At 37.7% G+C, this 144,179-nt stretch overlaps 2 protein-coding genes across 3 annotated transcripts; both read right to left on the bottom strand.

Moving 5' to 3' along the window:
* Positions 1-38,230: 38,230 nt before the first annotated feature.
* On the bottom strand, positions 38,231-108,731 carry VTA1 (vesicle trafficking 1). Of its 2 annotated transcripts, none has more exons than XM_061428147.1 (8): positions 108,552-108,731; positions 88,383-88,477; positions 85,297-85,424; positions 84,553-84,628; positions 58,608-58,716; positions 53,581-53,754; positions 45,739-45,819; positions 38,231-39,322 (listed from the first exon to the last, which is right to left on the bottom strand). In XM_061428147.1, exons 1-8 carry the CDS (start codon positions 108,661-108,663, stop codon positions 39,177-39,179), a joined length of 921 nt encoding a protein of 306 aa, XP_061284131.1. In that variant the 5' UTR covers positions 108,664-108,731; the 3' UTR covers positions 38,231-39,176. The 2 variants fall into 2 exon arrangements, with proteins under 2 accessions (XP_061284131.1, XP_061284130.1); XM_061428146.1 differs by having other exon boundaries at positions 53,581-53,757; positions 108,552-108,729.
* An 11,291-nt stretch (positions 108,732-120,022) lies between these two features.
* GJE1 (gap junction protein epsilon 1) lies at positions 120,023-121,951 on the bottom strand. Its single transcript, XM_061428702.1, has 3 exons — positions 121,913-121,951; positions 121,071-121,253; positions 120,023-120,525 (listed from the first exon to the last, which is right to left on the bottom strand). Exons 1-3 carry the CDS (start codon positions 121,949-121,951, stop codon positions 120,130-120,132), a joined length of 618 nt encoding a protein of 205 aa, XP_061284686.1. The 3' UTR covers positions 120,023-120,129.
* Between the last annotated feature and the right edge of the window lie 22,228 nt (positions 121,952-144,179).

Genomic DNA, 144,179 nt, shown 5'->3' with positions numbered 1-144,179 from the left:
CTCTGTCTATCGATTTGAAGTGGCCTGTGATCGGCAGCTACATTCCTATCACAAGAATCAGTGGGATATCAGAGTGGCAACTGGCATGTGACTTTCGGGGGGCATCTTCAAAGGAAAGCATCGCTGTATTAGTATTATTATTTAAAAGTTTAGTCTATCACTATTATTGTGTTTGTTTTTATTTTTGGCTGCACTGGGTCTTCATTGCTATGTGCAAGGGGGCTTCTCTAGCTGCAAGCACAGGCTTTAAGGCTCGTGGGCTGGGGCCTTCAGTAGTAGTGGCACACAGGTGGCCGTATGTGAGATCTTCCCTGACCAGGGGTGAACCAGTGTCCCCTGCACTGGCAGGACGATTCTTAACCACTGGACCACCAGGAAGGTCTGCAGGGCCTTATTATTGTACAGCATGCCAAGAACTGATGCTGGGAAAGACTGAAGGCAAAAGGAGAAGGGGGTGGCAAAGGATGAGATGGTTAGATAGCATCACTGACTCAATGGACATGAATCTGAGCAAACTCCAGGAGATAGTGAAGGACAGGGAAGCCTGGTGTGCTGCAGTCCATGGGGTCACAAAGAGCTGGACGTGACTTAGCGACTGAACAACAACAACAACAACCAAGAACCCACAACTGATAAAAAGATGTGGGGAAAAAAAGACCAGAAAGGGCATTCCTTGGATTTTACCTGGAGAAAACATTTGGTCAAAGAAAAAATATCCTTTATGTAGCTCTCAGGTGTATAGAAATGCAAATCATGGATACTTGATATCTAAACTGCTGAGAGACCAATATTAATTGACTTCTAGGAAGCAGTTGTTCATTTCCAAGTCATTATTAAATTCCTTTTTAAAACAACCCACTGGTTGAATAAGGGGAATATTGTGAGAAGTGCCCAGAATTCCACTAGAAATGTGCATACTCTCTGTGTACTTGAGGCTAATAAAAATACGCCCTCTGAAACTTCCCTAAATATGGTTTCTCCAGGGTATCTTAGAGTTTCATTTAATTTTGTTTACAGGAAGCTTTATTCTTTGGCCACCTGAACTTCATTTCATCACTTGTTTTTCTGCAGGCATTTAAGTGCTTATGCATCAATTAATAAATCAAAAGAGTGCCTAATTTCCCTTTCTTGAGGTAGGAGTTTCTACTAGAAATGTTGGCTAAAACTCGGTTTTAAATTTTGTTATGCATGAAAAACAAGGAACTGGTGGGTGGTCAGTACAATGAGGTGGTCACAATGGAAACCAGAGCAAACTGAAAAGCTGCTTGTGGAAAGCACCATGTGCACGTTTAAAAGTTAAAAACTCGTAAGGACCCCATTGAACACTGAGCTTAAAGTTAATTTAATGCCACCCTGGAACAGAGTTTTTGGTGGTTTAGCACAGAGGAAAGCCTAAAATGTCATTGAGCGAAATTTGTAAATCAGTGAAATGAATGAATTAATGAAAGTAGAGTAATGTAATACTTTTAAAAAGGAGAAAGACAATCTTGGTATAGAGCATCATCTAAGTGTAGTATTACCTGGATACAAAGACATGAAACCCACAACCCCCATTAACATTTTTGTTTTGCTGTGACTGATTATCTTGTGTTCACTGCTGAGTTAAAGGGTCAGAACTCTGACTTCCTCAACCTTTTAAGATCTTAACTAAATGAAATGAAGACATATACTGAAGATATAGCCTCTCATCAGAGATGCTAATGTGTATTGGGAAGTTAGACAAGAAGCTCATGAAGCTCAGAAAGCTCCGTAGTTTTCTGAGTAGGACATAAATGAAAGGTAATTACCAGCTCCTTGACCACTGCAATCTCTGTTACAAGAACATTCTGAGCTCAAATAATTGGGTACATATTCCAGCTTGATTTGCTTTAAAAAAAAAAAAAAAGAAAGAAAGAAAGAAAGCCTGAAACAATACTGAGGTTGCTGATTCCTCAAATAGTGTTCTTTCTCCACTTCTTTCTTTCTTTCTGTGAAATTCAATTCTTAGTGCTTGAATTCCCATGAATGTATTTAGCACTTTTATTGCATTCAGTGGAAAGTTGAAAAGAAGTGAAAGCTATGATTTACATCTGTGGTTTTTTCTTTGATTACCCTTCTGACCTAAAAGCCCTTCCTGTAGTCCAGTCCAGCTTCCCTCATTATTTCCGGATGAGAAAAGGTAACATCAAGTGCTAACTTGTTCCCAAAGTCTTCATTATACTCTGCTGATCCCCATGTTCCAATTCCACTGTACATTTCTTGAAGGTTGGAGCTCTTACTCCACCCTTTAGTCTGAAGTCTCTAGCCCTGTGTCTTGTGCATAATAGGCATTCCCTAATCTTGGTTAAATTTTACCATCTTATTATTAAAACAAGCCCCTGACTCCCAATGCAATAGTTGCAATAATATTACAAAGTAAAGGATGAGTGGGCTACCTTGGTGGTTTAGTGGTAAAGAATCTGCCTGCCAATACAGGAGATGTGGGTTTGATCCCTGGGTATGGAAAATCCCTTGGAGAAGGGAATGAAAACCCACTCCAGTATTCTTGCCTGGGAAATAAGTCCCATGGAAAGAGGAACCTGGCGGGCTACAGTCCATAGCGTCACAAAGAGTCAGACATGACTTAGTGACTAAACAACAATAACAAAATGGATGAGTAGCTAACAAAATGAGTGATGCAGATGCAAAATGATGCAGAGATTGAGGAAAGCATCACAGAGAAAAAAGATGAGTTGGGCCTTGCAGGAAGGTGGGAATGGAATCAATGTGAAAAAAGGGGAAAAACACGTATATTTATAGGCAGAGGTACTACCATTAAGAAACTACTGCACAGAAATAAGTAAGAATCATGAATTTGCCAAATTCTAAGAAGAATGGGAAACTATGTGATAATACCTGCATTTTATGGAACATTTATCAATCTTGTGTGAGACGTCTTTTGACCTTTTTTCAATGTCTTAGAAAGTAAAATATTTAAAATCAGGATACTCCTATCTTACCTTTCTCGGACCTTGCTAGAGCATGTAGTTCATTTTATTGTATAGAAATAGCTCGATGTTGGATGCACAACAGAACTTGGTGGTTCTCCCAGTGGGAAGTGGCCCTGGCCTGCAGGGTCAATGACTTGTTTTCCCTCAGTCTTTCGCACCAGTGGACACAGTGAACAGAGGTTCCTGGATACAATTTTGTTGCCTTAGATTATATAACCTCCACTGAGTATTTTAGAAACATACTACTGAGAGACTTAAAGAGTATCTAATTCAGGATTTATTAACAAAAAAATCAAGGGCCAGAATAAATACAGTGATGGGCTTAGATGACATAGAAAGTTAAAGACCACCTGAGGCCAGAAAAGTCCAGGTGTCTCAAATGTATATTCAAATCTCCTCCTCCTGCTGACTCAGCCATAGTTCACCCAAGGGTCTATATACATTGGACTTCACATATTAAGCAGTATTAGTTCTTTATTCTTGAACAAGGAGTCTTGCAAGCCTGACCATGAGGAAGAGTCATTTTGATTCTACTCAAATGCAGTGTTAAACCCTAAGGCAGGATCCACGCCTTCCTCTTCTCATTTTCTCATGGCCCCTAGGAACCTGCTAGGAACACAAGGGCAACCAATAAAAGACCTATTCAGTGTGTGCATTATGGGCTTCATCCTGCCCGCTAAAGAGCTGAGGAAGGATATGCCTATTAAATTCAACATAAGGCACTCAGAAACGTTTTAAAGGAGATTCAAAACCTCTGGCTTCTCAGAGCAAGAGTTGCAGGCAGACCATTAATCTGTTTTCCGCCTACATTGGGCTGATTCTCTTCACATCTGGTGGCCATCTTCTCACTTCTGCAAATCTCTATATCACATGGAGACTCTGGTGTCTGGTTCCTAGTTCCCACCCAAGAAAGGCATCTTTGGGGCTTGAACTTTGCAATTTATAAATGAAAAATCTCTTAATTGAGTGAAATTGCATACACATCCACTCAGGCTTACCAAAAATACTTAGAAAACAAAGATGTGGCTGGTTAAAAATGTCACCCAACACACTTTCCTGATTAAGAACTGAGTTATTCCTGTGCCTTGGCATTTGGGAGGGAGGCATGTCTTTTTTAGAAAACATATTATTTAGAGATGTTTGACACATGTTGGATCACCACATATAGCTGAGAGCCTTTATGTTTTGGTGGCCTGGTTGAAGAAGAAAAGGCTGAGGATACTATGGAACTGATTATTTTGAGAACAGGTGAATAAAGGAAAAGAATAAAACATGTGTCCTGATTGTCCTGTAGAATTTAGGTCACTGGGTGCATGAGAGGTAAGGGGAGTTACACTTTGTAGACGTACAGGCAGGGCTGAGACTCACCATGCAGCAAACCTCCATCTCTAACATAACTAAGGGGGGACATCCTTGGCAGTCAAGTTGTTGAGAATCTGCCTGCCAATGCAGGGGACGTGGGTGTAATCCCCGGTTGGGGAAGATCCCACATGCCACAGAGCAACTAAGCCGGTGTGCTTCAACTACTGCACCCTCGCACCTAGAACCGCTGCTTCCCAAAAAGAGAAGCCACTGCAATAAGCAACCCTCACTCGCTGCAACTAGAGAAAGCCTATGTGCAGCAGCGAAGACCTAGAGCAGCTAAAAGTTAATTAGCAATGGATTAGATCACAACTTCCCTATACCATGCTTCAAATGGGTGAAGAAAGTTTAAGATACTGATTCCATCCACCCTCTGTATGGCTGGAGCTCCTGAACCTCTATTTACTACAATGTGTTATCAATATATTAGCATTGTCTGTGCACCCAGATAAGAAAAAGGCTGGGAAGCACAAGGGGGACTAAGAACAGAGCCTTGTCTTCAGAGAGCACTAGAAAATGCCCAACTGTTACCAGGGCAGGAAGAGAAACACTAAAGGGGCACTTCCAAATTCTTTTCCTATGGTAGGCGTGATAAAAACACACCACTCTGTATATCTATGGCTGATTCATGTTGATGTATGGCAGAAATCAACACAACACTGTAAAGCAATTATTCTCCAATTAAAAAATAAATTTAAAAACCACCACAAAACACCACTCAGATGCTCTGCAGAGACAGCTGCAACTGCTGATCTCCTACTGTATATATCTGCTGTTTCTCTTAAGGCCACTCTTCCTCCTCCCAGCCAATGGCTGAACACAATGCTGGGAGGAGAGCCAGCCATTTCTACCTGACTTGAGTTTCCTGGAATGAATAACTGTCTCAAGGACTCTCCATTGGCCTGGCTGAAATCTCAGAACTGTGCTGTAGTCTGAGACCTGCTCCCCAGTCCTGCTTCCTTCACCCTCTGCTTCCCTGGGTCAGGAAGATCCCCTGGAGAAGGGCATGGCTACCCATTCCAGTATTCTTGCCTGGAGAATCCCATGCCAGAGGAGCCTGGCAGGCTACAGTTCATGGGGTCACAAAGAGTTGGACATGACTGAGGGACTAACACTTTCATTTTTTCTTTCATATGCTAGATATTTTTAATATATTGCTGAAAATGAAAGAAATCAATGTTCCTTCCTCCTGGGGTTTCCGTGTCCTTGTGGAGACTAAAGATAAACTGGCTACTTCTCACTGTGGTGTGGGAGAGTCCTAAATTTTACTTTTCTGAGTATCTGGAATTTTTATTCTCCACTGCACTACTAATGCAAAAGCTTGCTTTTCCCTCTCTTACAGTATCTTTCTAACCCAGAGTAAACCTCAAATTGAGTCTATTTATAACAATTTGTTGAGTGTTTACTTTTCCAACTAGCCTTTGAACTTCATGAGCTCCCTAGCCTCCACCATAGTACAAGGTCCAGAGCAGGAATCCAATAAACAAATGTGTCCTGAATAAAAGACAAGATAAGACATTGAGAGACGTAGGTTTCAGGGACTGCAGCCCTCAGTGTGTGTTACTGGAAGCATTTATTGAGTTAGAGTAAAATGGAGACTGAATAAAATGGAGGATCACACTGTCAAGAATAGCCAATTCCTCTCTTGAAAAATAATTAAACAGATACACAAAGTCTCCAAGAAGTCTTGTAATAAAGAAATATTTAAATTTGTAATTTTGCAAAGTCTATCACATTACTCTTTAGCCAGACTCTGAAGGAGGTTTTTTTTGGTTGTTTTGTTTTAAAATTTTTAACTGTGCTATGGGACTTGTGCCAAGTCCTAATCACTGGACTACCCAGGAATTCTTGAAGGTGGTCTTTCTTTGAATATGACAATTTCTGGCATGAGGTCACACTTACATTGATATATTCAACTTTTTAGAGACAATTTTCTGACTGCTCGTTCATATTTTATTGATCAAATTGTTTTTCTAAATTTAGAATTTCAGTCATGTGTCCTTTCAATGATTTTCTCATTTAATCCTCTTCTACATTAGGAATAAGGAAAGTAAGAGTATGTAACTTAATGTTTATTAGTAAGAATAGAAACAAGATACACCTGAATTCCAAGGCAATTTCATCACCTATTAGTTGTTGCTTGAATCCTCCAGTTAGCTTTGTAAATATTTAGCTGTAAGAATAAAAACTGCTACCTCATATTTTTGCCAAAACTATAGAGATTAAAATGTAAGTATAGATATCTTGCTAATATATGGTAATAGTTATTTCATTTATTTTTACTCATGGTCCTGTACTTTAAAGAATAAATTTTTGTCCTCAATATTTTCTGTGGCAATAATCAGACATTATTGAACATAAACCTTAAAGTATGGGAATTCACCTGCCAATGCAAGAGACACAAGAAACTCAGGTTCAATCCCTGGGTCAGGAAGATTTCCTGGAGTAAGAAATGGCAACCCACTCCAGTATTCTTGCCTGGGAAATTCCATGGACAGAAGGACCTGGCGGGCTACAGTCCAAGGGGTTGCAAAGAGTTGGACACAACTGAACACACACACACACACACACACACACACACATAGAGTAGCAGAGTATTATATTTAAAAATAATAAATATGGAATACTTTCCATTAGAAAATAATGTTGACTTTCTTCAATTAACTGTAAAAGTGTCTAAAGATGTCTTATACTTTGTAATCTAATTTTGGACAGCAAAAATTTTGCCTACCAACTCTTTCCAAAATTCTTCCCCCAAGACTGATGACAAAAATTTGTTTCGTTAACAAAAAGTACATTTTCAATTTTGAAAATTTTTAAATTTCAGTTTGAAAAAAGCTGAAAAGCACAGAAAATAATATAATATACATGTACCCAATACTGGCAGTAAACATTAATATTTTGCTATACTTGTTTCAGATCTGTTCACCCCCATTCATTTTTGCACTTGTCTGAAGTAACCACAATCTTAAATTTGGGAGTTTTATATATAATCATGTTTTTATACATGGCATGCATTTGTATGTCTCCACAAACAGTATGTACTATTGTTATTTATATTTAAAAATGTTGGCTAAATGTTGACATGCCAAACATACTGTTTTGCAACTTGATCTGTTTCTCAACTTTATATTTGTTTGTCCATGTCGATCCACATAGACATTTATTTAATTTAATGCAGCAAAAAAGTATATTGAATGAAGAAAACACAATTCCTATATAGTCATTTTCCTACCAAGTTTTCCCACATTTTAGACATTATAAACTGTGCTTCAAATAAATATTCTCTAACTTCCTCTTTTGCAAATGTGAGAGTCATTTAGATGAATTACTGTGACATAGGAAATGCAATCTTCATTTTTGCTTGATAGTTAAATTACTTTCCAAAGTGGTTCTTTCAGTTTAAGCTGTCAACCACAGGGTTTAAAAATGGTTCTCCACAACCTTGCTAACTTTGTATTCTCGAATCTTTTTATTTTTATTTTTTTAAACCATATTTAGCGTAAAAGTCAGTGTGTCTCATAGCTGTTTATTTGATCATTTCTTAACGGATGCTAAGGTTAATAAGCTTCTTTCTTCTGCTTCTGCTGCTACTACTGCTGCTAAGTCGCTTCAGTCGTGTCCGACTCTGTGCAACCCCAGAGACGGCAGCCCATCAGGCTCCCCCGTCCCTGGGATTCTCCAGGCAAGAACACTGGAGTGGGTTGCCATTTCCTTCTCCAATGCATGAAGGTGAAATGTGAAAGTGAAGTCGCTCAGTTGTGTCCGACTCTTAGCGACCCCATGGGCTGCAGCCTACTAGGCTCCTCCGTCCATGGGATTTTCCAGACAAGAGTACTGGAGTGTGTTGCCATTGTCTTCTCCGTTCTGCTTCTAGTCCTTTCCATTTTCTTCTGTCATTAGCCAGTTCATAACCTGTGGCAAAAAGCACTGCCAAAGATTCATGCTCCTCTACGATTATGTGGATCTGTTGCCCATAGATGGTATCAACCAGAAATGGTATTTCCAGAAACCCCCGGCATCTTGATTAGGCCAGATGACTTGCTCTTACCAGTGGAATAGGAGCAGAAGTGACGTGTTATACCTGGATCAAAGTGGATAAGAAGTGAGTGTGCTGGAATTCCGAAGTGATGTGTTATACCTGGATCAAAGTGGATAAGAAGTGAGTGTGCTGGAATTCCCTGGTGGTATAGCGGACATGAATCCATCTGCCAATGCAGGGGACATGGATTTGATCCCTGGTCCAGGAAGATCCCACATGCCTCAAAGCAACTAAGCCCAGGAGCCACAACTACTGAGCCCTCGTGCTGCAACTACTGGAGCCTGTACAACTAAGAGCCTGTGCTTTGCAATGAGAGTCGCCACCACAATGAGAAGCCCATGCGCTGCAACAAAGGTCCTGCGCAGCCACAAATAAATACAAAGAAGTGAGTGTGACTTTTCTACTCTTTTTTCTCTTCTGTTTGCAGAGACCTAGGAAGCCCTAGGAAATGGAGAGCACTCAAGATGGAAGGAGTCTGAGTCCCTGAGGACCACGTGGAAGAAAGCTGGCCGTTAACCAGGAATACTTCCTTTGGACAATTATATGAATGGAAAATGAACTTTTGTGTTAATCTAATGAAATTTCGTGGTTTATTTTTAGAGACACTAGAAGAGCAGCATTGCCTTTGGTAATAAAAATCTTTTATATGTTTTTTGGCTTGTCTTTTTGTATTAATATTTAATTATTTTCTTATATTTGATGGATACATAAAATTTCAAGTATCCCTCCCAGTTTGTGACCTGCTTTTCTCCACTCTTAATTATCTCTTGATGTATAGAAGTGTTAGATTAAAAATAGCCATTTTTATTAATATTTTTCCTTTATAGATTGTGCTTTTTTGTTGTATTCTTTAAAGAAATCTTTCCCCAATATCATAACAATTTTCCTATGTTCACTCAAAGATTTTTTCTTCAAAAATTTCCAGAATTTCTATTAATAATTAACATGCACTACAGATCTAATTGTATCTTTTTCTTCCATAATGAATTGTCCCAGAATCATTTATTAAATGTTCCTTCTTTTCATGCTTATCTGTAATGCCTACTGTAATGGCCTTCTGATCTATAATTCATCAAGTTCCCATTTACACTGGAATCTAGGACTAGAAGAGGAGCTGAGAAACTGACCTTTCTTTCATTTATGTACATAATATAAATACACAGGTAGAAGGATTTTTAAAAATCATTATTTCACAAAAATGATATCACAGTAAATATATTTATGTATCTTATTTTTTCTAATTCACATTACTTATGGGTGTATCTCTAAGTAAACTAATACTGCAATAATTTTTAATGATTGAATAATATTTTATGAACGAGGATTCATGAATAAGAGCAAGTGTTCATAAACACTGAAAAAGAGTTCTATAATTTCTTCATCTACTCCCCTATTAGTGGGAGTTAACATTTTGCCTTTTTTTTTTTTTTGCCACTGAAACATGGTTGCAACAAAGAGTTTCATATATATGTCCCTACATGTTTGTACTTACATTTCACTGGGTTAGTGGGCATCGAGGTAGATGGCATCTATATTACAAATACTTTCACATTATTGTTGTTACCTCCTGACTTTATTTGTAACATTTTTGCCATCTAAAAACTTTTAGTTTTGAAATTGTTACACAATTTGGAATTTTCAATATTGATTAAGGTTTTCTCTACCCTTATGTTTTATATGGACTTTTCTGGATTTTTCTACAAATCTATTCTCAGTTTATGTTTCACCTCTACATCTCAATTTTTAAAAATATTTATTTATTTAGCTGCTTGGTTGCAGCAGGCAGAATCTTCAGCTGCAGCATGCAAACTCTTAGTAGAGGCATGTGGGTCTAGTTTCCTGACCAGAGATCAAACTCAGGCCCCCCTGGATTGCGAGCGTGGAGTCTTAGCCACTGGACTGTCAGGGAAGTCTGCGTCTCAACTGTTAATCTGGAAAAAGTAAAATAAGCACACAGCTTTTCTTGTGTTTCCACACTTTTTGGACAGTCTATGCAGTATTCAATATTGAACTCAATGCTTGAAATCTAGAGATACCTCACTTGAAAACATGTCTGAAGGGTTTTTGTCTTAAAGAATATTGAAGATAATTTTCAAATTAGAATCTGCTTAACAAGAAGTTTATCCTATGTTTCCCAGCTTTTTGGAAACCTTGTAGAATATAACCTGACATTCCAACTCCATTTACTTCTATTTATTCCTTCCATCATACTCTAAATGTATTACCTACTTTAGAGTCTTAATCTCACTCTTGCTTATTTTTACAGTTTGATCAAATTTTTATTCATTCCATTGTTCACTATCTTGTTGTGGAATTTCTTCTGTTTTTACATTTTATCAATGGTCAGCTTTCCTTTGTCCATATGATGTCACGAACAGCACAAACATGTGCCCAGTGAATTTCAGTATACCCTTCACAATGCTTGGTTTTCCCCCTGTTTCTCTGCCATCTTAATATCAGAAGAATATTAGAAAACTTTCATTATCCCTTTCCTTTAACTCTACATTCTACCCCCCTGAGAACTCTGGAATGTTTCACTTCTCCCACCCATTTCCCATTCCACTCTTAATTCCTTGGGGAATTTTGCTGTACTTTTATCCTCTAAAACAATATTTTTCAGATAGATATAGTACGTTGCTAGAAGATTACACATAATTTGCCAAGTAAAATACTGTGGCCTGGTGTTTTTTAGGAACTCTTTTATTTTTTTTTAACCTTTAAATTTAAACTTCTCAATAGTAATGTTGCATTTTTCCAAGAAATTGTTCATTTCATCTATGTTCAAATTTACCAAACATCAAGTTATTCATGTAATTTCTTTAATTAAAAAAAACTATTTAAAAAGTTTCTATTACATTTAGTCCCCCAGTCTTTCACATTGATCACTGTTATCAGAGGTTTATTAACTTTTAGTAGAGAATTTTTGGTTTTCTTGATCCTAAATATTTTGTTTTTAGTTATATTAAATTTACCTGTCAATATCTGAAGTATACTAGCAGAGGTCACTTGTGGGCTATAGTCCATGGGGTCTCAAAAGAGCTGGACAAGGCTTAGCCACTAAAAACAACCAGAGGTCAAGCCACAGTGCAAGAAGTTTTGTTACCAGCTCTATTGTGTGTGTGTTGTGAAGGGTAGCCAGATGCATTCTTTGCTGTTACAAATGGTCGCATTGTCACTTCTATTCATCTTGTTGTTACTTTCACCTTTCCCTCTGTTTTCTATCGTTTTGTTTTTCCTTAAACTCTTTCACTCTCCTGTCAAAATGTGTGCCAAGACTCTCTGGGACCATTATCAGAACAAAACAGAAAGATAGTTATTTGTCTGTTTTGAAACAGTTGACCCATAGTATGTATCATTAAAAATATAAGACTGACTTGAGGATTGATGTAAGACCTAAATATGGCTAACTAGTTATTTAAGGAATATTTACGTAGATGAACTCATTTTCAATGTATATTGTTAACTTAAAAAATATTACTGTTCAGAGACTGATGTGGTCACCGCCCCTGCCACCCTCATTCTGGAATAAGTTAACAACTGGGGGGAAAGAATAGTTCTCAAGATTAACAGAAGGGAAGGTGCCTCCCTTCAACACTCCTCCAAGGGCAGTCCTCCACCAACCCCCACAGGGTTACCCAAGGGGAGAGATGGCCTTCTTGTACTTCTTTCTGCAGCCTGGAGGTGTGGATTCCTCAAGTCCTCCACAAATCCCTGTACATCCACAGGAATAATCCATATTCTAATGGCTGTTTTAAGGTCTAGGAGGCTTGTATTTATTGTGGTTTACTTGATCTTACTCTATCATGTATATCAAATGATGCCAACTAGATTGTATTTCCTTGTAAATTACCACTCGTGCTTTATGAATGAACAAAAAACAAGCACGCATACACACAAACAAAAACCGGTGACTCAGAGATAGGAGATGACATTTTTTTAGCTTTAGATACAGAGCCAAGATGCAAAGCCAGGTCTCCTGACTCCAGCTGTTGGACTCTTTCCACTGCTCTTTGCTGCCTTACTAATAAGAGATACAAGAACTTCTATGAACTTTATCTAATTGTATGGACATCAGGCTGTAGATGAGAAGCAGGACAGATGATATCCAGAGTCACCTCCCGAGAAATTCCTCTTCAACGTTATCTGACAGTGACACAAAGAACGGCAGGCATTCCAAAGATGCATTTTGGCATGACCTCTCTTCTACAGAGGAGCCTGGCATGCTACGGTCCATGGGGTCTCAAAGAGCTGGACTCAACTAAGCAGCTAATACTTCACTCCTACCTCTCCTCTCATTCTCCGGAGAGAATGAGATTTCACGGTGATTCCTAACCACATTTTGTCCTGTCTTTACATCACCAGGGCTGTCTCTCCTCCTTTACCCGGGTACTCCTTACTTTTATCATCTAACCTTTCATTCATCAGTCATGCATACTAGTACTGTACTGACCTGTCAATAGAGGAGCCATTGATCACATGTTGCTATTTAAATTAGTTAAAATAACATTAAAAATTCAGTTGCTCAGCTTTTCTAGCCCCATTTCAAGGGCTCAACAGCCACATGTAGCTACTGGTCCACAGCAGAACAGCACACTATATATAGAACATTTCTGTTATCACAGAAAGTTCCATTTATTGGACAGGATTGCACTAACGTGTAGGTGACTAATGACAGCTTAAAATAGTTTTCCTTTGGGGAGATCTATATTTAACTGGATTCTTTTACTGAATAAATCCAGTTCTGATGCTAGTCTTTGTTTAAAAGGGGGCTTATAAGCATCCAACTTCCGGGCTGCCCCAGAAAGCACAGTATGGGCCAGTGGTTCTCACCTGGTAAACTTAAATGATGATATGGGGAGGGAGTGACTATCGGTTTCAAAGCTTTCTATGTGATTCTCATATCAGCTGGTGTTGAGAAGCACAGACCTAGGTTGTTGCTTGACATCGCCTGGTGTGTGATCTTACTGGTCTTGCAGCTGCCCTCCTCACTGTCCCTCATTGCTGTGGCCACCTGCCAGGCCTCCAGTCTCAGGTCTGGAGGATTTAATCTTCTGGCCTTAGGATTTAAAACTGCGCATCAGCCTGTCAGTCAGTCAGTCGTGTTCAACTCTTTGTGACCCTATGGAGTGTAGCACCCAGGTTCCTCTGTTCATGGAATTTTCCAGGCAAGCATACTGGAGTGAGTTGCCATTTCCTACTCCAGGTAAGCTTCCCGACCCAGGGATCGAACCTGCATCTCCTGCGTCTTCTACATTGTCAGGTGGATTCTTTACCAGTGTCTCACCTGACTTTTCTAGATTTTCCATCTCATTTCAGCTTTATATGAATGCTTTATATACATATCTGTATCGATGTATATCAATTAAGCAATTCGTTATGTAAGGTAAAGAAAAAAAAAGCAGATTGCTGAGGCAAAAGCAAAGATCAGGATGCAGTAAAATAGACAACAAGAATGTATCTATGTATATATGTATCTATTTATGTATCTAAGCAGTCATTGATTATAGTATTTGGTTTCTACTGTTTATAAACCATTCCTTTTCTACTAGCTAAACTCAAGTTAAGAATAAAGTGGAGAGAAATCCATGGCCCTCCAGTGGTTAGAACTCTGCTTTCAATGCCAAGGTTTCAGATTCAATACCTAGTCAGGGAACTAAAATCTCACAACCCATGTAGCATGGCCAAAAAAGGAGAAAAAAAATAAGAATAAAGTGGAGAGATAGAATATTTTTCATTCACTTGTCAGAGAATCCCAGAACCACAGAAAAATCATTGTGGACACTTAGTGGAAGGTACCACTCGCATAAGGGCTTCTCAGGTGGTAAAGAACCTTCCTGCCAAAGCAAGAGATGTGGGTTCAGTCCCTGGGTTGGGAAGATCCCCTGGAGGAGGGCATGGCAACCTGCTCTAGTATTCTTGCTGGGAGAATCCCATGGATAGAAGATCCTGGCTGGCTACAGCTCATGGGGTCACAAGAGTCAGACATGACTTAGCAACTAAACCACCACCATCACTAGCATAAAGCATCACTTGAGGGCTTCCCTGGTGGTCCTGTAGTTAATAGTCCAACTTGCAATGCAGGCAACACTGGTTCAATTTTTGGTCCAGGAAGATCCCACATGCAATAGAGTAACAAAGCCTGAGCACCCACAGCTACTGAGCTTGTGCTCTAGAGACTGGGATCTGCAGCAACTGAAGTTCATAAGCTCCTCAAGAAGAGAAGCCACTGCAGTGAGAAGCCCATGCACAGCAACAAGAGGGTAGCCTTCACTCGTCACAACTAGAGAAAGCCTGTGTGCAGCATCGAAGACCCAACACAGCTAAAAAAGAAAACTTAAAAAAAAAAGAGGCATTGAGAGGAGGAGAGTTTGGACACTCCTGTCTAGAGGCAGGACCAGGTGGGCACACAGCTCTGCTCTCTCCCAGTTAGAGCTCCGTCCGGTATACGCTGCTGTTTCTTCAAATAAACATTCATAAAAAGCAACATCAAACAACTTGAAATCCATATAACAAAGGCAATGCTTTCATCCAAAGGTGAATGGCTTTGAAAACAATGGGCTGGAAATGGGAACAAATCCAAGTTTCGTGGGTGCCTAATGTTATACAATTCATGGAACGCTCTTTAGTGAGAAGAATGCATTAGATGTTAAAACAAATATTTATTAGTATACATTAGTTTTTAAGTTATTATTATTTAAAAATCATAACTACAGTTTCTGAAACCTGGCAGCACAAACCAGAAAATACAGAAAAATATTTTACTAATTAACTACTGATACACGGTTAATTAACTCTTGACAATATGGAAAGATTTTGAGGGCATTATGCTAAGTAAATGGACTGAAAGTTTTATTAGTTTATGTTAACTTTGCTAATGTCAGGCTCTGTGTCGAGGATAATCATTGATGGAAGGCCAAGGTCTTGCTTGACTCCAATACTTTTTTACTGTATATTTTTTGGTATATGTAACAATTGTTATAATATTATTCTTTTAGTGAGAATAATAAGAAATTCATAGCTTCCATGATTATGAGAGAGTAAAATTGACAATAATTATAGTTGTTGATATTTTAGAAAACTTTCAGCTTCAAAACTGAAATGATAATATCATGTACATTTTTAGGGTTCTTATCAAGTCTGGGGAAACTTTATCAAGTTTCCTTTTTTATATACAAGCTGTGGGATTTCTGATCTTTAAAGTGTTCAACAGAGAATGAGATGGTTGGATGGCATCACTAACTTGATAGACTGAGTTTGAGCAAGCTCCAGGAATTGGTGATGGACAGGGGAAGTCCAGTGTGCTTCAGTCCATGGGGTCACAAACAGTAGGATACTACTGAACTGAACTGACTGAACTATCTAGTGACTTATTTTAAATGCTCATTAAATTGTCAACATCATTAACCAGTTTGTTATTGATGTCACTTAATTATTATATTAAGGGCTTCCCTATGGTTCAGATGGCAAAGAATCTGCCTCCATTGCCAGAGACTTGAGTTTGATCCCTGGGTTGGGAAGATTCCCCTGAGAAGGGAATGGCTACCCAATCCAGAATTCTTGTCTGGAGAAACCCATGGACAGAGGAGACTCACAGGCTACAGTCCATAGTGTTGCAAAGAGTCAGAGATGACTGAGCACCTAACATGATGAACTGAATATTAGATTAGGAGTTTATGTTATCTTTGCTAATGTCAGGCTCTGTGTCAAGGATAACCATTGATGGGAAGGCCAAGATCTTGTTTGGCTACAAATCAATATGTTTGACTCTTAAAGTAGTAGAATTTATGGCCACATCTAGCTTCATTTGTGAACTCTGTAGATGGTTCTTCAAGACATAGAAATACAAATCTCCCTAGACAGAATCATAGTGAGAATTGCTTGCAATTCTCATTATTTCTTTAAAGAGTGAGGTATCCATTTACACTGTGGGGAAAACACATAAAACTTCTGACTATATTAAAGCATAGGCACTACATATAATGAAAAAATATTCTTTAAATCTTCCTTTTAACTAAAGCCAATGGAGGGAGATAGAGGTCTGCATGCTAGAACTCAGGCTATCTCTGCCTCTTTTGCTGGCCTTTTTCTAATAATTGGAATTTCCTTTGGAAATCATTTATTGTAGGTAGTTTCCCTTCTCCAGAATTCTATTCTTAGAACACACTTATTGGCTGTAATTTCTTGCCAGCCTGTGAGTTATTTGTAATGTTTTCCATCATCGAGAATGCCTGTTGTGGTTTATTTTTAATGGGCTTATTGCCTAGTCCCACTGGGAAAATTTTATGATGGAATTTATAGCTACTTAATTACTTTCTTCACATGTTTTATATTTGTAAGCCTTCTGGGGAATAGTGTATAGAAAACATAGATTTGGCTGGGTTTCTGATTTTTTCCCTCTGTTCCCCTGCAGAAGTCTTCCAGTCTACACAGTGGCCAACCTCACCCCCTTTGTCTTTCAATCATCTGTGCTGTGGCCTCATCCATCAGGAATTTGAAGAAAAGTAAAACTGGCAATTTCTCCTTTACCATCAACATTCTCAGTTCATTTCAATCTTATTCCCATTGCAATTCTAAAGCACCTCAACTGCTTGGGAAAAAGGCAATTGAACTGGGACTCTTTTAAGACCTGAGCAGATGAGAAATTTTTTAAGGTGTGGATTTTCATTGCCTTTAAAAAAAACAACAACACACACACACTTTAACCCTTTTGAGAAAATTCTTGCAAATTTTCAGATTGAATAATGTTGACATGAAACAAATGTACTACCAGTTATTTCTCCAGAAAAAAAAAATAAGCGTGGGGGGAGCTTATTCTGGATGTGCAGAGTTTTGCAATTCAGGATATGCAAACCTGGCAAGCCATGTGCAAGTCCCAATGGACAAGGGAAGGAGAACTCTTTTATAACGAGGAAAAGGAAGTTGGAAGGACTAGAGTAAATAAAGAGTTCATGGCTTTTCATTGGCTGAATCGTTGCCAGGAAAGAAAAGGAGTCCTTCCTCTTCCTGTTGGGGTCTGCTGAATTCTCAGGGCGTGAGAGTTTGCCCTTCTGGTCTCTCAACTCTGTTTAATTGAGGTTTCTGTTTAATAATTTTTTACAATAATAATAGAAATTTGCAACTGCTTTTCAAACTAAGAAAATTTGTGACAACATGGATAGACCTTGAGGGCATTATGCTAAGTAAAATGAGTCAGACTAAGAAAGATAAATATGTATCTCAATTATATACGGAATCTGTATATAGGTGAAAAAAACAAACAAACAAAAATCCCCAAACCAAACAAAAACCCCAAACTCATAGATGCCATCTGCCCTCTATATATTTGGGTTCCTCACCTTTGGATTCAACTAACTACAGCTTGAAAATATTCAGAAAAAATTTCCAGAGTGCTTCAAAAAGCAAAACTTAAATTTGCTGTGTTGTCAACTGCTTGCACAGCATTTACATTGTATGTACAAATATGTGCATGGCATTTACATTGCATTAGGTATTATAAGTCAGATAGAAATGATTTAAAATATATAGGAGGATGGACAGAGGAGCTTGGCAGGCTACAGTCCATAGCATTGCAGAGTCAGACACGACAAAAGAGACTTAGCACGCATGCACACATGTGCATAAGCTTAGCTGTAAATACTATACCATTTTATATGAGGAACTAGGGCATTCACAGAGTTTGCTATTTGTTGGGGGCAATCCTAGAATCAATTTCCCACAGATGCAGAAGGATAACTGTACAAAGAACAGACTATGCCTACAGGCAGGTTGTGGAGGATTGGGGAAATGAGTGAAGGTGGTCAAAAAGTACAAACTTCAGTTACAAAATAAATATGCTATGGGGACGCAATGTACATCATGGCAACTGTACTGTATGTTTGAAAGCTGCTAAGCGCCGAAGAATTGATGCTTTTGAACTGTGGTGTTGGAGAAGACTCTTGAGAGTCCCTTGGACTGCAAGGAGATCCAACCAGTCCATTCTAAAGGAGATCAGCCCTGGGATTTCTTTGGGAGGAATGATGCTAAAGCTGAAACTCCAGTACTTTGGCCACCTCATGAGTTGACTCACTGGAAAAGACTCTGATGCTGGGAGGGATTGGGGGCAGGAGGAGAAGGGGACGACAGAGGATGAGATGGCTGGATGGCATCACTGACTCAGTGGACGTGAGTTTGAGTGAACTCCGGGAGCTGGTGATGGACAGGGAGGCCTGGCGTGCTGTGATTCATGGGGTTGCAGAGAGTCTGACACAACTGAGCGACTGAACTGAAGAGAGTAGATATTAAAAGTTCTCATCACAAGACAGAAAAAGAAAGAAAATTTTGTTTTTTGAAAGATTTAGGTAATCAACTTGTCTTGCAACACAGATGTCCCAAATATGTGTTAGATAACTCTTCAAGGAGCAACCTCCCTCCACTTTTATTTTACTATTTTATTTCTAAAGTTAAGGGGCAACTTTGTTATTTATCTGAACTTTAAAAATAAAACATCAGTAAAGATTAAGGCTTCTTTTCTGTAGGATAAAACCACTGACTGCATTGGAAAGTTAAAGATGAAATGGAAGTTAGCAGAGAAGTAATAAGAAAAATGTCAATAATAATAATATTCATATTTTTCACATCTTCAGACTTATTGAATCCTTATCATAGTCTTCACCAAACCACATGTAACCTCCTGGAGCAGCCTCAAAATAAAGAACAGGATTCTGCTCCCACTCTTTACACCTCAGTAACAAGAAAGAGAGAAGAAAAGGAAAGGAAAAATAGATCATAAAAAAATGAATGGATCTTTTAAAGGTGGATGTATTTCAAGGTCTCATTTCCTAGAAGTTTTAAAACAAGGAAACTGTCTTCATTATTAATGGAAAGTTACAATCACTTAAGGGATGTAAAATTTTAAATGTATCATTTGGGAGACCTCTAATGAGCAAAAATGTCTTACTCATTTTTCCGTGATCTCACTATTGATGGTTGTAGTTCAAGTGCACCATAAAAGTTCAAAGAATTCTTATCCACCAAGAGTTAAGGTCCTATTTTTCCTGTACACTGAAGAGAGTACATCAGAGCCAGAAGGATACGGGGTAACGGATACAGAACATTATTTCAAGTTTCTATTTTTTATTAATCCCCTGATCCTAGCATTCTTAACCTTTCTCCTCTCCCTCAGTTATTACTAGCAATTTGGAAGTGCTGGCAGAACATCCCATGGTCTTTTAGGAAGGATCTAATGGAAGGAGAATAGAGTTAATAAGGATCATACTTTGAACATCATCCTCTGGGGCAAAGGGAAGTTCAAGTACTAGCCCATTCTGTGCAGTTCCTGGGAATCTGGATACAAGGAAAGAATTGGATCCTTGATTTATTTTTTGGTCCTGCCCATGGCATGTGGGATTTTAGTTCCCTGACCAGAGATAGAACCTGCCTCTCCTGACTTAGAAGGTAGATTCTTAACCAGTGAACCACCAGGGAAGTCCCCTGGTTCCTTGAGTTTAATTATAGTCACAATAAAGAAATTCTCTTTAAACTGTAAGGCCAATAAGAGAAAACATAATCCTCAGTCAGAATGTAAAATTAAGCAAGACTTGACTCAACCACTTCTACAAGCCAGGTATCACCCAAGAGAAGATAATACAAAACTCCTTGTGAAGGAGGGGGATGGTCAACCAAACTCCATGGCCAGGATTTGTATTTTCCAACTCTTTGGGTATTCACTTCAGTTTAATAGATTTATCAAAGGTCACTGACATGTTAGTGATGAAAGCTAATACAATTAATAAGACACAGTTTCTTCCTGCTAAGAGCTTGGCGAACTTGAGGAACTGAATCATGAAATCTTACCAATACGACTATCAATGCAGTTGGGTTCACTTGGAGTCTTTTCTTCAGAAGATAAAGCAGATTCAGTTTCTTATCTGCCTAATTGTAGGTCTTATAATTAGGCAGATAAGAAACTGAATTTTTAATGATCCAACATCAATTGGATCACAGAAAAAGCAAGAGAATTCCAGAAAAACATCTACTTCGCTTCACTGACTACTTGAAAGCCTTTGACTGTGTGGATCACAACAAACTGGGGAAAACTCTTAAAGAGATGGGAATACCAGATCACCTTATGTGCCTCCTTGACCTGTATGCAGGTCAAGAAGCAACAGTTAGAACCAGACATGGAATAACGGACAGGTTCAAAATTTGGAAAGGAGTACATCAAGGTTGTATATTGTCACCCTGCTTATTTTACTTTTATCTAGAGTATATCATTCGAAGTGCCAGGCTGGATGAAGCACAAGCTGGAATCAAGATTGCTGGGAGAAATATCAGTAACCTCAGATATGCAGATAACAGCACCATTACGGCAGAAGCAAAGAGGAACTGAAGAGCCTCTTGATGAAGGAGAAAGAGAAGAGTGAAAATGCTGGCTTAAAACTCAACATTCAAAAAACAAAGATCATGGCATCAGATTCCATCACTTCATGGCATATAGAAGGGGAAACAATGGAAACAGTGACAGACTTCATTTTCTTGGGCTCCAAAATCACTGCAGCCATGAAATTAAAAGACATTTACTCCTTGGAAGAAAAGCTATGACCAACCTAGACAGCATATTAAAAGCAGAGACATTACTTTGCTGACAAAGGTTTGCATAGTCAAAGCTATTGTTATTCCGGTAGTCATGTATGGATGTGAGAGTTGGGCTCTAAAGAAAGCTGAGCACTGAATAATTGATGCTTTTGAACTGTGGAGAAGACTTGAGAGTTCCTTGGACTGCAAGGAGATCAAACCTGTCAATCCTAAAGGAAATCAACCCTGACTATTCATTGGAGGGAATGATGCTGAAGCTGAAACTCCAATACGTTAGCTACCTGATGTGAATAACTGACTCATTGGAAAACACCCTGATGCTAGAAAAGATTGAAGGCAGGAGAAGAAGGGGATGATAGAGGATGAGATGATTAGATGGCATCACCAACTCAATGGACATGAGTCTGAGCAAGTTCCAGGAGATGGTGAAGGACAGGGAAGCCTGGCATGCTACAGTCCAAGGAGTTGCAAATAGTCAGAAACAACTGAACAACATTCCTGTATTTGGGTTAATTTTCAAGGGATGTGGTTACTGGATGTTTATGAGTTCATATGTTGCCATTTAGCTTAAGCAATTTTGTTTCCCCTGAGCCTCAGAGCCTCATCATTAAGATTTTATCCTTGTGATTTTTCAAGTCATTTATGTATTTCCTTCTCTCTTTTTCTCTGGTCCTGACACATTTTTCTCCCCCTTTATTTTTGGTAAGCATAAATAAGATTTATTTATTAATAAATAAACATAAGTAGAAGGACCTTACTTCAAAGCTAAAACTAGGTTTAAAATGTTTAAAACATTTAATAGATACTATATACAAATCCAGTAATATATTTGGCTAATAGAATTGGTAGAGAAACAGACTCACAGATATAGAGAACAAATTAGTGGTACCAGTGTGTGTGTATTTGGGATTTGGGGGGAGGGCAGCAATACAGGGGTATAGGATTAAGATAAACAAACTACTATATACCACCTTATCTGCCTCTTGAGAAATCTGTATGCAGGTCAGGAAGCAACAGTTAGAACTGGACATGGAAAAACAGACTGGTTCCAAATAGGAAAAGGAGTACGTCAAGGCTGTATTATTGTCACCCTGCTTATTTAACTTCTATGCAGAGTACATCATGAGAAACGCTGGACTAGAAGAAGCACAAGCTGGAATCAAGATTGCTGGGAGAAATATCAATAACCTCAGATATGCAGATGACACCACCCTTATGGCAGAAAGTGAAGAGGAACTAAAAAGCCTCTTGATGGAAGTGAAAGAGGAGAGTGAAAAAGTTGGCTTAAAGCTCAACATTCAGAAAACTAAGATCATGGCATCTGGTCCCATGACTTCATGGGAAATAGATGGGGAAACAGTGGAAACTGTGTCAGACTTTATTTTTTGGGCTCCAAAATCACTGCAGATGATGACTGCAGCCATGAAATTAAAAGATGCTTACTCCTTGGAAGGAAAGTTATGACCAACCTAGATAGCATATTCAAAAGCAGAGACATTACTTTGCCAACAAAGGTCCATCTAGTCAAGGCTATGGTTTTTCCAGTGGTCATGTATGGATGTGAGAGTTGGACTGTGAAGAAAGCTGAGCACCGAAGAATTGATGCTTTTGAACTGTGGTGTTGGAGAAGACTCTTGAGAGTCCCTTGGACTGCAAGGAGATCCAACCAGTCCATTCTGAAGGAGATCAGCCCTGGAATTTCTTTGGAAGGAATGATGCCAAAGCTGAAACTCCAGTACTTTGGCCACCTCATGTGAAGAGCTGACTCATTGGAAAAGACTCTGATGCTGGGAGGGATTGGGGGCAGGAGGAGAAGGGGACGATAGAGGATAAGATGGCTGGATGGCATTACTGACTCAATGGATGTAAGTCTGAGTGAACTCTGGGAGTTTGTGATGGACAGGGAGGCCTGGCATGCTCGATTCATGGGGTTGCAAAGAGTTGGACATGACTGAGCGACTGAACTGATATATAAAGTAGTTAAGCAATAAGTATATATTTAAACAAGGAAATGTAGCCATTATTTTATAACTTTTAATAGAGTATGATCTATAAAGACATTGAACCACTATGTTGTACCACCTGAAACTAATGTAATATCATAAATCAACTCTATTAAAAAAAAAAAGAATGGTTAAGGTTACAATATTTAAACTTCGTCTATAAGAATTTGTATCTTAAAAAATGTCTCTTAGAAAATCTAAAGCATCGAATTTGGACTGGTGACTCTAGTATCGATGCACCATACTGGATGCTTGGGGCTGGTGCACTGGGACGACTCAGAGGGATGGTACGGGGAGGGAGGAAGGAGGAGGGTTCAGGATGGGGAACACGTGTATACCTGTGGCAGATTCATGTTGATATATGGCAAAACCAATACAATATTGTAAAGATAAAAAATAAAATAAATTAAATAAAAAAATCTAAAGTAGATATTAAAAAAATGTAAAGCATGTTTCTTTCAAAAAGGCAGATCCATCAGTTTATGCTATCTTTTGAACATTTATTTTTATTTGTTGATTTTTAGATTTTGCACACTTACCTCTGCATACCAATGCAGGAGATGAGGGTTCAATTCCTGGGTTGGGAAGATCACCTGGAGTACGAAATGGCAAGCCATTCCAGTATTCTTGCCTGGAGAATTCCAAGGACAGAGGAGCCTGGAGAATTAGTTCACGGACCACAAAAAGTTGGACATGACTGAGCAACTGAGAACATACATAAAGTAAAAACATATCCAATCTTTATGAAATAAAATACAAATTTTTAGTCTTAAATATTAAGGTCATCCCTAAGATTTTAATAACTCATGTCCCCAGCATGTGTCTCCCTACGCCCATCTACTGCTTACTTGCTGCTCTATGCTTTCCAGCCTTCATACTTGTGTTCACGATTGTTCCCCAGATACAGTGAGATATAGTTGACATATGACATTGTGTAAGTTTAAGGTGTACAAAGAATTGACATGATATATATATATTGCAAAGCACTTACCACTCAAAAATTATTTAAATAGGAATTCTCCAATATCGCTTTAACTTCACAGGGCTTGAAGGGTGAAAATATCTTTGTAACTAACTGAATGCTGTTCAAAATGACAGGTTCTTTTCCTCCTACATTAATTTATTCCTTAGAGATAATTCCCTCAACAGATCTACAAGGTCACAAATCAACCTCTGTTAACCTGTGTTTCTTCTTGAGATTTGGGCTTCCCTGGTAGCTCAGATGGTAAAGAATCTACCTGTAATGCAGGAGACCCTGGTTCAATTCCTGGGTTGGGAAGATCCCCTGGAGAAGTGATGGGCTACCCAATCCAGTATTCTTGGGCTTCCTTGGTGGCTCAGACAGCAAAGAATCTGCCTACAAGACATAGATTGTAACATTTTATTGAATCATAAATTACACCTCATGATTCAGAGCCTTGTCCTGTGTTTCTGGTCTACTCCAGAATGCTTAGCAGGTACCCATTCATTTTCCTTTGACTTCTGGAGAAGAACATTTGAAAAGCATCCATGTATTAACACTCTACTTCCAAACACATAATTGTCTGTCTTTTACTAATTACACCTCCCACTTTAAATATTCCTTCCTATTTTAACATCTTTTTCTTAAAATGCTACAGTTTTGGATGTCAATGCAATACATTGAACAGGGAGGAGGAGGATTCTAGGCGTATCTCTTCCACTAGAGATCATTGCTGTGTTTTTCTGCTCATTGAGAAGCAGAATTAGAAGATTTTGACACTTTGTTTTTATTCAGATGTAGCTTAAAACTCAACAGTAATGAACATCTCTCCATATACAAGGACACTCGAAAGGATACATGGGTGGCATGTGAGGGGAGCTACAGGAATTTCCTGGTGACAGGGCTTTTCTTTTTCAAACACACAGTCCCCACTGAAGCTGTGATTGATGTCCCAGGGTGCTCCTCCTGCCGTCCCTTTGAGGACTGCAGTCTGGCCTGCCATCAGGAGCCTGAGAGCTGAACACATCAAACCCTTCTTCCTCCTCTGGGTCCGAGAAGGGTGGATGCTGATGCTACCTGGAAATTTCTTAGCGTGATGGGATGACTGATGATCTTTATTATTTATATATTCTTCTGCATTTTAAAATTTTTTCAAAATAAAAATGTATTTAAATTAAGAAATGAAACATTTAAAAAATTCACCCAAGGGCTTATCATACCCTTTAAACAACAAAATGTATCCCTGGAATAAACCCCAATTGATCAAGGTGTATGACCTTTTTAATTGAATTCAGCTCATTAACATTTCATTGAGAATTTTTGCATCTATGTTCATCAGTGATTCTGCCTATATATATATTTTTTTTCTCATGGCTTCCTTGTCTGGTTTTGGTCATACACTATTTTCTATTATATTAAAATTAATTTAAAAATCAGAACTGTGAAGTGCAAACCATTTGCACCACCAATAGGTATTTTATTTCTTTTGTCATGATTTACCACACAATGGTATGGTTGGATCATAGAGAAAGCAAGGGAATTCTAGAAAAACATCTATTTCTGCTTCATTGACTGCTCGAAAACTTGTGACTGTGTGGATCACAATAAACTGTGGAACATTCTTAAAGAGATGGGAATACCAGACCATCTTACCTGTCTCTTGAGAAACCTATATGGAGGTCAAAAAGCAAGAGTTAGAACCTTACATGGAACAACTGATTGATTCAAAATTAGGAAAGGAGTAGAATAAGGCTGTATGTTGTTACCCTGTTTATTTAACTTAAATGTTTAGAATACATCATGTGAAATGTATGAATTACAAGCTGGAATCACAAGCTGGAATCAAGACTGCCAGGAGAAATAGCAGCAACCTCAGATATGCAGATGATACCACTCTAACGGCAGAAAGTGAAGAGGAACTGAAGAGCCTCTAGATGAAGGTGAAAAAAAAGAGTGAAGAAGCTGGCTTAAAATTCAACAATCAGAACACTAAGATCATGGCATCTGATCCCATCACTTTATGGCATATAGAAGGAGAAAAAGTGGAAGCAGTGACAGATTTTATTTTCTTGGTCTTCAAAATCACTGCAGATGGTGTCTGCAGCCATAAAATTAAAGACACTTTGCTCCTTGGAAGAAAAGCTATGAACAACCTAGACAGCATATTAAAAAGCCGAGACATTACTTTGCCAACAAGGGTCCATCTAGTCAAAACTATGTTTTTTCCAGCAGTCATGTATGGATGTGAGAGCTGGACCATAAAGAAGGCAGAGCATCAAAGAATTGATGCTTTCAAATTGTGGGCTGAAGAAGACTCTTGAGAGTCCCTTGGACTGCAAGGAGATCAAACCCATCAATCCTAAAGGAAATCAGCCCTGAATATTCATTGGAAAGATTGATCCTGAAGTTGAAGCTTTACTACTTTGGTCACCTGCTGCAAAGGGCCAACTCATTAAAAAACACTGTGATGCTGGGAAAGAGTGAAGGCAAAAGGAGAAGAGGGCAGCAGAGAATGAGTGGTAAGATAGCATCACTGACTCAATGGGTATGAATCTGAGCAAACTCCTGGAGATAGTGCCAGACAGAGGAGTCTGGTGTGCTGCAGTCCATAGGGTCATAAAGAGCTGGACATGATTCAGTGACTAAACAACAACAACCAGACACTGCACAGCGTTTAGGAATCTTTTAGTTTTATGAAAATAGCAATAAAATGCTGGTCTCAGTTGATGGTTGCTGTTAAAGATGCGAGATATTTTTCAGGTGTGAGAGTATACAATTGTTTCAGCGAAAAAGTAAGTAAAAACTCTCAGAAGCACCACTTAAATGTTTATTGATTTTTCAGCTGCATTTTATCATCACTCTCCTTTTCCTACATTTTAGAACAATCCCTGCAAGGCATTCTGAAAATCTCTTATGTGATAATAGATGTCATTTAATACAATTTTCTGTGGAGAAGGATATGGCAACCCACTCCAGTATTCTTGCTTAGAGAATCCCGTGGACAGAGGAGCCTGGTGGGCTGCTGTCCATGGGGTCGCACAGAGTCGGACACGACTGAAGCGACTTAGCAGCAGCAGCAATACAATTTTCTGTACCTGAGGCAGAGTGACTGTGCATCTCTAATAACGAGAAATATTAGTTTTGAATTCCTGAAAATGTATTGGGGTTCATAAAGTATGGAAAGCAGATGTATCGCTTAACTTAGACCTTGCGCAGTGGAAAGCCGGCAGCATGATAGTTTTCGCATTCCATTTTGTCCAAGATACAGATATCTTGCTTTACTATACACCGTATTTTCTTGATCTCAACAATACTAGCATGTCTGTCCTTCATTACCCCTAGAAGGCAGTCCTGGGAAATAGTGATTAGATTATTTTATGCATATTTTTTAAAGTAAATTGATTAATGATTTATAGTTTTATAATGTTTGCATTGGCAGTTTTAATTTTTTAAGATTTTCTTAAATACCCAAACGTACACATTTAAAAAAACTGTTACAAGAGCCATGTGGAGGTTGTGTTGATAAGTGTGTTTTAAGATTTTTTTTCTGTATATTTATTTATGTGGCCTCGCGGCTTGTGGCATGTTAGCTTCTGAACAGATACCAAACCGGCACTGTCCCTCCCTTCCTTGTAAGTCTTAGCCAACAGCAGACAAACCAGGCTGCTGTGGACAAAGGTCTGCTTATTGGTTTTTTAAGGTGTGGTTTTCCATAACGGAAGCATCTCTTTCGAAATTGTAAAGGATTGTTCTTTCTTTTTTTTAATTCCAAAACAACAAATAAGAATGCAGTAGTAAAATTGTGTGAGGCATTTCCCTAGAACAAATATCATTATCAATTTTAATTAATAAGATATCTCAAAAGGTATTTACACTTAACCAGTAGGAAAAATGGAAACTTTTAAAAGTCATTCTCGCATCAACACTTTATGCCAAGGTTAGAAACTGACCCCAAGAATTCCAACAAAGGAATTCCCAGAGACCCGATCACCTCTGGGAATGGGAAACACATCTCATATATCACATGCTGGCATATATCTTCTTTATTGGGTTTATATTTTTTTTTTACAACATTTCCCTAGAATGATATTTTAGTAGCTGCTGGGTTCATTTGGAAGCTCGTAAAGCAACAATGTCGATTAAATGGATTAAGATCACTCTTCCCCTGGCTCTCAGGGATGAGTTTGGTATATGAATGGAATCCAGATACGGAAATGGTGGAATCCAGGAAAAATAGGAGTTGCTGAGAAAGAAAAGTATGAAGAAAAAAGCCAACTTTGAACATCTGGACTTGTGATTTTGCTACAAACATTTTTATTGGAAAATTTGAACAATTATCAAAAAACATATATAACACAGATTCACCTCTGGGGTCCTGTAGACATTGACTGGTGTCAGCGTTAACTAAGATTTTCCTTTTAACTATAGCAACAGACACTACTACTTGGCAAGATTTTTAACCTATATTTGCACATGCCCATTTTCAGTGAAATTCTCAGAATAATATTTTAAATGAATAATATAAACAATACACTAGTTTTCTATTGTTGGCATAGCAACTTACCACAAACTTAGTGTCTTACACAGCACAAAAGCATACGTTTATTATACAACAGGTCTGAAGATCAGAGTCTGATAGAAGTGTCACTGGGCTAAAATTAAGTTGTTGACAGGACTGAGTTCCCTTTGTGGAGGATCTAGGGGAGAATCTGTTTCCCTTGTCTTTTCTAGTTTCTAGAGGCCACCCACATCCTTGGCTCATGGCTCCCTTTCTCATCTTCAAAGTCTGCAAGGCAAATCAAGTTCTTTCACATCACCCTTTCTCATCACAACTGGGAAACGTTCTCCACTTTTAAAGAATGCATGTGAGTAGACTGAGTCCACGAAGAAAACCCAGGATCTTCCCCTTACCTCAAGGTCCTTAAACTTACATGTTCACCAGTTCTGGGGATTAGGGCTTGGGTATCTTTGGAAACAATTATTCTACCTAATTAAGATTATGGATAAGATAATTGTGTGGAAATCAGTAATATAAATATATTAAATATATTAAAAAGCCAAACTTGTGCTATAATAATATATATTTAATAATGAGATTTAGAGCAAGTCTAACAATGTCCATAAATTTAAAATACTGGTGAATATAAATGACTTTTCAGTATATCAGTAACAACTGCAATAACTGTGATTAGGTATGAAAATATCTGGTTTTTATTGGTAACAGAGTCACTGAAAATGCTCATACTACTGTTTTTTGTTGTTAATATTTATAATTATAGGGAATGGTAAATTTCACCTAGAGGTTAAACAGTAAACAAGGTGTTTTTTTCCTCATCCAAGAGACCCTTCCCTCTCTCATTAATCTGACATTTTATCATACGTTGCCTTGAGATTCTAGCTATCTTTCTTGTGTATGTTTCTTACCATCTTGATGAACTTGGATCTCTGCTCTAACTGTTCAGTCACTAAGTCATGTTGGACTTACCCATGGACTGCAGCATGCCAGGCTTCCCTATCCTTTACTATCTCCTAGAGTTTGCTCAAACTCATGTTCATTGAGTCGGTGATGCTATCTAACCATCTCGTCCTCTGTTGCTCCCTTCTCCTCCTGACTCCAATCTTTCCCAGCATCAGGGTTTTTTCCAATGAGTCTGCTCTTTGCATCAAGTGGCCAAAGTATTGGAGCTTCAGCATCATCCTTCCAGTGAATATTCAGGGTTGATTTCCTTTAGGATTGACTGGTTTGATCTCCCCTCTGTCCATGAAATTCTCCAGGCAAGAATACTGGAGTGGAAACCATTCCCTTCTCCAGGGGATTTTCTGACCCAGGGATCAAACCAGGGTCTCCTGCATTGCAGGCAGATTCTTTACCATGTGAGCCACCTGGGAAGCCCTGGATCTCTGGAAATAGAAGTAATACACTTTTTTTTTCCCCCTCAGAGGAATTTTGAGAACTTAAAAAGTAGTCCTGCATGCAGCAACAAACACTCAGAGCAGCCAAAAATAAATATTTTTTAAAAAGAAAGTGAACAGTATCAAACACATGCCTAATAACATTAGTTCCTTCTTGTCAAAAGACTTATTTGGATTGACACACTATTTCCCAGTCTAGTTAATTCTTTCACATGTAGATGAAAGAGGGGCTCGTTGGTGAGGTCCTTGGAAACTTTTTTTATGAAAGCATTTTTGTAAACTTTTCAACAATTTTCTTAAGAAAACTGTAGCGTCCTAATGACTTAAGCATTTGTCACACAGACAGCCACGGCAACAAAATGGCCAGTGATCCTTTGAGCAGGACTTTAGCAACATTTCATGTCAATTGCTGGGACTTATAAGAGCTACACCCTTACTTTTGCCTTTTAAAGTTCTGGGTAGAATAGTCCACTCCTTAAGCTGTTTCCCATTTTCTTCCTCTGCTTTATTCTTCTTCTAGCCCTGTCTGGCCCTTTCTGCTCTACTTGGCAAACCTTTCTCTCACTTTGATCTCTAAGTGTCTGAGAGACAGACAGTGTCTGGATTAGGGCAGGGTGTGTGAGGATTATAAGGAGAGCTAGAGTTTACAATGCTGGGATTTACAAGTAGGTACATATTCAGCTTCAGAAAGAATACGAAGATTTCTATTGGTAATTACTTTTCCATCTGTAAGAAATTGTTATCTCACAGGGATCAAGTGACTACATTTACCCTGTTAAGCAGTTTCTCCTTAGGACTTATATGTGGCTATTAATATTTTGCTATATTAAAAAAAGTTATCATGTGCTTTCCTACAATTATTTCTCCCCTGGGATGCTTCCCTTTTATCTTAATTACTCACCTTATTTTCTCTATTGGAATAAGGTCATCATGCAACGAAATGTCAGCTCCAGCTCCCTTAGTCTAGAGAAAAAAATTAACTTCAATAGCAATTCATGAATGTTTTCTTTCTGGCACTTTATGCTTCCAATTATCTTTATTTGGGCACATCTGCATCACTAAGTAGATTTTGAGCTTCTAGGGTTCTGGGATTCTGAGACTTCTGAAGAAATTTTGTGCCTTCTGATTACACAACTCAGTACTTTGCAACTTCTTAAGCAAAGCCGAAGAAGCTCCAATACTTTGGCCACCTGATGCCAAGAACTGACTCATTGGAAAAGACCCTGATGATGGGAAAAATTGAAGGCAGGAGGAGAAGCGGATGACAGAGGATGAGATGGTTGGATGCCATCACCAACTCAATGGACCTGAGTTTGAGCAGGCTCTGGGAGTTGCTGATAGACAGGGAAGCCTGGTGCGCTGTAGTCCATGGGGTTGCAAAGAGTCGGACATGACTGAGTGACTGAACTGAACTGAAAAAGAGCTTGTTGAACAGAAGTAGTCTGGAAACCTGCAATATCTGTTCATCAGCTCAAACATCATTCATCAGAAATGTTTGGATTTTCTTTTTCAGTCCATTTTGAGGTGAAGTAACTACTCTTTAGGGTAGGAACAAAAACTCATCTCCAGTCTTAGCAGATGAGGATAATTTTAATAGTAAAATTATGATTTTCTTTGCTTTCTAGATCCACATAATTCCAAAAATAATTTTCAAAAGGATTACTGTCATTCAATAAACAATCTCATTTGTTTTCTAACATTGTCTTGAAACACTGTTTATAAAGATCCCTTGACTTTCTATTTTCAAGTCTGTCAACTAAATAATTTGGAAAAAAATGTGTTTTGAATCACTTTAGTAGAAACTCTCAGATTAATTTTGTATACATATGTAATATATGTAATTATATATGTAATTTATATAACTACATATTACATAAATTGTTGTTGTTTCATCACTAAGTCGCATATGACTCTTTGCGACCCCATAGACTGTAGCCTCCCCGGCTCCTTTGTCCATGGAACTTCCCAGGAGAGAATACTGGAGTGGGTTGTCATTTCCTTCTCTAGGGGATCTTCTCGACCCAGGGATCAAACCTGAGTCTCTAGCACTGGCAGGTAGATTCTTTACCACTAAGCAACCAAGGAAGCCAGTCTTCAGTGTCTCAAGAAAATATTTAAAAAATAATATATATATATATATTTGTATGTATATCCATTTGTAAATAACGTAACACACCATATATGTCCCTTTAAATTCAGCATCAAAGAAGGCAGATGCATTGCTTGCAATCTTCACACTTGTAGAAATAAAATCTCCAGTTATGAGAAAAAGAGTCAGAAATTCATTTTCATATCATCCTATGTAAGTGTCACTCCAAAAGAAGAAAAGCAAACAGAACCCAATGCAGAAAGAAAAAAGATATATTGATTTTATTTAGGGTCATAGACCAATTTTAAGGGTCATATTTTCTTATTATTCCATCAATTAACAAGATGGGAATTAAAATCTCCAATTATAATTTTGAATTTGTCTATTTCTCCTTGAAATTCTGTTAGTTTTTGCTTCATTATTTTGAAGATCTGTTATGTCCTCTTGATTGAGCACTTTTTCATTGTCCCTGTTAATATTCTTCATCGGATTTTTGCTCACTGGCAATCTTTGCAATGGCAGCAGAAAATTCCCTGCCCAGAGGAACAGCAATATTCCAATAATCTTCCCCCGGCTTGTAGATAGCTGCCTTTTCATTGTGCCCTCACATAGCTTCTCTGTGTGTGAAAGTGAAAGTTGCTCAGTTATGTCTGACTGTTTGTGACCCTATGGACTATACAGTCCAAGGAATTCTCCAGGGCATAAACTGGAATGCATAGCCTTTCCCTTCTCCAGGGGATCTTCCCAATCCAGGGATTGAATGCAGGTCTCCCACATTGCAGGCAGATTCTTTATCAGCTGAGCCACAGGGGTTGCATGGAGAGAATTCTGGTGTCTCTTTTCTCTAAGAACACCAACCCTGTGGACCTAGGGCCCCACCCTCAGGGCTTCATTTAACCTTAATTACCTCCCCAAAGGTCATATCTTCAAATATAGTCACATTAGGAGGCAGGGCTTCATCCTGTGAAGTTTTAGTTGGGGTAGGGTAGGACTGTTCAGTCCATTGCCAACAAACGTCTAGGCAAACCTATGGCTTTTTCCAGTAGTCATGAATAGATGTGAAAGTTGGACTGTAAAGACATCTGAGCACTGAAGAATTGATGCCTTTGAACTATGGTGTTGGAGAAGACTCTTGAGAGTCCCTTGGACTGCAAGGAGATCCAACCAGTCTATCCTAAAGGAAATCAGTCCTTCATCGGAAGGACTGATGTTGAAGTTGAAACTCCAATACTTTGGCCACCTGATCCGAAGAACTGACTCACTCAAGAAAAGATCCTGCTGCTGGGAAAGATTGAAGGCAAGAGGAGAAGGGGATGACAGAGGATGAGATGGTTGAATGGCATCACTGACTCTATGGACATGAGTTTGAGTAAGCTCTGGGAGTTGGTGATGGACAGGGAAGCCTGGCGTGCTGCAGTCCATGGGGCAAAGAGTTGGACACGACTGAGCGACTGAACTGAACTGAACATCTTCCCACACGCGCAATCTCACATTTGTTATTTTTGGTGTTGATAGGCCATCTGCCATGGCAACACTAAATTACTCAAATTCCCTGAATTTCTAACATTTTTTCCTCCATGCAGACACTCATGTTTTAGTTTTGCTAAGTTCTTCCTGCTTCTCTATCTGGCAAACCTGCAGGCCAATCTCTTTTCCGAGGACTTTTCTTTCTTCAGGAAGAATGAGTGTAGTCTCATACATAACCTCCAATATAGCATTATAACATTAAACTATAATTGATGGGAGATGCTCAATACGTATTAATATTTTTGAACAATGAATGATACTAACATTTTTATATGATCTCTCAATATTGCTGAGCTATTGAAACCTGGAGGGGGCAGGGGGAGGTCCTGGGGTGGATTTCTTTATTCTACAGCTACTACTCTAGTAGGCAAGACTCAAGACTCCATGACCTTCTGTGAGTTCCAAAGGGTGGATTCGAACAGTTGCTAATAAAATGAGGAGTACACAAGAAACCACCTGAGGCAAGATGGCACATCGAGATTAGGAGACTGATCATCCCAGCCCTGCACACAACCTATCTTGTCAGCAACCCCATCTTTGAACCATTGTTGTAAAATTCCCCATCAAATCCTCCCCGGTTGAGACACATAAATTATCAAGGCAAGAACTTGCTTTCCGCCTTCACCTGGCAATAAAGCAATAAAGCTATCCTTTTCTACTTCACCCAAAGTTCTGTCTCTGAGATTCAGTTCAGCTCCACTGCAGAGAGGCTGAGCCTTCAGCATCAATATGAAGATAGTTCTCTAGAAAGTTGTATTCATGGATTATTGTTATGCAATCGAGTCTTTCCTCCCAACTTTAAGGGATTACCTAAAGTAAGGGATAGGTGTTCCTGTCTCAGACTTTCAGGCAGAAATTTAATTTGAAGAACCAACTGATATTAAACATTAATTTTATTTTGAAGTCCATATATTTGAAATCTGTAAAAGTGATGGCTACATAGTGAGGAAAAATATTTTGTTTAAAATTAAGAAAAACTGGCATGTCTGGGAAACCCAGGACTCCCTAAGTGATGTGGGACTCTCTCCAGGATGACATATAAATTCATAGGACCAGTCATCAAATCTGCCTGTTTTCTCCCTGGACTCAAAGTCCATTTGCTTTCAAGCCACGGGCTCAACCACAGTTACTAATAATTGGAACATATTGTCCAATATGTCCAATAATAGAAAAGTCTAGTTGCTATGCTTCCCACTAATAAAAGGAATTGTCCAGTGAACTTGATAACATCTCGCTTTTCTCATAATAATTTAACTGATCCTGTACCTACATGGGTGATAATATTATTGTCTGAATAGGCAGTCTGAGCTTAGAAAATTTCCATACTAGCTGTGTGTGTGTGTGAGCTTAGCTATGTCCAACTCTTTGCAGCCCCCTAGACTGTAGACCGCCAGGCTCCCATCTATGGAATTTTCCTGGCAAGAATTTTGGAGCAGGTTGCTATTTCCTACTCCAGGGTATCTTCCCGACTCAGGGACTGAACCTGCGACTCTTACGTCTCCTGCATTGGCAGGTGGGTTCTTTACCACTAGTGCCACCTGGGAGGCAAATTTATTATCCTGTGGTTGTTTTCTTACCTGTAAAGCAGGGACTCACCTCTCAGGATCACTGGCAAGATTAAATAAATACATGTAAAATACTCAAATCAGTGCCTGGCATTTAGTAAATACTCAAATGCTAGTTATTATATTCACTATTATTAAAGTGTCACTCGGTTGAAATTAGTCCTCCGTAAGAATACTCCATTAAATGAGCTGTTAGTCTCAGAATCCCACACAGACATCAAAGATTACAACCAACCAGGTATGCTTACCCTCCTTATGAAGGATGCCTTAAATTTTTGTGATCTAAGAAAAAACTCCTCTACTGCTGGAGGTTTATGTACAATCTAAACTAGATATCTGATCCAATTGCTTTGGAATATAAAATGAGTCAAGTTAAAAAACATGGGAACGGGGTAGGGAGAAAGCTCTGCAGATAACTGTTCAACCCCGAGTCGTTCAACACCCAGTTATTGTTCTTTCAGAGTTGCAGATGTTAACACTGCTATTAGGATTTACATTTCTTTAGAAAGAATAGTATATAACCTTTTCTGAACCAACACACAGTAACATCAGATTTCTAGAAATCATATATAAATAAATTATGTGAACACTAGATCTGCAACCAGGGTCTTTTGCCTGGTGTAATCTTGAAGCCTGCAAATTTCCTTGACCATAGGCTTGGAAACTGTTCTTGGCTTCTAGCTCCAGTTCAGCAGTGATTTGGTGAGATGTCTGTGACAATCAATGTAGACAGAACTTATCTTATTTTTCCTTCCTCCTCTGTCTGTATTGACAAAACAATGTTATCAAATAGTTTTACTTGGGATGGTCACAAGAACTTGGGAACACTGCACTTCAGCCTTAAATGTCAGCAGAATTCGGCCACTTTCCCCACTGCTATTAACGACTACTCACTCCTTCCAAGCACTTAAGTTAAAATCTTGCGATCAACCTTCACTCCCTATGCCTATGTGTCAGATTCGCTTTACCAGAAATACTGTGGCTCACCTTTAAAAAAAATAGCCAGAAACCTATTACATCCTATAACCTCCACTTCTATCCTTGATCTAAGCCATTGTGACATCTCCCCTTAATTATTACAATACTCATTTATCTATGGCTGTGCTGGGTCTTAGTTGTGGTGAGTCGGGGCTACTCTTGGTTGTGCTGCATGGGCTTCTCACTGTGGTGGCTGTTGCTGTTGTGGAGCATAGGCTCTAGAGCATGGGCTCAGTAGCTGGTGTACTGCCTTAGCTGCCTGTGGCATGAGGAATCTTTCCAGATCATGGATTGAACCCGTGTCTCCTGCATTAGTAGGCAGATTCTTGAGTAGTGGATCTCCAGGAAGTCCCACAATACTTTTAACTCATCTTGCAGCTTCCACCCTTGTCCACATTATGGTCTTTGTCTCAACACAGCTGGCAATATGATCCTTTTTAAAAGTCTTAACAGGCTACTCTTCTGTCCAAATCCTTTGGCTCCGTATCTTGCTCAGAGGAAAAGCCAAGTCTTCCACAAAAATCCTGTGTGATCCTGAGTTTCTCACTCCTCCACCAGCCATCCTCACTTTTCTCCTCTTACCTCTTGTGACCTCTCTGTGCCACGAATGCTCTTCCTTCCCTTTTTCACTCAATGGTCACCTCAGTGAGGCCTAGCCTATCTTATTCAATTGTGCACAGGCCCACACACACACCCAGGCATTTCCCATTCCATACTCTGGTGTTCTCTAGAGGGTTTATCACTGACTAATATGGAAGTTCCTAAAATGTGATTCTACCACTTTCAAATTCCTATTGTGATGCTGATGGGGCCCAGTGACCACACTTTAGGGGAATCTTCCTCCTAGACTCAATCTTTCCGATGGGAGTAGGGGTAGACTACTCAAACTTGAGGGGCCACCAGATTACCTAAAGTGCTTCTTTCAAATGCGACTGGTTGAATAGAATATATGGTATCTTTTTTTTTATTTCTTCCTATTAGAATACAACTTTGAGGCAGGGATTTTTTTTTTCTTTTTCTTGTTTTCTGCTGTTTCCTCACGCAAAGAATACCAGGCACATAGTAGCTGCTCAATAAATACATGCTGATTGACCAAATGAAAACTACTTAACCCTAGTGATATGTCAGAAAATTTCTTTCTCCTGTCAGGTTTTATATGCAGAATCACAAAGTTAAAAAACCTTTATAGATCAATCTCTTCCTGCAAGAAAGGATTTTAAAGTAATGGGCTGCAGAGACAACTGGGATTTCCTGATATTCAGGAAATTAATTATCAATTTACATTATCATTGCAACATTAATGTTAGTAACAATAAACATTTATGGAATGCTACTATTTGCTGAGTATTTCATGTGTAGTATTTCACTTTTCATATTGAACTCTAAGGTGGCTAGTGGTATCACCTCCATTTTACAGACAGGAGTTGCTATGACAAAGCCCACTTCTCTGTGGTTTTCATACATCTTCTCCTCTCCATGTGCTCTCCCAACTGGGAGCAACAGGGAGTGTGTGAAATGGGAGGTGACAGTTTTCTTCCCAGTGGCCAGACATGTTAGGATCGGAACTAAAATTTGCTGAGCTGTATTTTACATTTACCTTTTACAACATAAAAGATCATCCAAGTTATTTTTCTATTTCAATAAAGTTCCAAAGATCTATATCAGAACCCTGGAATTGCAGATGCAAATGTTGAACTCTACAAATGTTATAAGAATTTAGCTGTGAAAGATATGAAAACAGTTTTCAGGAGGCTTGTTTTTGGGGGCTTGTTTTTATAATAATTTAAAACTGTTTATTCTGCATATTCATTCTATCAAACTCTATACAATAGCACTATACTTATGCAAAGAAAAACAGAAAGACATTATGAGTTAATGATTCATTTTCTTCCAAATAGATTGTTAGAACAGGGGTCAGCAAACTTTTCCATAAAGGAGCAAGTAGTATGTATTTTAGACTGGCAGGCTGTATAATTCTGCAGTCATGGAAAGAAACCAAGCACAAAACATAAATAGATATAATTCAGTTTCAATAAAACTTTATTTATACAAGTGGCCAGCCCACAGACCACAGTTTGCTGACCCCTATGTTAAAAGATTTCAAATATTAGTGCAATGAATGAAATATATCAGATAAATTTCAGGTAAATCTGCCAAATTTCTCTCATTTTAAAAATGGTCTGACTTTTAAAATGTGACAATTTCAGCATGCAAAAATGATACCTGGCTCTGCAATAAGCCAAACTAGTTAAAAGAAACCTTGTATTTATTTTTTACACAGCACAAATGCAGGTGACACAGTAAGTTCATAATTCCCCACAAAAAACTTATAAACTCAACAATTGAGAATCATGTTCTTATAATCTGCATCATTCATAGCTATACACTCTATGGAATCCATTCCATAGCAGCAGAGAACCTTAACTCAAAAGCACCAAGTTTCCAGGCATTACTACAAACATCTTGTTTTCATTCTCTAATACATGCAGTCAAACTGCCTAGGAAGCAAATACCAATTCACCTTAAATGTCAATGGGTAAGGGAAAACAGTTAAGCAACCAACATTATTCTTACATCTAGAACTGATGCTACCTCTTTACTTCATTATTTTTTCCTTTCATGAACATTTTACTTTTTAGCATAGCTCCATTTGAGTATAAATTGAAATTTGAATATAATCTCTTTCAGATTCATCTAACAGTTTAGAACATCCATATGTTTAATTAATCCTGAGGAAAACAGAAACATGATCTCTAATCTAGAATATTCTGGCAGTCTTTATTAAAAGTTAAGTTCAGAATTTTATAGCAAAGTGATTATGGTCGGTTTGTTCAAATTATAGATTATAAGATTCCTTCATTTATTTAGATTAAGATACAAAGCTAATTCCCAATACATTTTATAGAAGTGTTTTCATGTTTTGAACAAGCAGGGTTCAGTGGGCATTTATAGGACCTTGCTCACATTAGAGAGCTATACACTCAGAGACTATTGGATCCACTAAATGGACAATGAAAACTGGTTGAGGCTGCTGATGAATACTTCAATAGGAATCTGATACACAGACACAGATTTCATTGTTAAAGTCAATGGAACTGAAGTCTTCCTTAAAACTGTGCTCCTGATAGGCTGAAGATAGAGTAGTGGACTGTTAGTTCTTTAAGCCAAAAATGCATGGATGTTGTACAAAGGCTTCATTCTCTGCCTGTAGTCAGTAACTTGAGGGCCTTCTGCAGATTCTGCACTGCAGTGCTGACATCTTCATACTGCAAAGCACTGCCAGCATACTTGCAGTATTTCTGAGCCCTAGCAAAGTCCTCTGGTGTTAGTCGGATATCTCCTAAGAGAAAAACAGAGTAATGAAAATATTTGTAAAGAATATAAAAAGTGTTATTTAGGTTAGGTAAATGCTTATACTCAAGATTACAGAAAATGTTTAAGTTTATATAAAAATATGAAGGTCTTTCCCCAACCCTTAGTTGTATCTGAATAAATTTTCTTTATGCTTTTAAAAACAAGGAAAGCAGCTTTGGTATTTACGTCAGAATTGCTGAGACTCTCTTTTTCTGGAACAATACACACAGTCTAAGACATTCAAACCTCATTTGAACTAGAATATACATATGAATAAAAAATTAAGCAACAAACTTTATGCAAATATTACATACATTATCTAAATTTTTTAAAGCATGTAAAGGGTTAAGGATTAACTAAAACATACCATTAAACTACACAATCAAACTTCAACAATCCTTATTAGTTCTTTGTTTAAAACTGATTCTCATCAGGCTTTCTATCTACACATATGTTTAACATGGATAGACCCAGCCAAACAATTTGGGTGAAAAAAAAATCATACTGAAAATATTTAATCTAAGATTTAGATTTGAATATATATTTCTAAAAGTGAAATTAAAAACTGACTTTGTGTCTTATCTTTGGAAATAAATAGCATTCTCTTTAGAAATTTTTATGAGGACTCTTAAGAACTGATCAGAAGGTTGGGGGTACAGAATAAAGAAAAGATAATATATTTTGATTCCCTTTCTAAATGAACATATATAAATATAATTGCTTTTCTTTTAGTTGCTTTTAATTTTGCCAGAAAATAAAGCATAAAATGAAAACTTTGGCATTTGAAGTCCTACTTCAAAGTATGTAGCAATTCTAGGTACTCTGATACTAAATTCTTATCCAAATTAATATTTTCTAAAATTTTCAAAAAAGAATGCTGAAGTAATGTATCCTAAAGTTTCTAACCCAGTTTTCAGGCACTTGTAAGTGTTGAATAACTTCAATGAATGACTATAAAAAAGCCATATTTACTTTATTTCCCACTTAAAAAAATATTAAGTTCACATAGAATTAAACATTAAATTTAAGATTTTAAAATAATGTACTTATATATCTACATACAGTAATTAGACCAGTGTGCTACATATACAAAGCCTCCAAATACTTGTTGAGTATTAAAGATTACAATCATAGTTGGTCCTCACTGTTGTGAATCACAGATTGTTGTTGTTGCTCAGTCGCTAAGTCGTGTCTGACTCTTTGCAACTCCATGAACTGCAACATGCCAGGCTTCCTGTCCTTCAATACCTTCGGGAGTTTGCTCAAACTCATGTCCATTGAGTCAATGATGCCGTCCATCTCATCTCTGTCACCTGCTTCTCTTCCTGCCCTCAATCTTTCCCAGCATTAGGGTCTTTTTCAATGAGTCAGCTCTTCGCATCAGGTGACCAAAATACTGGAGCTTCAGCTTCAGTCCTTCCAATGAATATTCAGGATTGATTTCCTTTAGGACTGACTGGTTAGATCTCCTTGCAGTCCAGTGGACTCTCAGGAGTCTTCTCCAGCACAACAATTGGAAAGTGTTAATTCTTTGGAGATTAGCCTCTTTTATAATCTAACTCTTGCATCTGTACCTCAAAATCACTGTGGATAGGGACTGCAGCCATAAAACTAAAAAATGCTTGCTCCTTGGAAGGAAAGCTATGATCAACCTAGACAGTGTATTAAAAAAGCAGACCAAAAAAAAAAAAGCAGAGCCATCAGTTTGTGAACAAAGGTCCATATAGTCAAAACTATGGTTTTTCCAGTAGTTATGTATGGATGTGAGAGTTGGTCCATAAAGGTTGAGTGCTGAAGAATTGATGCTTTCAAACTGTGGTGCTGGAGAAGACTCTTGAGTGTCCCTTGGACTGCAAGGAGATCAAACCAATCAATTCTAAAGGAAATCAACTCTGAATATTCACTGGAAGGACTGACGCTATAGGTGATGCTCCAATCTTTTGGCCACTGGATGAGAAGAGCTGACTCACTGGAAAGGACCTTGATGCTGGGAAAGATTGAAGGCAAAGGAGAAGGGGTTGGCAGAGGAAGAGATGGTTAGATATCATCACTGATGAATAGACATGATTTTGAGCAAACTCTGGGAGACAGTGAAGGACCGGGAAACCTGGCGTGCTGCAGTCCACGGGGCTGAAAACAGTCAAACATGACTTAATGAGTGAACAACAGTCCTCTGTCAAGATCAGATAAGTCAACCTTGGAAAGGCATAGTTTTATCAATTGGGGATACAGGGATTTCTCTTTAAACCAAATAATGATTTTGTTTTCTCTAGGTTATTTCCCTAACTCCAAATGATAATCTTATACCATTGTTTCTTGATTTATAAGTTTTTCACTTCAGTTCAGTCACTCAGTCGTGTTTGACTCTTTGTAAGCACATGGACTGCAGCACACCAGGCTTCCTTGTACATCACCAACTCCTGGAGTTGACTCAAACTCATGTCCACTGAGTCGGTGATGCCATCCAACCATCTCATCCTCTGTCCTTCCTTTCTCCTCCAGCCTTCTATCTTGCCCAGCATCAGGGTCTTTTCCAATGAGTCAGTTCTTTGCATTAGGTGGCCAAAGTATTGGAACTTCAGCATCAGTCCTTCCAATGAATATTCAGGACTGACTTCCTTTAGGATTGACTGGTTTGATCTCCTTGCAGTCCAAGGGACTCTCAAGTCTTCTCCAAAACCATAGTTCAAAAGCACCAATTCTTTGGACCTTTGTTGGCAAAGTAATGTCTCTACTTTTTAATAAGCTGTCTAGGTTGGTCACAGCTTTTCTTCCAAGGGGCAAGTGTCTTTTAATTTCATGGCTGCAGTCACCATCTGCAGTGATTTTTTGGAGCCTAAGAAAATAAAGTCTCTCACTGCTTCCATTGTTTCCCTATCTATTGCAATGAAGTGATGGGACCAGATGTCATGATCTTAGTTTTTTGAATGTTGAGTACTGAGCCAGTTTTTTCACTCTCCTCTTTCACTTTCATCAAGAGCTCTTTAGTTCCTCTTTGCATTCTGCCATAAGGTTGGTGTCATCTGCATATCTGAGGTTATTGATATTTCTGTAGGCAATCTTGATTCCAGCCTGAGCTTCATCCACCCTGGCACATCCTATGATATACTCTGCATATAAGTTATATAAACAGAGTGACAACATACAGCCTTGATGTATTCCTTTCCCAATTTGGAACCAGTTTGTTGTTCTGTGTCCAGTTTTTCCTATTGCTTCTTGATCTGCATACAGACTTCTCAGGAGGCAGGAAAGGTGGTCTGCTATTCCCATCTCTTAAAGAATTTTCCAGTTTGTTGTGATCCAAACAGTCAAAGGCTTTGGTAGTCAACGAAGCAGAAGTAGATGTTTTTCTGGAATTCTCTTGCTTCTTCTATGATCTAGTGGATGTTGGCAATTTGATTTCTGGTTCCTCTGCCTTTTCTAAATCCAGCTTGAACATCTGGAAGTTCTTGGTTCATGAACTGTTGAAACCTAGCTTGGAGAATTTAGAGCATTACCTTGCTAGCGTGTGACATGAGTGCAATTGTGTGGCAGTTTGAGCATTCTTTGGCATTGCCTTTCTTTGGGATTGGAATGAAAACTGACCTTTTCCAGTCCTGTGGCCACTGGTGAGTTTTCCAAATTTGCTGGCATATTGAGTGCAGCACTTTCACAGCATCATCCTTTAAGATTTGAAATAGCTCAGCTGGAATTCCATCATCTCCACTAGCTTTGTTCATAGTGATGCTTGCTCAGGCCCACTTGACTTCACATTCCAGGATGTCTAGCTCTAGTGAGTGATGATACCACTGTGGTTATCTTGGTCATGAAGATCTTTTTTTGCGTAGTTCTTTTCATGTATTCTTGCCACGTCTTACTATCTTCTGCTTCTGTTAGGGCCACATCGTTTCTGTCCTTTATTGTGCCCATCTTTGCATGAAATGTTCCCCTGGTATCTTTACTTTTTCTTGAAGAGATCTCTAGTCTTTCCCATTCTTTTGTTTTCTTTTCATTGATCACTTAGGAAGGTTTTCTTATCTCTCCTTGTTATTCTTTGGAACTCTGGATTCAGATGTGTATCTTTCCTTTTCTCCTTTGCCTTTTGCATCTCTTCTTTTCTCAGCTATTTGTAAGGCCTCCTCTCTGCTATAAAAGGTAAAGGATTTAGCCACTTACACTCTTTCCTTCTTTCTTACCCTGTCTCCTCCTAAATTTATTATTTTTTTTTCAAATTGCTTAGTTGCTTACTTCTGTCTTCTCATTTCATCAACTCTAGAAAAAATTTCAACATTTTACTTTTGGACACTCCCCCTAAACAGAGCCTTCTTTTATTCCACCTTTCAACCTCTTGAAATACCTCTCTTTACCTTCAACTTGTCAGTGTTGATTCATATTCTGTCTTGAATAAAATACTGTTTGTGATAAGCCTATGCCATTTCAAGGAGAATGTTCTTTGTGTCCAAGTCAAACAAAATCCCTTTTCTTATATTTCATAATTCTATTATTGTTCAAAATCATGGCATATTTCAGTTTGCTTCTTACTTGAAATTTCTTGTACAATTTAAAATGTTTTCTTGGATATTTTCGTTCTTCTTGGCAGACAAATTCTATGGCTTCTTATCCATTTCTTTCACATTCTATAGCTTTTTATTGTATATATTGCATGGAATCCACTTCAGTTTTCTTAAAAGAGGGGGGGATTTGGTTTTCTAATTTTAGAGCAACTGCTTTTCAAGCCTATGGAAAAGCTGTGAATGGAATTTTTCCTGTTAGGTGACGTAAGATTAATTCCACCATTTCTTCTATCTCATATTTCTTTTCTTGGTTATCACTCTTCTCTTGATGGAGTATATCCTCTGGTAACTTCTTTAGAAATGGTATGTGGTAGGTGAAACTTCAGAATCCTTACATATTTAACAATATTTATTCTGCATTCATACCTGACAGTTTGGTTGGGTAAGATGGCAGACTTAGCATATGTAATTTTTTCTTCTGAAACCATATTAAAATGATAAGGTAAAACAAAAGGAAATAAATCCTAAAATGGAAGGAAAAGCAGTGAAGTCAAAGAGTGTAAAAACTGGAACAGGTAACTGACGAGATTTAAAGAAATTTCTAGAAAACTAGAAATTAAATGGAGGTATGCCGTTAAATGGCCTTCCCTGATGGTTCAGACAGTAAAGAATCTGCCTGTAATGCAGAAGACTTGGGTTTGATCCTTATGTCAGGAAGATCACCTGGAGAAGGGAATGACAACCCATTTCAGTACCCTCGCCTGGAGAATTCCATGGACAGAGGAGACTGGTGGGCTACAGTCCATGGAGTTGCAAACAGTCACACACAACTGAGTGGCTAACACACATGCTGTTAGATAAGAGTGGAAAAACATTCCAACTCAAAATATGTTTATAGGAGGCCTTTATGTGGAGCTTACCTAGAGAAACTTCAGAGATGGTCTAGCTATATGAGGAGTGGGGTTAGGGGTCTTTACTCCATCAGTCTCACCTTCCTCACTCTATCAGCCTCTGCATACGTGCGCAACCTTAGCCCTACTGCATTCCCATCTCTCACATGACACTCTAGGTTAAAAACATAGAGAATGTCTCTCTAAAATCATGGAATTGACCTCCTAGATGGAGCTAGGACTGACAAGGTATGTGCGGTACACCCCTTGCCATTCCCCTCCAAGAAAAAAATCTTTTCATCCATGGCTGAGATGCAGGAGGAAGCTGAATAGCCTGTTTTCACAAGCGAGAACAGAAAAATGAAGTGGGAAAACAGACCTGCAGACATAACATCAGGGGAAATTCAATGACAGCTACTGAAAGTAACCAATCAAGGTCTTCATCTTACATATAAAAGGACTAATCTCATCAGACATATGAAGAAAATTCTGAAAAAGACTAAATTAAACAAAGAGAACACCCGAGTTGTTTTGTTTCTTTCCAGAAAAGCTAGAAAGATTGGAATTAATAAACTCATCACTTAGCCTATGAACCAATCAGTCAAAATAACAATCCTCAGAGACTTCTATCTTCAACTATAGTTAGTTTCTCTCTTCTTAGATAATCTACTAACTCAGTGCAGGTAAAGAAGATTGTAATCAAATCACGAGGTAATCTTGAACTAAACTAGCAGAAGCTTCCACAATAGCTTTGGTTACATGTTTGTACCACTATATCCAGCAGTACATAAAAAAAGGAATTGTTTAAAAAAAAAAAGGCGGTGGGGAATGCCTCTGGATTTAAATATTTTTGATCTAAGAAATAATCTTGGTTTATTGGAGAATTTGGTGAATAAAGACATTTAAAGAAGTGTATTTCAAATTACCCAGACATTCAAATATAGTCATCCCAAGATAAAAGCACAAAACAATGACCCCAAATAGGAGATACACTATACCTCATAAAATAGCTGACTTACCCTGGGAAACTGTACTGAAGAGTGCAGGATCAATGGCCGGAATAGTCTGTGGAGTAGGCTGGATAGTGTTACTTGTTACACCTGCAAATCAGAAAACCACAAATGAGTACAGAAGTGTTACACCCTCAATCCTCTTAATTATATATTAGGAAAGCACTCAGAGGATCATGGAAGAATCTCATTACTTCACTTCATTACTTTCCTGAAATCTCAATGAACTGTAATTTGATATACATCTTATTTGATGTTGGAGGCTGGTATAGGAAATATGCAGAAAAATATATTTTGAGCATTTACATAGATGTGTTATGAGGCAATATATATTCTTATTATATATTTTGCATTTTCTATCACATCTACTTCTTAAAGGTGCTTCTCAATAAAGCTTACCATATATCTGTAGAAGTAACAGATTCTCTTCCTACCTTTTAATTTCTTAAATAATTGAATAATTTTGAGGACAAGATAGGATATAATTATGATTTAGTTTAACTTATGGAATGAGTCCCATTTCATCTCTGTCAATGAAATTTAAAAATTATATATTCCAATTTTCCAGTTTATATGTTTTTAAGACAATATTTTACACACCAAAGAAGCAATTAGTTATGACTTCCTATTAGAACTTGTCATGACTATCATATTCAGTGGATAACTAGCATTCTTGATTAATGCTAAGTAATATACTAAAGACTATTAATCATCTAAAAAATTAGCATAAACTGTTGAAACTTCCAAAGAGTTTCAATTAACAAAAATTATTCAATTAACAAGATGATTCAATCAACAAGAAAGCAAATGAAGAAGAAAAGCTGATTACTCTCAATCAACAGACTCAAAGGAAAAGCAGGACTCTTCTGCCCCAGGCTAAGAGGTTCAATCTGAATAGGCAATGTGTAGTAGGGGCTTCCCAGGTGGCTCAGTAGTAAAGAATCTGCCAAGCAGCAGATGAGAGTTCAATCCCTGGGTTGGGAAGATCCCTGGGAGAAGGAAATGACAACCCACTCCAGTATTCTTGCCTGGAAAATTCCATGGACGGAGGAGCCTGGCTTGCTATAATCCACGGGGTTGCAACAATCAGACTATAACTTAGTGACTAAACAGCAGTAGTGTGAAGTAGGAAAGACCCAAGGACAACAAGAAAGGAGCGAGAGAGAGAGTGAAAACCAACTGGGGAGTTTTTAGGGGCAATGAGAGTCTAGAGCTATGGTTTGACTTAAGTTCTCAAACATATTCTGCAGGTACGAATTTTACTTGAAGGACTTCTTGACTTTGAAGGACCTTATTATTTCCCACGAAAAGAGTTAGACTGAGCGACTGATCTGATCTGATCTGATTATTTCCCACCCAAAGGAAAAACAGTTTAAATATATACTGTTTTATATCATTCAATTTTGTTTTGGCAAACTAGTTTCACTTTCACAGCCTTGGTGCTATTTTTATTAAGTCATACCAATCTTGCTTTTAAACTAAAAACGGAACAAAAATTTCCAAAGGGGTATGGATGAAAAGTACAAATTTTAAGTAGTCAAAAAACAAACAAATAAACAAACAAACCCCGAAAAAAGGGTGGAAAAAAGTGAAAAGCTTACCTCTCATTCTATTCCACTTGAGGGCTATCACTAGTTTCTAGGGCATCCTTCTAGTCACACAAAAATATGCGTGTTTTCAGATCAGTGTATGTATGTAATAATAAAGAAATGTACTTTGCTAAGAAATCTGTGTTCTTGCCTAAATCAAAATCTCTGGTCAAACTCCTCACTCTGTGGAGAAGGCATACTTCAGCATATGTGTTATTAATATATTAAGATTTTGCTAATGGTAATATGTCTGCATACTGTACTGTTCTGTGCATTTTTCACGTAATATGCCTTAGCAATAATTCCAGATTAAAATATATAAATCTGCCTTGTTCTTTTTAATGGGTATATATAGTGGTGTTCTATTACATACATGAACACACATTTTATAATGCTATCCATCACTGAGGACATTTAGGTTGTTTCCAATCTTCTGCTATAGCTAATACTAGCAAACAATCTTATACAGTGTATACATATATATGTATGAATTTATTTATAGGAAAAATTATATAATTGCAAAGTCAAGAGACATACAAGTTTAAATTGACCAATTCAACAACTATGTTTTGCTTGATTTAAAAAATGCTAACAAAATATGTATATGTGTGTGTGCATAGTAGCTCAGTCCTGTTCAACTCTTTTCAGCCCCAGGGACTCTAGCCCACCAGGCTCCTCTGTCCATGGAATTTTCCAGGCAAGAATACTGGAGTGGGTTGCCACTTCCTCCTCCATGGGATCTTCCTGACCCAGGGATCAAACCCATGTCTCCTGGGTCTCCTGCACTGACAGGGTGATTCTTTACCACTGTGCCACCTGGGAAGGCCTAAGAAAATTTATTAAGTTATAAACATATGACATAATTCTCCCATAAGACTTGAACTTTCAAAGGCAAATAATTACACAAAATAATTTTTTTTTTTAACTTAGAATGCAAGATTCGACAGGGCTCTTTAGAAACTACCTAGTGAAGTCCAGGCAGTTGAAGCAGCTGAGCATAAAAACAAAGGTAGGTGACTACATATATTTTTCACACAGATTTTAAGGAAAAAAAGAGTAAGTTGACAACTCTTCACATATAATCTAGATATCAATGTCACTTCTTACTAAGTAATTTGTGTTTCTGAGTATATTAAAATCCTCCTAACAAACCTCTTTCTCTATGGAGAAGGCAAAGTTTCCTTGGTCAGTATCCTGCATTAATTTTTAAATGCTTCCTTGCACATCTCCAGATTATTAAGTAGGCAATATTACTTAACAAGAACAAAAGAGAATTTACAGAGATAATCTATTATGTATTATGTGTGTGTGTGTTAAGCTGCTTCAGTCATATCCGACTCTTTGTGACTCCATGGACTGTAGACTGCCAGGCTTGTCTGTCCGTGGGATTCTCCAGATAAGAACACTGGAGTTGGTTGCCATTTCCTCCTCCAGGGGATTTTCTGGACGCTGGGATCGAACCTGTGTCTCTTATGTCTCCTGCATTGGCATGTGGGTTTTATACCACTAGCGTCACCTGGGAAGACCATTATGTATTATAATAAAATTTTATTTGAGTGATACGAAAAAAAGAAAACCCCACAAATAGTCTGCATTTATTAAGAACTCTGATCAGAGTCATTCAACCAAAGCTTGAACTGACAGTATAGGCTGCTCAACAAGTCTTACGCAGCAGTGAGAAAACACAGCTTCTCATCTGTCTCCATGTATAGGGACCAAGGCCTATGTTCTTGGCAGTTACCATGACATGTTCCTGTGGGGGCCTAGCAGAGGCTCAACTAAGTGTATAAACACCAGTTAAATTAGTAAGAATGGTTTTTAGTTTATGTTAATTTATTTTTTTAAAATGCCCTAAGCTACTTATTTTTCCTTCTTACCTCAATTTGTAAAGGTTTCATTTGTTATTTTGCAAACTGGTTGTAGCCTGTTATACTACAATATGTTGGAGTGATGTCACCATAAAAACAATCCTAGGGAAGGCAGAAGTGTGTTGGAAATTTCTATCACTTGACAAAAAGGAAATGTTAACAAGTAACTTCTGGCTAATTTTTTTTAGCAGATGGTTTTTACACAGCCTATTTGATGAGTTTATATACACTTAAAAATTAAATACTTTATGACTTCTAATTAAGTACTAAATTGTTCTCCTGACTGCATGGTGTAGGAATTCTAGAAAAAGAGAAATGAGTGTTGGTAAGAAAACTTGAGAAGATGATGCAAGAAGTATAATTAAACAAAACCCTGAATGGCATTAACATTTGAAGAGGCAGTGAAAGAGAAAGACATGGTAACTACGAGGAACACTGTAAGCAAATGCAGGAACAGTGGGTTGAGTAAACTTCAGAATAATCATGGAAAATAGTGCTGACAGAAACAGTCAGGCCAGAATACAAAACACTGTGAAGGCTGGACAGCAGAGCTCAAATGCAGTCCTTTTGTCACTTAAAAGAACAACAATAAAAGAGCTAAGTTTTTGATCTAGATATGAGGTGAGCTGCCTTTATAAGGTTTGCATTAATTCTAAACTAATTTTTCATCTATTTAGACTTACTACTGAGATGTTCTTCCTCGATATTTACAGACTGTAGAAAGCGTATTTCAAGAGAAGGAAAAAACGGTAGGCTGTATGACCTCTATCTGATAGAACACAGCGGTAAAAGCACAAAGAACCAAACACTTGGCTGTTTAATCACTAAACCCGCCCTCCTTGCACCCTCTTTGCTTTTCTGTGGAAGAACTAAACACTGTATATTAGTACATACTATTCTTTGCAGCTATCTTAAGGATTTCCCTTTGATAAAAGTACATCCTGGACCTTTATATGAGAGAAAGTAAATCATTCTTGAAGTGAGTAAGAAGGGAAACATCTGCTATATTTATAAACTGACAATGTTATTTCATTTTCTATTGGGTAACCATGAACTAATTTTTTAAAACTGTTTTAAATGTAATAGAAAAATTTGCCAGCAAACAGGTTATTTCCATATCTAAGCCAATCTTAAGGAGAAAAATATTATGAGAAATGTAGGTTTTAATCTGATAGAACTTTAGTTTTTCAGAGGAAGGGAAATAGAAGGGAGGTGACAAAAACATGAAATCCGAAAGACTTGGGTTCCAATTCTAGGACTGTCACTTATTAGCTATGCTAGTATGTATATTTTTTCAGGATAATGGCTTTTCTTTAGTTTGAAAATTAGGGATACCACTATCTAATATAGTTCTGTTAGCGTAAGTTTATGAAATAGCCACAATAACTATTTAAGTCTGTAAGAACATATACCTGATGCCTTAAAGCAATTCTAAGATTTTCAATTTTATGCCTCATGCTAAAGAACATAAGTGGGGAAAAAAAAATAAGGCTAATGCCACATTTAAATGGATCGAAATGAACTATTTATGCCAGAAAACTTCCTAAAATAAACAGAAGACTACTTCTTGATATCTATCTTTATGTCTGGATATTCTAAGCAGGAGTCTGTTAGTTTGAATATATGAAATTCATGTTCTATCACCTCCGTTGTACAAAAACAGACACAGAGTTTGTGTCTGTTCTGTCCTATGAACCATTGTCATATGGTTCAACCTGTTACAACCCTCCTACTAGAAGTATACTTTCCATCTCATATGTTTGATTATAGACATCCTGTAAATATGTAAAAATGGCAACCCACTCCAGTATTCTTGCCTAGGAAACCCCATGGACAAAGTCTGAGCCTGGTGGGTGACAGTCCATGGGGTCGCAAAGAGTCGGACAAGACTTAGCAGCGGAGCACACAATGTAAATATATGCATATATGCCTCTACCATAACTCTGCCCTAAGACACACTGAGCAACAATACCCTTAGTCAATCTTTTTGTAAGGTCAATGCCTTATCCACAACTCTGACACTTGTCCTGATTCACAAAATAATTTTAAGTGTTCATTAACTTGCTATTAAATATCCTTTCTTTGGCACACAAATAGGAAGGAAGGTTATAAAAAAAGGAAGCTAATTTGCTGAACACTGATTTTGTGTTAGACACAGTAATCAATTTTCATACTTTTTCCTGTTTAATAATTGAAACAACTATAAGAAGTATGATTAATTTCATTTTGAAAGAGGAAAAACCTAGAGAGAGAAAAGATGGTAACAGCAGAGTTTGTGGTCTAACAAGGAGTAGAAACTAGTAACAAATACTATGTGATTCCCAAGTGCATTTTATTTTCACTTTGTCCTTCTGTGAGGATGACTGTTGGAGGCTCTAGGTCAGTGTTTAAACTTACTAGTATATTCGAGCAGTATTTATCGAAGGCAAATACATCTAAGTATGTAGCTGGTTTTGCTTAGTTCATTCTACAATGGAAATACTGAACATTCCTGAGAGATAATAAAATATTTAAAACAATGTTCCATGAAATTTTACTTACAAAACTAATGCAAATTGGTCTATTAATGCCATTACATAGACCATAACGCAATGAAAAGTCAGGCAGGGTAAAATTTAGAGAATGATGATACAAAAGAGATCAGCATTAAAACAACCACGTTCATCAATATGCTTAAGACAAAAATGTTTGTGGTATTTATAGATGATACGAAGTTGAAAGTTTTAAAATAGAAGGGAAGAGAAAAATAGGAGGGAAGAAGACTAATCACACACCTACAGTGGTCAAAACAGAAAACTTAAATGTTGTTCAACTCATGCAAAATAACCTAAACGGTTTGGGTAAACAGAAGCTGAAAATCTGGAAGTCAATGAAGTAACGGTGAATAACAGAAATAGTAGAAAGCAAGGCTCAAAGGCAACTTTTATTCTATTAAACATTTTGAAATATATATTTTACTACCATAGATTACTCATAGACTGAGATAAAAGTAAAAGTTTAAAAACAATTTTTGGAAAAAAATTTTATTAAAGTTAAGCTTTATTTAAATTACGGTTTTAAACGCCCTTCTATTTGGAAGTACAGGTGATTCTCTGTCAACAATACAAGAAAACAAAGGAGTAGCTGTCTGCAACTTTAAACAATTTATCTACTGACACTGACTTATTCTTGGAAACTAGTTTTGTCAGATTATTTTTTTCTATGAAAACAAGGTATATAGTACTAATTTTGGAGAAGGCAATGGCACCCCACTCCAGTACTCTTGCCTGGAAAATCCCATGGATGGAGGAGCCTGGTAGGCTTCAGACCATGGGGTCGCGAAGAGTTGCACACGACTGAGTGACTTCACTTTCACTTTCCCCTTTCATGCATTGGAGAAGGAAATGGCAACCCACTCCAGTGTTCTTGCCTGGAGAATCCCAGGGACGGGGGAGTCTGGTGGGCCGTCGTCTATGGGGTCGCACAGAGTCAGACACGACTGAAGCGACTTAGCAGCAGCAGTACTAATTTATCCAAAGAGTAGATATCACTTTGGTGGTTTATTTTTAGACATGTTTGTAATATTAAACAAACAAACCTGAAACCCCTCCTTTCACTTGTCTGTGCTACTGAGATTCTGTGCCTCAAAGCCGGCTCCTTCACCAGTAATACCCATATTGAGGGTAGAGGCAGGGTCTTAGGGAAATGAGTCAAGAGAAAAATGGATCTTGTGATCATAGTAGGAGTCTGACTGACACTCCTATAAATAAGACCCACTCACTTCAGTGCTATTCTTGAACAGCGGTGAAAAGGAAAGAAAGGGAGGGGAAGAAAAAGAAAAGGGAAACACACACGAAAAGTACAGACACTATGAGGCCTGGTGGTGGTGGTACAAGTTGTATCTGACTCTTTTGCAACCCCATGGACTTAGCTCACCAGGCTCCTCTGTCCATGGGATTTCCTATACTGGAGTGGGTTGCCATTTCTCCACGGGATATCCCAAGCCAGGAATGGAACCTGGGTCTCCAGCTTGGCAGGCAGACTTTTTTACCACTGAGCCACCAGGGACACTATAGACATACAGACACTATAGACATAGACACTATACTTATTAATAAAATATATAGTAAATAGTAATCAATTACACATAAATATTCTGTCATTTTTAAAAAAATTAAAATACAACTAGTATTAAAATTTCAATGAACACAATATTGTAAAGCAAATATCTTTCAATTTAAAAAATATATAAATTAAAAAAACTTCAGTGAAAAGGATTCTTTTTGTGGGTTCAAGTGGAATTTAAAGACCACTTTGTGCTTTAGGACCATCATTATGAGGCAAAAATAAGATAAGAGGAGCAGTTGTTATTTATGAAAGGAAGAGTTCAAACCTGTTAAGTTTCAACTTCCTACCTGTGCTGTGAGGCACTTCTGCTGGGGTATTAGCTGGAGCGTGGGCACCGGGGGGAATCTGGATTCCAGTATAGCTGCTCGATGGCATGTTGCTTGGGTCATATGTGGAAGATGACGGCTGAAGTGGCTGAGTGGGCAGAGAGGTGGCTCCAGCATCTTCATTTTCCTCAACATCTACTATATGATATACATGAAATGTTAAACAAGGTCCAGACGGTTCTTGATTTATGGTTTTGTCTTTTTTTTAAAACGGTAGTGTAAAAGTGATATGGTTTTGGTAGAAACTATACTTTGAATTTTTATCTTTTCCCAGGCAGCGGTAAGTGGTATAGTATTCTCTTTGATGCTGGGCAGTGGGAGCCACAGCTCCCAGTCAGCCACGAGATCACAAAAGTAAATAACTGATACACTCACAACCATTCTCTTTTTCACTTTCAGTATACTAGTCAATAAATTACACGAGATACTCAACACTGTATTACAAAATAGACTTTGTGCTAGATGATTCTGCCCAGCTGTAGGTTAAGGTGGGCTGGGCTAAGCGATGATGTTCAGTAAGGTAGGTTATAAAATGCATTTCAAATCATAGTTATTTCAAATTTATGATGGGTTTATCAGGATATTACCCCATTGTAAGTTGAGGAAATCTGTATTTTGAAATAAGAATGCCAAATATTCTTCTGATATATGAACATGACAGACCTTCAAGTGCAATTCTATTTAATACAGTTGATACGCAGCTTCTCTTAAAATAATTGTTTTAACTTTTTCCTTTTCTTACAATACTTAGTTGTCCCTGGCAATATGAATAACATTTCTTTAAATTAATACTTTCCAACTCTGTAAGATCTATGCATATATTATATTTTTCTTAAAAGTAAATTCTTTAAACTCATTCTTAAAATTTATGGGAAAAAAAGGACTTTTCAGCAAAACATACCACATTTATGCTTTCCCTAAGAGCTCTATTTTCTGACAGCTGCCTTTTACTCAAGATTTATTGTTTACTAGCTATTAAATGATTACCTGTGTATTTGTCATTCAACAAATTAATCAACAAAAACAAAGGAATGAAATTTCACATTGAGCTGTCTATGTAGAAAGGAGTAATAAAGAGTTAGCCACTTTTGGGAATTTTACTAAGTGAACTTGTAGATGTTATACATACTAACATAATTTGTTCCCATATTAGAGAACTCTAACACAAACATCCTGGGAAGGAAAAAAACAAACAAACATAAAGACACTGGAGAGTGAACAAAGGACACTTAGAGAGTTTGGACAGACATGCACACTCTGCTATATTTAAAATGGATAACTAACAAGGACCTACTGTGTAGCACATGGAACTCTGCTCAATGTTACGTGGCAGCCAAGATGCAAGGGGAGTATGGCGGAGAAGGGACACATGTACATATATGGCTGAGACTCTTCCTTGTTCACATGAAATTATCACAACATTGTTAATGAGCTCCACCCCAATACAAAATAAAATGTTACCAAAAAAAAAAAAAAAGTTGGTAGAAATTAGAATGAAGATGAGCCTTGACAGAAGAAATCTCACCAGGGAAGGTTTGCTTTCATGTCGCTTTTCACCTGAGGGCACCCAAAAGTCTATGCAAAAAAAGGAGTTGCAGAGAAGTGAGCCTTGAAATGCTTGTATGAACCTCAACTAAATACCTATATGGCCCTTAAATTATGCAGGCAGACTCAGGGAAGGGTCTAAGGAGCCCTGAAGAAAGCAACAGCCTTAAAGCTGAAACAAAAGAGGGGCAGTTTAGGCAAGTTAATTGTCTGCTAGAACAAGAATCAAGACTTTGCAAAGGAAGATAATTGAATGCAGAGGAGCTACAAAGGTTATCAATAACAAAAATTAGAGATACGGGGGGAGGGGAGAGGATGAAAATGTGACCAGATGCAGGTGAAAAAGAGACACAGGAAAAGACCCTGATGTAACCCAGATATTGAAATTAGTGGAAAATAACTCTAAAGCAAATACTATAAATAAGTTCAAGGCCATGGAGAAAAATGTAGTCATAATGAAAAAAAAAAAAAAAGAAGAAAACCTCAAAATTACCTTCATTAGTTTTTATTGCTGAAGTATAGGTTAATGTTGACCATTTAAAAAGAATACCATTTTGCAGATACTGAAAGCAAGTGGATGTGGAAACTCAAGGGTTTGAATGTTAACAGATTCCCCTTCAGCTAAGCCTAAATTTTTCCTAGAATGCTTTTCTGTATCAATTGTATGACTTCCTTCTGTACTTTTAGACAATATGGTAATACAGTACTGTTCAAAAATAAGAATATTTTTTTTTCTCTTCCTCTAAACTAACAAAGGTACAGTATTTATTTTTTGGCTGCACTGCACAGCATATACAATCTTAGTTTCCCAACCGGGGACTGAACACATGTCCCCTGCATTGGAAGCTCAGTGGAAGCTTCTACTGGACCATGAGGGGAGTTCCTAGTATCTATTATTTTTTACTAGCTTTACTAGACTTATAGAACAACAGAAAATTAGACTTTTATTAAACATAGTATCTTTTATACCTAGAATATCTTGTAAAATTTAATAATACAAGGAATACAATGCTACATTGAGAAAAAGAAAAATCAGTTTTAAAGAAAAGATTTTGAATACGTATTCAGATTTCATGACATCCTCTTTTAGACCCATAAGCCATTTCTAAGCAGACACTGTTAGATGTTACGACATTAACACCTAATTATGACACCAGGCCACATTTTAAATTATTTAATAGGTTGAAAAGTATATAGTGAAAATATTCTCTTTTATATTTTAAAGGATTATTAGTATTCTATAGCTAACAATTTTGTACTACCCAGAAGCTCTATAAAATGGAATGAAAATAATGAATAAAAACTACAAACTCAGTTTAAGCTAATTTTGGGAAATTAAAACAAGAATTATATAGTATGTACTTAATAATCTACAATATTATAGAGGACCTAAAATAACCATTTCAGAACAAAAGAGACCATGATAATGATCAAAATGTAACACTTCCTACTTTCAAGAGAAAATAAAATTTTTAAGATGAGAGAAGTCATTGATCCTCAGAGTACATGAAAAACAAATTGATCATTAGGTATTTCAATGTGTCTAGAATGACACCTCTGAAATACTACTGAAGAGTATAATGATATGTTTAAAACAACAAAGATTTTTTCATTTTCTTTTTTTTAAGATATTTTCATTTTCAATGTGTATTTAAGAATTGAGACATAAATCAAATGTCTGAAATTATGAATATTACATGTCTTTTTACATTTACTACACGTATGTGTATGTACCTTACTTAAAATAACAGAAGTGCCTCTGCTTCAGTTTCTAATCTAATAGGATTAGTAAAGGTGAAGAAAGGCTGGTTCCATCTTTGCTTTTAATTCTTAAGCAATCCATTCTCCCTGGGTTATCCAATATTTAATTTAGGTTCACTTCTTCCTTTTAAACTGACAACTCCAAAATATCACTTTTAGCCTAGACCTTTCTTTTGAAATCTTGGGTAGAATATCTAATTGCCCTTGAACTTCTTCAAGGAGTAATCACATTAACATCTCACCAGAAACCAAACTGCTGGCCCTTGATCTTGGATTTTCCAGACTCCATAACTGTGAGAAAATAAATACCCTTTGTTTAAGCCGTTCAGTCTATGGTACTTTGCTGCGGCAGCCCTAGCAGGCTAAGCCAACAGGAGACAGGAGGAGGAAATAAAGACGGTAAGGTAGGTCGGTGCCATATCATGGTGAGTCTTGCCTGTTAGGCTAAGGATCTCAGATCTTTTCTTTTGGACAACTGGAAATGACTAGTTGTTCTGTACAAAGCAGTACTGACATAAAACATTCTGACTATGGACAGCATTAAAGCAGGGAGAAAAGTATGCAAAACATTCCAAAATATTAAATGAAAAAGTGAGAAATAAAGTTGTGGCGATAAACTTTTAAAAAACCCAATTTCACTGTTGTGATGTAAATAAGCCCAAAACTTAATCATGCTTTAGAACAGTCAACTTTAAACACTTAATAACAACTTAGTATTACAGTATACACGCTGTAGTGTTAGTAAAAAGAGCACAGGACTTAAGAGTAAGAACTCCATTTCTGGTTCCCTTCTCTGTGGGTCTATGAAATTTGGACAGCTAAAACTTGAAACCTCAGTTTCCTCTTTTGCAAACAAGAATAACATCAAGTGTCAAAGATTTCTGAGGGTGTGCTATATATAAAAGGCTATCTAAAGATTAAACAAGTGTTCTTCAGAAATAGCAAAAAATTCACTTGAAATGCTATATGAAAGCTTGCATTCTAGAAGAGTTGCAAGAGTTTACATGTAGTAGCTACATGTACAACTACAGTGCTGCTTTTTTTAACTGAATGGTATTATAAAATTCTAAATAGACCTCTTAAGTGAATGCATAAATAAGCCAACCACCCAGATGCATCAATAGAACAGTGTGTATATTACCAACTGTGTTAACAAAGTGAGGATATATATTCCTATTTACTAGTAATTTATTAAAAAATAATTTCTATAAAGATATACAAAATACTAAAAAAATATTTACTTCTTTTGGTTTCAGTAGAATCTGGGATAATAAAGACTATGGTGGAAATGAGAAATTCACTCAATATTTTTTACATACTCTATTACAAATTTTGTGAAAGTATTACCTACCCCCCCTTCCCCCTCCAAAACTCACCTTATTAAAAAATAAGTTTTCAGTTTTCTCTATGGATTGGAAACATTTTATAGATTATGAAAGGACCACCTGTCCCATGTAGCAGTGAAATCTGATCAGATGCAGGAGAAAACCAAGCCATTCTGTTGTTGACACAAACAGATATTGAGCAGTTTTGCCTTAATTTTTCACTTGTCCCTAAGTTTATAATTTTACACCTGATTTTGGACCTGATGAAGGAAATAAAATGGTTTCCAAAAATTTTGAATAATAATATATTGAACAGTTATGATTCCACTAAATCATTTCACTTATATAAATACATACCATTATCTTCTTCAATCCCAACAGGCCCTGCTTGAGGAGTCTCTCCATTCTTTAAACAATTATGAATATATGTTGCCTTCCACCTTGCATACTTTCTGTGTTTCACATTCTAAAAGAAATATTTTTATGTCAATGTTAGGCTGCAGTAAAGAAGTCAAATAAAACTATACATTATGATGACCGATATCATACTTCCAGATAAAACCTATTTTTGCATGGTACAGCTCTGGAATATTCTGGCAATCTCCCCACCTCATCACTGGATTCTACCAACTGCCTAGGGCATGACAAACTTTGTGAAAAGCCATCTTCCTCAAGACACATAACTAGTTCTCTTTTAAGGTTTCATGTTTCAGAAAAGGACTACAATGGAACTATGGGAGTGTCCCTCCAACGAACTTGCAACTCTTAATGCGTAGGAGAGAGAGGTCAAATGGAATTTAAAATTAAATATAAAAGAAAACAACAATTTTCACTAAAGAGGGAAAAATTATCTGTACAAATCTACAAAAACTAAGATGCTATAGTGGCCAAAGCAAACACATGAACAACTGACTGACAGCTAGGCAAACTTTACCTTTTAACTTGTGTTATTTAACAGCTCTAAACATCATTTACCTCAGTTCTAAAAAGGGGGAAATAATACATCACAGGGTCGCTGGAAAGAGAACTGGAAATCAGCGAAAAACCTGCTAGTTACCTCTTGTTTCTTAATACTTTTTCTATAGTCATGGATCAGTGGTATTGCTATCACCTGGGAGCCTGTTAGAAATGCACTCTTCAAGTCCAACTGAGACCAACTGAACCAAAATACTCTATCAAGACACCCTTCCCCTCCTCTGGTGATTTGTATGTACAGGAAAGCTGGAGAAGGCACATGACTTTGTCATGTTGAAAACAACTGTAATTAGCCTGTTGTAAAGATCCATTAAGTCATCAATAACTACAAGTACTGCATACGGTCCAGATACTCAGTTGAGTATTCTGTAATGTGAGATTCTTTACATATTGCTATAGATAAGTGCGTCTCTGTAGCTAAAACGGTAAAGAATCTGCCTGTGATGCAGGAGACCCAGGTTCGATCCCTGGGTCGGAAAGATCCCCTGGAGAGGGAATGGCAACCCACTCCAGTGTTCTTGCCTGGACGATTCCGTGGACAGAAGAGCCTGGCGGGCTACAGTCCGTGGGGTCGCAAAGAGTCGAACATGACTGAGTGACTACCACTACACCACACCATCAACTAGCAGTATTGGTGTCTGTGTACTCGGTCGCTCAGTCAGAAGAGACTCTTTGTGACCCCATGGACTGTAGTCCGCCGGGCCCCTCTGCCCATGGGATTTCCCGGCAGGAATACTGAAGTGGGTTGCTATTTCCTGCTACAGGGGATCTTCCTGGCCAGGGATCAAACCTGTCTGGCATCTCCTGCATTGGCAGGCAAATTCTTTACCACTGTGCCACTTGGGAAGCCCTAGGTAAGTAGTATATAAAAACCTAAAAAAAAGTAACCCTCCAAATGACTGAACTTGCATATTTAATTTTTCTTCTCTTAATAATTATCTCATATATTCAATTCCTTAAAAAGCTCCATACTTTGATTCTAATTTTCTTCCAGGTACAGTTATATTTTGCTCCACTTCACAAAGAAGCTTTTCAGAAGCATCCATATTTAAAGTCTTCAGTTCTTTATCATTCAATTCACTCCAGGGGATCTTTCCTGTTCTGTGCCCACGCATGGCAGTCTCTACCTTACTTAATTTTAAGTAGTCAGTTCGACTGAGGAATTGCTCTTGCTAATGTCACCAAAAGCCTATTCCACACGCTAGTAAATCCAACCAACACTTTCAGGCATCATCTTACCAAACTTGTCAGCAGCATATTAAACATGAGACCATCCAAACTTTGTGAAACATTCTATTTCTGGTTTTATGACACTATATTCTGTTTTCCCTAACATCTTTCTGGCTGCTAATCCTTTATCTGATCTCCAAATAACCCTAAGTACCCTGTCCAAGCAGAGACTGTAATTTGGTGGGCTAAATCAATGCTGACTCATACAATTTTAAATATGAATTATATTTTCCACATAATTCAATACTAGAAAAGGCACAGAAAATCCAAATTCTTAACTTCTTGTTTAAAAAATGGAAGCTCTAATAACATTAGGGCCATATTTATTTGGTACTAATAATCCTAGTAGAGTTCATTTGCTACTAATTATCCTAGTAAAGTACCAAACAAGAAGTTAAGAATTTGGATTTTCTGTGCCTTTTCTAGTATTGAATTATGTGGAAAATATACTTCATATTTAAAACTGTATGAGTCAGTAGAGGCAACCCCTTGCAGATGATGCACTAATGTTCAGATTTGTCTGTTCTCTCTATACTACCACCCCGCTCCCTCACCTCCCTCTCTAGTTCACATACCCTTATCAGTTGTCATTTATTATCTCACCGTGGGCTGTCTTCATCCATTGTACTTCCTGCCAGATTCCTGCAGGCCTCAGGACTCATGTCTTACAGCTTATTTTCTTACCTCTCCATACTCATTCTCATGGTTTTAAATACTACCTTCATCTTTATTCCTAAATTTATATATCTAGCTAGAATTTGCTTCTGACAAATATCCAGAGACTACACCTGGATGTCTCATGTACAACTCAAAGTAACTTGTCCCCAACTGTTCTCTTGACCCACCCCCCAACTCCTTCCTCCACAGAATTTCATTCTCCCAGGTCAGAAGTCTTTGGGAATTAAGTTTTGCACCTTTCGCTTACCCTGTGTCTCTCTACTGACTCCCTCATCTAATTTATCAGGACCCCAGTTGATTATGCTTCTGATAACTATCTAGAACTGGTCTTATCTCCCCATTTTCTCTGTAACAGCCCCTTAATCTGCCTCCTTTCTTGTATTCTTGCCTTATCCCCAGTACACCTCTATCATTCAGTCTTCAGAGTAGAATGATCTTTCAAGATATAAATCGATTCATGTCAGTTTTTTTAATGGCTTCCAGTGTACTTAAAATACAAAACAAACTTTAACTCTAGCTACAGATCCTACTTTACTTGGTTCCTGACTGTTCAATTTCCTCTAATGTTCTTATCTATTCACTTGCCACCAACAAGCTACCCTGGCAGCTTTTTTTCTGTTCCTAAACACATGGGTCCCACTGTATTCCCTCTGCCTTTTCCCCTTTTCTCATCTAGCTAACTCTTAAGCTCATTCTTCATATATCAGAATGAACATCATTTCCTCTGAAATCTTCTCCTGATTTCCCCAAAATTTTCTCGTATTTTAGAAAACATTATTTACCACAATTTAGTTGCATTTTATATGTATGTTTATGAAGCCCCCTAGACCACAACAGGCATATTCTAAAATATAAGCTCTTCAAAGGTAGGATCTATGTCTGTCTGTTGTTAATGACACATTAAGCACTTAGTTTGGTGACTAGCATACAGTAGCTGCCCAACAAATACATGCATCTCAGATATATGATAGCTTAAATGATTAGGATGGCAGTTATTCTGTTTAATATACAGATTTATTATTTGTGGTGGCAAAGGAGAAGGCAATGGCACCCCACTCCAGTACTCTTGCCTGGAAAATCCCATGGATGGAGGAGCCTGGTAGGCTGCAGTCCATGGGGTTGCTGAGGGTCGGACATGACTGAGCAATTTCACTTTCTCTTTTCACTTTCATGCACTGGAGAAGGAAATGGCAACCCACTCCAGTGTTCTTGCCTGGAGAATCCCAGGGACAGGGGAGCTTGGTGGGCTGCCATCTATAGGGTCACACAGAGTCGGACACGACTGAAGTGACTCAGCCGCAGCAGCAGCAGTGACTACTAGGTTTAGGATGTTCAGTTAAATTTACTATATACTTAGGTAGAATGTTATGAAATATTCAGTGTTTAACTATTTTTGACATATAGAAATAGCATTATCATCTGGTTCAACTCCCCCCCCCCCCCCGACTCCCATTCTTTCAGAATAAGCAATGTCTGCTAAATAAAACATGGAGTTTCCTTATTAGTTTCACTGTTTCAAAATCCTGAACAATAGGGACTGAAGCTCTGCAAAGAGTGAATTCTTCCCACACTTAAAAATCTCTAGGTTTGCATGTTTTCTTGAATTAAGTATCTGTAAAATAACATTATTTTAAAACTTTTACTATTAACCTATACTTCAGCAAATAAGTCAATATATTATTTCTGTTTTTAGGGAACTAATCATCTTGTTATGGATATAGAATTAAAATATAAATGAGAATTACTATACAAAATAGAGTAGTGAGGGAGTACTACAGATTTTCTTGGAGTAAGTAAAGCAAAGAGTTTCCCGAATGAAGAAAAAAACAGGAATAAAGGATAAATGGTAAAGCAAAAAGTACTTCAGTTTGGTCTTGCAGGATGGATATGATGTGAAAAAATGGTAGAAAGCAATAAGACTATTCTATGGAGAAGTATAAGCAAAGTCAGAAAGGCAGAAACATACAAGGTGGACAGGGAATGAGGGAAAAGAAATAAATTTTGCCATGGGTATAAGATATATATTAGAGACTACTGGAGTAAGTAAGCTAAATTCAAGATAGGATTAAAATCTTGGACAAAAATGTTTAGTCTATAGGTTATAAGTAGGGAAATCCACTAGACCATTCAGGTATGACCTAAATCAAATCCCTTACAATTATACAGTGGAAGTGACAAAGAGATTCAAGCAATTAGATCTGACAGACAGAGTGCCTGAAGAACTATGGATGGAGGTTCATGACACTGTAAAGGAGGGAGTGATCAAGACCATCCCCAAGAAAAAGAAATGCAAAAAGGCAAAATGGTTGTCTGAGGAGGTCTTATAAATAGCTGAGGAAAGAAGAGAAGCTAAAAGAAAAGGAGAAAAGATATATCCATTCGAATGCAGAGTTCCAAAGAATCACAAGGAGAAATAAGAAAGGTTTCCTCAGTGATCAATGCAAAGAAATAGAGGAAAACAACAGAATGGGAAAGACTAGAGATGTCTTCAAGAAAATTAGAGATACCAAGGGAACATTTCAGGCAAAGACAGGCACAACAAAGGACAGAAATGGTAGGGACCTAACAGAAGCAGAAGGTATTAAGAAGATGTGGCAAGAATACACAGAACTTTACAAAAAAGATCTTCACAACCCAGATAATCATGATGGTATGATCACTCACCTACAGCTAGCCATCCTGGAATGCGAAGTGAACTGTGCCTGAGGAAGCATCACTATGAACAAAGCTAGTGGAGGTTATGGAATTCCAGCTGAGCTATTTCAAATCCTAAAAAATGATGCTGTGAAAGTGCTGCACTCAATATGCCAGCAAATTTGGAAAACTCAGCAGTGGCCATGGGACTGGAAAAGATCAGCTTTCATTCCAATCCCAAAGAAAGGCAATGCCAAAGAATGTTCAAACCACCACACAATTGCACTCATTTCACACACTAGCAAAGTAATGCTCAAAATTTTCCAAGCTAGGCTTCAACAGTATGTGAACTGTGAACTTCCAGATATTCAAGCTGGATTTAGAAAAGGCAGAGGAACCAGAGATCAAACTGCGAACATCCGTTGGATGACAGAAAAAGCAAGAGAATACCAGAAAAACATCTACTTCTGCTTTATTGACTACGCCAAAGCCTTTGTGTGGATCACAACAAACTGTGGAAAATTCAAGAGAAGGGATATCAGACCACCTTACCTGCCTCCTGAGAAATCTGTATGCAGGTCAAGAAGCAACAGTTAGAACTAGACATGGAACAACGGATCGGTTCCAAATTGGGAAAGGAATACATCAAGGCTGTATATTGTCACCCTGCTTATTTAACTTATATGCAGAATACATCATGCAAAATGCTGGGCTGGATGAAGCACAAGCTGGAATCAAGACTGCAGGGAGAAGTACCAATGACCTCAGATATGTAGACAATGCCACCCTTATGGCAGAAATCAAAGAAGAACTAAAGAGCCTCTTGATGAAAGTGAAAGAGGACAGTGAAAAAGCTGGCTTAAAACTCAACATTCAAAAAACTAAGATCATGGCATCTGGTCCCATCACTTCATGGCAATTAGATGGGGAAACAATGGAATCAGTGACAGACTTTATTTTGGGGGGCTCCAAAATCACTGCAGATGGTGATTGCAGCCATGAAATTAAAAGATGCTTGCTCCTGGAAAGAAAAGCTATGACCAACCTAGACAGCATATTAAAAAGCAGAGACATTACTTTGCCAACAAAGGTTCATCTAGTCAAGGCTATGGTTTTTCCAGTAGTCATGTATGGATGTGAGAGTTGGACTATAAAGAAAGCTGAGTGTCGAAGAACTGATGCTTTTGAAGTGCGGTGTTGGAGAAAACTCTTGAGAGTCCCTTGGATTGGAAGAAGATCCAAGCAGTCAATCCTCAAGGAAATTAGTTCTAATTATTCATTGGAAGGACTGATGTTCAAGGTGAAACTCCAGTACTTTGGCCATCTGATATGAAGAGTTGACTCATATGAAAAGACCCTGATGCTGGGAAAGATTGAAGGCAGGAGGAGAAGGGGATGACAGAGGATGAGATGGTTGGATGGCATCACCGACTCAATGGACCTGAGTTTGAAAAAGCTCCGGGAGTTGGTGATAGACAGGGGAGCCTGGAGTGCTACAGTCCATGGGGTCACAAAGAGTCTGACACGACTGAGCTACTGAACTAACTGTAGGTTATAAAGCACTTTCACATGTTGTGTCTTTAACTAGTCCTTACCATAACCATGAAATTTAAGCAGGTTACGTTTTACTCACACTAAGGCTCTGAGACATTAAAGCCTGAATCATTGTAAAATACAGATTAACCCAGCGTTCAAAGCCTTCCACTTTATGGACATGGCTTAAGTCTCATTTCCTACCCTTACCCTCACTCCAATTGGGATTCTGTCTCATTTTCAGTCTTTTCTCATGCTATTCTTCCTCTCATGACAGAGGTTTCCTCTTAAGATGTCAAAAGTCTCCTCCTCTCTGAGGCTCATATTCCCATGACACCCTGATTCCCAGGAAGTCCACAGGTATCTGGCATTTACTCAAGTCACTTACCATGCTAAGTGCTAGCAATAATGAGATGAACTGTTAGCCATGTGCTTTGGAGTCCAATGTGAAAATCAGGCAATAACTCCCATCATTAAATGTGACGCCTGAATTATCTAAAGTCCATAATATTTTCTTCATGTTTTTCTCTTAGGAATCTATAATTCCATCATCATAGAAATGAGGAAGTGGCATTACAAAAGTAAAATGACTTACCCAAGGCCACACTAGCAGTCAACTCAGCTATCCCATTTCAAGGTGCTCTGGTTAGCTACAATTAGCAAAATGCAATTTGCAATTTAGACAGGAATATATAAAATACAGAAAAACGGGCTTTTAAATAGTCAAAGGTTAGATACTTAATGTGTGTTTATACGGGACATATTTTGGTAAATAGAGAGAATCACTTTGAAAGTAAATGAATAAATTGCTTAGGAGAATTAAGTTACTTTCTTTTGGAATCTTTTTAAAATGAGACATATTTTCTTTGGCTTGAAATAATTTAAAATTGTCTAAAGACTTAGTTAAGCAAGTAGTATTGTAATGATTTTAGAAGGTTCCTTCATTCCTAATTTCATAGTATGAATAGTATAGAGATATTTAAACCATCTTGGGTTCCTTCATTAGTATGTGAGATTTAAAAAATATTAACCGGAAATGGGTTCATTTTAATAAACACAGTAAAAAAAATTCCTCCAAAGCAGATAAATCAATACAATAGTTTTAATTTTTAATCCCCACTATTTCCAAGATGCCTCTAGAAACTGGTGCTTACAGTTTGAGCAGATTTTGGCAGTTGTAATGCAAAGCTAATTCACTTTTCAATTGTTTTAAAATAAACGATGCTAAATATAAAACAGTATTTGAAAAGGAGAATTTCAAGATGTTAATATTTTTGAAATCTTTTAACTCTTTTGGCTGACTACAGACATCCTTTCAGGGAAATAGTAATTACAAAAAACAAAAAAAAAAAATTTCTTTTCTTTTTTTTTAAACTTTTGTCCCTGGCCTTTAAGTTCCTGTTTTGTGATTAAGCTGATGAGTCGCTGATATCTGCAAATTTTGGCCACTGGAGTCAGCAGTGGTTAAACAAGAATTTTCATTTATTTTTAAATCACTTGCACTTGCTATACTGAAGAATGATTGGTAGCAAACACCAATCATATGTTATAAGGGGGGTTCTCAAATCTGGTGCACACAAAAATCATATTAGGGTATAATAAAAAATAAACTCCTGGTCTAAACTATAGAAAATCTGATATAAATCATTCTCCACCAGGAAACCAAAAAGCCACTTTGAAAGAAAATGCTTTATATTATCTGTCTACAATTGTTCCTCTTGAACCCATCCTATGCAAGTTTTATCTCCAGTATGCACTGGAATTGCTTTTGTCAAGGTTGAGGATTACTCCTCTCTTGCTAAATTCAAAGCCTAAATCTCATCTTACTTGTTCCCACCAGCATGGAAAGTGGAGTACTTTGACCTCTTTGCAATTCCTTTACATTGGTTTTCTGGTTCTTAAGGTCTTTCGGTGCTCTGTGCCTTGCTAGGTGTTCCTTTTCAGTCCTTCATATGGATTTGATTCTTTCTCATCTCCAGGTGGGGAGTGCCACAGCATTCAGTTCTTGGACAAATTTTCAAAACTTTGACCTTGACTATCTCTTCCTGTCTAACGGCTTTAAATACGATGTGACAACTCTCAAATTCATATCCTCTGCTCAGACCTCTCTTTTGAACGCCAGGATGTATAATTCAGCTCAGCACTTCACTTGTATATCTGATAGCTCAAAACACCCAAAGTTCAAAACTGATTTTAGATCTTCCTCTACCAAATTTGTTCCTCCACAAGTCAGTAAACGCCTTGTTGTTTTTGTTGTTCAGGCCCAAAACTCTGAAGTTATTTTTAAGCCCCTGATTTCTCATATTCTACCAATGAATCTTTTAAATTCTGTCAGCTCTACATTCAAAATATATCTCGAGTCTAACCACTACTCATAATGTTTTCTATCGCAAATTCTGGTCTGAGCCACCACTGCCCTCGCTTCATTAATAATATACTGATAGGTCTCCCTATTTTCACCCTGTCCATTATAATGTAATAATACTTTAAACACAGCAGTCAAATTCAATCAATTATGTTTGAACTCCCTGCCCACCCCCTCACCTCCCTCCATTCCTCTCACTCTCGATTCAGCTACATTGTCTTTCTTGTTATGTCTTGAACTTTAATGGGTAACTCTGCTGTTCACAAATCTTGGCACTTTTTGTCTCTTCCTGGAACATCTGTATGATTCATTTCACTATCTTCTTCAGGGCTTCGTTTCCATGTTGTCTTCTTAGTGAGACCTTTCCCAAATACCTTATTTAAACTGAACTTCCTATCCCCACCATGAGAGACTTCCCATGATGTTTATCTGACACACTAAACATTTATTTGTTTAATGTCTATCCTTACCAAAGAAATGTCATTCCTATGATGTCAGGGATTTAATCCACTGCTGTATTACTAGTGCCTAGAATGGTGTCTAGAATATAGTAGAGATTAACAAATATTTGGTGAATGAATGAATGGAGAGCAGATTCTGGAATCCATGTTTTTTTAAAATCAAGTACCGCAAATGATTCTGAAGCTGGTTGTCCTAGAATGGCATTTTGCTAATGAATACATGTGAACATTAAACTTGAGTGCACAGGTTGACTTGGGCTTCCAAGGAAAAGTCAGGGGATAGGGTTAAGGGTATCCTTGAAACTCCCTAAGTTATATGCAAAAAAGCAATACACGTATGGATGGAAGATTGGTCACAGTTTTCATAACATTTCGAAGTAGTTAGCGACATGAAAGAAAGTAAAAATCTCTAACTTGGTGACAACATCACAGATAATACATCTGTACCCTTAGGCCCACAATTCTCCCAAGTATCAGTCAGTTCAGTCGCTCAGTCATGTCTGACTCTTTGCAACCCCACGGACCGCAGCATGCCAGGCCTCCCTGTCCATAACCAGCTCCCAGAGTTTACCCAAACTCATGTCCATTGAGTTGGTGATGCCATCCAACCATCTCATCCTCTGTCATCCCCTTCGCCTCCTGCCTTCAATCTTTCCCTGCATCAGAGTTTTTTCAAATGAGTCAGCTCTTTGCGTGAGGTGGCCAAAGTATTAGAGTTTCAGCTTCAACATCAGTCCTTACAATGAATACTCAGGACTGATCTCCTTTAGGATGGACTGGTTGGATCTCTGCAGTTGAAGAGTCTTCTCCAACACCATAGTTCAAAAGCCTCAATTCTTCAGCGTTCAGCTTACTTTATAGTCCAACTCTCACATTCATACACGACTACTGAAAAAACCATAGCCTTGACTAGACAGACCTTTGTTGCCAAAGTAATGTCTCTGCTCTTTAATATGGTCTCTAGGTTGGTCATAACTTTCCTTCTAAGGAGTAAGCGTCTCTTAATTTCATGGCTACAGTCACCATCTGCAATGATTTTGGAGCCCCAAAAAATAAAGTCAGCCACTGTTTTCCAGTTTCTCCATCTATTTGCCATGAAGTGATGGGACTGGATGCCATGATCTCCCAAGTATATTATACACAAAAAATTAGGGCTATATATAACTCCTATTAACATTGGACATAGCACAATGAGAATCACTTTAAAAGTACATATTCAACAAATTTACTATCACAATGATTCAAATATTGAAGTTTATAATCACAAATTACACATTTCATGTAGATTTATTCAAAATTTTACGCCTTTTTATTTTTCAAAGCAACTAGAATTTTACAAAAAAAAAAAAACAACAAAAATGAGAGTAAAACTGTAGCAAAAAATCTTAAGTAAAATGCACATTTAAATTTACTCTATTTTTTACAATATTTGGAATGTATACTCCAATTAGCCAAAAGATATCCAAAGTCGGCTTTCCTGGTAGCTCTGCTAGTACAGAATCCGCCTGCAATACAGGAGATCCTGGTTCGATTCCTGGGTCAAGAATGTCCCCTGGAGAAGGGATATACCACTCACTCCAGTATTCTTGGGCTTCCCTGGTAGCTCAGCTGATAAAGAATCTGCCCGCAATGAGGGAGATCTGGGTTCGATCCCTGGGTTGGGAAGACAGCCTGGAGGAGGGCATGGCAACCTAGTCCAGTATTCTTGCCTGGAGAATCCCCAGGGACAGAGGAATCTGCCCACAATGAGGGAGACCTGGGTTGGATCCCTGGGTTGGGAAGATCCCTTGGGAAAGGGAAAGGCTACCCACACCAGTATTCTTTCTGCCCTGGAGACTTCCAAGGACTGTACAGTCCATGGGGTCGCAAATAATCTGACATGACTTTCACTTTCTACTTTCATCCAAAGAAGGTATGAGCATTAATCATATAAAACCTAGTCCACCAGGGCAAGAAAAGAAGCTAATATCTTTTTTTGGGGAAAAAAAAACCTCTCTCTCTCTCTATATACAGATATATATGTTTTCAGAAGTAATTTATTTTATATAATTTCATTAAGCTGGGAGAAAAGTTTTTAAGACTAGTACAGAATCTTTCACTCAGATCACCCAATTGTTTACATTTTATCAATCTACTTACATACGCCTGACTTCTTAGTATGCAAAATGTTAACTGCATTTTTATCAGTACTAATTTAAGTCACTCTGCCCTCTTACCCTTTCATTAAGCATTTTCCAAGATGAAGGACAATCTCATAGACAATGGTTATTAAAATCAGGAAATTTAACACTTACACAAGAGTACTATTTGATACACAGTCCCAATTAATTTTATAAATGGCCCAGTGATGTCCTTGGTAGTTCCTCCCTTGGGTCTATTTTTAATAACTTAAAAAGCAAACCTGATTTAGTTGTCAGGTCTTTTCAGCCTTTGATCCAGACAGCCTTTGTTATTAGTGTTTCTGGACACTGACATTTCAGTTTGGATTTGTCTGACGTTTCCTTATGATTAGGTTCAGGTTGTGAGATGTTTGTCTTTCTTATTTCAACTCATTAGGAGGCACACAGTATTAGTTGGTCCCGTTACTGGTTGTATTAGGTTTGACGACTTGGTTAAGGTGGTATCAGACAGCTTTCTCCATTACTAGCTTAATATTTTTCCTTTTAAACTTAATAAATAATTTGAGGGGGAGATATTTAGATACTAACATAAACATCTTGTTCTTCACCAAATTTTCTACCTACTAGTTTTAAACCCCATGAATGATTTCTAACTTTATTGTTATTTCTCTACTTCTCTACTTATTAGTCATAACTTTACTGTAAGAAGCTTTCTCTATCCTTTCATTATTTATTTATTTCATTGTATGCTTCAGTAGGGAGCCATGAATTCTTACTTTTCAATGGGTTACCTATTAAGACCATATTTTGGTAGTCAAATTGTCCCTGATACAGACAGTAGGAACACTTTCAAGTTGGCTTCTGGATCTTTCCGATATGTGCTTGTGATTATGTGAACCACTTCTTTATTTTCTGGCAGAATAAGAAGGCCCAGCTTCATCTAGGACTTTCCCTGACCCAGCCCAAGATTCAGTCCTGTGAGCCCTGAAGGGTATTTAGAATCCAAACTCAGGCACTACAGGTGCTCACTGTTATTGATGCATCATTGCTTCTAGGTCCTTTCAGTACAGAGATATGGGTATTATGTTTTATGCGCATGTATACACAAATCTATGTATATACACTGCACGTACATAAACATAGTTATTGTCTATACACATATTTATATATATATAACTATTTAAATACATATTCTAGTTTGCCTTATTTGTATAATATATTTAAAAGCATGGGTTAATATGGACATCGCCAATTCGAATCCAACACTATAACACAATCTAGTCTTCTCCCATCCCCTAATGTACCTTCCTTTCCCAGAAGTTAGAAACCCGGCTCCCTCAATATATTTACTCAATTGCGCAATTCTCGAATACAGAGTATGCAGTTTTAGAACTGCCAACCAAATACCATCAAGAAAAACCATACCTACTAATAATAGTTCAATATTCAGCATTTTTTTGGTGTGGTAAAATTGATATACCTTGCTATGTACAAATCTTAAGTGTATATAGTTTGCTGAGTTTTGACAAAAAGATTCATAAGTGTATAATGTATTCTTATCAAAATACAACACACACCAAAATACTAATTTTCTTCACTAGAATAAAGTTAAATATTGTAATACTTTATATGAAGCGAATCATACAGTTTGTATTCTTCTGTTTTTTTTTTTTGCTCAGCATAACGTCTACAAAATTGAAGCATGTTTTAGGGTACGTCAGTAGCACCTTTTCATACCGTAATAGCAGCACAATTTATTTATCAGTTCCTCTGTTGGTGGACATTTGGGTTGTTTCCAGCTTTAGGCTATTATGAATAAAGTTCCTATGAGCACTCTTGAACAAGTCTTTTCTGGATATGTTTTCATTTCTCTTGGATAAACACTGAGGAATGGCTGGATAAAAGGTAGGTGGATGTTTAACTTTATAAAAATCAGCCAAATCTTTTCCCAAAGTGGTTATTACATCTAACATTTTCACCAAGCAATGTATGAAAGCTCTTGTTTGCACATTCTAGTCAATATTTGAGATGTGGCCAGTCTTTATTCATTTTAGTTAATCTGTTTTTAAACTATTTATCCACCAATGACTGAGAGGAGCATGTTAAAATCTCCAACTATAATTAGGATTTTTTATATATTTTCTTTATTTCTATCACTTTTTTTTCATAAAGTTTTAAAGTCTTACGAGATACACAGACATTTATAACTGGTATCTTCTTAATGAACTGTAACAACTGATGAACAAAATGGCCCATTTTACCTCTAGTAAAACACCTTAAAATTTACCTTATCTAATATGAACACTTCCAATCTTTCTAACTTAGTATATTTACATTGATTATTTTTTCATCATTTCATTTTCAAAATAAGGATGTCTCTTATAAATAGTACAAAGTTAAGGCTTGCTCTTTTATAAATCTCTACTTTTAATTTGGAGTGTTATTTCATTTACATTTATAGTATGTACTCATACAGCTGTATGTAGGCTTAAAATTTGCCATTTGTTTTATATTAGTCCTATCTATTCCTGTTTCTCTCTATTCCTTTGCTCTCTTTTGGGTTTACCAAATATATATATGTATAGTTACAATGATTTTTACTTAAACAGGCATATATTTATTTAAAGAAATGAAGAAAAAATATATAGTTTTATGTATCAATATTATACACTATATCATTATACTTTATTCCTTCCTATAAATTCAAGTAGTCATCTAGAATCATTTTCTTTCATCCTGAAAAGATTCCTTCTGCTGTTCTTTAGTTCTTTATTGCAGAACTTCTAGTCATGAATTAATTGATTTAAAAATGCCTTTTATTTTACCTTCATTATTTGAAGGTATTCAGTTCAGTTCAGTCGCTCAGTCGTGTCCGACTATGCCACCCATGAACCGTAGCACGCCATCACCAACTCCCAGAGTTCACCCAGACTCACATCCATCGAGTTGGTGATGCCATCCAGCCATCTCATCCTCTGTCATCCCCTTCTCCTCCTGCAACCAATCCCTCCCAGCATCAGGGTCTTTTCCAATGAATTAACTCTTTGCATGAGGTGGCCAAAGTAGTGGAGTGTCAGCTTCAGCATCAGTCCTTTCATTGAACACCCAGGACTGATCCCCTTTAGGATGGACTGGTTGGATCTCCTTGCAGTTGAAGGGACTCTCAAGAGTCTTCTCCAACACCACAGTTCAAAAGCATCAATTCTTCGGTGCTCAGCTTTCTTCACAGTCCAACTCTCACATCCATACATGACCACTGGAAAAACCACAGCCTTGACTAGATGGACCTTTGTTGGCAAAGTAACGTCTCTGCTTTTGAATATGCTATCTGGGTTGGTCATAACTTTCCTTCCAAGGAGTAAGCGTCTTTTAATTTCATGGCTGCAATCACCATCTGCAGTGATTTTGGAGCCCATAAAAATAAAGTCTGACACTGTTTCTCCATCTATTTCCCATGAAGTGATGGGACCAGATGCCATGATCTTCGTTTTCTGAATGTTGAGCTTTAAGTCAACTTTTTCACTCTCCTCTTTCACTTTCATCAAGAGGCTTTTTAGTTCCTTTTCACTTTCTACCATAAGGGTGGTATCATCTACATATCTGAGGTTATTGATATTTCTCCTGGCAATCTAGATTCCGGCTTGTGCTTCATCCAGCCCAGCATTTCTCATGATGTACTCTGCATAGGAGTTAAATAAGCAGGGTGACAATATACAGCCTTGACGTACTCCTTTTCCTATTTGGAGTATTACCTTCATTATTTGCTTTGCTCTACATAGAATTCTGAGTTGTCAGGGTTTTTTGCTCATTTGTTTTTTTTTTTTTTCAGTACTTTCAGTTCAGTTCAGTCACTCAGTCATGTCTGACTCTTTGCAACCCCTCTCTGCAGCACGCCAGGCTTCCCTGTCCATCACCAACCCCCGGAGTTTACTCAAACTCATGTCCATCGAGTTGGTGATGCCATCCAACCATCTCATCCTTTGTTGTCCCCTTCTCCTCCTGCCTTCAATCTTTCCCAGCATCAAGGTCTTTTCCAATAAGTTAGCTGTTTGCATCAGGTGGCCAAAGTATATTTAGTACTTTAAATATGCCAATTTCATTATCTTCTTGGCAGAATGTTTAAAAGAAAAAGAGAAATCAACCATCTTTCAAAGCACTGTTACCTTGCGTGTAATGCGTTATTTCCCAAGACTGCTCCTTCAAGATTTCTTTCTTCCATCACTGATCTTTACAGGTTGGACCATGATGCTCTTGGGTATGGTTTCTTGTGTTTATTTTAGTAGAGATTCACTGATCTTCTTGGATCCATAAGTATTTTTTCACCCAGTTTAGAAAGTCTATGGCCATTATTTTTTCAACACTTTCTTTCTAGTCTGTTTTGGAACTCCAACCATATATGCTGGACATCCAAATATAAAGTAATAATACATAATGCTTATTTCTGAATAAATATACCTTAATATGTAAGATTGAGTAGATAAGGATATCCTTTCTAAACACAGGACACTAGAAGATCATCCACCAACTAAGAAAAGCAAAAACTAATGTTTGTTGAGCATTTACTATATGCTAGGTACTTTGTTAAAGGCTTTACATGAATTTTCTCATTTAAAATCCAGGACACCTTCATGAAGCAGGCTTTATACTTTTCCTCATTTTACAGACGTGGGAACAAGTTTACATAACTCTAATAAATTACCCAAAGTCACACAGTTACAAAGTGGCATATGGAATTTTGAGGTCAATGCCTGCAGTACTCTTAACCACATTATACTAACACTGCATGCAAAACTACTCCATTCACTTACAGTTAACTGAAGAGCAGATACAAGCCACTGTTCTTGGCAATTATTATCCAGAGGTGAATAAAAGAGAAATTTCTAATCTAGCAAGAGAGACAATACTACCCTCATAGATCTATTTATTATTATAATTACTAAGAATGAGACTTTCAGTATATAGTGAGAGCATGAAAACTTAAGGTATGATATATGTACAAAACACATGACTTGGGGACTTCTCTGGTGGTCCAGTGATTAAGAATCTGCCTGTCAATGCAGGGGACACAGGTTTGATCCTTGGCCTGGGAAGATCCATGTTAGTTCAGTGTCAGTTCAGTTGCTCAGTCATGTCAAACTCTTTGTGACTCCATGGACTGCCGCGCGCCAGGCCTCTTTGTCCATCACCAACTCCAGGAGTTTACTCAAACTCATGTCCACTGAGTCGGTTATGCAATCCAACCATCTCATCCTCTGTTGTCCCCTTCTCCTCTTGCCTTCAATCTTTCCCAGCATCAGGGTTTTTTCAAATGAGTCAGTTCTTTGCATTAGGTAGCCAAAGTATTGGAGCTTCAGCTTCAGCATCAGTCCTTCTAATGAACACTCAGGACTGATCTCCTTTAGGATGGACTGGTTGGATCTCCTTGCAGTTGAAGGGACTCTCAAGAGTCTTCTCCAACACCACAGTTCAAAAGCATCAGTTCTTCAGCGCTCAGCTTTCTTTAGAGTCCAACTCTCAGATCCATACATGACTACCAGAAGAACCATAGCTTTGACTAGACAGACCTTTGTTGGCAAATGAAGGTCTCTGCTTTTTAATATGCTCTCTAGGTTGGTCATAACTTTTCTTCCAAGGAGTAAGTGTCTTTTAATTTCATGGCTGCAGTCACCATCTGCAGTGATTTTGGAGCTCAAAAAAATGAAGTCTGTCATATGCCACAAAGATCTGTCATATGAAGATCTATATGCCACAGGTCAACTAAGCCCATGTACCACAACTACTGAGCCCAAGTGCCTAGAGCCCATGCTATGCAACAAGACAAGAAGGCTCTGCCATGAGAAGCCCAGCATGGCAATGAAGAGTAACCCTACCTCCCTCCCCAAGTAGAGAAAGCCTGCATGCAGCAATGAAGACCCAACACAGCCAATAAAAACAAAAAAAGAAAAACTCATGATTTTTGTAACGAGATGCATTTCTTCTAATCTACCATGGTTTTCCAGGCTAGCAATAATTCCAAACTTTCCACTGCAAATGAATACCTTAAACAGATCATCTCCTTTGAAGCCAGCTATTCATGTACATGATCATCCTAGTTATGTTGCAGCTCTGTTTTTTAAGTAGGGAGAGTTCCAGATTGAAATATAAACAGGATTCTCTAGGAGCTCCAATAGAGGAATGTAGGTTAGCGCCAATCAAAATATGGTCCGAGAACCAGAGCTGGCTCGCAAACTGTTTACCAGTTTTGTGACAAGATAGTACAGAAATTGAGAGCATTTAGCAGACAAAACAAATCTGGCTTGTATTTTATATGTCTCTTTAAAGTGTTATTTTTCTAGATAATCATAACTTGTATTTTACAAAACAATCAGTCTGCAACAGAATGGCTATTAAAAGGAAAAAAAAAAAGAGGCTGGACCTTTATCACAGAGAGTTTGTGAATACTGCACTGGGGCATAGCATCTGGGCATAAGGAACTTATATTTTCTGAGTCTGTTTTCTCACTGTAATTCAGGGTTGTGAAAGTGAAAAAAGTGTCTAAGTACAGTGCCAGACAAACGGCAGGAGTATATCCCTTTACTGTATTTTGCCCTTACTACACCGTATAGCATCACAATCAGTTATTCTGCTTCTCTTTCCAAATTGGAACACTACCCCCATGAGGGCAGGAAAACATACCATTTGATTCCCTCAAATTAGCAGAAATTCAACAGATAAAGGTAAAATGGTATCTGCTCCTCAAACATGGCTAGAAGTGAAATAAACCTAAAATACAATAAAAGGAAGTCTATCAACGCGGCCATAAGTAGTTAACACAAGATGTTCAAGTAGGAATATAACCTATTTATGGTTTGAACATTGCTTGCTTCAAAACAGAAAAGTAAAAAATTTAACATATACTCTGGTGACTCTATACCTAAAACTGGGTCACTGATTCCAAGACAGCTATAGGAATGGTAAAAGTTTACATGACTATAAATTTAATCAAATTCTGAGATGGAATTATATAAAGCACAGTTAAAAGAGTTAAATGAAAGTTGCTCAGTCATGTCTGACTCTTCGGGACACCATGGACTATACAGTCCGTGGAATTCCGCCAGAATACTGGAGTGGGAAGCCTTTCCCTTCTCCAGGGGATCTTCCCAACCCAGGGATTGAACCCAGGTCTCCCATATTCTAAGTGGATTCTTTACCAGCTGAGCCACAGGGAAGCCCAACAATACTGGAGTGGGTTGCCTATCTCTTCTCCAGGGGATCTTCCCGACCGTGTAATTGAACCAGGGTCTACCAAACAGATAGGAGAGCTTAGAAACAGAATAGCAACAGATAAAGTATTTTTTTTTTAAAGCTAAAGACTAAAGAAAATGTAGACTTTAAAAATTTGGGGCAACTATGAATACTGACATGAAATAAAAAGGAAAAAAAGTCAGAAAATAGACCAAGAAAGATTATATCTATTGCATTTTATAAGAATTATAAAAGAAGTTCTGTGTAAGCAAGTCTGAACCTTATCTTCTTTCATAGATAGAAAAATGAAACTATAGCAACCTTTGAAATAGCTATAGCTAAACAGCTACTGAATAGCTACTGTTTTCACTCTGAGATTTTAACCAATGTGCAAATTTATAGTTACTGCCAAATATGATGTAATAGTAGAATGAGACACAGTTCCTCCTTTGAGGATGTGCAGTATAATTATTCTAAAATACAATATATAAACCTTAAGTTAATGCATTTATAGTTTCACAATCATATAGTTAATCCCAATCATGGAAAATCTGAGAGAATGGAAAAATGCACATAAGGGCTAGAATAATGTAGCTAAGACTTGTAGAGAAGGCAAGACCCAGACAAAGCAGCTAAAAAAAAAAACCAGTTTACAACGGTGAAAGTGGAGATGGTGGTAAGCAGATTGGTCTGACAAATGTAAAAAGGGACTGGTAAGAAGTACCAAGAAGGAGCCTGGACTTGCAATACCAGGAAAGGAAAAGTCTCTGTTAGGTTCTTCACTAAAACAATGATGGAGGAGAGCATGGAAAAAGAGCCTAAAATAGGAAAATTCATTAGGTTATCTGTAGTAACATAGCTTGTGAATGACTGACCTTTAAAAAAAGGCTGAAATGTTAAATAAATTTAATTAGAAGACTTCACATCTTTATGTATAAATGCCATACAGATGGCCCTAGATGTTCACCCTGTTACCTCCTACACTGATAACCCCCACAATGCCATATCATGTTTCTTCTCCTTTTTTATTACTAGAGATTAGTTTTTTGCTGTCATCATTTCTGGTGGCTCTACTTTTCATTATCATTTATACAACTTATATGGGTAATTTCTCATCTCTCCTTTTGGAGCTTTTAATCAAAAACTATATTTGCTTCTCTCCTCTCCTTTTTTGTTTCCTTTCTCATCTTTGTTTTTTATTTGCCCTCTCCCATCTCTTCTTGCATGCTTGGCATGTATAATCATAGATCTAGATAGCTGCAAAGGACCTCAGAGATCTGCTCAACCATGCTTCCCATTTTATTTACAGAGGAAAAACCAATTCCAGAGAGGTAAAATGACCTCCTGGTTTGGAGTTCAGTAAGGCCTGGCTCTGACAACTACCTGCCTGTTCTTTTAAAATTTTTCAGAGCTGATAGCAAAAAAAAAATACTATTTTTTAAACTTTAGAAAATATAATTAAAATGATTAAAGACAGCATTAAAAATTTAATGCTAATTAAATCATTATCTTGATTATAAAGATGACAAAATTAAAAGATTATTTTAAAATACACAAATAAAAATATAAGATAATCATGACTTTCCCTTCCCTATTTTTTGTTATTGTAGGCTTTAATGTTTCTCAACTAGCATTCTTTGAGAAGCAAGAGGAACAATCTTTTTGAAGAGTTTCAGTTTTATCAAAAAACTGTGAGATACTATGCAGTTAATAACCACTACATTTCCTTTATAAATGAACAAATAAGATATAGCAAGTCCTGAAAGCTACCCACAGGAGTATATATTAAAAAAAAATCTGCCTACCTGAAATCCTTAAACTCATTCTTTTCCCACCTTTCTGTTTCCTGTTTTTGTCTCTGCTAGTGTTTTTAAAGTACAGAATGAACTGAAGTGAAAGTTGAAAGAAGGGAATGAGTTACAACTGTTATAAGTAACAGTTATAACTGTTATAAGTTAAAACATCTCATGGGTTAATAGCTATTCTGAAATAAGAAATGTTAAAATAGTTTGCATCTTGATTTGGGCATCAAGTGCTTAAAACATAAATTAATAAATACAAGCCTTAGATTTCCTCAACAACGAGAACCTACAACTGAAAGTTAACGCCGGTGACCATCTAATTTATCTGTTTTGGTAGCAGCTGCTAAAGTGGAGCACTGTTTACAATTGTAACACTTTAAATCATTGTTTTGAAAAAGCTATTACCTCAGTGATAATGATGGAGATGCCATTTCTAGAAATGGAAAATGATGGAACAAAACAACACTAAAAGTAAGAGAAAACAGAATTTGAAACTAGGGTGATCAAACTGGTTGGCTGGGGGATTATGTTACTGATGCATGGACAATCTTGCCAGTATTTTACTTTCCTTGTCAATCTTCAATCATGGTCAAAAACCCACTCACTAGTCATGTTAAGGATAAGATCGTTTAATAATGGATATGAGAAATGTCAGTACTGTATGCCAAAGAAATTATAATTTTGATATATACAACTTTCACTGGATATACAAATTTTGCATGCTGTAACAAACATATGTAAGGCAGTGAAAAGTACCTACTTATACGTACACATTAATTGTGTGTACAATTCCTTTTCTAATTAAAATGCAGGATTTACATGAAGACACAAAGAATAAATCTAAGCCCAATAAAATAACTTCAGGGACGTCCTTTCCATGCCGTCCCTATAAGCCTAATTTTCTCCATACTATTTCAGACCCCTCCTGATTTCTTGATCCTTTAACCACCAAAACAGATGTTGATTTCCTACTTTAGTGTATATGCAAGGCAAAGGAAGTATGTAGTAGGTTATGTGATGAGATAGGGAAAGAAAATAGCATAAAAACTTTGGGAAAATGTCCCTTTCATGCTTATACTACATTCATTCTTTAGTATCCTCAGTATCTAAACAAATCATCCCCAACTCCTCTTGAAGTCCTATCGTTTGTCCTATTACATAGTCCTGTCTTTAGCCGCTACTGCTGCTGCTGCTAAGTTGCTTCAGTCGTGTCCGACTCTGTGCGACCCCAGAGACGGCAGCCCACCAGGCTCCCCCGTTTCTGGGATTTTCCAGGTAAGAACACTGGAGTGGGTCGCCATTTCCTTCTCCAATGCATGAAAGTGGAAAGTGCAAGTGAAGTCGCTCAGTTGTGTCCGACTCTTCGCGACCCCCTGGACTGCAGCCTACCAAGCTCCTCCACCCATGGGATTTTCCAGGAAGGAGTACTGGAGTGGGTTGCCACTGCCTTCTCCAGCTTTAGCTACTATGTTCAAATAACTAAGGAAGCTGTTCCTTGTTAAGGGTTCTTCAGTTCAGTTGCTCAGTCGTGTCCGACTCTTTGCAACCCCACGGACTGCAGTACACCACGCTTCCCTGTCCATCACCAACTCCTAGAGCTTGTTCAAATTCATGTCTATTGAGTCGGTGATGTGATCCAACCATCTTATCCTCTTTTGTCCCCTTCTCCTCTTGCCTTCAATCATTCCCAGCATCAGGGTCTTTTCAAGTAAGTCAGTTCTTCACATCAGGTGGCCAAAGTATTGGAGTTTCAGCTTCAGTATCAGCCCTTCCAAAGAATATTCAGGACTGATTTCCTTTAGGATGGGCAGGTTAGATCTCCTTGCTGTCCAAGGGACTCTCAAGAGTCTTCTCCAAAATCACAGTTCAAAGCATCAGTTCTTCGGTGCTCAGCTTTCTTTAGAGTTCAACTCTCACACCCATACATTACTACGGGAAGAACCATAGCTTTGACTAGACGGACCTTTGTTGGCAAAGTAATGTCTCTGCTTTTTAATATGCTGTCTAGGTTGGTCATAACTTTTCTTCCAAGGAGCAAGTGTCTTTTAATTTCATGGCTGCAGTCACCATTTGCAGTGATTTTAGAGCCCCCTCCAAAAAAAATGTTACTGTTTCCATTGTTTCCCCATCTATTTGCCATGAAGTGATGGGACTGGATGCCATGATCTTAGTTTTTTGAATGTTGAGCTTTAAGCCAACTTTTCCACTCTCCTCTTTCACTTTCATCAAGAGGCACTTTAGTTTTTCTTCACTTTCTGCCATTAGGGTCGTGTCATCTGTGTATCTGAGGTTATTGATATCTCTCCCAGCAATCTTGATTCCAGCTTTTGCTTCATCCAGCCCGGCGTTTCTCATGATGTAATCTGCATATAAGTTAAATAAGCAGAGTAACAATATACAGCCTTGACATACTCTTTTCCTGATTTGGAACCAGTTCGCTGTTCCATGTCTGGTTCTAAATGTTGGTTCTTGACCGTCATACAGATTTCTCAAGAGGCAGGTAAAGTGGTCTGGTATTCCCTTCTCTTGAAAAATTTTCCACAGTTTGTTGTGATCCACACAGTCAAAGGCTTTGGCATAGTCAATAAAGCAGTAGTAGATGTTTTTCTGGAACTCCCTTGCTTTTTCGATGATCCAATGGATGATGGCAATTTGATCTCTCATCCTCTGCCTTTTCTAAATCCAGCCTGAACATCTGGAAGTTCACGGTTCATATATTTTTGAAGCCTGGCATGGAGAATTTTGAGCATTACCTTGCTAGCATATGAAATGAGTGCAATTGTGCGGTAGTTTGAGCATTCTCTGGCACTGCCTTTCTTTGGGATTGGAATGAAAACTGACCTTTTCCAGTCCTGTGGCCACTGCTGAGTTTTCCAAATTTGCTGGCATATTGAGTGCAGCACTTTCACAGCATCATCTCTTAGGATTTGAAAGAGCTCAACTGTAATTCCATCACCTTCACTAGCTTTGTTTGTAGTGAGCTTTCTAAGGCCCACTTGACCTCACATTCCAGGATGTCTGGCTCTAGTACCTAAATGTAAACTTAGATTCTTTTTTCTTTTGAAATACAGATGAATTACATGCTAAATAGAGACATTTATATGTCTGTTAATTAAAGCAAAAACAAAACAAAATCTCAATTACTCACTTAAGATTTGTGAACATTTTGTTCTTTTTCCTGTATCTGTCACTTTTATTGTCTGGGTTCCCCATTGTTGGCAGTTATAACTTCATGGAACTGGGTGTGTGCTTCTGAGATATGTGGGTAAAAGCAGCTCCTCCAAGTAAGAAGTAGGAGACGCCTCTCAGAAGGAAGAGACACTCAGAAGTATATGGCAAACCAATCTGCTACTTTGCCTCATTATGACGTTCTCTTCTGACATCTGACATTTCCATCCTCTTCTCTAATTGTATTTCTTTATTCACTTCTTTCTCTAGCCTTTTACATGCAGGTGTTTATCAGGATGTTTATCTAACCATATTCTCTTTCAAAACTATCTTCTTAACCTGAGAGTTTGTCTACTCTCCTGACTCAAATTTTCACCTCTCTTTTGCATATTTCTTGTCTTTTGATTCCAAGAGTCTTGTGGCAATTTATTTTTGGTTGGTATACCTGCACTTCAAATTTTAAATCTAAGTTTAAACATATTATTATTCCTCAGGTCAAAGACAGCCCACTTTGTATGAAGTTCCACAGTAATCATTAACTAGTTCTTTTGCTCAAAGTATAGCTCTTTATTCAAAAAGGTCCCCTTACTAAAGATGCCAGTCTTTTTATCATCTGTCTAATCTGGCTTATGACTTACTTTTCTAATCAGGTCTCTTTTTCTCCTTCACCCACCTGGTACTCTCCAAAAAAATCCCATGGACAGAGGAGCCTGGTGGTCTACAGTCCATGGGGTCACAAAAGAGTCGGACATGACTGGGCAACTAAACAACAACAACAATGCATACTAGTAAAACAGGAAAAAATCTAGATAAATAGTGACAGGAGACGGGAGCAGAAATGGAGCCAAGCAGTGGATTTATAGAACCTATAAAATATAAGTAAGTGAGAAGCATCTCTGGTTTTCACACTCCAAGTTTCAGTTTTCTATTATATTCAGTACTTCTCTATTTCAAGAAAATCTGACAGAAGTGGCCCTCAGTGGGCATTGCCCCATATCCTAGAGGGTGTTTGGAAATATCTGCTGGTGGTTTCCAGTCATCTGACTGATGGAGGAATGCTCCGTGGGCAAGGGTCAGGGATGCTTTGAAATATAAGGGACAGTCACACTCAGTACAAGGTGTCCCTCATTTAGCAGTTTTGAACTGTACTGCACATTTCTGCCAACTCAAAAACTTAGCTTATGATCATCAACCCTGGAGCTTCACTTCATTTTACATATAAACAAAGAATATTTTGCACAGTTTTGATATACTGTTTTATGAAAATGTAAACTGATTCGTTTGTTTGGAACTTTACTCTGAACAGCTAACCATTTTGAAAAAAAAATCATTTTTCATAAAAAGCAATCTCTCCAGAGATTTCAAATCACTAATAAGACATTCCTCTATCAGTCTCGTTTATAACTCCCTTTTCTTCTTTCTCTTTCTAAATTAATCTCTCTCCTCTCAGAAAACAATTTTTCCATGTGAATGGTAAAGCCCACTACAGTGAAAACAACACTGAACTAATGGCAATAAGTTCATCACTTAGCCTCAATTTGCTCATACATAAAATGAATATGTGCTCAACTTATCTCAAAGTGGTTCTGAGAAACAAACTGATAAAACGGATAGGAAGTACCTCGTAAAATATCAAGTTGTATATGCATTTTACAATAGAAACAAATCTCTAACAATAGTATTTCTGGCAAGAAACAAAATAGGGAAAAAAAAACAGTCCTAAAAAATTTCTGCCTCCAGTAATGTTTACCAAATAACAATAAATAAATTTAACAGCATCAAGGATCAGTAATATTTAAAAACTCAATAAAATAAAACAATGAACCTGGGGTTCAGAGACCAATTTAGTAGCCATGCACTCACTAAGTGTTAAATACATGCTGGATTTAAAGAACCTACTACAAAAAAACAACATTTATTGTTAAAAAATAATTTCACCTTTTGTTTTTAACTTTTTAAAATGTAGCTAGTAGACAATTTAAAATTACACGTTTTGCTTTTACTACATTTCTGATGGACAAGTGCTCTAAATAAACAATGCAATGACAAAACTAATAAAAAGCAACCAATACTGATCTCTAGCTAATAAGGCAATAAAGAATATACACTCACTTCATCAGTGAGTTCTCCAAACACTGTTATGACATCTATTAAAAGACTTGCAGTATAGAAGGACTTGATCATGTTTCTGGAAGAGAAAAGAGAGTTCATCTAATTTAAATGAAAAATGTAAGATGCATAATTAGTCTTGTAGCTACAAGAAAAAAACTTCCAATGTTTTAAAAAGCACTCTGAAGTTCATGTTTTCAATAAAATCAGATTTTAGGAACACAATGGAGTTCCTTCTGTAATCTGTATTAGCAGGAAGTGACAACACATATTACAGGTGAATATGGTACAATAAGGTTTTTACAATACGCTTTTCATTTTAGAAAATGTAGTGGCAATACTATCTGAATCGATATGCTACGTGTATTTCTTTGTATTTAAGTTTTACTATAATGACAAATCATTTGAGTTGGTGGGATTGGAAATTTTTAAAATCAGTATCACTGAACCAGGATGTTTTGGCTAATAGTTACTCAGATTTTATTAACTGCTAAAGAATGGCTAGTTAGAGTGTATTTACCAAGAAAATGAATTTGCTCTGGGTACTTGTCTTTCAGCCATGTTATCTAAAAAGCCAGGATCACTCTTATAACCCAGGCTTATTCTAAGATTCAAAAAAAAAAAAAACCAAAACAAACACCTAAATCATTAATCAGGAATCCTGGAACTTATTAAGAAAAAAACTGGATAAAGTCTGGTTATACAGTAATAAAACTTGTCATTTTTATTTGATCTTTCTATACTTACTTGTGAAATCTCCCAGCACGATCTTCATTATCTGCATACAAAAACATTTTCAAAGCGTAATTCTCCAAATGTGCAGAACCAACTATTTCTTGAGTAATAGCTTCATTATCACCCAACTGTTTCTTAAGCTAAAATGAAATGAGATATAGAACTTATGATTCTGGACTCAGAGAAGCATATACCAAGTACAAGAAATCCTAATAATCAAATCCAATGTTTATAAAAAGTTGAAGAAAGATACTCATGATAACCTGAAAGTATAATTTAGTTCTAAATATCAAAACGTGTGTGAGCATGCTCAGGTGTGTTGGCCTCTTTGCCATCTTATGGACTACAGCCCACCAGGCTCCTCTATCCGTGGGATTCTCCAGGCAAGAATACTAGAGTGGGTTGCTACTTCCTCCTCCAGGGGAATCTTCCTGACCGAGGGATCAAACCCGCATCTCCTGTGTCTCCTGCATTGGCAGGTGAATTCTTTACCATTGAGCCACCTGGGAAGCCAAAATATCAAAATAAAAAAGAGCAAAAAAAAAGATAACATGCCCAACTATCTATGTAAAGCATCAGACAAATATTTCAAATGTACAAGAAAAATGGAGTTAAAAAATTCTTTCCTAGCCATATAATTTAAATTTTTAATTTACTCCTATTTCAATATCTCCTATCAAATATAGAAAAATACAATGAGAAGGATCATTATATCCTAAAAAGTATCTCTCAGAGCACACTGTTAAATTTAGTCAAATATACACCTCAAATCAACACAATTTACACCCATGTAAATTTCCAGTCAGTACAGCCCTTCCCAACACACAGAAAAAGTAATTTAAAAACAACAAATTTAATTCCTATATTTTACTGAGACTGTCATATTGGAATAAAATGACCTTCTAGAATATTAGATCTGAATATCACACTATTGTAAAGAACATTATAAAGAATTAAATTTAGAAAAAGCCACAGAATTTTTCATAAAATCATCAAAGTAAATATTCTCATAATTAAGGCCCGGAAGAGACTGAATATTGGAATTTAAGGACATCTGGGCATCCTTACTCCCAACAAAAACAGGGAAAAAAATGTCCCACATGTAACACTAGTTTACTGTATCCACATTGTGAAATAATTTAATTGGAGAGGCAATTTATTTCTAGAAAAATTTAGTGGGAGTATGCCATTTAATCTCATCCTCAACATAAAATGTCTGGCAGCAATAACATAATATACCTGAAGTGTACCAACTATAAACATTATAATAATACAAGCAGGTACGTTCTCACCATGGAATAAACTTCCTTGTTATTTAATGTAGATAATAAAAAATTCCTGGTAAGTCCCTTTATAAATGTGATTTTACATTTTGTGTATTATAAAGAACCATTTAAGTTTTGTCTTATCCATAAGCTGTTGTTATTTCACCTATTATTGTTAAGCTGTAAAATTAATAGAGGTTTATTCTATATTAATGTCTGTAAGAGATGGTATTTTACAAAGTACTGCTACCTGTCAGACACATTCTTTCGTCCACCTCCTAACCTCACTCCCAAGAGTACTCAAACTTTTCCTGCATTCACAGAAGCAGTGTTAGAAGCAGAAGGCCAGACAGGTTCCAAGGGCAGCTGAGTGGTCATCAGTGATGCCACCAGGCCTACCTTGGGTAGATAATAGCAGAAGATGACAGCCTCAGAAGGTCAGACACCCATACCAGGGTAGAAAGAACACTCTTATCCATGGCTGCTTCATACAACTAAGACTTTGATCTGAAAGATTCTGGACTGACTGGTTTAAGTGTTTTGATTTTTAATGTTTAAGTTTTGTTTCTCTAAACAAAATAATGCAACTGGTCAAATAAATATTTAGGTTTCTAATTCTCTTGTTAGTCACTCAGTCGTGTCTGACTCTGTGACCCCATGGATTGTAGCCTACCAGGCTCCCCTGTCCAAGGGACTCTCCAGGCAAGAATACTGGAGTAGGTTGCCATGCCCTCCTCCAGGGGATCTTCCCAACCCAGGGAGGAGATGAAGCAATGAGTAGACCTTGACACTGTTAAAAAAGAGACTGGGAGGCACAGGGTGGAGCCCTTAATGCTAAGTGAAATTACTATAGCATTGCCTTCCTGATATATTGATACCCAATCAAATCCATTCAGTTTTCCCTGGATTGGTGCTTCTACACAATCTGTGATGTTACATCATAGTTCACCTACCACATTTCTGCTGGCAGAGGAGAATGCCTGGACCATAAGAGTATCCTGTCACAGGACTAAGAGTGGGAGGAAGAGACGATAGGAAACTTGCCTTGTTGTCTTTTTCACTAAATAAATAGCCCATTTCTTTTCTTTTTTTTTGCTGTGCCTTGTGGCATGTGGGCGGAGAAGGCAATGGCACCCTACTCCAGTACTCTTGCCTGGAAAATCCCATGGACAGAGAAGCCTGGTAGGCTGCAGTCCATGGGATCACGAAGAGTCAGACACGACTGAGTGACTTCCTTTTCACTTTTCACTGTCATGCATTGGAGAAGGAAATGGCAACCCACTCCAGTGTTCTTTCCTGGAGAATCCCAAGGACGGTGGAGCCTGCTGGGCTGCCGTCTCTGGGGTCGCAGAGTCAGACACGACTGACGCGACTTAGCAGCAGCAGTAGCAGTAGCAGTGGCATGTGGGATCTCAGTTCCCTCACCAGGGATCAAACCCACCCCTTATGCAGTAAAAGAGCAGAGTCTTAACCACCTGACCGCCAGGGAGGTCCCCCATTTTATTATTATAAGAGCTATTTAAGAATTTCTAATCAGTCATCCTTGTGAGTGCATGAAGGAAGGTTATAAATGATTCATTACTTATGAAAGAATGACTCAAAGGTCTACAATAACCTGGAACAAGAAATAATGTATAGGCAAAGATACTGAAACCAACTTTTCCTTCAACTCCCTAAGCACTATAATGTAAATGTAAAGAAAATTGTCTAATTTTTCCTCAGCTATAATGACACTGCTGATTGCCACCAACAGTTAGAGCTACAATAACACACACACACAAATAAAATGGCATTATAAACATTAATCAGAAAAATATTCAGTGTTCAACTTACAGCTTCTAACTGATCCATTAGCCTTGATAGAAATTTACGACATTCAGGAGTTTTACTATCAATCTTCATTCCAGTTTGCATTGCATACAATCGACCTATAAAGAAAAATACAATGATATGAATAATTCCCAGGACTGAATGTTTAAAATATGTTTTGTCTCTAATAAATAATTTAAAATTTAAGTGAATTTAGAAATAAAACTTTAATTTACTATGGATCTTATTCACAAATATAACAAACACAAAAACACTATCCAAAGAATACAAGATTCATGATGATGATAACACATTTCTATGAAGGAAGGCCTTCTCTTTTTACATTATATTTAAAATAAAAGGATCAGTCTGAGGCTGTCAAAAGAACCTGCAATTTAAATTTGGTAGATAAATGGGGGCATTCAGAAAAACAACCTTGTGTATAGGAGCACTTGCCAAGGGCCAGATACGTGATAACTGATAAAATACACAATATGCGTTGGGAGAGGGGAAATGCCACTTGAGCTGAGGTTAATGGGGAGAATTGTTTTGGTCATTTTTATGTATACACGTAAAAATAAACATATTGAAGGAGGAAACAGACAGAACAGGCTCCATCTCAAAAGCAGGACTCCATCTTGGGCCAGACTGTGGACTTTGAGCTAAATGCCCAGTATCTATGGAAATGACATATCAACTGGAAAACCAGACCCCCGGATGGAAGAGCCCCAGGGCTCGTACCTAGAGTCTCTGTTGCCTAAAAAAATACCCTAATTATCTGTGTAACCAAATAGAATCATAAATTCTATTATGCTTATTGGGGTATAACCACAGGTCTATTGATAATTGTCCACTGTTAACTACCTAGGCTTAAGGCATATGAATCATGGGTTTAAGGCATACGAATCACGGGTTAACTTTGATTGCATCTTTCTTTTCCTTTCTTCAGACTAATTTCAGAGACTTCGGGGAGGTGGGTTTGACCACGTACACTTAGGGTATATAAGGTTTTCACAAAAACTGGTTGGGGTCCTTGGCTAAGAGGAGACTCTGCCTTGGGCCCATCGGTGTAATAAACTGAACTCCATTATCTGCATTGTCCTTCTGAGTGAGTTTGTTTCCTGGAATGTGTGGCTACAATAATACCATCTCTTGAAAAAAAATAATAAAAATATTACAGATAAGGGTGAAGCTAAAAACTTCTCTGAAACCACAACCCTAAACAGCGTTCTCAGTGATGAGAGCGGTGAAGTTCGGTGGCAATTATTACCACCAGTATGTATACATATTGCCTGTAATTTTCCTCTCAGTTTCAACACTATGCTCTGAAGATTTGCGTAGCCCTACAGGGCTCCACAGTATGGACACGACATTTGAACTAAAGCACAACGGGGTAGTTCTCAGATTTTCATCATTATAAACCATGCTGCACTACCAGACCTTCTTGAGTGCACATTCGTGAGTTCCCGTTGGGAGACATCAAGGAGAACTGCTGGCTTGCAGTATGTGTACCTTTCTCACTTGAACAGCTACTCTTCAACTGTCCTTCAAAACAAATCACCACTATGCAGTTACAGCTACAACAACACATGCAAGCAGCCATTTCTCCCAAACTCGCAAAAAACTGACATTAAATTAAAAACTGGTATTAAACGTCCTATCAGTCTCAGGACTGTGTTATCTCACTTTTGATTTTGCATTTTCACTACTCAAGGTCTTAGAGGTGTACTGAAGACCTCTATATCCTCTTTTATGAATGCAGAATAACTATCAAAACAAAAATTTCATCAAATTTTCTGTTTGGTCACTTTCTTTTTAACAAACTGCTTTGCGGCAGTTCCTTATACAGTAGGAAAGAGGGCTATCCTGTCCCCCACACCCCCAAGTGGAATCTTGTGAACACTATCGCCTTTCCTGCTCTAGTCTTTTCTCCTCAGCAGGGAATCATTCAACCTATTTCTTCGCAGATTCTCCAACTCCAACTTAAACTCCATGATAATGGCAATTGTAGTCTACTTAGTTTGCTGATGGATCCCTGGCATCTGCAACAGTCCTTGGCCTTCGACAAACATTTTCTGAATAGATAAAATACATGAATGAAAGAACAGCTCATTCTGCCTGATGGCTTTAAATGCCACTTTTGTCATTCATTATCATATATTAAATTTTCATGGGACAAAAGGCCCCAACTCTGTATATTGTCTATCTTGCTTTGTTACTTGTTAGTCTACTATCTATCGTGGCTTTATTTGCTACAGCTTTAGAACATGGCAAGCTGTTAGTTACTCTCATGATTTCCAATTCACACCTTCTTTAAAGATGTGTTAATATACAAATAATACAATCATGTATTCTGAGTGTGTTTAAATTCAATATCTGTGTCTGAAGGAACTACTTTTAAAGGCTTAGGCTTTTAGGGTTCTCTCACAGAGCTTGAAGTTTAATTTATTAATGTATTTATTTCTGTACCAAATTTAGGGTTTTGATTCATCCAGTTATCAATGAGAAGCAAAAATGGAGTTTCTTAAAGACCTGTCCTGGTTTACACTGACTCACAATGTAAAAAGCATGATACTTTCATTTTTACTGTACAATACCCAGCACTGGGTATTAATGACACACAAAAAATCTAATCTGGAAGCAAAAATAAAAACCCACTTATTATATTCATTGCTTTGATCACAATGTGACAAAATTTTCTTTTTCTCTTTCTTTTAACCAGGCATATTTAATAACATACCCAGGTCGTTTGAGAACTAGGTTTGAATCACCTCTCCCCATGCCATGCCTTTTAAAAGCATGGCTGATCACCCTCCCCTTTTTAAACCAGTCATCTCTTGAGTTGTTCAAGCTTCATATCTGTTTTAGTCAGCTCTTCTTTTGTTATAACTGTGACAGAACTCCCCAACACATCCTCTTAGTGAGCTGTCAGGTCTTTTCTTCTAGCATTTTTGCTGTATTTCTTTTATTAAAAGTACATCACATGAGCTCTGTGGAAAATAAACATTTTGGATGCAAGTATTATGTCATCTTTCAATTTTTGAATGTTGTTTTAAAATACAGAAACTTAAAATATTTATGTACCCAAAGTGATTTTTCTATCAACTCTAAGCTTGGAAAGCTCTTTATCTCCAAGAAACTGGAAATTCAGTTACATAATTTTTCCAGTTTTTCCTCTGCTTTTTCAAATCTAACTATTTAATAACTAGCATCTACCTCAGTCTGGTATCTGTCCCAAATGCAAGTGGTAAAAAATTCTTTCCTTCTCTAATGATTTGTCTAATGATTCGTCTTTAGTATGTTTTTACTTTTTATATATCTTGGCTATTTGATTTTACTGAGATTACAGATCAAATGTCATCTCCTCACATGATAATACCTATAACTGATAATATGCTTTTTCTTCCTTGAAATTTAATCTTATTATGTCTTAATGTATTACCAAAATTTTCTGAAGACTTTTAAGTGTTCTTGCTCTTATTTTTAAGGGGAAGGCTTTTAGCTGAGTGTAGGGGTAAATTCTGTGCCAGGCTGCTTCTATTTCCCCTAACAGTTCTCACCCTAAGCTACTGAGGCTGCAGACTTTGAGACCCATAAGAGTCCAGGGAATGGCTGGAGTGTGGGAAGAAAATATTAGCCTTTTATTGATATGTTTATCTCATCCTTTGTACTTTTCTTTTATATGCTTCCCTGGTAGCTCAGCAGGTAAAGAATCTGCCTGCAGTGTAGGAGTCCAGGGTTTGATCCCTGGGTCAGGAAGATCCCCTGGAGAAGGAAATGGCAAACCACTCCAGTATCTTTGCTTGGAAAATCCCATCAACAGAGGAGCCTGGCAGGCCGCAGTTCATGGGGCTGCAGAGTCAGGCACATGTAGTATTTTTATTTTATATATATATATATATACATATATATATATATATATATATACACACATATATGTATGTATGTATGTATGTATAGTACATCAATATAGAAAAATTATTTATAAAGTTACATAATATTGGAGATTCATGTTTAATTATTTTAAACTTGAGGGTAGATAAGCAAAAGGTTGAGCATCACTGCTCATTGCATCCTTACTCCTCTCAACTGTAAACTATACTTTTTGCCCCAACCAAGTCCATGTTTCTCCACACAGCCCTATTCCTTCTACCATACTCCCTGGAACTATTGTTGAAAAAACAGTTGAAACAATTCTGAAGAATCAGCAAACTGTCTTACCTCTCCTCAGATTCCTTCTTCCTCTTTGTCTTAACTAAAACCTAAATGTCACTTAAGAAATCATTTTCTTTGCAGTTCTCTCAAGTAATGAGTTTTAATTCTCTTACATTCCTTCTAGTATTTAAGAGAAGAGTTGGCAAGTATGACTGGTTTTCTTTTTGCATCCCACTATTACAGTATTCTCTCAAGGCTTTCTAAATACACTGGTCTAGTGCTCACCCATTCTCTTCCACTGGACTGTTATGCTTGTAATTGCTCATGGATCTCAGGGTCTTTCCTTATCTTTCCACCATCTTAAAATTTTGCTGACTTGTGACAGAGACAGCTAGCAGCCTATTTGCATCCTTTCTCCCTGTCTTCTTTACTAACAAGATTCCTATATTACTAGGGAGTTGTAATACAGCTAGCCAAAACAGTACATTTTCCACTATTCCTCAAAGCAAAATATGGCCATGCTATTACCTAAGACAAATATCATATAACCAGAAGTGGTTGAGACTGACTTCTGGAAGGACTGTAAAACGGGAATGATGGCAGGGGAAAGGAAATGACTCATTCCCCTTTCTCCTCCCTCCTGCCTAGAACAGAAATGGGACGACTGAAACTCTAGTAGGTAGCTTGGACCACAAGGCGACTTTGGTAATCATGTGCTGGTTTATAGATTTGAAGTCAGAAACAGCCTGGGTCCCTGATGATTTCATGGAATTGGTACTGGGTACTGCCAATATCAGACTTTTTTTTAAATGAGGAAATAAATCCTTACTTTACTTATGCATTGTAATTCTGAATTTTCTGCAATAAGAAAGCAAATCTATTTCTAATGCATATACAGTGCTGTGCTCTCAGTTCTTATCAATACTGATTTCCATAACTGTACGGACTCTCCCTTATATGCCAGTAACCTCATAACTAAATTACCATTTCAAACTGCTGTACTGCTAATATCAGTATACCATGTACTCACTCTAAACATAACTGCTTTTCTTCCAACTTTAAACTCTGTTTGTTACAATAGGCTTCCAGTTCATTGGTGTCTCCCTACTTCTTCATTACAATCAGTCTTTTCTCCTTTAACTTCCTTCTGTAACTAGCTTTGATTTTATGACAGATTTTTCTAGGACTTTACTGCCCTATCTCTAAACCCTGAATCTTTTTATTACATTCCTTTGGCAAACGTACACTCATACATAAGCCCAACAATCCTCTCTCCCTGCATCTACATACCAGCAACACAGACCACAGACAGATCAGCATCACTATAAATATTAGAATTATCAACCTCAAATTAGCTTAATACTTTTTCATATTGAATATTCCAGTATTATTTATTTGAGCAAGTAAAATATACTTTCCATCACTACAAACTGAGCAAGCTACAGTTTTTTAAACATACATATTTTTATGACATGCCAACATTTTATGTCCTGTGTGAAACATCTGGTTTGAAACTAATCTTTAAGCTCTCTGTTTTGTGTCCCATCTTCTTTCCTATTTTGGCATTCTCTGAAGACATTTTATATTAATTGTGTAAAGACTGATTTCCTTATTTTCTCAACCTCTCAAATGACCATTTCAAGCATATTTCAAGCAAACCCTCACCCAAACATACACACAGAAAATTAAATAGACATCAGTTAATTATTTACTGTCTATATATACTATTAGTCAACATAGTAACACAATGTGAGGAAATAGAGGAGTGAGCTTCATTTCCCTGGGAGGTCTTTCTCCTTATTTTATTACCAAGTGGACAGTATATGAACTCTACCATCTATGGAGCATAGTGAGCTATTTAATAGAGCAACCGTGGAAATAAATGGCTATCCAGCAATGGTAAAAGTCCATTAAGCAAACACACAGAAAACTAATCAGTATTTTCTTGTTATCAAGAGAATGTTATTTATTCCTATGTAAAAAGTTCAATTTTGTTTCTGATTTGTTACTTTTAACTACTTCCACCATTGCTCATAATAAAAATCGAGATTATCGGTATCTCCTTTGAAGTGAGAATCAGATTTATTCCCAATTCACTACCACCACAACCATCATCAATTTTCTTCACAACACAAATATAATATAAGCTTCTTACCGTCTAAAAGCTAACCTTAATACAAGTGGCTGACACTTGAAATACAGTGCAATGACAACACAGTTTAATGGTTTCACTTACACGCATTTTCTTCTTGGCTTATATGCATATTCAGTCTTTGCAACTACAAGGACATTATTACAAAGTAACACCTTTAATTGAAGGACTGGAAAGAATCTTCTCAAAATTGAAAAGATTTAAGTACAAATTTGCCTAGCTTCTATATTTCTGAGTATCTTACATGGTTTACAATTTGTAGTTGTACAACAAGACACATTTTCTAATATTAATACAGTGAAAAGATGTTAAATCTACTTATGAAAATTTATACACCAAAAGATCTTTTAGTCATACAGATGGGAAAAAGGACTACTTTTATATAAAACTCTGTTCAGGACAAGTAATTCATTGTAGAAGCAGCAGTATGAAGAAAAATTGATGTCCAACATGGAAAATTACCTAGTAAAACAGAATAAATATGTAGCTAGAATCACCTATAGGGAAATATATTTATTTCATCAAGGAAATGTGTTTATTTTTATGAATAAATATTTTTAAAAGATGAGTAATGAGGCATATTTGCAAAAGGATTAAATACTTTCCAACCTAACTTTAATGTGAAGCATTTAGGAGACAAATATTTACTAATCCTCAAGGCATGTATACTTCAAAGTTTCATTAAATCTAAACATTAACATTCTATCACATCCTCATTTATACATGAGAAATCTAAAAATATGAAATGCATGATATACAGACACAAAAGGCACATAAAAGCTATTGTTAAGAGTGATGTACTAGTCGGTTAAATAAATATAGCACTCAAGTAGGAATAAAGCCAAATTTTATTCCAGTAAATAGAACCAAATATATTATTCTACTCATAAGTATATTATAAATACCTGCTCTATGGTTAGTATTGTCTTTGTGAAGGGACAAAATTAAAATAAAAACAAAGTATGAATGAATATATCCTAATAAAGGGTATATACTTCACTCATTCCTTCATTAAGTATTTTTAGAGCTTCTGTCATAATATAATAGCTTTAAGAAAAGTTAGCTCCTTCTGAATTCCTACTAAAAGACTGTGCTGGTACTTAGTAAATAATAGTGATGATCTGATTACTAAAATAACAACACAGATTCTAACTCTGGCCATAAGGAGTAATATTTGCCATCCTACTGTGAACAATCAAAGAAAACTAGACAAAATATATAAAAGAGTTTTTTGGACAATGGAAACAGACATGGTAAGATTAGGACATCTGAAGAAAGGAAACATATGAGATGACACCAATATCAGCCTAGCATTCTGCCTGGAGGTACATCCTAGTCTAAGGAGTAGGAAGGGAATCCTAAACAGAACACAGTGCTCTGAGTTGAGAAAATGGACTGGAGTTCAGGGAGACTGAGGCAGCTGTAAATGGAGGGGCAGAGCTCTGAAGAGTTTGGAGCTACACAGAAAAGACAGGAGTTTATCCTGAGGCTCAGGTGAACACTGCCATGTGCATGTGAAGGAGAAAACGCCGCAGGCCAAAGAGCGAACAGAAGCTGTGAGCTGGACTATTCCCAAGGCACACACAGGGCTGGGATGCATTCAAGTTCCAACCAAAAGGAGCAGAGAGCCCCAGAGGTTTACCCAGGATATTCTGTAGACAGCCCCCAAATAAAACAGGGTTAACCTGTCCCTAAAGCAAAGAGTACTTTAGAACTGCCCCCCAAAGCTAAAAACAAAACAAGGCACCAAAGAATTAAACTGAACAGCAATTAATTGCTGGTTGCATTTAATCCCTTCAAAGAACAGACATTCAAGAACTTAAAATTCACTTTGTCCCTCAATCAATCAAAAATCACTAATGATGGCAACAGAGGAAGAATGTGAACATAAAAAAATAAAACAATGACAAAATAATGGAAATAGCAGATGATGACATTAAAATACTGGGAAATCATTTTGAAGTATTTTATGGAAACCATGAATAAAATGAGGAGATAGGACATACACAAAGGAACACAAAAGGGCCATCCAGAAATGAAATATAAAAATGAAAAGTTTACTGGACAGGATTAATAGTAGTTTAGATATCATAAAAGAAAAAAACTAATGAACTTCAGAACACAGCAGTAGAAACTACCTAAAATAAAGCAGGGAGTAAAAAGACTGAAAAGGAAAACAAACACAAAACCAGAGTTTCAGTGAGGTATGGGGAACCATCAAATGCTCTAACATATATGTAACTGGAGTCCACCCCCTTAAAGGTGGGGAGGAGTGGCAAAAATGATTGATGAATTCTTTGCCCAGCAAAATTATCTTTCAATAAGGATGAAAATAAAAGCTTGTTTCACACCATAGAAGCTGATAGAATTGGTGACAATCGTATTAAGGAAATGATAAACTTTTCAACAGGCAAAAAAATGACACCATATTTAAAACCAACTACAAAGGCATGAAGAATGCTGAAAATGGTAATTATGTGGGAATATACTAAAAATTTTATTTCCTCATTTTATAAATTTCTTTTTAAGAAGGACAATTAAAAAATAACTACATTCTAGGGTTTACAGGTTTATAATTGAAATATATGATAACTACAGCCAAAGGACAAGAGAAGGGAAAAGTAAGTTCTAAACTAATATGTGAAATGCGATTTTATATAGTAGCTGACTGTGACAGGGGTTCCCTGATGGCTCAGTTGGTAAAGAATTCGCCTCCAACGTGTTCGAGCCCTGGGTCAGGAAGATCCCCTGAAGGAGAGCATGGGAACCCACTCCAGTATCTTGCTGACAGAATCCCATGGACAGAGGCGCCTGGAGGGCTACAGTCCATGGGGTCACAGAGTCGGGCACGACCGAAGCAACTGAGCACACACACACAGCCTGTGACAAGTTACTGTAATGCTAGTGTGTGTGTGTGTGTGTGTGTGTGTGTTAGCTTAAAGAGTCTAAAACCAAAACGATTTACTCAAAACAGGAGTAATTATTAAAATGACTATTCTACAATATAAAATTCATGTCTGCAAATATGTTTGCAAAATAAAAAAAGAAATGGAATGTTAATGGATAAGTCAGCAGTCCAACTTTCCGAGGTTTTTATTATTAACCTGTCATGCTACAGTAAAGTATCTGGAGTCAGCTTACAAAAAAGAAATGATACATACTTAGACAAAAGGACTATGAGCTCAAATTAGTTGCTACAGATTCAGAAACCAGCACAAAAAAACTGCTTATCTTTAATTGGCTTAGTCAAATTTATTAGTCATTAAAATCAATTTATGTGATTAACAGCAAATAACAGGCAACTGATTATTAATCCTAATATCCAAGTAGCTTATCACCATCAATAAAAATTCATTATTATTTAGCCTTTAAACATTTACACTGGTGTCCTATGACATCTTGTATATGAAATATACCATATGTATTTTCAACTTCCTGAACAACCACATCTGATTTTCCTATGGTCATATAAAGAAATGACTCTCAAAGAACATTTATACATGGTCACTGAATGTCTATTAATTGTACAATACCACCCCCTAGAGGAAACTTTTAAAAACCAAATCTGAAACTTTGTATGTTGATATTTAATACCAACTTTATGTGTTGATAGTTGATATTGATACTAAATATCAACACACAGTTTAAAGGGAAGGAATCTTTCTAGTTTTTGCTTTATCCACAACATCAAATGTCACAGAATCAAAATATTTATCATATGGTGCCTATGTTTAGTAGGAACTCAAATATTTTCTGGCTTCATTAAGGCAAAAAAAAAAGAGAGAGACATACAAAGCTCAGAAATTGATGTCAGTAACATCAAGCCTGTCCTCATTTCCACTCTCCACTTATCAGGAATCTTCCAGATTACTGCACTGGTTCCCTTTGTTTTCCCACTGATTTAACAAGTCCCTTTACCTTCACTCTGTAACTGCTATTCTAATTACTACCTACTCTCAACAATTTTTCATGTACCCACTTCTCATCTAGCATCTGTCATTCAGGTTCTGGTTCCATCACTTAGTAACAGAAGGACCAGGATGACTATAAGGTTCAAATCAGATACCCAGAAGAAAAGGACTGTTACGAATGCCAAAAGCTCCATGAATGTTAGTTATCTGGCCTCTTTATTCCATGACAACTATAAGGTGCAGCTATGGGGACCATGGCTGCCTCAAAAGTCAGATCAATTCATCATTTTTGGAGTATCTATTCCTTATTGTGTAAGTATTTTTAGTGGCTGGTACCGTGAATGAATCAAGAGGCCCTAGCAGGGTACAGTCTCTTAAGTTTACACTCTAGAAGGGACAGCAGGCATATGAAAAGCAATGAAGATAAAGCCATACAAGGCACAATGAGGACCGAGAGATGATGCATCTTAAAACCAGGGAGTTTAAGACAAAGCCTCCCAGAGAAAGTGACATTTAAGCTAGAATCTTAAGGGTAAAAATGGAGTGGATTTGGTAAGGAGGGGAAGAGGTGTCAAGGGCTGGAGAACAATGTTGGAAGGTCTGGAGACAACAGAAGGTCAGTCAGGTTCTAGAAATGGAGTGAAATTCAGCTTGATTAAAATTACAGAAGATGATGCCATGTTCAAATCATGAGTTATCACTAAAGGCACTTATTTTTTCTGATAGTCAGATGGAGCTACTATTGGTGTTTAAAAAATATTTTTGCTTTTAGTAAAGCTTTTGTTGTTTAGTAATGATGGTATGAAACATGTCCACTTATAGGAAAATTTTTAAAAAGACAAAAGAAAACCATCCAGAAACCTAAAGCTGCAATTTTTTCCTCTAAGTTTATTATGTATGTGTGTGTGTCTGTGTATGTATATATATATAGATGCATTTTTAAAAGTTCAGTTCAGTTGCTCAGTCGTGTCCAACTCTTTGCAACCCCACGGACTGCAGCACACCAGGCTTCCCTGTCCATCACCAATTCTGGGAGCTTGCTCAAACGCATGTCCATCGAGTCAGTGATGCCATCCAACTATCTCATCCTCTGTTGTCCCCTTCTCCTCCTGCCTTCAGTCTTTCCCAGCCATCTGAGTCTTTTTCAATGAGTTAGTTCTTAGCATCAGGTGGCCAAAGTACTGGAGCTTCAGCTTCAGCATCAGTCCTTCCAATGAATATTTAGGACTGATTCCCTTTAGGATCAACTAGTTTGATCTCCTTGCTATCCAAGGGACTCCCAATAATCTTCTCCAACACCACAGTTCAAAAGTATCAATTCTTTGGCACTCAGCTTTCTTTACGGTCCAACTCTCACATCCATACATGACTGCTGGAAAAACCATAGCCTTGACTAGATGGACTTTTGTTGGCAAAGTAAGGTCTCTGCTTTTTAATATGCTGTCTAGGTTTTCATAGCTTTTCTTCCAAGGAGCAAGCATCTTTTAATTTCATGGCTGCAGTCACCATTTGCAGTGAAAAGTTCAAATAATAGTATATATATAATTTTATATCCTGCATTTTTATATCAATCTTTCCCCATGTTACAAAAGATGCTTTCTAATTTCTAAATGATTACATCACTTTCTGTGCAATGGATATACCATAACTTAACCATTTCCACCATGATATATGTTTAGGCTGTTTTTGAGCTTGCCACAAACGTATATAATTGTTCAGATAATCCTAAAGTTCTTCATATATTAGTGATTATTTCCTAGGCAGAAGCTTTTCAAAACTGGAATTACTGTACATCAGATACTTGTACAATTCTATATACTCCGATAAAATGCTTTCTAAAAATTCACACAGCCATGTCAAGGAGAATTTCATCACATACTCATTTTGTATGAGTTATAACTTTAGTCAAAAAATGGTATGCCGTCTTAATTTACACTTGCTACTAATTCAGCTGAACGTTAAAAATTAGTATGCTCTCTTTTAGTAGTACATACACATTTCTGTCCATTTATGTGGATCATAGTTTTCATTTTTTAAAATGGATTTGTATGAGTGTTTTCCCTATCAAGGACACTGGCCCTCTGTCTTTCATCTATTGGAAACATTCTTTTCCTAATGCAATGCTTTTATAAATTAATTGTACTGCTTGTGCAGCACAGGTTTCTAAATGTTTAGTTAACTTTATCCTTCTTTTATTCTGTGAATAAAATTTTATTTTCACTGAGCATTTAAAGTAGAACTTTCAGGTAGCAACAGGTACTACCTGCTTGAAGTAGGGGCTTCCCTGGTGGCTCAGACGATAAAGAATCTGCCTGCAATGCATGAGACCTGGGTTTGATCCCTAGGTTGGGAAGATCCCCTGGAGAAGAGAACAGCTACCCATTCCAGTATTCTTGCCTGCAGAATCCCCATGGACAGAGGAGCCTGGCAGGCTATAGTCCATGGGATCACAAAGAGTTGCACACGACTGAGCAACTTTCACTTAGCTTGAAGTAGAAGGTAGGAAGCTATCTTAATAGTTTAGATGTAAGATGAGGGTATGATGTCAAAGAAACTAAGAAGGTAAGTAAAAATTTAAACATTTGATGACTGGGCTGACTGTGACAGGTATGAAGAAAGGAAGGGAAGGTTAAGTTTGTAATTTCTTAACTAATAAATCTGAAAATCTGACAGATATGAAAGACATTCTAGAAAACTTTGACGCATCAACATTAGCTCAAGTTAAATTTTTTAAATGTGAGAAATTGACAAGTATACAAAAGAACATCCCCAAAGCATAAACTTCTGGCTGCAACAGGATTAACATTAAGGATTCTTCTTAGACAACTTCTATCTTCACTGTGGTGTTGGATACATGAACCTCCACTTGAGAGAACTATTTAGAGCTAAATACAGATATATACACAAATGAATTCATGGAAAACTACGTAAGTCTAAAAGAGATGGGTAGATTGTGTCAATATCAATATTCTGGCTGTGATACTGTACTATGACTTTGCAAGATATTAGCACTGGGCACAATGAGTAAAAGTCACACAGATCTCTTTGTATTATTTCTTCTAACTGTGGATCTATAATTATTTCAAAATAATTTAATGAAAAAAAAATCTAACAGAATTTTTTCCAGGAGTGAGATGTTCCAAGTAAAAGTAAATTCAATAATTTGTTATTACTAATTAAAAAGGTCGAAGAAGTAAACTCTAAGCATATAGTCAAAAAGTAATTTGATATATGATATTTCAACACTTATTCCTGACTTAAAAAGAAAATAAAAGATCAAACAACTTAGAAATATAGGAATACTAAGGTAACAAAAAATGATAACACACTAGAGTATTCCCATTAAGGCCAGATCTAAATCATTTCTGGAAATCACAAAATACTGGAAATGAGGAAGCACAGAGGGCACATCCTATGACATCTCTATGACAGTCTAGTAGCCACAAGCTATGAAATACTGTGCTTCAAGATTCTTTTCATTATGTTTCCTTACTGCAGTAAGAGCATGTGAAAAAACTATGAATTACCCTATATTTATTCAATCAACACATATTACATGTAAACTACATAATTTCCAATTATCCACCATGGCTTTGGTACTGTATTAGGAGTTAAGAGATTCAATGATCATCAATTTAAGACATATTTCTTGCTCTCAAAGTGAATATTCTAGTAAGGCTGGAATATTCGTAACATTTACAACAATGGCATTCGTTAAATATTTATGAATGCCAATTATGTGTCAGGTGGTGAGAGAAAACAAGGTATCAATCCCTGTCTTTCAAGAGAATCCAGGAGACTGAAAGGTAAAGAGGATCAAGAGGATCAAGAGGAGGGATATACTTGATACCATTTCTAGACATCATATGAGCTCAGGAAAACCAATCTGCAAAAAATACTGAGTCGGGAATTTCCTGGTAGTCCAGTGGTTAAGACTCCAAGCTCTCACTGCCGAGGGCCTGGGTTAAATTCCTGGTTGGAGAACTAAGATCCCATAAGCCAAGAGGCATGACCAAAAAATGACACAAAAAAACCACTAACTTAAGAGATCAACAAAATATTAGAAAACAAAAACACCAACCAAATATCTGAAAATCAAAACACAATGCATACTGAAAAGTGATCCAGAGGATGGAAAACCCCGATTATTCATTTAAGACTGACAGACATTTAAGTGTCTATCAATGTGTCTGAATAATGCCTCCAATGCATAGCTTACTCCAGCTACACACAGTTCAAAAGGAAAAAAAGTAAAAAGTACTGAGTCAATAGGAGTTAAATTTGATTAAGAGGAAGTCATAGGGGATTCCAGGCAGAGCGCAACATACAGAGAGGAAATATAAGATAATACGGAACTTTTATAAATCAGTGAGTACTTTAGCAAAATAACCTTTAGTTTTTCTTCTCACAAAAAATTCTTCCTTGCTCTAGGAATTTAGAAAATTTTTGTTTGCTCTAAGGTTACAGAAATGTGTCCCTTCACACATTTTTAGGTTGACATTTACTACTTTTTATCTGAAGTTTAAACAGGTAAAAAATGCAATTTCTGTACTATAGATGTCAAGTACTGACATCTAAAAATTTTATCACTCTTTCAACTGTAAACACCATAGCAATTTGGTATCTATTACAATCTTTTCAGATAAAAAAATTATTTTTTTCAAGAGTCAGAATACACTGTCTTATTTTCTTTTAACCCATATTTCTATGTACTTTACAGGATTTTATTATAAAAATGTATCTGCAAGCTCAAAGGTGTTACTTGATTATCCTATCACACTGCTCTGCAACAAAAGTATATAAAAATTTAAATTTAAATTTTTATTAAATTTCCTGAGAGAAGGTGCTATGTGTTAAAATGTTTCTTCTGGAATTGAGTTTTTGCAATTGTTATGTATAACGACGTAACATTTAAAACAATATGAATTTTATTTATCTTAATAATCGCTAAGTATAAAAAGTAAACTTTCCTTGGAAGTGCATGAGGTAAACCGCCTATCTATGAATGAACATGATTTATCCTCATAACGAACCAGAGTATTGGTTCTATTCCTGCTTTCACTTTTATGAATTTAACAAGGGAGAAAATTCATTCACATAAAGCAGCAGATGAGAATGGAAGCTTTGTCACAGCAAAACTACCAAATTCTTTAAATTCCTTCTGGGTTATAGGCTAAAAACCACATCATTACTTATCATCAAATAACATTTTTAATAATCTTTCTTAGCTGACATTTTAATTAGGTTTGCCTCAAAATTTGTTTTAAGACTAGAAAAGAATGTGTCACCCCTTCATCAGAATATTCATTTTCTCAATTCCTCTGAAGTATACAGAAAAGACCTTATAAAGACTCATCATTTGCTTTCAAAGGCTTCTTTTTATTCTAAGAATGAGACAGGATTCGGAAAACTGAAATAGTGTTTGTTTCAACATCCTCTGGTAGGAAAAAAAAGTCATAATATTTTAATCTTATCACTTGTTTTAAATGTATTTCTGAAAAAAGCAAAACACTTCAGAGCTGAAAATTTACCTCATTTGAGGAGAATGTTCACCATTCTACATAAATGGCAAAACTGCTCAAGTCAAACCAATCAGCCATTGGAGGCTTACTTTTTTCAGAAAAATATGACTTCTCTAATTCAAGTAAACATTAACACATGTTCCCACACACTCTCTCTCATTTCTGGATTCTAAGACTAAAATTTTGATAACCTACAGACCTTGATATGAGCTTGTCACCTGAATGAAATAAGTTACTCCCACTTCAGCATTTCCCTTTTGCTTTTACCTCAGTCCATCCTAAAGGAGATCAGTCCTGGGTGTTCACTGGAAGGACTGATGTTGAAGCTGAAACTCCAATACTTTGGCCACCTGACGCGAAGAGCTGACTCACTGGAAAAGACCCTGATGCTGGGAAAGATCGAGGGCAGGAGAAGGGGATGACAGAGGATGAGATGGTTGGATGGCATCACCAACTCGATGGACATGGGTTTGGGTGGACTCCAGGAGTTGGTGATGGACAGGGAGGCCTGGCGTGCTGCGGTTCATGGGGTCGCAAAGAGTCGGACACGACCGAGCGACTGAACTGAACTGAACTGTCCTCAGGAATGACACTTTAATAAGGAACAGAGAACGAAACGCTAAGATCATATAATGAAAACTCTTACCATTTTGAAACTTCAACACAGGCCAGTTTTGAACATGGCCTTACCATGTTCCCCAAGAACAAGGACAACATGCTCCATACCATCTTGCACTTGACCTTGGTTGCAAACTGCGCCTTTGCACTCCTCTGGATAAAATCCAAAATGATTGAACAATGGCTGCTAATAGCTAAGAAAAATTCCTCCTTCTTCTGAGATTCATTCTTGACCAATTATTCCTGAAAGGAGATGACTCCAGGTGACTCCCCTTATAAAAAAGCTGTATGTTAGAATGTTCCTTTCACATCCTTTGTTTCCCATGCCCAGCATTTTTAGATAAAGGCTTATTCTGTGCTCTAACTGATTTTCTTCCAAATAAGACACATAAAGACAGGAAGCTCTATCTAATAGCTTAATAAATGGAGGTTTCACTAACACCAGTAATTTGTTAGAACTGTCCTTTTTTTCTGGACACCCTGGAGGATTTTCCACTTTCTCCTCCAGAACAATTCACCATAAAAATACTAATGATGCAGGAGAGCCTGCTTTTATTCTTTAAAGTAGGAAAAGGGCAATTGAGAACAAGATATAGTAAAAAATAAATAAATAAATGAAGGGAAGCATACTACTTTGCCACCCTGACCAAAGGAACTTTGTCAGGAAAGAAACACAGAAGTTGCGACATGTGAAAATGATTCCTGTAGAATTATTTGCATATTGAAGATTGAAGAGTACTGGTTTAGTAGTTCTAGTGCCTAAGTTACAAGAAAAAAACTGTCATAAGCCATTTTTTGTTACACAGCAGAATCAGATCTAAAATATAACCTATACAGTAATTATCAGATAGCAAATATAAATGCAAATATTTTTAAAGCACTTAAAGAAATGAGTGCTTCTGAAACAGTTAAAAGATTATCAGAAATGGCGAGCTGATTTAAAAACAAAGTAAGAGAACATCTAGAAATAAAAAATGAAAATGTTAATAGAAATGCAACAGATGGGTTATACAATATATGAAGGGGAACACTGACCTAGAGAAATACACAGAATGCAGCATAGAAAGAAAATGGACACAAACTATCAAAGCATTAAGAGATAAAGAAGCTAAAGGAGGAAAATGCAACACGTCTAATTAAAATTGAAGGAAAGAACAGAGATAGCAGAGAAACAATAATTGAAAGTAGAGAATTTTCTAGATTTGATGAAAGACACCCATCTACAAACTCAGGAAGCCAAAATCTCAAATAAGGTACACAAAAAGAAATCAAGACCTAGAAAATCGGAACATAAATCATTAGAGATTACTCAATTGGTCATATTTTAAAATTAAGAACTTTTGCACATCAAAGGATTTCATAAATAGAATGAAAAATCAAAAATCAAACTTCTCAAATAAACTTTGAAAAGACATTTGCAATACCAAAAGATCAGTAGCTAGATTAAAACAATGAAATAGAAAATGGTCAAAAGCAATAAGTAGGTATTTCAATAGGAAATCACAAATGGTTAATTAACATATGAAAAGATGCTCAACCTTATTAAGACTCAGTGAATTGCAAATTTCATTCCAGTGAGACATCATTTCACACTCACCAGATCAGCAAAAATTTGAAAGTCTAATCACAGCAAGCATGGTAGATATATTAGCATTCATTTTACTATTCCTTGAACTGTATGTACACATTATATATGTTCTTTAACACGCACATAAGAAAGAAAGAAAGAGAAGTGGCTCAGTCGTGTCCGACTCTTTGTGACCCCCTGGACTGTAGTCTACCAGGCTCCTTTGTCCATGGAATTTTCCAGGCAAAAGTACTGGAGTGGGTTGCCATTTCCTTCTCCAGTGCTTCATAACAAAAATATTTTTTAAGTGACACCTGGTTTTAGCAATAAAAATCATGGTTCTTGACCCTGCTGAGAGCAGTTTCAGTGAAATAATGGGATTGAAAACCAGACTGCAATGGGCTGAAAAAGATCTATGAGGTAAGGATCTAAAGACAACTACAGACAACTATTTCAAGCCTAGCTTTGAGGCTGGGCCGACAGGACTGCAACTCCAGGGGAATGTCACAGTGAGAGCTCCTTTTATTTTTTAAATAAAGGGAACCGGGGCAAGTTTAGGAAGAAACAGCAGAAAAGGGAGGATAGTGACACAGGAAATAAAGGGTCCCAGGAGAGTAACAAACGTGTAGAATACAGCGCCCATGGAGGGACTGCTTCTAGACAGAATCAAGGGTTCCCACTTAATTGTTACAAGAAATAATCTCTCTGACTTTAATCACATCGCTTTTCTGCTTGCTCTATTTACTCTAGTTACAATAGTCACTTTAATCCTCTTTTAAGCAAGCCCCTACCTCAGGACTTTTGCACTTGCTCTCCCCTCTATGGAGAGCACTCTCGCCCAGGTGATGCAAAGCTTGCTTTTCACTCCTGTTAAGTTTGTTCAGGTGTGAACTCAGCGAAGCTTTCCCTGACCACTCTGAAAATGAAATCCCTCCCTCACTTCCTACCACCCTACTCCTGGTACTCCCTGTTCTTTCCCAGCTTTAATTTTCTTCACAGTCTTGTAATATTCTATATAAATTTACTCATTTTACTGTTTAATCCACCCCCCCTCCCCCAATATGTACGCTTCATGAATGCTGTAGGCACTGTGCCTGGTAATACTCATACAGGTAAAATCTCAATAAATACAAGCTGAATGAATGACTAATGGTCCCTGCTTGAGGAACCTGAAAAACAAGTATAACGCAAAAATGTTGTTATGATCCGAACAAACTGAGGAGGTAAAGCCTTGAGAGTAATCATCTTACTGCCCACAGAAGAGGTGACACTGAGTTAGAATCTGAATTAAGGAGTTCGCCAAGTGGAAAAAAGGGTAGATTTCCAAGAAAGGGAAGAATGTGGAGGTTTGAAAGGGCCTTGCACATTTGAGGAGTGAAAATGTGGTACTCCTGGTTTATGGCCGGGATGGCAGTGGACCGTATTTCGGCTAACCTTATACTGTCTATGAAAGAGGACACCTTACACTGAGCTTCTCAAAGTTAAAAATCCTTTTCAGCGTACTATGGTTGCTTGGTCACTTGTTTTATTTGCAGCAAAGTTAGAATGTGGAATATAAAATAACCTATAATGGAACTACTGTCTTTAGCACAAAGGAAAAAGTGTGATCAAGTCTGATCTGTGTTTTTCATCAACTGTATCACAACCAAAGTGAGAGTATGTCACCCAATGTCTCAACCTCATTTATTGCTCAAAATCAAGGCTACAAGTTCTCACTGGTAGAAGACAGCAGTTTAAATGCAGGACAAATCGGTAAATACAAGTGTTTGTTCTGTAGCAGCCACTCTTTATTTATGAATGGGCCTGCAAGTTGTCATAAGTAACCCACACTCATTACAATGTTTTCAATTAGTCAATGTTCCTTTTGCCCACATCACTACTGTCTTTGGAACACTTATCTTCCTTTCAGCCCCAACTCAGTTACTTAACTACCCAGGTTAATTTCAGGATTTCCTAGTGGAGACAGAAAGCTCCTGTGTGTACACACAGGGAGAAAACTTTAGAACACTGTTTCAGAGTCCATGAGCCCATGTATTCCGTTTAAAAATATTTAGTTGGTGGACGCTAAAGTACTTTCGAGATTTTGCCTTTCTGAGGCCTGGAGCGGGCAGGGAACTTGGGGATCCCTAAGGAGGGCGGGACCCCGGGGACAGGTCAGAGGTCAAAGCTCAGGTCTAAAGCTAGGGAGGCGGGGACGGCCTTAAGAACCAGGGGGCGGGGGTGGGGAGCGGAGGCCAAGGAGGACCGCGGAGACTCGGAAGGACTCACAGTAATATGCCACCACAGGGTCTCGCTTGTCATGCTCCTGAGCCGTCCTCAGATGATGCTGTATGCTCTTAAACTGTGGGGGCAGCGGGGGCAGTGTAGCAAGAGCAGCCATCTCCTCTTCAGGAATCACCACTTCCTACTCGCCGGCCGCCGACACTTCCGCTTCCGCCTGGGAGGGTGCCCGCACGAACGCGCACGGCAAATCCCACCCATTTCCCCGTTGCTCAGCGACAGCGAGGCAACTACGGGTTGGCAGCAGGGACAACCTCAATTTGCCTGGCACGTAGCGGTTAGAGCCGAGAGGAGCTAAGCGCTTCGGCCATCCCGCTGCCTATGGAACCAGCGCTCTCTGCTGGCTGCTGGCAGGAGGGACCAGAGATTTTGTTTTACTTCTCTTTGTTTTGCCATCGACCCCCGCTTTTGTGGCTTAAGGACTGGTAGAAAGGGAAAAACAGGAATAAAATGATGTTTATTAATTGGGAGAAAAGGTAAAGAGATGAATTTGGCATCCTTCAGGAATTATCGTTTCCAGTTCCTCACATTATATTAATAGCGTCCAGAGAAGCCTCTCTGACTTTATTTTTTTTTTTTTTTTTTTATTCTTCCAATTTTATTTTATTTTTAAACTTTACATAATTGTATTAGTTTTGCCAAATATCAAAATGAATCCGCCACAGGTATACATGTGTTCCCCATCCCGAACCCTCCTCCCTCCTCCCTCCCCATACCATCCCTCTGGGCCGTCCCAGTGGACCAGCCCCAAGCATCCAGCATCATGCATCGAACCTGGACTGGCAACTCGTTTCCTACATGATATTTTACATGTTTCATTGCCATTCTCTCACATCTTCCCACCCTCTCCCTCTCCCACAGAGTCCATAACACTGTTCTATACATCAGTGTCTCTTTTGCTGTCTCGTACACCGGGTTATTGTTACCATCTTTCTAAATTCCATATATATGCGTTAGTATACTGTATTTATGTTTTTCCTTCTGGCTTACTTCACTCTGTATAATAGGCTCCAGTTTCATCCAGGATGTCTGGCTCTAGGTCAGTGATCACACCATCATGATTATCTGGGTCGTGAAGATCTTTTTTGTACAGTTCTTCTGTGTATTCTTGCCATCTCTTCTTAATATCTTCTGTTTCTGTTAGGTCCTTACTATTTCTGTCCTTTATTGAGCCCATCTGCATGAAATGTTCCCTTGGTATCTCTGATTTTCTTGAAGAGATCTCTAGTCTTTCCCATTTTATTGTTTTCCTCTATTTCTTTGCATTGATCGCTGAGGAAGGCTTTCTTATCTCTCCTTGCTATTCTTTGGAACTCTGCATTCAAATGGGACTATCTTTCCTTTCCTCCTTTGCTTTTCGCTTCTCTTCTTTTCATAGCTATTTGTAAGGCCTCCTCAGACAGCCATTTTGCTTTTTTGCATTTCTTTTTCTTGGGATGGTCTTGATTCTTGTCTCCTGTACAATGTCATGAACCTCTATCCATAGTTCATCAGGCAGTCTATCAGTTCTAGTCCCTTAAATCTATTTCTCACTTCCACTCTATAATCATAAGGGATTTGATTTAGGTCATACCTGAATGGTCTGGTGGTTTTCTCCACTGTCTTCAATTTCAGTCTGAATTTGGCAATAAGGAATTCATGATCCAAGCCACAGTCAGCTCCTGGTCTTATTTTTTCTGACTGTATAGAGGTTCTCCATCTTTGGCTGCAGTCTGATTTCAGTGTCGAGCATCTGGTGATGTCGATTGTATATACCATTGTAGGTAGTCATCAACTTTTCCTTCTGCCATCAGTGACATTAATCCTTTTTCTTTTTTCTCCTTGCACACTGTCAGGATGTGACACTTTATTTACTTCCTCCAGTAACCTTCATCTTCATTTTATCTCAGTTCCCAGTTTTGAGAGTTCATCTTAAAGCTGGTTTTCATTGAAATCACATCACTTGAAGAAACAAGATCTCAAACTCTGAAATTTCCCTCTGCCTACTATTTTCTAATCAACACTCCCCCCTATCCTCATCCAAACCTCAGCAGAACCTGCTCAATGTCCTTGTATTACCTCCAGTGCACATCTATCTTTTTTCCACTGCTATTTGCAGAGTACATCACCTTACTCAGGGGGCTGCCTGTTTTTCAAAGAACTGAGTTCTGTGTTCTCCCCAATTTGAGCAACATATTTATTACCTCTTAAGAATGTATGTACTATGTACTGAATATTTGTGTCTCCCCCAGATTCATGGGCTTCCCTGATAGCTCAATTGGTAAAGAATCTGCCTGCAATGCAGGAGACCCTGGTTCAATTCCTGGGTCAGGAAGATCCCCTGGAGAAGGGCTAGGCTACCCACTCCGGTGTTCTTGGGCTTCCCTGGTGGTTCAGCTGGTGAAGAATCCGCCTGCAATGCCAGAGACCTGGGTTCTATCTCTGGGTTGGGAAGATCCCCCGGAGAAGAGAAAGGCTACCCGCTCCAGTATTCTGGCCTAGAGAATGCCATGGACTATATAGTCCATGGGGTTGCAAATAGTCAGGCACAACTCAGTGATTTTCACTTTCACTTTTCAAATTCATATGTTTAAAGGTAATGCTTGAGGTGATATCAGGAGATGGGCCCTTGGCATATGATTAGCTCATGTGGGCAGAGCCCTCGTGAATGAGATTAATACCCTTATAATAGAGACCCTAGAGAACTGGCTTGCTCTTCCACTATTTGCAGATACAACAAGAAATCAGCAGTCCACAACCTGAAAGAAGGCTCCTTCCAGAACTTGATCTTGCTGGCACTTGACCATCCAACTTTCAGAACTGTAGGAAATAGATTTCTGTTGCTTATAAATTGCCCAGTCTGTGGTATTTTGTTAAAGCACCCAATCATGCAACGATAGTATGGTTTCTTTCTCCTCTATTTACACTATCCAGTCAGAAGTTGCTAGATTCATAGAGGAATTAATGAAGCAAAGCAGAATGGTCTCTCTGTCCTTATAAATTTGGAGGTACTCTTTTTCTATTACTTCTTGAATCTCATCTGTGATTTTCCTTAAAGTTCACTGTAGAAGTTCTTAAAAAGCTCATATCTAGGTGTCCTTCTTACCCCCACACCCCCAGACTTTCAGATATAATTGTTCTGGGTTGGAGCCTAAATATCAGTGTTTTGGGATTTTGCTCCACCTGCCAACACATGCTGTCTTCTTTCTAAGCACTGTACTCCCTTCACCAGAAGATAATTGATATTTTGGAGAACTTAGGTCCAGTACTCTTGCCTGGAAAATCCCACGGACAGAGGAGCCTGGTGGGCTGCAGTCCATGGGGTCACTGAGTCGGACACGACTGAGCGACTTCACTTTCACACATTGGAGAAGGAAATGGCAACCCACTCCGGTGTTCTTGCCTGGAGAATCCCAGGGACAGGGGAGCCTGGTGGGCTGCCGTCTATGGGGTCACACAGAGTCGGACACGACTGAAGTGACTTAGCAGCAGCAGTCAAAGCTGTAGTTTTTCCAGTAGTCATCTATGGATGTGAGAGTTGGACTATAAAGAAAGCTGAACGCTGAAGAATTGATGCTTTGGAACTGTGGTGTTGGAGAAGACTCTTGAGAGTCCCTTGGACTGCAAGGAGATCCAACCAGTCCATCCTAAAGGAGATCAGTCCTGAATATTCATTGGAAGGACTGATGTTGAAGCTGAAGCTCCAATACTTTGGCCACCTGGTGTGAAGAATGGACTCATTGAAAAAGTCTCTGATGCTGGGAAAGATTGAGGGCAGGAGGAGAAGGGAACGACAGAGGATGAGATGGTTGGATGGCATCACTGACTCGATGGACATGAGTTTGAGCAAGCTCTGGGAGTTGGTGATGGACAGGGAAGCCTGGCGTGCTGCAGTCCATGGGGTCACAAAGAGTCGGACACAACTGAGTGACTGAACTTAACTGAACTGAACAGACATTGTTAACATAACAGCACGTGGAAATTATTCTGTGAAATAAATACTAAAAACACGAGGTTGAATTTTGTGGTTGATGATTTTCTATTAAGAATTTACTGATATTTTACTATGAAGAAAGACCTAAACTCTTCTCCATCCAACTCTAATCAATTGCTGAAGGATCTGATATCCCCTTCCAGGTTGGGGTAGAATTTTGGCAAGTTAAAGAAGTGCAGAGATATGGGATAGGAGCAACCACAGGAAGAAGAAAAGGGAGAGAGACTGGACTTGTGGGTGTTTTGACGGAAAAAGTTAAATGCTTTGCACCATTCCCTGGACTCCAGTGTGGTCATCTCACAGCAAAACTTTCTGTTCTGATTGTGGCCACACATACTTTTATGGGAAATGACAGGGCTCAGCCAAAGTAATAAGGATGGTATATACTTATAGCTGTTTCTTTTGGGTACACTATGGTAGAAATTTGGCTTCCAATACATGAGACTCACATTCTTATTGTTTATCATCTCCTAAAATAGATTCCCCCCCTCCCCCTTACAGTTACTAGCAGAAGATTAAAAGAGAAGACCAATGAGTTGGCCAGTTCCATCTACACATCCATGGCTGAGACAAGGATAAAGGTTTAAAAAAAAAAGGCTATTTATGTTTTCAGCATGGATATCTGGTTGTCCTAGCACCATTAAGTTATATTGGAGAATTAAAAAATACATAACTATATATGTGTTAAACTATTTTTGATCTATTACTCCTGTAATCACTGTGCCTATCTGCATGCCAGCCCTACACTCTTTTGATTATTGTACCTTTGTAGGAAGTTGTGTTGTTGCCGTTTAGTTACTAAATCGTGTCTGACTCTTTGTGACTCCGGGAACTGTAACCCACCAGTCTCCCCTGTCCATGGAATACTCCAGGCAAGAATACTGGAGTGAGTTGCCATTTCCTCCTACAGGGGATTTTCCTGACCAAGGAACTGAACCCACATCTCCTGCAGTGGCAGGTGGGTTCTTCATCAGTGAGCCTCCAGTGAAGCCCCCATACCTGTGAGTTTGTTTCTATTTTTCATGCGCATTCATTCATATTGTATAGCAAGTCTTAAGAGCTCGTAATGTAAGTTGTCTACTTTTATTTTAGTTTTTCAAAATTATGTTGGCTATTCTAGGTCTTTTGTATTCCGTGTAAATGTTAAAAGCAGCTTCTTAATTTCTACAGAAGCTTGCTGGGATTTTAACTGAAATTGTGTTGGATCAACATATCAGTTTCGAGTGACTGAGTTTTAAAAGATTAAGGCTTCCAAACCAAAAACTCACTTATTTAAAACAGTTTTAATTTCTTTCAACATTTTTTAGTTTTCATTGTACAGCTTTAGCACATCTGTTGTAAAATTTCTCTCTTATCTGTTTCATGTTTATGAATGTTAAATGACATTTTAAAATTACAATTTCATTTTTATTACTCTACAGAAATTTTAACCTTGATAACTTAATTACAAATTCTAGTAACTTTCAGTATGTCCTTTAGAATTTTCTATTTCATGATTATGTCTGTGACCATATTTCTTCTTTTCTAATCTGTATATCTTCTATTTTTTGTCTTACTGCATTAATGAATAAGTATATATTTAAGTATGTATTTTTTGTTTTGTTTAGTCTTATTGGCTTCAGTTCAGTGCTAAACGGAAGTGGTAAAAGTACACAGCCTTATCTTTTTACCTGACTAAAGGGGAAATTATTTATTCTTCCACTATTATTAAGTGGGATATTTCCTGTAGGTATTTTTAGATGCTTTTTATCAAGCTTAGGTAATTCTCTTACAGTGAGAGATATGGGTTTTTGTTTATTTCATTATGTTAATAAATGTTTATGTAATCCAGTGCTTTTATCTGCATCTAAGATGACTAGGTGAGTTTTTTCCTTTATTCCATTAATCTAGTTGAATTGCATTAAGTGGTTTTCAAATGTTAAAGCAACCTTTCATTCCTGGGATAAATCCCATTTGAACATGATGTCTAATCTTTTATGTATATTGCTGGATTACATATGCTAGACTGTTTTTGCTAAGCATTTTTGATATCAAGGTTATACTGGCTTCATTTAATGACATGGCAAATAGTCCTTCCTAAAAGAGATTGTATTTTTTTTTCCCTTAAACATTTGATGGAATTCACCACTGAAGATATCTGGGCCTGATATTTTCTTTCTGAGATAGCTTTATCTGGGCCTGATATTTTATTTCTGAGAAAGCTCTTGATTTTTAAATTTAATTTCTTTAATATGTATAGAGATATTCATATTTTCTAGTTATTGTTGAGTCAGCTTTTAGTAATATGTGTCTTTCAAGGAATTTTTCCATTTCACATAAGCATCAAACTCATTGGTGCAACATTGTTCATGGCGTTTCCTTATAATCATTTAAATGTTCTGTTTTGATGTCCCTTTTGCTTTTTTTTTCATTTATGATAGGAGTAATTTTCATTTTCTCTTTTATTCTGAAGGAATATCTTTCTCTAATTTATCTCAGTTTGGCTAACTAGAAATTGATCAATTTTCTAGTCTCTTCAAAGACCATCTTTTCATTTCATTGATTTTTCTATTATCTTTCAGTCTTCTATTTCAATGTTTTGTGCTCTTATTTTTATTTACCTACTATTTAATTAGTATTTAAACAGTTTTTTAAAATAATTTCTTGAGGTGTAATCTAAAATCATTTTAGAACTTTCTTTTTTCCTAACATAATATTTAGAGCTTTTTATATACTGCCAATAACTGTTTTAATTACTTTCTACAAATTTTGATAAATTATGTTTAAAATTTTCCATGTAATTTTTTCTTTGATCAATGGGTTCATAAAAATGTATTGCTCATTTCTAAAATATTTGAGCATATTTCAGATATCTTATTTATATTTATTTCTAGTTCAATTCCATTGTGATTTCAATCCTTGAGACTCTATCATGACTCAGAAAATGTACTCTCTTGAAGAATGGTACCCATGCACTTGAAAAAATAGATATACTCTGCGCTTTGTTTGGCAGAGTGCTCTCTAAATATGAATTAGTTCCAGTTATTCATTGGTGTGTCCTATTTCCTTCCTGATATTCTACTTTGTCAGTTGATTACTGGTGTTGAAATATTTAATTATAATTGAATTTGTTTCTCTTTTCAGCTCTAGCAGGCTTTGCTTCTTATATTTTGGCACTTTCTAATTGGTGGCATACACATTTATAACTGTTATGCTTCCTAATGAAATTATACTTTAATCATTATGAAATGTCTATTTTATCCTTGTCACTATTCCTTATCCTGAAATCTGCTTGCGTTTTCTCATTTATTAATGCAGCTAATTCAGCTTTCTGATCCTTACTGTTTGCATGATATATCTTTTTCTACTTTTTATTATCTATTTAATATTCATTAAAATATTTTAAAAATATTAAATCTTTAAATATTTAAAGTGAGCTTCTTGTTAATAATTTGATCTGTTCATATTTTTTAAAATGTAGTCAGCAATCCCTGTTTTGCTTTGGAATGCTTAGACTTTTATATTTATTGTAACTTGATATTTTTAGGTCTAATTCTACTACCTTGTTATTGTTTTCAGTTTGTCCCTTCTGTTTTTGTTCCTTTTTGTCTTTTTGGCCATCTTTTGGATTCACTGAATGTTTTGATTTCCTTTTTTGGCTTAGTAGCCAAAATTTTGTTGTTTTTATTTTCCTAGTTGTCTTGTATTTTATAGTATACATCTTTAAATTATCACAGTGTATTTCAGGTGACAATGTATAACTCCATATATATCATAAAACCTTACAAGGATATACTTTCACACATGATTTGATATGCTACATTTTTCTAATTGTTATTTTCAAGACGAATTTTGGATCTATCTAAACTCCGGGAGTTGGTGATGGACAGGGAGGCCTGGCGTGCTGCGATTCATGGGGTCGCAAAGAGTCGGACACGACTGAGCGACTGAACTGAACTGAACTGATCGTATATTGTTCACTTTATAATTTGTTACTTTCTGTCTTTATCCTTATTAAATTGTTATTGTTTTCCTTAGTTTTATTTTGAAGTTCTTATATTTGCTGCTTGAATTACATTTATTGTTTCTTTTTTAAATGTGAAGTGTATTTTCTGCTGTCAATTTGCCAGGCACTACAATTTTGGCAACATCTTATAGGATTTAATATGTAGTATCCTGACCATTTTTCATTTATAAACAGACTGAAAAACTTCAATTTAAATTATCTTATTTGACCCAAGAACTTTTTATGCAATAACTTTAAATATATCTTTAAATATATTTTCAAGTGGCTAGTTAGTTGTTTAGCTTTGACATTCTTATTCATTTTTGATACATTTGCAGTTTAGTTAGAAAAATCAGTTTTTATATTTTATATAATTAAATATCTGATATTTATATGTTATAAATGCTATATTTTTTGTAACATTTATTATCCAGGTATATATAGCTGTGTGCTAACAATCCTGATATACTTACTAAGAAAATGAAATCATAGAATAATATAGATCATTAAGGAATTAAAAAGACTTTCCAAACAAACTCACACAGAATCTGCATCTTTACGCATATGTACTATTCACTTAAATGAAGCAGAGGTGACCAGAGTTCCTCTGCTGCTGCTGCTGCTAAGTCGCTTCAGTTGTGTTGGACTCTGTGCAACCCCATAGACGGCAGCCCACCAGGCTCCTCCGTCCCTGGGATTCTCCAGGCAAGAACACTGGAGTGGGTTGCCATTTCCTTCTTCAATGCATGAAAGTGAAAAGTGAAAGCGAAGTCACTCAGTCATGCCTGACTTTGTGCAACCCCATGGACTGCAGCCTACCAGGCTCCTCCGTCCACAGGGTTTTCCAGGCAAGAGTACTGGAGTGGGGTGCCATTGCCTTCTCTAGTGGCTTAGAAATGCTATCTTTCCTCCTTGTCAGTTGGGGAGAGAGAGTCCAGGGCTGAGGAGGCTAGATTGACAGGACAGAGTGCCTCAGGGGGAGAAGCTGCAAAGCATGGGAGCCCAGAGATCTGTAAAGGGTCTTTGACTGAGGCCTGATCAATGTAACATCTTTGCAGGAAAAGAACTACCTTAAAGGATTAAAAGGAACAATATCCAAGAATCACACAGAAGTGAGAATAGTTACTTTTCCCAACAGCTAGGGTAGAAATTCTCTTTAAAAGAGGCATTACTTTGAAAATGTCCTAGGATGAGTCAGAATAAGAATAAATCAAAGTGTTCATCTTTGAATGGGCAATGATATTTAAGGGAATTCTATTTTTTTTAAAATGATCTTCCCTTAGAAAATTTGTAAGAAGCCATCAAGAAGAATGTCTTTTTACCCCTCTCCCTTCTTTCCTTGGGCACAGCAAAGACCTGCTTCATGTAGCTACAGTAATTTCTGTGGCAACTGTGAGTGCAATGGGCCAGATGTTTGTGTTCCCCCCAAAATTCATATTTTGGAAATCCTAACCTCCAGTGTGATGATTTTAGCAGGTGAGACCTTTGTCAAGTAAGTAGGTCTTGGGAATGGAACCCTCATGAATGGGGTTAGTGTGCTTGTAAAAGGAACCCTAGGGAGCCCTCTGTCTTTCCGCAATGTGAGGCTGTGATGACAAGACTATAATGCAGAGGAAGATTCTCATCAGAACCTGAACATGCCTGCACCCTGATCTGAGACTTCCATCTTCCAGAACTATGAGAAATAAATTTCCTTTGTTTATAACCTATCCAGCTGAGATATTCTGTAATAGTAGTCCAATTGGACTAAGACAGTGAGTCAACCAGCCTGAGAAGGGAATTTAAGAATTTGAGAACAGTGGAAAAATAATATTTTCAAAGCATCAAAGGGGTATCTCATAGGGTACTCAGAAAGGTTTTGGCTTAGTAATGGGGCAAAATTGAGCCTTTGGTGAGGGTTAACCTGCCCCCATCTCACAGAGCTTAAAAGGAAGCACCAAGGATCAAGTCATTTCACTGTGCACTAGAATAGAATTTAAGAATTATTTATGTAAGAACTTCTCTGTAGCTCAAATGGTAAAGAATCTGCCTGTAATGCAAGAGATCAGGGTTCAATCCCTAGGTCAGGAAGATCCTTTGGAGAAGGGAATGGCAAGCCATTCCAGTATTCTTGCCTGGAGAATCCCATGGACAGAGGAGCCTGTTAGGCTACAGTCTGTGGGGTTTCAAAGAATTGGACATGACTGAGCAACTAAAGCACCAATTATTTATGTGTGTGTCTGTGTGTGTGTGTGTGTGTGCGCGTGTTAGTCAGTCAGTTGTATCTGGCTCTTGGTGAGCCCATGGACTGTAGCCCACCAGGCTCCTCTACCCACGGGGTTTTCTAGGCAAGAATACTGGAGTAGATTGTCATTTCCTTCTCCAGGGAATCTTCGGATCTTTCGTCTCCTGCATTAGCAGATGGATTCTTGGTCTTATAAAGGTGCTAAGTCTTGTTTATCTTTGTATTTGAACTTTTAATGTGGTACATGTTTAATAATAGATACTAAGCAGCTATTCGTTGAATTTCTCTTGAGCTATCATGTGGAGAAAGCCTCAATGATTTAAAAATCCTTAAATGTAAAAATTCATGATATCAACTACGGGTTGAATAATGCTTAAGAAAAAAATTGAAAACCTCAGTTTTTTACTGAATATACTTATTTCCTTAATAAACTGCTAGTATAAGGCAGTCATACATAAAGTTTTTAAATGATATTATATGGACATGATTATTGGTAAAACAGGCAGTTAAAACGAAATGCACTGAATTAATATGAACATACCTTAGAAATCATTTCATAGTGATTTAGCAAGTCTAACAATATAAATATAATTTTCTATCTCATTAATCTTGTATATAGAAACTACAGTTATAGAATATCTATGAGCACAGAGGGATTTTTTTTCATCTAACAAGAAGCGAAGAGACCATGCATATTATTTCCCATAGCATTTTTTATTTATTTAGTGGCCATATTACCATATACTTTAATATTAAAAATTTCAAGAAAACAGTATGAGTATAATATTAAAAATGTAAATGCTCCATTTCTTCAAGTTAGTGATCAAATTATAAAATGACTCTTTTAATAATTAACTGACAACTGTTGTACTTCAGTAAGTTATATTTTACATGAGTGCAACAATAATTACATCCTCAAAATGTATGCTGCTTACTTAAGTGGAGAGGGAAATGACTTTCTAGTTAAGAAAGCTGAATCCTGGTCTGGTTATGTGACTTTGGATACATACATTAACTTCCATGAGCCTAATTTTCCACCGGTGTAAAGGAGCTGATAAAAGTTTCTCTGGCCAAAATACTGTGATTGATTAAGTTGTTGTGTATGAAAGGGCTCTGTAAAAGTACTATTTAAAAAATGAGTTATCATTAGTTCCATGTATATTTCTTAATGTGTGAAAAAAATTAAAATGGAACGAAAGGTTTGTTCAAGAATCCCTGCCTTAGAACTTAGTCTTATATTTTATACTAGACATAAATTTCAGACACAGTGAGGTCAGTTTAAAAAACAGATGTTTATGTTTGGAGTTGAGGTGCTCACTGATAAAAGTAAGTAAAAACGGTTGGTAACTAATAGTGGCATGACATCAGTTAATCATCCTTTCGGTCACTGACTAATTAGAAAGCATAATCTTCTAAATATGATCTCAAAAATCTCAGCCACACATAATACTATTGTAATGGCAGTAAATGTATACATTGCAATGAGGAAAATGGTCTTCTCAAAGTGTTCTGGAACCATGCATTTTATGATAGTCATTTTTTTCCCGAGAGACACAGCATCACACAGGTAGAGAGGTTTTACTTGGAAACCAAAAAGGTGAATCTGAAGCCAAAATGCTACCACTTCTAGGCTAATTCTTAACAAAACAGAGAGGATGTAGATCACAGTGTAGATGGGTTTTTGAAGAATGCATTCTTGATTGATGCTTTTACATGCAGCATATAGATGAAAAATAGCTCCAGGAACCAGGACAATCACTAGTTGTAATGCCCAGAACACCTAAAGTGTGTCAGAAATATCTTAGTAAAATCCATCAGCATGTCATGAAAATATACACTATCAAAATGTACTGACCCTCAAAAGAGGCTAACTTAAAAATTCTAAGTTTTGTAAGTCTTATGAGGAATAAAAATAATATAATGAAAGTAGCAATGCCAGACATATCTCATTTAATTTTCAAGATGTTTAAAGTTTAAAACTTTAGATGTCTTAATAATTGTGAAAAAGTAGTTGTATTTTACTATCATCACTTATCAATTACTAACAATGATGATATACTTTATTTTAGTAGCTACCCTATCTGCATTTTCTAATTACAAGCCTGGAGTATAATTCTAACATCAGTAGATAATAGAATGCTGGACTTGGAAGAAACTCTTGATCTACTTAAATTAATTTACCTGAAATATATGATTAATTTTTAAAAACATTATTCCAGAAGTAATACTCATTAGCATAGTCTACATATTATTTTACATTTTAAAAGGAAACAGTTTTATCTGGTGTAGAGTAAGGTTTGTATTTGTACACACAGGAAAACTTACTTGTGGAGTGATTGGTCTGAACTGATTATAACAGAAGAGGTTTATTTCTCTCTTGTCCGGATCACAACTGAAGTGCAGAGCCTCGTTCCCGTAGACTGCAAAGCCTAAGACCCCGAGGAAGAACATTCGAACCGATCCAAAGAAAAGGGTGTGAAATTGGCCAATCACGGTAGGAGGCTTCATCTGTTACAGTTTTAGGAGAAAAAAGAATCTTTTGAAAACAAAAATTAAAGGAGGGCATTTTAAAGGATGTTTTCATCATCACATTTTTAAAAAATTTAAGATTTATGAAATTTTGAAGAAAGAACCTTAAGGATCATCGAGTCCAGTTTAAATCATGTGTTATGAGATTTCTTAATGCTTTTCACTCTGAAAATATGAAGTGCAACAGTCAAATGGGACCTTGTTGCTAATGAAATAAATAATTTTGGAAATTTGTAGAAAGCTTTGAATTCAATCAATATCCCTTTTGCAATACAATCAAGATAATCTTAGTATATCTAGTACCTATTAAAATAGTTGGGTAACAAATCCAACATTAGGCTCATTAGTATATGCACTTTCTTAACCAAAGTGTTTATTTGGTTGTCATTACATCTTCTTTCCTACTTCTTCAACTATCAGATTGACAGAGCAACCTGCTTTAAAGCACCAACAGCTAGAAGTACTTCCTGAATTATTCTAGTTACAGTTATTTAGATTCAGAATATTTTGAAGTAAATGGTTGATATTTGTATGACTCTCCATGCACGTAGAGAACCCTATTCATCAGCACTCATGCGAATCAGGTTAAAATACACAGAGAGGACTCATACAATCGTCGCTGTTTGTATAATACTCACACATCCTTCATAGAAGTTTTTGATGTAATTTAGAGACATGTCTCAGGAGATGTTATCCTGGCATCTCTGAGGGTTATTCCTTGACCCACATTGCCAGTTTGCTTCTGCCAGAACCAAACTCTTATTTTCTGTCATGACTTTTACAACAGAAAGCACTTATCGCTGCACATTTCTCTCCCCTCCTCCTTTTCTTTTTTTTTTTCATAGATCTCTGGGGCCCCAGTCAACTTTCCTCTCTCCCTCCCAAAACAAAACAAAACAAAAACAAAGAGCCTGGGGCATGTAGTCAACCTAATAATCCCCTGACCTACACTGTCAGCACAGCCAGCCGGTCACCCAGGCATGCCAGCAAAGCAGGAGGCCAGCCCAGTAAGGGCTCTGACACTCACTGCCTCTCAGTTACCTAAGAATTGCCTGTGTGTAAATCAGTGGATTCCAGCCTAGAGCTTTCTCTGAAATATTGAGTGATCTCTTTTTGGGGGGTGGGGGGCTTCCTGTTAGGTGAGTCTGAAAAGATAAGTACGTGGGAAACTTCCCATGTATTCATCCTTTCTTGTCTAGTTCCACGTTTTCTTGTTCATTTCTACGGAATAAAACTGACTTCTGGGAAGGATAGTTAGGGAGTTAGGAAAGGTCATATACACACTGCTGTATTCAAAATGATGGATAACCAACAAGGACCCACTGTATAGTACATGGAACTCTATTCAATGGTATGTGGCAGCCTGGTTGGGAGAGGGGTTTGGGGAAGAATGGATATATATATATATATATGGATATATGGCTGAGTTCCTTCACTGTTCACCAAAAACTGCCACAACATTGTTAATCAGCTATCAGTTCAGCTCAGTTTAGTTGCTCAGTCATGTCCGACTCTTTGTGATCCTATGAACCGCAGCACGCCAGGCCTCCCTGTCTATCACCAACTACCAGAGTTTACCCAAACTCATGCCCATTGAGTCTGTGATGTCATCCAACCATCTCATCATCTGTCGTCCCCTTCTCCTCCTGCCCTCAATCTTTCCCAGCATCAGGGTCTTTTCAAATGAGTCAGTTCTTCACATCAGGTAGCCAAAATATTGGTGTTTCAGTTTCAACATCAGTCCTTCCAGTGAACACCCAAGACTGATCTCCTTTCGGATGGACTGGTTGGATCTCCTTGCAGTTCAAGGGACTCTCAAGAGTCTTCTCCAACTCCACAGTCCAAAAGCATCAATTCTTGTGTGCTCAGCTTTCTTTAGAGTCCAACTCTCACATCCATACATGACTCCTGGAAAAACCATAGCCTTGACTAGACAGACCTTTGTTGACAAAGTAATGTGTCTGCTTTTTAATATGCTGTCTAGATTGGTCATAACTTTCCTTCCAAGGAGTAAGCATCTTTTAATAATCAGCTATACCTCAATACATTTTCCAGTGGTCATGCATGGATGTGAGAGTTGGACTATGAAAAAAGCTGAGTGCCGAAGAATTGATGCTTTTGAACTGTGATGTTGGAGTAGACTCTTGAGAGTCCCTTGGACTGCAAGGAGATCCAACCAGTCCATCCTAAAGGAGACCAGTCCTTAGTGTTCATTGGAAGGACTGATGCTGAAGCTGAAACTCCAATACTTTGGCCACCTTATGCGAAGAGTTGACTCATTGGAAAATACCCTGATGCTGGGAGGGATTGGGGGCAGGAGGAGAAGGGGACGACAGAGGATGAGATGGCTGGATGGCATCACTGACTCAATGGACATGAGTTTGAGTAAACTCTGGGAGTTGGTGATGGACATGGAGGCCTGGCGTGCTGCGATTCATAGGGTTGCAAAGAGTCGGACACGACTGAGTGACTGAACTGAACTGAACTGAACTGATACCTCAATACAAAATAAAAAGTTTGAGAAAGAACTGACTTCTGGGAAATTTAAGAAATTGTAAAGCAGGTTATGATAGCTATTGTTTGTTACTGTTTAGTTGCTAAGTCATGTCTGACTCTTTTGTGACTCCATGGATTATGGCCCACCAGGCTCTTCTGTCCATGGGATTACCCAGGCAAGAATACTGGAGTGGGTTGCCATTCCCTTCTCCAGGGGATGTTCCCGACTTGGGGATCAAACCTGAGTCTCCTGCATTGCAGGCAGATTCTTTACCACCTGACCCACCTGAGAAGCCCAAATATATACAAATGCCATGTTATGTCTATCTTCAGTGTCTCTCTCTCTCTCTTCATGTCCATTTAATCTATGTGGGAGGAATGTCTTTTCCATCAGAGTCTATTACTCAGACGCCGAGACATGGACTTTTGCTCACCAAGGATTAGTGGGATTGAACCCCAGTGGGCTTTGAGTAAATTTAGTTATTAAAACTCTCACTGTTCTCCCAGGCTCAAAGAATTTAAACATGATTAGGACACCTCAATGGATTTCCTGAGTAAATAGCCTAAAATTTGAGGCAACCACATCAACTTGCTTGCTCAAACTTGCTTAAAGCTTTCAACTTTGGATAGAAGGCAAGCCCAGATTTAGCACTGCTACTACCATTACTACTGTTGCTATTACACACACATACACTCACACAGAAACTTCTGGCATTAATTAATCACTGCTATGTTCCAGTACTAATCTAGGCCCCAGAAGTCATGTACAATCTTTTGACAGATATTCTCGGTGTCCTAAAAATTTCTGAGACTAAAAACATTTAAGACCTTTGTGGTCTAACCCAGAAAGGGGATAAACCTCTAATTTGTGCAGAACTCAAGACAACACTGGCTAAAATAAAAGTGCTGAAAAGCACTATTCATGGTAACTTACACATGGAAATTGATCCATTGATGTTATTATTATTATTAAATAATCTGTTCCAAATCAGTACTTAAAAATCAAATTATATGTATTGCTCCAGAGGTATGCTTTTTTGTTTGTGCTTATTTACCCTTTTTTTTTTCATTCATTCAGTAAATATTGAACACCTACAGTATCAACTGCTGTGTAAGGTAAGGTACAGGGAATGTGTGAGAACGATGTGACCCCTGCCTTCATGGGGCTTACATAAGAGCGTGTGTGCTTGTGTTGTATGTATATTTGTACATATGTATGCAGACATGTATACTGCAGCATGTGTGCATCGTGTCCGACTCTGTGTGACCCTGTGTGTTGCAGCCCACCTGGAAAAAATACTGGAGTGGATTGCCATGCCCTCCTCCAGGGGATCTTCCCTATCGTGGGACTGAGCCCATGTTTCGGGTTCTTTACCACTAGCGCCACCTAGGAAGCCTTATACTGCATACTGCAGAGAACTTGCTTAAAATGAGGCATGACTTACGTTGTTAACTTCTTCAGAGTAGAGTCACAATCTATCTTGGCTTATTTTATATCTGGTAAACAAAGAGAAATGATCTCTATATAAGTTTTGAACTGTTACAGTAATTTACCCTCCTCCACAGGAGCTATGGAATGACTGTTGAATGGGATGAGATAGAGGTCAATTTAGGGGCTTGCAACAGTGTGCTTCACAGAAGGACAGCTGAGAGAAGGCAATCTGGATAGATGCCTCGATTCATAAATCACAATCCTTAACCAATTCACATCTCACTGAAATCTCTGACCTGCCAAAATTGGGTTTGTCTTTCTGTATGAATAATTCATATTTTCTGGAATGATGTTGGGGATAGCTTAAAAGAAAGGGTCTATAACCAATGGTGTGATTTTAGGCAAGTTATTTAACTTTCTGGGGTGTGTTCCCATTTCAACAAAATGAAAAGAGTGAATTCTATGATTTGGAAATAATTTCTATGTATGGCTTTTTGATTCTAAGTTTTATAACCATGCTTGGAGTTATTGAACTAGTTCTGAGATTTACTGTCAATAATTTGTGTGATGCCAGTAATTGCTTGACCTAATGGTTAAATCGAAGGTATTGCTCTCCTTGTTTATCAACAAGTTTATATCTTGAATATTCCTAAACTGCATGGTTTCTAGTTATACATACATATCTCTTATTTCTTCTTCAGCTACTCCATCCATATAACCAAGCTCTGTAGGAGAACACAGCCTGTAAATCCGGAAGATCTGAGTTCCTATCTTTTTCTTCCATTACTGGTTGTTTAAACATTCCATGTTAATGCTGAGTTTCACCTAACAAGTCTAAACCTTGGTTTCCTCATTTCCTTGAAATTTGTTGAATGCTTTGGGTCTATGGATTTGTTTTCAACACATTTGGAAAAAATTAAGCTATTATTTCTTCAAGTATTTTTGCCTTCTCCTTCACCTCTTGTTCTGGGACTAAGAATAAATACATATTAATTTATGTGTGATATGTTTGATATTTAGGTCATACCTGAATGGTCTAGTGGTTTTCCCTACTTTCTTCAATTTAAGTCTAAATTTGGCAATAAGGAGTTCACGGTCTGAGCCACAGTCAGCTCCTGGTCTTGTTTTTGCTGACTGTATAGAGCTTCTCCATCTTTGGCTGCAAAGAATGTAATCAATCTGATTTCAGTGTTGACCATCTGGTGATGTCCATGTATAGAGTCTTCTCTTGTGTTGTTGGAAGAGGGTGTTTGTTATGACCAGTGCATTTTCTTGGCAAAACTCTATTAGTCTTTGCCCCGCTTCATTCCGTATTCCAAGGCCAAATTCCAAGGCCAAACTCAGCAGTGGCGACAGTACTGGAAAAGGTCAGTTTTCATTCCAATCCCAAAGAAAGGCAATGCCAAAGAATGCTCAAACTACCAAACAATTGCACTCATCTCACACGCTAGTAAAGTAATGCTCAAAATTCTCCAAGCCAGGCTTCAGCAATATGTGAACCGTGAACTTCCTGATGTTCAAGCTGGTTTTAGAAAAGTCAGAGGAACCAGAGATCAAATTGCCAACATCCGCTGGATCATGGAAAAAGCAAGAGAGTTCCAGAAAACCATCTATTTCTGCTTTATTGACTATGCCAAAGCCTTTGACTGTGTGGATCACAATAAACTGTGGAAAATTCTGAAAGAGATGGGAATACCAGACCACCTGATCTGCCTCTTGAGAAATTTGAATGCAGGTCAGGAAGCAACAGTTAGAACTGGACATGGAACAACAGACTGGGAGGATGTCAAGGCTGTATATTGTCACCCTGTTTATTTAACTTATATACAGAGTACATCATGAGAAACACTGGACTGGAAGAAGCACAAGCTGGAATCAAGATTGCCGGGAGAAATATCAATAACCTCAGATACACAGATGACACCACCCTTATGGCAGAAAGTGAAGAGGAACTAAAAAGCCTCTTGAAAGTGAAAGTGGAGAGTGAAAAAGTTGGCTTATAGCTCAACATTCAGAAAAGGAAGATCATGGCATCCGGTCCCATCACTTCATGGCAAATAGATGGGGAAACAGTGTCAGACTTTATTTTTCTGGGCTCCAAAATCAGATGGTGACTGCAGATGGTGACTGCAGCCATGAAATTAAAAGATGCTTACTCCTTGGAAGGAAAGTTATGACCAACCTAGATAGCATATTCAAAAGCAGAGACATTACTTTGCCAACAAAGGTTCGTCTAGTCAAGGCTATGGTTTTTTCCTGTGGTCATGTATGGATGTGAGAGTTGGACTGTGAAGAAAGCTGAGCACCGAAGAATTGATGCTTTTGAACTGTGGTGTTGGAGAAGACTCTTGAGAGTCCCTTGGACTGCAAGGAGATCCAACCAGTCCATTCTGAAGGAGATCAGCCCTGGGATTTCTTTGGAAGGACTGATGCTAAAGCTGAAACTCCAGTACTTTGGCCACCTCATGCGAAGAGTTGACTTGTTGGAAAAGACTCTGATGCTGGGAGGGATTGGGGGCAAGAGGAGAAGGGGACGACAGAGGATGAGATGGCTGGATGGCATCACCGACTCGATGGACATGAGTCTTAGTGAACTCCAAGAGTTGGTGATGGACAGGGAGGCCTGGCGTTCTGCGATTCATGGGGTCGCAAAGAGTCGGACACGACTGAGCGACTAATCTGATCTGATGTTTGATATTATTATGCTTTATGCTTGATATGTTGCCAGACATACCTGACTCTCTATAAATCCTTTTTCTCATTGTGTTTCATCATGAATAGTCACTATGTTAACACTGATCTTGTACAGAATCTCATCTGAAGTTAAGCCTGTTAAGAGCATTTTTCATTTCCGATATTTTTTATCTCTAGGACAGTGGTCAGTGAACTATTTATTGTCCATGGATCAGCCACTCCTTTTGTAAAATAAGGTTTTATTGCAGCATAGTCATGCTCATTCACTTATGTACTGTCTGTGGTTGCTTTTGTGAGAATTTAATGTTTACAACAAACATTATATGGACCATAAGCCTAAAATATTTACTATCCAGGCCTTTAAGAAAAAAATTGCCAATCTTTGTGGAGACAACCCTGCTCAGGAAGTTTAATTTGGGTCTGGCTATGGAGACACAAGGTACTTTCAGCCTGGTTTGTACTTTAAATCTTAATGGGTGATTCTTTTCTCTGGCCATGGGAAGTTTATTCTTATGTATAAGCAGGTAAACGTCTGTATAGTCAAAGCTATGATTTTTCCAGTAGTCATGTGCTGATGTGAGAGCTGGACAATAAAAGAGGCTGAGTGCCAAAGAATTGATGCCTTTGAATTGTGGTGCTGGAGAAGACTCTTGAGAGTCCCTTGGACAGCAAAGACATCAACCAGTCAATCCTAAAGGAAATCAATCCTGAATATTCATTGGAAGGACAGATGCTAAACCTGAAGCTCCAATACTTTGGCCACCTGATGTGAAGAGCCAACTCATTGGAAAAGAACTTGTTGTTGGGAAAGATTGAAGACAGGAGGAGAAGGGGATGACTGAGGATGAGATGGTTGGATGGCATCATTGACTCAATGGACATGAGTTTGAACAAACTCCAGGAGATGATAAAGGACAGGGAAGCCTGGTGTGCTGCAGTCCATGGGGTCACAAAGAGTTGGACACAACTGAGCGACTGAACAACAACTTGGTCAAAGCCTGAAGGGGAGCCCCCTGCAGATTTTTGAAGTTCTCTCTATTTAGCTCCTGCCTTGATAGTACTCTGCTCTCCAAATTCTAGTCATCTTTGCCTCCTCAAACACTGACTCTGGTTCCTCAATTCACTGAAGCCACTAGGCTCTGTTACGGTTTTCACTTCCTGACCAGTGGCCTGAAAACTGCCTGTAGGTAATGAGTTCTAACAATCGAGTCTCCCATGGTTCACTTCTCTCTCTGTGATTGGTCTTGTGCTGCTTGTTTTCCATTGGCTGTCTCCTGTTTTACAGTGATGGCTACCTTTTTTGATCCAATTTTCTAGTTGTTGTTAAGCAGAAAGCAGAAAAGAACACCTAATCCTCTTTATTCCATTTCTATCTGAGCATAAAGCCCCTTCACACTGTTTCTTGGCTGACAATGTTCCAAAGAGTTAAGATCATATGACCCTTGAATAAGTATAATGTCAATTTTTCAATCTTTGTAGCACAGTGGTTCTAACTTTATATTTAAAATTAAGAAGTCAACTGAGTACCAAGTATTTGCAGGGAATTAAGCATCTGACAGGCTTTCCAGGTGGCTCAGCGGGTAAAGAATCTGCCTGCAATGCAGGAGATGAAGGCAGAGGCGAGTTGATCCCTGGGTCGGGAAGATTCCCCTGCAGAAGGGCATGCAACCCACTCCAGTATTCTTGCCTGGAGAATCCCACGAACAGAGGAGCCTGGTGGGCTACAATCCATACTGTAGCAAAGAGTTGGAGATGACTGAAGTGACTGAGCATGCATGTAAGCATCTGACAATCAATGATTTTTGTGAAATTATTTGCTACAAAGTCAAACTCAGGAGCCCAATCTTAATATTTCTTTGTTAATGCTTAAAAATGGCAACCCACTCCAGTGTTCTTGCCTGGAGAATCCCAGGGACAGAGGAGCCTAGTGGGCTGCCATCTATGGGGTCGCACAGAATTGAACACGACTGAAGCGACTTAGCAGCAACAGCAGCATCTGTACTGCACCCCAATGTTCACCAATATGGGTTCTACAAGTGATCAATTCTTTGTAATTTTCCAATGTTGGACATAATGAGAAATTGTAAATGATTTTGTTGCATGCTTTAGTGTGAAGAAAATTAACAATTGTTTTATGTTTGGTAAAGCAGTATATTCCAAATGCTTCTTAATTCCAGTATATATTGAAACATATTTTGTATTATTGAAATACATGGCTTTCCTTTAATTTATGAAGTGCTTGTAGAATCAAACTTTTATGCATGTAATCAGTCTTATGTGCATAAACTCCAGATTACTGAATTAAAACCCTGTGCTAAATTGCTGGGCTATCATTAGAACTTCCTTTCTTTATTCCCTTTGTGACATGTTACCAGGGAAAATTCATTGCTTTGAATAATAATGAGCTTGAGACAAATTTAGCTTTTGAAAGCTGATTAATGCCTTTCCCTGTTATGAACACCTGATATATAAACCACTTTTGCTCCCCTTTAGAAACAAATTTTAATGTCCATTTTTCTATGAATTACTACTTATTAAGTATTAGGATATGTTAATTTATCTTTAAAATGTTAATATATATCTCAGGATGCAAATGTACTGGAGCTGGTAAAATATGAAACCATATGTGAGATGATTATATAAATGTGCTACTGACTATAATTACTCAAGTTTTATGAGTCAGATGAACTAAAACCATCATACAGATAGTTTTAGAAGGAATGATTCTTCCACTTTTATATGTTCAGGGCACATACTTTTCAAGATGTAGTGAAAGGTTTTTGAATGTGTAGTGACCTTTACTGTCCTTATCATCACAAGCATGCTTGTACATGGCAGCAAATGGAAACCAGTCCCAGCATTTATGTTATTGAGATAAAACAATTTAAGGTGAGTTTGTGTGCTGCAACTTCCTAATAACACTTTTTATCTCTAAAATATATATAGGACTTACTTTGGGTGAGATGGCAGGTTTCTAATGATGATATCAGAAGTGAATTTGTTAGAAGCAATTATGTTAATAACAAGGATAATTATGGGGTTCTTTGGTTAACTGGATAAAATTTATAATAATGATAATCTAAAAGATGACTTTATGTCAATAGATCAGTTAAAAATATGTAACAGTTATGAATAGACATTTGATGGATAAGAAAATAGAAGAATGCCTAAGGTACTACCTGGCTGCAAATTGCTTATCTATTGTCAAGTGACACAAGGAGATCTGTGAAAAAGCAAGACCTCAGAGTTGGTGGAGCAATTGGAATTGAGTGATATCACAGATATGATATAGAGACTGTCCCCCGATTCTGGGTATGTTGCAACTCAAAACAAGAGCAAGCTGCTCAGATTTCAAGATAGTGGAAGCACGGTTTGAGCACAAGTCCTTCATAAAAGTTTCTAAAAATAGATCCACTTGGAGACCTTTATCTGTGTTCAAGCAGAACTTTAATAATGCTACACTCTCCCTTTGAGCCAACTATTCTATGCACAACTTCCTGTAGTAATTATAGGCTGAAGATATCTTTTTGTGTAGGTGTGGGAGTATGTGTTTGGGTTGGTGTAAGTTTTTGTGAGTTAAAGAATACTCAGAGCAATGGGTGTTGGAGTTCTTTCTTTGATTTTAGTATTTCTATTAAATCACTATTTGAGATCTTAATAATTGTACAGTCTTTCTTGACCATTATCCCTATGTCCAATTCCAAAAGATCTTGGTGTTTTAACTTGCCCACATGGACAAATATTACATCTAGGAACTTTTTAAAACAACCATTCATAGGAAAGATCAGTGTTGCCATAATCCTGACAGATTATCCCTCCTCTCTGCTTCTACTGTAGTTCAGTTCTGATATTAATAGTTTATCAATTGTCTTCTTGTTGCCATATTCAGTTCAGTTCAGTTCAGTCACTCAGTCATGTCTGACTCTTTGTGACCCCAGGGACTGCAGCATGCCAGGCATCCCTGTCCATCACCAACTCTTGGAGTTTACTCAAACTCATGTCCATTGAGTTGGTGATGCCATCCAACCATCTCATCCTCTCGTCCCTTTCTCCTCCCACCTTCAATCTTTCCCTGCATCAGGGTTTTTTCTTATGAGTCAGTTCTTCGCATCAGGTGGCCAAAGTATTGGAGTTTCAGCATCAACATCAGTCCTTCCAATGAATATTCAGGACTGATTTCCCTTAGGATGGACTGGTTGGACCTCCTTGCAGTTGAAGGGGCTCTCAAGAGTCTTCTCCAACACCACAGGTTCAAAAGCATCAATTCTTTGGCCCTCAGCTTTCTTTATAGTCCAACTCTCACATCAATACATGACTACTGGAAAAACCATAGCCTTGACTAGACAGACCTTTGTTGGCAAAGTAATATCTCTGCTTTTTAATATGCTGTTTAGATTGGTCATAAATTTTCTTCCAAGGAACAAGCGTCTTTGAATTTCATGGCTGCAGTCACCACCTGCAGTGATTTGGGAGCCCCCCAAAATAAAGTCTGTCACTGGTTCCACTGTTTCCCGATCTATTCGCCATGAAGTGATGGAACCAGATGCCATGATCTTGGTTTTTTGGATGTTGAGTTTTAAGCCAACTTTTTCACTCTCCTCTTTCACTTTCATTAAGAGGCTCTTTAGTTCTTCTTCGCTTTCTGTCATAAGGGTGGTGTCATCTGCATATCTGAGATTATTGATATTTCTGTAGGCAATCTTGATTCCAGCTTGTGCTTCATCCAGCCCAGCATTTCTCATGATGTACTCTGCATATAAGTTAAATAAGCATGGTAACAATATATAGCCTTAAGGTACTCCTTTCCCGATTTGGACCCAGTCTGTTTTTCCATAACCAGTTCTAACTGTTGCTTCCTGCTGCTGCTGCTAAGTTGCTTCAGTCATGTCTGACTCTGGGCGACCCCACAGACGGCAGCCGACCAGGCTCCCCCGTCCCCGGGATTCTCCAGGCAAGAACACTGGAGTGGGTTGCCATTTCCTTCTCCAATGCATGAAAGTGAAAAAATAAAGTGAAGTTGCTTAGTCATGTCCGACTCCTACCGACCCCATGGACTGCAGCCCACCAGGCCCCTCCGTCCATGAGATTTTTCAGGCAAGAGTACTGGAGAGGGGTGCCATCACCTTCTCCCTGACCTGCATACAGATTTCTCAGGAGGCAGGTAAGGTGGTCTGGTATTCCCATTTCTTTAAGAATTTTCCACAGTTTGTTGTGATCCACACAGTCAAAGGCTTTGGCGTAGTCAATAAAGAAGTAGATGTTTTTCTGGAACTCTCTTGCTTTTTCATTGATCCAACAGATGTTGGCAATTTGTTCTCTTATTCCCCTGCCTTTTCTAAATCCAACTTGAACATCTGGAAGTTCACCGTTCATATACTGTTGAAGCCTGGCTTGGAGAATTTTGAGCATTACTTTACTAGCATGTGAGATGAGTGCAATTGTATGGTAGTTTGAGCATTCTTTGGCATTGCCTTTCTTTGGGATTGGAATGAAAACTGACCTTTTCCAGTCCTGTGGCCACTGCTGAGTTTTCCAAATTTGCTGGCATATTGAGCGCAGCACTTTCACGGCATCATCTTTCAGGATTTGAAATAGCTCAACTAGAATTCCATCACTTCCACTAGCTTTTTTCATAGTGATGCTTCCTAAGGCCCACTTGACTTCACATTCCAGGATGTCTGGCTCTAGGTTAGTGATCACACCATCATGATTATCTGGGTCATGAAGATCTTTTTTGTATAGTTCTTCTGTGTATTCTTGCCACCTCTTCTTAATATCTTCTGCTTCTATTAGGTCCCTACCATTTCTGTCCTTTATTGAGCCCATCTTTGCATGAAATGTTCCCTTGGTATCTCTAATTTTCTTGAAGCGATCTCTAGTCTTTCCCATTCTATTGTTTTCCTCTATTTCTTTGCACTGATCACTGAGGAAGCCTTTCTTATCTCCCCTTGCTATTCGTTGGAACTCTGCATTCAAATAGGTTTATCTTTCCTTTTCTCCTTTGCCTTTTGCTTCTCTTTATTTCATAGCTGTTTGTAAGGGCTCCTCAGGCAACCATTTTGCCTTTTTGCATTTCTTTTTCTTGGAGATGGTCTTGATCACTGCCTCTTGTAGAATGTCATGAACCTCCATCCATAGTTCTTCAGGCACTCTGCCTATCAGATCTAATCCCTTGAATCTATTTGTCACTTCCACTGTCTAATCATAAGGGATTTGATTTAGGTCATACCTGAATGGTCTAGTGGTTTTCCCCACTTTCTTCAATCTAAGTCTGAATTTGGCAATAAGGAATTCATGATCTGAGCCACAGTCATCTCCTGGTCATGTTTTTGCTGTCTGTATAGAGCTTCTCCATCTTTGGCTGCAAAGATATAATCAATCTGATTTTGGTGTTGACCATCTGGTGATGTCCATGTGTGGAGTCTTCTCTTGTGTTGTTGGGAGAGGGTGTTTGCTATTAGCAGTGCGTTCTCTTGGCAAAACTCTGTTAGCCTTTGCCCTGCTTCATTCTGTACTCCAAGGCCAAATTTGCCTGTTACTCCAGGTATTTCTTGACTTCCTACTTTTGCATTCCAGTCCCCTATAATGAAAAGGACGTCTTTTTTTGGGTATTAGTTCTAGAAGGTCTTGTAGGTCTTCATAGAACCATTCAACTTCAGCTTCTTCAGCATTATTGGTCAGGACATAGACTTGGATTACCGTGATATTGAATGGTTTGCCTTGGAAATGAACAGAGATCATTGTGGTGTTTTTGAGACTACATCCAAGTACTGCATTTTGGACTCTTGTTGACTATAATGGCTACTCCATTTCTTTTAAGGGATTCTTGGCCACAGTAGTAGATACAATGGTCATCTGAGTTAAATTCACCCATTCCAGTCCATTTTAGTTCGCTGATTCCTAAAATGTCGATGTTCAGTCTTGCCATCTCCTGTTTGACCACTTCCAATTTGCCTTGATTCATGGACCCAACATTCTAGGTTCCTATGCAATATTACTCTTCACAGCATCAGACTTTACATCCATCATCCATCACATCCACAACTGGGTGTTGTTTTTGCTTTGGCTCCATCTCTTAATTCTTTCTGGAGTAATTCTCCACTGATCTCCAGTAGCATATTGGGTACCTACTGACCTGGGGAGTTCATCTTTTAGTGTCCTATCTTTTTGCCTTTTCATACTGTTCATAGGTTCTCAAGGCAAGAATACTGAAGTGGTTTGCCATTCCCTTCTCCAGTGGACCACGTTTTGTTAAAACTCTTCATCATGACCCATCCATCTTGGGTGTCCCTACATGGCATGGCTCATAGTCTCATTGAGTTAGACAAGGCTGTGGTTCATGTGATCAGATTGGTTAGTTTTCTGTGATTGTGGTTTTCATTCTGTCTGCCCTCTGATGAAGAAGGATAAGAGGCTTATGGAAGCTTCCTGATGGGGGAGACTGACTGAGGGGGAAACTGGGTCTTGTTCTGATGGGCAGGGCCATGATCAGTAAATCTTTAATCCAACTATCTGTTGAAGGTTGGGGCTTTGTTCCTTCCCTGTTATTTGACCTGAAGCCAAACTATGGTGGAGGCAATGAAGATAATGGTGACCTCCTTCAAAAGGTCCCTTGCATGCACTGCTACACTTAGTGCCCCCAACCCTGCAGCAGGCCACCGCTGACCCACGCCTCTGCCAGAGACTCCTCACGGACACTCCTCTGGGACACTCACGGGCAAGTCTGGGTCAGTGTCTTGTGGGGTCATTGCTCCTTTCTTCTGGGTCTTGGTGTGCACACGGTTCTCTTTGAGCCCTCCCAGAGTCTTTTCCCCCAGTCTTGTGTAAGCTCTGGTGGCTCTATGGTGGGTTAATGGTAACCTCCTCCAAGAAGGCTTGTGCCATTCCCAGGTCTACTGCGTCCAGAGCCCCTGCCCTCATAGCAGTCCGTTGCTGACCTGTACCTCCTCAGGAGAACCCAAACACAGTTCTGTCTAAGTCTCTGTGGGGTCCCTGGGTCCTGGTGTGCACAAGGTTTGTTTGAGCCCTCTGAGCGTCTCTGGTGGGTATGGGGTTTGATTCTAAATGTGATTTCTCCCTTCCTATTGTCTTGCTGGGGCTTCTTCTTTGCCTTTGGATGTGGGGTATCTCCTCACAGTCGCTCCAGCGCCACACAGCCGCCGCTCCATACCCCATGCTAGAACAATCATCTTTCTATGTCTTTGCTGTGTCTCTCCTAAATTCTCTACTGTTCCCCAGATTTTTATGACCACAGATCCCACATCTTACTTTAACATTTTGAGAATTCCACAAGTTGTTTTTTTTTCCAGTCTGATCTCCCATCGTTCTGAAAAAAATCTGTGCTTTTGTTACTCAGACTGTCTCCTGTACCTCGCACATGCCTTATTTTTTTCTACATCTGGATCCTTTGCATTTTCCAAAAATGTCTTAGTTTGCCCTTTTCCTTTTCATACTCCTAGTTCAAATTCTGTACTTTCTTCAGGCTAAATTTAAATATATGTGTTATGATCCCATTTCTGGTCAACTGAGCTAACAGCAGACTTCTCTCCCTGAATTTTTAGAACATTTGGCAACACACAGGATGTCAGGTAGATCACTTGACATCTTTGTATGAATGGGAAGAACACACTGAATTTGGGTAGACAGTCCCACAGGCACAGAGCCCGGTGAGCCGACTCTGATTCTAAGTGAGTTAGAAAAGAGTGCCTCTTAATCCTAGCCTATGTAGCTCCTTGCCAGGACACATTTTTTCCTAGTGAATGGAGATGCGCTAGATTTCAGTTCTCTTTTCTGTCACTGTCTAGCTGAATGACCTGGGATATATATATATATATATATATATATATATATATATATATATATGTATATATATATATATTAGTTTACCGCTCTATATTTAGTTTTCTTCCTTGTGAAACAGTCATAATAATATGTTCATAGCGTCGGTAAGAATATGACATGAGATAATGAATGTAAATTGTCTAGCTGGATATTTGGCATAGAAACCCTAATCAGTAAGTATTGACCTTTATGATAGTTATATTTTGTGCCACCATCCTTAGTCTCAGGACTAGTCTATTTCACCTTGAATTAAAGTTTCTGCTATGGAAATTAAAAGTATTTGTAGATGCAAGTGCTTTTTTTTTTTTTTTTTTGACTGAAATGTTTACTGATGGTCCTTATCAGGTCAGTACCTCTTAACTAAATATTAAGAAGACTGCATTTTTTGAAGCATGATATTATTTTCTTCTGCTGTTGACATTAGCTAGATACACATTGATGTACACACCTAGAAAGAGAAAATAAATACAAAGTCCTATTAATACCCTCACCTTGATTTAAAGTTATGATGGATTTTGAGAAAGACATTTGTTAGCATGATTAATCATTCCCATTCAGTGAATGAGAACACTTTCCCTTCTCTAAAAGACAATTTGTGCAAAAAAATAGCAGATTACTGACCACAGACTAGTTGTGTGAGAAAAAAATAATGATGGAAATGATATCTCTACATAACACCAAAGAAAAGACCCTTAGCCTTGACCCAAGGAGATGGAAGGCGACAAGGTAATCTATTTTCCAACCTACTCTCATTCAAATTCTTGTCTTCCCTGGCAGTATCGCTGCAGGTTATAGTCAGTGGACCGAATTCATATCCCTCTTTTAACCTCTCCAGAGCACTCTGTAACTGCATGCACTGGCTTTGAGTGGAGCTTTTCCTATTTTATAATTGGGCTCTTCATGCTGAGAAACCTCAGGGGCATCACCAGAGATTTACAGCCAGGAAAATGTGAATATAGGAAGGAATTGGGCCACAGGAAGATTTCTGCTAAACATTCATGTTTGCCTTTGGAGAGTATGAGTGACTTCAATATTTTGGCTATGTTTATATTTTCCAAACATCAAAGACTCTATGTGAAAAGGAAGCATTCAGACAAAACTGAAAGTGCAGGAAAAAGTGGCAAATATTGAAATGTTTACAGATATTTAGAGGCTTCCAAATTTAGTTAGCTGCTTATTATATGATTTGTGACTGTGGATGAGAAAACATCCACAGTGACTCATCCACAGTCACTGTTTGATTCCTCAGTCCTGGTGTTGTACCTGCATTCTGTATATGGTAGAAAAAAATAAGTGTGATAAATGTACTTAATCAGATCTATGGAGTTATTTAATTTTAATTTTATTATTATTTTTTAATTATTTATTGTTATTTTATTACTTCAGACAAGCTCTACAGGAAGGTGGTGAAAGAGTTAAAGTTTGTGAGGAGAACTTTTTCTAAACAGAATCATTCTGTTTTGTATAAAACTTACTAACAATGAATACTATAAACTTGATACTTAACCACATTAAGTTCTTCATTTCAGTAATTTCAGTGAAGTCAGAAGTTTGAATTACCCCTCATTTTTGTCAGTTGAGTCTCTATACGCCATGTTCAGTGTATATGATTCAAAGCATTTTCAGAACTGAAAAATAAAATGCGACTTTAGGCCCTTTATTTTTAGGAATGGGAAAAATACCAAGACAGGGATTTAAATGTCAAGTATAGAAATATCTTTCCAGTAAAATGAAATATTTAAGCTTTCCTAAATGCTTTGATTAATTAATTTAAAGTAGTAGACTAGCTTAGATCATATGCTTAATTGTGGCATTTTGAAATTTTTTGAAAAAAGTTAAACTGAAAATGGCATTCTATTATGGGTTAAATTGTATATAATTAAAAAAAATTTTACTGTCTTGTGGTTTGGGAGGATTTTTCACATGCATTATTTTATATAATTTTTACTATAAGCCTAATGACAGGCATGGCTTATATATATTTGCTTTTGTCGAATATCTTAATCAAGTATCACAGTTATATAAATGAAATTTAAAGCTAATTCTTTTTTAACTTGACATCCACTGCTCTGGTTACCTCACCTCTATTCTAATAGAGTTAATAAAAAGAAAATGCTGGAGATTTGATCCTTCTATTGTCATCCTTTTGTTACTTTGGTTTCATTTACATTTGCTTGTAACTGAGATTTCTGAAATGTGACCAGAACTCAGTAGGTGGCGCTAATGAGACATAAAATATTGAATTGTCAACTCAAACCAGTCCATCTTAATCAGTCCTGAATATTCATTGGAAGGACTGACGCTGAATGTGAAACTCCAATACTTTGGCCACCTGATGCGAAGAACTGACTCACTGGGAAAGACCCTGATGCTGGGAAAGATTGAAGACAGTAGGAAAAGGGGATGACATGAGATAGTTGGATGGCATCACCGGCTGGATGGACATGAGTTTGAGCAAGCTTCAGGAGTTGGTAATGGAAAGGGAAGGCTGGTGTGCTGCAGTCCATGGGGTCGCAAAGAGTCAGACGTAACTGAGTAACTGGGTTTTACTGAACTGACTGAATTGCCAGTTGAGATACATTGTAGGTTATAGTGTTTTGTTTTGTTTTTTCTGTAGTGTTAGTTGCTCAGTGGTGTCTAACTGTTTGTGACCACATGGACTGTGGCCCGCCTGGCTCCTCTGTCCATGGGATTCTCCAGGCAAGAAAGCTGGAGTGGGTTCCCTTCTCCAGGGGATCTTCCCCACCCAGCGATTGAACCCGGGTCTCCTGCATTGCAGGCAGATTCTTTACCGTCTGAGCTACAGGGACGCTCCCAAAGTCACTCAGTCGTATCGGACTCTTTGCGACACCATGGGCTATACAGTCCATGGAATTCTACAGGCCAGAATACTGGAGTGGGTCACCTTTCCCTTCTCCAGGGGATCTTCCCAACCCAGGGATCCAGCCCAGGTCTCCTGCATTGCGGGCAGATTCCTTACCAGCTGAGCCACAAGGAATAGTGTAGGTTAGTGATGAGTATTTAGGGGATAAAGACATGCTAGTAGTCCTGAGTCTTATTTGAGGAGTGCTGCCTCTTGATGAAAGTGAAAGTGGAGAGTGAAAAAGTTGGCTTAAAGCTCAACATTCAGAAAACGAAGATCATGGCATCCAGTCCCATCACTTCATGGCAAATAGATGGGGAAACAGTGGAAACAGTGTCAGACTTTATTTTTGGGGGCTCCAAAATCACTGCAGATGGTGACTGCAGCCATGAAATTAAAAGACGCTTACTCCTTGGAAGGAAAGTTATGTCCAACCTAGATAGCATATTCAAAAGCAGAGACATCACTTTGCCAACAAAGGTCCGTCTAGTCAAGGCTATGGTTTTTCCTGTGGTCATGTATGGATGTGAGAGTTGGACTGTGAAGAAGGCTGAGCACCAAAGAATTGATGCTTTTGAACTGTGGTGTTGGAGAAGACTCTTGAGAGTCCCTTGGACTGCAAGGAGATCCAACCAGTCCATTCTGAAGGAGATCAGCCCTGGGATTTCTTTGGAAGGAATGATGCTAAAGCTGAAACTCCAGTACTTTGGCCACCTCATGCGAAGAGTTGACTCATTGGAAAAGACTCTGATGCTGGGAGGGATTGGGGGCAAGAGGAGAAGGGGACGACAGAGGATGAGATGGCTGGATGGCATCACTGACTCGACGGACATGAGTCTGAATGAACTCCGGGAGTTGGTGATGGACAGGGAGGCCTGGCGTGCTGCGATTCATGGGGTTGCAAAGAGTCGGAAATGAATGAGCAACTGAACTGAACTGAACTGATGCCACATCAAATGATTTTAGAGATTTATTCAATCCCCACTTGATGTTGAATTTGAAGATAATATTTTTTTGTTTACTTCATGACATTTGAAAAAAAGAAAGCACCTTCTTCTACTGAAAACTAAGCCAAGTAGTTTGCCTGTATAAACTACTTCCCATTTATATGCCATAAGAGGTGAAAACATCAAATCACACTGTGGTTATTCCTTTAAGCACAAAATATGAATTCAGGTGAAATGCTTGGGAACTACTAACTCCTAAGAAATTATAATCCTACTTATTTTTGAGAGATATCTGGCAGATTATTTATCAGTTTCACATTCAGGTCAAGAATTCCAATTTGGGATTATTTTGTTTTCTTTTGTGGTTCTACCAAACATTTAGAATGAAAACCTAATGTACTATAGTAATTCAATTATCTTTGTAGAATAAGAAATACTATTTAATTACCAGGAATTGAAATATTTACTTGCTCTGTCAAGATAATAATTTTTCACAAATTCCTTGTGTGTTAGGTAGTGCCTTGGTGATTTCTGAGCAAATTATTTCACAGATATCCCACCAAGAGACATTGAGGTTTATCTTTCAGTAGAGTTTACTAAGAACATACTAATGCATATTCTTTGAAGTCATATTTCTACACAGATTACAAGGTTCCTGACATTTTCTGGTACCCCAAGTTTTTCAGTCTTCATTTTTTCCCTTCATATCCAATCTCATTCCAATTCTATGTCTTAATTGGCATAAAATGAAATTTTTGTGAATCCCACTTGAAACCAGCAGGTGGATAAAACTATTTCACTGAAGTTTCTTCTGAATAAGGTGAAGACACTGCTACATAAATGGCAGTCTCAGTTAAGTTCAGTCTTTCAGTCATGTCCAAGTCTTTGCAACCCTATGGACTGTAGCATGCCAGGCTTCTTTGTCCACTAACTCAAACTCATGTCCATCGAGTTGGTCATGCCATCCAACTATCAAATCCCCTGTCATCCCCTTCTCCTCCTGCCTTCAATCTTTCCCAGCATCAGGGTCTTTTCCAGTGAGTCAGCTCTTCACATCAGGTGGCCAAAGTATTGAAGCTTCAGCTTCAGCATCTGTCCTTCCAATGAACATTCAGGGTTGATTTCCTTTAGGATTGACTGGTTTGATCTTGCAGTCCAAGGGACTCTCAAGAGTCTTCTCCAACACCACAGTTTTAAAAGCATCAATTCTTTGGCGCTCAGCTTTCTTTATAGTCCAACTCTCACATCCATACATGACTATCGGAAAAACCGTAGCTTGGACTATATGGACCACTTTGACTAAATGGCAATCTAGCTAATTTTTTTTACAAGTAACATTATTAGCTGGAAAACTCACAGAAATCACATTATTTTAACACCAAACAAACTTTTTCTCATTAAGAAAATGACTAATATTTTTGTTTTTAATCAACAAATCAGAAATTGTAACAGTTGTATTTATTTCTCCTTTCCAACAGAAATAACCTCTTCCTAGGTAGTAGATTTTGTTGTGTATATTGATATAAATCAAAGAACATACATAGTAAGTTCAGGGTACAAGTCCATGGGGTCGCAGAGTTGGACATGACTGAATGGCTAAGTGCACACAAACATGAAAGTGAAAGTGAAATCACTCAGTCGTGTCCGACTCTTTGCGACCCTGTGGACTGTAGCCCACCAAGCTCCTCCATCCATGGGATTCTCCAGGCAAGAATACTGGAGTGGGTTGCCATTTCCTTCTCCAGGGGATCTTCCCCACCCATGGATCAAACCCAGGTCTCCCGCATTGCAGGCAGATGCTTTAACCTCTGAGCCACCAGGGAAGCAAAACCAATACCCATTAGCATTTTTTCCTATTCCCATTTCCCCACAGCTTTCCAGTCCTAGGCAGCTTTTCACCTCTATAGATTTGCCCTTTCTGAACATTTCATATAAATTTCATATAATCCATTTTATATAAATGGAATCATACATTATCTGGTCTTTTATGGTTAGCTTCTTTAACTAGCATAGTGTTTTCAGTCTTCATGGGCATTGTGGCAGGTGTCAGTATTTGATTCCTTAACGCAATATAGGAATATTATTGTATGGATAGATTGCATTTTATTTATTCATTGCTTGATAGACATTTGAGTTGTTGCTACTTTTTGGTTATTATGAATAAAGCTATGATAATTTGTGTATTGTGTGTTAGTTGCTCAGTCGTGTTCGACTCTTTACAATCCCAAGGATTAAGCTTGCCAGGATCCTCTGTCCATAGAATTCTCCAGACAAGAATACTGGAGTGGATTGCCATTTCCTTCTCCAGGGGATCTTCCCATTCAAGGGACTGAACCTGGGTCTCCTGCATTGCAGGCTGATTCTTTACCATCTGAACCACCAGGGAAGCCCCTAATTTGTGTATAGGTATGTGTTTTTAATTCTCTTGTACATATACTTAGGAGTAGAATGCTGGGTAATATGGTAATTTGTGTAATCTTTTGAGGAATAGTCAGACTGTTTTCCACAGCGAATGCACCATTTTTCATTTCTCTAAGGATTTGAATTTCTCCACATCTTTGTCAACACTTGATTTTGTCTTTAGTTTTTAAATTTTATTTTATTCTTTGCTGCATCACTCAGCTTGTGGGATATTAATTCCCAGACCAGTGGTTGAACCTGGACCCTCAGCAGTGGGAGCACAGAGACCTAGCCACTAGACCACCAGAGTTTCCTGATGTCTTTATTTTTTAATCATAGTGATCCTAGTGAGTTTTTCATCATGGTTTTGATGTGCATTTCGCTGATGATTAATGATGTTGAGCATCCTTTCATGTGCTGATCAGTCAATTATATATCTTCTTTAGAGAAATATCTCTTCAGATCCTTTGCACATTTCTAAATTGAGCTATTTATCCTTTTATGATTGAATTATAAGGGCTCTTTATATTTTCAAGGTACAAGTCCCTTTTTAAATACGTGGTTTATAAATTCCATTGTGTGTATCATCTCACTACTTTCTTGACTGTGTTCTGCAAAGTACCAAAGTGATGACCCTTTTTCATACCTGATTTTGGTAATTTTTTTCTTTTTTCTTGGTCAATCTAACTAAAGGTTTTTCAGTTTTATCTGTTTGAAGAACAACTTTTAAAAATTGAGGTAAGGTTGATTTATAACATTATATAAGGATGATAAATTTGGTTTAGTACTGCCATTTTATCTTTTTATATGATTGTAATGTATTTCTTTTGTCCCTTTTTCCTTCCTTTTTTGGCCTGCTGTTTTAATCTGGTGGTTTTCTGTTTCCTGTTTTTATGTTTTGTGTCTCTGCTCTAGATTTGTGTTTTGTGGTTACCATGAATTTTGTGTCAAGTGTCTTGTAGATAATATAGTCCCTTTTCTGCCAATAATACCTTATCTTCATCTTCTTATGTGGGTTCCATCCTTTTCCTCTTCCCCATTTTTGTGGTCTTAAATTATCCCTTTTTATGTTGTGAGTTTGTTAGCAAACTGAAGTAATTATAGTTACTTTTACTGCTTTTTTTTCCCTTTAACCTTTTACTACAATTAGGTTTTAAACAACCTATTCTGATACAGAGTATTACTGTTTGTCTCTCTCATCTTACTCAAAGTTTTGTGTAGTTTTTTCCCTT

Source organism: Bos javanicus, chromosome 9 (assembly GCF_032452875.1).
Source record: "Bos javanicus breed banteng chromosome 9, ARS-OSU_banteng_1.0, whole genome shotgun sequence".
Lineage (NCBI taxonomy): Eukaryota > Metazoa > Chordata > Mammalia > Artiodactyla > Bovidae > Bos > Bos javanicus.
This window is presented reverse-complemented; position numbering and strand designations above follow the sequence as displayed.

Bases quoted from the DNA above. Each gene is read 5' to 3' on its own strand.
- VTA1 (XM_061428146.1), bottom strand. From the start codon at position 108,663: ATGGCTGCTCTTGCTACACTGCCCCCGCTGCCCCCACAGTTTAAGAGC. The intron at 85,425-88,382 runs GTAAGTTGAACA...ATTTCATTTTAG, and splicing joins TAATGGATCAGTTAGAAGCT to CTTAAGAAACAGTTGGGTGA. The intron at 58,717-84,552 runs GTGAGTGTATAT...TATTTCTTTTAG, and splicing joins TTGGAGAACTCACTGATGAA to AATGTGAAACACAGAAAGTA.
- GJE1 (XM_061428702.1), bottom strand. From the start codon at position 121,951: ATGTCTCTAAATTACATCAAAAACTTCTATGAAGGATGT. The intron at 121,254-121,912 runs GTGAGTATTATA...AAACTGTAACAG, and splicing joins AAAACTTCTATGAAGGATGT to ATGAAGCCTCCTACCGTGAT. The intron at 120,526-121,070 runs GTAAGTTTTCCT...GACACACTTTAG, and splicing joins TCAGACCAATCACTCCACAA to GTGTTCTGGGCATTACAACT.